A 144,179-nucleotide genomic window follows, 5' to 3' on the forward strand; every position below is an offset into this window, starting at 1 on the left:
CAAGGAATATAATATAAAAAATGTAATAATTGTTATCCCTTTGCCAAACTATGTATCTTCTTATCTCATAACATATTTTACAACATTTTTTTTTGATAAATCACAGAATTTATTGAATGCAGACATTTTCTAATTGGCAATTTGACTTTCTAACGCCTTCCATAATACAATTCGTATCTTTGTAACAGCTTGCAGTTTTAGGAAAAAATCTTCAGTCAAGTGATAATTGTATAAAGGTTCAATTTATCGAAGATAAGCAGAACCTTAAAAATATTCAAATAAAAACTCAATCGGGAGAGTGGAATGGGAGACGGTGCCCATGATTATTCTTCAAAACATAATGAAGAGAATAATAATGTAAATATTCTTTTTGCTGGAACTTTGCGCCCTCCGGAAAGTTTTATTTTACGGCGCGTCGTTTAACATCGTCCCTACTTATTGACATTCAATTCGGGGGGAAATTGATTTATGAAGATTGTCGAGTTAATTGGGAAAAGATTTGCCGCTGTGAAATGTAAATCGGGTAAACAAAAACCGGCGTTGTGTAGCGACAAGCGACAGCGAGTTAGTACGTCAAAGTGAGTGTATTGTTTATGGTTAGTGGGTCGTCAGCGGAGAACAATGGCGTGCATTGTTGCATTATTGAGCAGGCGACAGCGAGTGGCGCTGCAGCTGCATGACACCCGTCAGCGGCGTCGGGTGACACCCGGAACAGATGTTTCAAATTTTTATCAATTATTCAAAAATGGCACGATTTTATACTCCGCTTTTCGACTCAATGCACACCGCGCACTTATCAGCTAATTTTAAACAAGCATCTGTCTTTTGTTAATTTCAAACGCCTAGGCTGGGTTGCACTACCTTACTTTAACTTTGAAAAATGTCAAAAATCTGTCAAACTCCATACAAATAGCACCGATATTATTGTTACGGTTAAAATAAGGTGGTGCAACTCAACCCTAGAATAAAGTGTCAATATAGATTCCAAGAACGTTAACACGTTTGTATCCTACTCGATCACAGATTACTTTTTCTGGTAGGTACTTAATGTTTTATTCATCCAATTTAATCGAAAGTGGTTCTAAAAAGGATGGGGTCATTAAAGGCAGTAAAAGTTGGCAAGTACTAATCGGGCATAATATAAGTACCACACCCCTGTCCCGGTCAGTATTTTTCGGGATTTGGGACAAAATATCCGTAAATAATTGGAATCTCCCCAGAAGAGCCGTGAGGGTCCACGCGAGGTCCGGCACCTTTTTACGGTCGATAAAAATAATAAGTCGCTTCCCGCCCGCCCCAGACATACGCCTCCACGGACCGCCCACCCGAACACCTCATTTTTTGCTCAAACACTTTTCATTTATCTCCAAGTCGAAACACATTAAATTCAATCAATAGCAAAGATAAACCCACGGTTATACTAAATTACAGCACACATCCACATTAACACAAGAAACTAACACCAAGCAGGTAGTACAAACAGACATTAGGCCAAGTTACACACATTAAAAGTTCCCGAATCGACACCTAATATGCAATCACATACGTTATAGAAAATTTATAGTACCTATTACAAGATTCGCATTAAACTACCCAGAAAATCTTTAACCTAAGCTTTAAGCTTATAAAAGCTCGGCGCTAATGGCCGGATACCGGAAATTGCGCTCTCATATATCTCCCAACAGATTTATGAAAGTACCCACACATGAGCCGGTGTCTCAGCGGCACACACACACGCGCGCGCACACGTCTGCAAGCTGCCGTCGCTAAACTTTGACACTTATTAATTTAAAGGACCATTAATTTTAGATACTCGAATAAGCAAAGGATAAGTTGCGATAACTAATCTCAGCGAAACTAAAACTTACGGGACTAACTCAACTCGAGAGGGTAACTAGTTTTCCATATTGGCTGTTTCCAAATTTGAACTGAAAGTTCGTAACTTAATCTTTCCATGTGTGTTTAGATAGCAATCTCCGCGCTAATGCTACGCCCGCGCTCGTAGTAGGCGAGAGTGCTACGGCGTAGCCGCGTAGCGGATAATCCGCGTCCAGCGGCGTAGTCTCACGCCGCTCCTGGCCGCGATATGACTCTGATGGTGTTTCCCTGTCATGTTTAATGCATTTGACACTCCTGCATACATATTTAACTGTAATAAGCTTTGCACCCTAACATGTCACGAGTTAAAAGCTTGCATACTTTTGCCGAATTAAATCATGGCGATTGCACTCTTTTCAATATAAGCTTTGTTATAATTATTTTTTTACTCTACGAGATATCTAAACCTATTGTATATTTCATTTTATCGTAGTTTACGTTACACTGAATGTTGAGACATATAAAAACGTTTCACTAATGTGTCGTATCGTACTAACACAGGTGAATTCCTTGTCCGGCCAGGGTAAGACAAACAATCGTCTCGCCCCGTGATGGTTCGAAATACAAAACCACCTTTGGGCAAAGTCAATTGTGGAGATAATATTATTAGGTATACAGCCGCGAGTGGACGCTGTTTTTTTAGGATCGTAATCTTTTTCGGCGTATCCCGAGCCGGCCGAGGCGGGCACGTAGCGGCCATTGTGACGTCAGCGCCGTCTTCCGCGGCGCTTCTTATATGAACGTTACAAGTGCTTTCTAAATAATCTAAGTCCAGCCGAAGAGAGCGTATTGTATTGACACAGTGGAGTGGTGGCCGGTCGTATAATGCCGCGCGGCTGTGTGCGCTGCAGGCGCGTGTGTGCTCGCTTGATAGAATAAGCAAGTCGTCCGGCGCCGGGGGGGCCACCCCCTTAAGTATCTTCAAGACTGGACCTCCACCACCCTCTGCCCACTACACGTCTTCTGTAGCACTTCCCGTGGCCGCATCGGACTCTAATGGGCCTTTATGTTATGTTGCGAGGAAACGTTATCATAAGACTTACAATAGGTTTGTAGATGACGTAATGTATTTTTATGATGGGTAATTTTATTTACAGGGCTGACATGATCAATAAATATAGAAGAATCTTAAAGTAAGAAGGACTTTAACTTCGAAAGCTTTTATTACGAACTGTCTTAAATAATATCAAGTAAAGTCACAAACGTGTATGACGTATGTGTATGCAATGAAGACTAATCTCTAACATATTAAACCAGGAAATACATATTAGAAGCAAAACTTTAGCATCCCTTCTGCAGTAAACATAACATCTTCACGCAGATTGATTTATCGGGTAAACTTTTTGATGGGTCTGAAAACAGCTGAGCATCGCACTATCGGTGACAAACAAAAGACGGCGGGCGAGTGACGTCAGACGCTCGTATAAAGTTGTGCCGAAGCGTGAGCGAATGTGTACCGAGCGGGTATTAGGTACAAATCAGTAAAACTAGTGCGCAGCAAGTTTATTAAGTTGGTTAAAATGTCACGAGCGGCGGTGCGCGGCGCCGGCTGCGGGCAAATCATATTAACGAGACCGTGCGCTCGCTCTACCTAGTTCGCAATTTCTGTTCAAACTACCACTTGTTCAAATGCATACATTAATGACGATGCTACGTTTGGAAAGCTCCGAAGTTTCGGCTGCGCCCTTCCCACTCATACTGGATTTCTATTTATGTTGCCATCAAAGTTGCAACGCTTAATTTGCCTTGCATTTACTACAAAATTAGTTACACGTTCCAAACTCAGCTCTGCGACACAGCTTCGAACGTGTTCACAAGCTATGCAGACTAATCCAATTATAAATTCATAATAATAGCTTTTCATTGGGTTTCAGAATGTATTTAATATGTCTAATTCAATACCAATTGTCTCTTTCAGTTACAGTCTAAATTCAACATTCTCAAATCCTTTAAGCAAACAATATTTTATAGCTCCTAAATTTCACCGCCGACGATACATAAGGTAGCCGAGCCAAAAGTTATGTCGGAATACTTTGAGAGGGCGCGGGCGGCGGGCTGGTATGAGTAGATTTACAATAAATACACCAAACAAAGAAAAAGGAATCTCGCTGCGGGAAAACTTCGCCTTTTGTACCCTAGTACACTGCTCGTGAAGTGCCCGCCTTTACGTATATGAAATAGCGTATGAAAACATTCCAGATTTATGTGTTTACCCGCAAAGTAAACGGTTTATTAAACCACACAGTTATTTTGTAATTGTAGTTGTATAAATATAATATTAGATTACGCTTCGCTAGTTTCATTGTTGATGTCATGTTTTTATTTATTAAAAATGATTTATTGGCAGAAAAAAATGTTGATTGTTCATATTTAACAGTTAATAAATGCTTTAACTTTTTATGCTAATAACTTTGTTAGTTAATAACAGAGAAAGACGTGCCCATGATTAATTGACGTACCATGCGTGTAAGTTTCATCTTATTTGAAATGGAATTCGATAGAGTATGACATGCCGTCCTGAAAACTTACCGAGTCCTAGAAAACACAAAATATAAGTACTCGTATAAAGTCTCCTTAGTCCTGAAAAATCTGATAACCATTTTTTCATTGTTTTCTGACACTCGCATTTTCAGGAATTCCTTCCAGCTCGTATAAATCATAGACACGTTTATTTTCCGCATAACAAGTCGTATTTATTTCAATTACTACTACTAAACAAACAACACTTACAAGGCAATTTTTATGTTTACTTCTTGTTATTTGTTTAGTAAAATATTGAATTTCTGTATGATCTATAACTTTACTTTGTATTTTAATTGAAAGGCAATTTTCACAATATAGAGTTTTCAGTCTGAAATCTGAATAAAAACTGAGTTATGATTTCGAAAACATGCAATATTTACCTTAATTTCAGATTTACCAATCACAAGCCTTTTATCACATATCTCAATCTACTTCTTTACACCTACATTCTAAGCACACGATGGTACGTTCTAATGTCACCAACTGGGTCCTGTCAAAAAGGGTTCATCGTGACTTTGAAGTCATCTAGTGGTAAGTATTTTAATAAATTACTTATACAAGTATATTAATTTTCCAGTTGCACTTAGTTTGCAACTGGAAAATTCTGCAACTGTTCATCGAAGACGGACCTGCGTTATAATTGGTCTTCAAAACTGCGCTGGAACGAGGTGCTGTCAAAAATTATCTTATCATGCCCAAGCAGTAAGTATAATATGTCATTTTAATAAATGAATCATACAAATATGTCCCAGTTGCTTAACGTCTCGCACCGGTAGTGCTCGCATGCCGCACCTGCGATATAATTGGAATTCAAAACTACGCTGGATCACTAGGTGCTGTCAAAAATTCCCTTATCAAGCCCAAGCAGTAAGTTATGTAATTTTAATGAACGAATCATACAAATATTTCTTCGTAGCATCGTCTTGACTGAATCATACAAATATGTCCCAGTCGCATATCGTCTCGCACCGGTAATGCTCGCAAGCCGCACCTGCGATATAATTGGACTTCAAAACTGCGCTGGCGGCTGATCCCCAATACTTCCGCCTCGCCGCTCGCCGCACTCCTCCGCCCTCCTATTTATTTTGTCTGCGTTGTCTTGCGAATGTCAGGGCTCTGCCTTTTGAACGGTTTTCTATCCGAAGCATTATATTGACGGTATCAATTCCCTTCAGATACGCCGATTCGTCGTGTAAGCGCCTTACGTGCCTCCGGTGCTTGGCGCGGCCATTTAGTTTTGTTATTCGACTTTCAGCAGACTATTCATGGATTTGCAAAGGTGTTTTATTTATATGATTTAGGTGAAGCATCATTAACAATCTACTCAAATTATTTATTTGATAATGAAACAAAAAACTAATTCGATACCCAAGTTTCTTAGATTTTATTTTCTATGTCACTTATCAAAAACGTCAATTATTTCAACCCATAAATATATTTGAAATTAGTCTATGCCTGATGATCTAAAGCCTCTGTCAAATGGCAGGCATGAAGGTTTTATACGATTACCCCACTCCATGCCAAACTAGAGATTGACTTGATAGCTAAATCAAGTTTCATTCACAGTGAAAAAGATATGTTTTACAGTTTTTTTAAGTACGAGTAGCTTACATGTCAAGTCTACTTACAATTCAGTTAGATAGTAACTAAGCACACAGTTAAGCACAAAGCTAACCATGCCTAGTCTCAAGATTTTCCTACGCCCAGACCGAAGGACGTCTTGTCTTGTTACGGGAAAAGCGAAACAAATACCTGAAAGTAGCTCATGCAAATACGAGTCGTTTCGGCCACTCGAGTAGCAAATGAAGAAAGAAACCCCGGCCGCGGCCGAGCGTCGTTCACGCCTCAATCAACTGCCAGAGCCTTTGTACGACGAGTGCCCCCACAACACCGCCAACTTCTCCAATCTCAAAATACTACAACTGTCTTCGTATACAAATCTATGTATGTAAGTATCTGCACCTCCTTATGTACGTCATTATGGGGGGTCGTTCATAACCCCAGAATAGAAATGTCCGACGTCCACAAGGAACGCGAGCGACGTAAGACCAACAACCCAAATATGAAAATAAAGAAAATAAGCGCGCTCTGACCGCTCCTCCAATCGCACACCTCGCTTTTATTACATCCATAAATTCATCATATCGCGACGGCGGCAAGCCTCGCCATTGGCCGCGGGAGCGAGACCCCGGCGGCTCTCGCTCGCACCTCCTTCATATTAATATTGAATTTTTCTCGACCCCCCGACCGCCACCCCGCGGGAGGCTCTACACTCGCTCGCTCCCGTATTGTTGTTATCTTTAATGTTGTGGAAAACGCGTTTTCTTGTGTCGTTAACTTTTATATTGCACGAGTGATACTTTTACGGGTTTGGTACATAACTTATGCCATTGCTTTTAGCACTGACTCTACCGTATACAGTCAAACTGCTAAAAGTATAGTTTCACTTACTAAAGTTCTTAGATTCATGGTTTCTTTAAAGTAGTCAGTCAATCCAATCAGGTATTTAACTGACCTTAAGTGACAATTAATCACCATGTGATAAATGTTTTCTCTTTCATGTTTAATCCAAATAACTTACATCTCTACTTTCCATATTATTTCTTATGCTTTACCGTCAAATACTGCAATAAGTCGTTACAATGCATTAACTCATTTACGGTTTTTAAGAGAAATCAAAACAAAGAACATAATAAATTAATCACCACGAAAGGGGTGGAAGCTCCCCTTTAATGTTTTCCTTCGTATTGTCTGCTGCCAAAATTAAAAAGAGGAAACAAGCCGTCTACGGCTAGGAGACATTGACCTCTGCGCGGACGAATTTATGGAGCCATAAGTCTTGCAACTTTTAATGAAATATAAAAAATATTGCTACTATTCAAGCAGTAAACTAACTTCTTAAGTTGCTTACTTCATTAATATCAACCTTATGCGATACTATTTTATTTTCTGGCTTAAATAAAAAAACAGATAAATCGTTAACTATCCTCCATAATTAAATTAAACTCGGAACTAGAGACCCTTTCCGGTACAAGTACGAATGTTCTTTTTAAAGCACCACTTTTTCATATAAGCCAACAATAGTAAACCAACTTTACACAACATCGGAATATACGCGCCCTTTCACATAAAGAAAATACACGGAATCTTTTTAAATTCCCTCCCTATATTTCAAAGCTCAAAAGAAATCGCTAGCAATATCTGTCTGAAAAATATATCGGATTGCTTTGTCGCAGCTTTGGAAATCGAAATCTATTTTCCTTCAAATCTAAGTGAATCCCGTGCGGATTGGAAATGTACCCTTTACCCACCGCCGGGCGAGGCAATTGATATTCCAACAATACAATGTATGAATAAAATATAAACTAAGCTCCTATCACAGTTGTACGGGAGATCGCCGCGAGGATTTGGAAAAATCTTTTTGCATTTAACTACATTTGTTATAACTATACAGTGTGAGTCACGTTAAAGTGTACATATGAAAATAGATGAAACTAGACCTATTTTTATCGACAAAAAAGAGGTCAAAAAATTTTTGAGATTTTTTTTTAATTTTTTATAGAATTTTTTTTCTTCCAATTACTTATTGTAAAGAAAACGTAATAACTTTTGAACTAAGCGGTATATCCTGATAAAATAAAAACAGTAATAATGCTAAATAACAGGCAATACTAAAAAAATACATAAAATACATAAAAAAGGCCAACAAATAATAAAAAATTAAACTTTTTGAAAAAAATCTGCTTTTAAATTCGTGTTTTTTTGGTTATTTGATAAATTTCTCCAAAAAATGCCCCTATAACCGGTGGTTTTTATTACTTTGTATTATTCTCTATCGTATTACCTTCGTAAAACCAAAAATCGCATGTCTCTATCCCTATCAAAACGTTTGCAATGATCGTTTGAACTAAGCCTCTCCGGGCGCGCCATTCAACGCTTCGTTAACAACGAAACTAAAAATGGCTCTAGATTTGTTATTTTGATAAAGACAAGTTAGATTTCAAATAAAAACAAAAGATTTCAAAGTAAAATAAGCATTTTAGTTAACATTAAAATTGTCTCTAACTGTAGCGGAGAAAAATGTTGTGGCAGGCCTTTGTTCAAACGATCATAGCAAATGTTGTAATAGGGATAGAGACATGCAATTTTTGGTTTTACGAAGGTAATACGATAGAGAATAATACAAAGTAATAAAAACCACTGGTTATAGGGGCATTTTTTGGAGAAATTTATCAAATAACCAAAAAAAACACGAATTTAAAAGCAGATTTTTTTCAAAAAGTTTAATTTTTTATTATTTTTTGGCCGTTTTTATGTATTTTATGTATTTTTTTAGTATTGCCTGTTATTTAGCATTATTACTGTTTTTATTTTATCAGGATATACCGCTTAGTTTAAAAGTTATGACGTTTTCTTTACAATAAGTAATTGGAAGAAAAAAAATTCTATAACAAATAAAAAAAAAATCTCAAAAATTTTTTGACCTCTTTTTTGTCGATAAAAATAGGTCTACTTTCATCTATTTTCATATGTACACTTTAACGTGACTCACACTGTATTTATTTCGAGCTAGTTCGCAATTTAGATGACCTTACAAACACAATTAAAACAACTAGACGCGAATAAAATAAAAAATACAGTAATCAAATGATAATATTAATGATAAACATTCGCATGTAATGCATTATTCACACTTCATTTTTTGTAATTAGCGCAATAACTGTCAGGCCTAACAATTACTCAGAATATTTTATTCGATAACTTTTTTGTTTTTAAGATTTAGAAAGTGAGAACTTTATATCCGCATTCTTCATTGACAAACATCACAAGCATTAGCGGGACAAGTTTAAGTGATAACTTTTTGTTTGTTTGTTTCAGCCAAATGACGTCCACTGCTGGACAAAGGCCTCCCCCAAGGTTTTCCACAATGAACGGTCCTGCGCTGCCCGCATCCAGGCTCTTCCCGCGACCTTTACCAGATCGTCGGTCCACCTAGTAGGAGGCCTGCCCACGCTACGTCTTCCAGCCCGTGGTCGCCACTGTGAGTACTGTAAGTGATAACTTATTTCATTAAAAATAAGTATAACACGAAAGTTTAAGGAAGTTTTATAAAATAGCTATCTGTGTGCATTTTGTATCAAACTGACGAGAAACTTATCAACTAATACCAACTTGAAAGATCTTGTAAGTCTAATAAAAATATTGTAAACATTCATTAACTTTCACATTATACAGAGTAATAAAATCATCATAGTTCGTGAGTAAAATAAATGATTATATTGCACTGCATGATATCTAGATATAATTGAATTAAATTGACTATTTCTTGACACAAGTCAATAATCAATATATCTTTGTAGTTATGCTCATATTTAATATGTAATCAACGACTACACTATAATGATAAATGCTATTAGTTAACACGTTGATAGAGTACATTCTTTGCATTCATTTTTAAATAGGGTTTTCAATAAATATGAAAGATATGCATTTTACTCCATACCTATCGACTATTTGCTTCATGTTACTTACGTGACGTAGGATTGATTAATTACGAAAATAGTATCTTTCATTCTTCAAGAATAGCTAGTAGAATCTACCGAGTAAACCTTTCTGTCTATCATCCCTTCGAAATCTGTTCGGCCACAAGAACACGTTAGTTGTAGCCATATCAAAATTATGATAAATTTCACCACAGTTGAAATTGAGCTACTACCTACTCTAAATTAAAAAGATCTACTAACCCATTGACATTCTTTCGTAGTCACATTTTCATTAAAGCATAATACCTACATGTTAGTAATAAGATAACTTGTATCCGAGAATTCCCGTGTCCTAAATCGTCCAAAATAATGAACAGTGCAGAGTAACGCTCGCGTCCTTTCTTTCCCCTACTCATTTAGCTGTCGGAGAGCTATTTAATACTGCGAGTGACCCTCGCCGCGTCTTGCTGCAAATGTATTGAGCACATCTGCCGGACACTCGAGACCTGCCGCCCGCCGTAATAAATTAAAGAATTTAAATGAACACTGTTTCTCTCGCTGGACATTATCTTTGCGGCACAAATTACACTGGAACATTTTATCTGTAATATACTTGTGCAACATTAAAGAACAGAATTGAGTTAACCGGTTTTAAATTTCACGAGTAAAATTCTGTTTTATCTTGCTTCTGTCTACCTAGCTTTGTGATTCTATGTATTACTAACATAATTTGGTCCGAATGTCCTGGGAGAATAAAATCAAAAGATTCCCAGTAGGAGATTATTTAAGACGGTTTATAAAGTCAGTAAGTACATTGCATGCCCGAAACTTTGTATGGACCCAGAGTCCGTAATCTTTCAACATCTTAAATAAAATAGTCCAGCGTAGTGCTATATGGCCGGTATCTTATGAATTAAATATGAGCGCTTTATTCGATTCCCGAGTCCCTCGATATCTGATAATAAAAAAGAAATTTATCGCACACATGCGAGGAGCCGAGGCCGAGTCTCATCGCCCGCTATTTTTTACGGCGTCCTTCCGTCGACAATCACTTCATAGCGACCCCTGTCCGAGCGTTCGATGACAGAATTATTTATCAGTTTGAAAAATGACGGAAATTGAATGTAGTCGCAATGTTTACAACGCATTTTCTGTCCGGTGTCCTCAGGGGCTCCTTCCCTCGCGTTCCGATGTCCACTTTTCAAAGAGGCCGCTCGGACGAGGGTCGAAAAAGTGTCCCCAGAGTGAAAAATAAAAAAATGTATATTGTATCCACATTTGGCGAATGTTATACTGCACACGTACGGTGAATGACAAAGAAAAAGTCGCGCGAATAGTGGAGCGAGCGCGGAGTCCGGAGGGTTAATAGTTTATTCATCTTGTGCGTATAATTGCCGAGCGCAGTGGGACGGCATTACGGTATGACGCAATCTATTTGAGTGACCGGGGCCATGTGCCGAGCCCAGGGACGTCTCCAGTTCCGACTTCGATATATTGAATTATCCAACTCTGATAAAAGAACTTTGAAAAGTAAGACGGTATTCGTGCTACTTTAGTAGCAAACATTGAGTATTTTCATATATTACTTACTTAGACGTTACAGTTTCAAAACATTTTCTAGACTCTACATTATCTATTTCCACACACAAATAACGTAGACTACATTTCACATAAAAACAATTACAAACTATGTTGGTATAGAAATTAGTTTTAACTTGATAATTCTTAATCGCGAGGCTGATGCTAACTTTCAGGAGTTTACAATAGTGTGGCTTCAATGAGCATTACGGGGATCTACCATAAAATGTATATCTCTTCTCCTACGAACTAAATATTTGACAAAGCGTCTCTACTTCCAATAATACCCGTGAAATTTATCAGCAGTGTAATTACAGCGGGTGGGATGTTACTGTGTGTGCAATTAGTGTGGTGGCGTGCGCGTATAAACAGTTTTATACTTTATTACCTGCGCGATATATCGGAGCACACACGTATTATAGCATCCATGGCCGCTCGTAAAAATGTTTTATTCACCCCATACTGCGTCGTAAAAGGCGTAATAACGCGAGGAGGCATCGTGGAAGCAATTACCGATCTGTTATAGTTTGTTACAAAGGCGCTTGTTTATTATCGTTTTATTATCAACTCATTTGCCCAACAAGGACGCCGTTTAATTCAATACGCTTTTTATGTCATTAATTTCCCCGAAGCTCAGAAAATAAACGAATTAACATAAGGTAATTGGAGATCTGCTTTATTACGGCGACGTGATATGCGCGTTAATGGCCAACACTATACAAAACTATCCCAGATTCTAAGTAATTTATTAACGCATATTGTCTTAATAGCCTCTTGTAGAAGAAAATATACTGACTTCGAATTTCATACAAACAAATGTATCTTCAGGACGTAAAGTCCCTGAAACAGGTTAAGGATATTATCAAGGTGGTTGAGGAAAAACAATGTTTCTTTACAATAATGAAAAAATAGCAACAACGAACAAAATCATTACAAAACAAACCTGCCATGAGGTACACGAAGCCTACATTCTACGAAGTTCGTTCTCGCTCAGAGATTGCCAGCCATAACGGAAAATAAAAGATGAGAGCTTCCCTACAAATCTTCATCTGTTTTCCAAGTCACGATTGTGCAAAATCGACGAAAATAAAATCAAACGTTCCGTCGCACGCGGCCGAGATGGAAAATGTAATATTGAATGGAGAGCGGGAAATGTCATCGTAAAGGCGCCCACAGACTATAACGCAAATTGTAACGCGATCGGATGACGCTTGCAATCGCAGAGTCGCAAACACTCGTGGGCATTTTTATTGTGCGCTATCACCTTAACTATCATTCGTTTGTATAAAAAATAGATGAGAATACGTCCTGACATCAATACTCCTTGTATTGGTGCTCTACCTTAAATGTTAACAAATACCTTAGGCAGATAATAAATCTACGTTATTTGTTAAACCTATTATTTACACTTATTTTATAGAAAAAGATTAAAACGCAGAAACAAATATTTTACAGTTGCACTCGCACATTCGTTATCAGGATAAAATCCGCCTACATCCGCCTTCGTTGGGCATCCTTGAAACTCGAACGTATAAGGTGATGAAAAGTGGCGGCAAAGAACAACGACAATCTTATAACGTTTTAAAAAACTTCAGACATATCATGTTATTAAAAATATTTAAAAAGTATCTGATTAACTTGAAACTTCATTATTTAATCCTTTGTCTCATTGTTTTAATCCATATCCTCCCCCATCACTAATAGGTATACATACCACACAAGACCCTCTTAATTCATAAAACAAACGAATATCATAACCGCAAGAAGTTCGGATTGGGTACAATCTCCCCTCGCACCCCATTAAAATCATAACGGAATATCATAAGCCCGCCCGCCCAACAAGGAAAAACGCATTTCCCGCCCGCCTACAATATCATAACGGGCCCCCATTGGCCGATATGAGATGATATAATATCATATCGCGAGGGGATTGGCCAAGGCGAGGGCGCGACTCGGCCGCCCCAACCTTCATTAAAGGTAGTGCACGAAGATGCACGCTTATGTACGAAAAAACATTAGGTAATGTAATGTGAGTATCACAGTAGATTTAGAAATTAGATGGAATACCGATCATTGAGTTAAATAAAAATACCATCATAAAAATATATTTTAAATTATAGAATTAAAAAATTGTAAGCTTACTGAAAGAAACATCCTTACTGAAACTCCAAACGTTATCATATACAACTGAGCTACAAAGCCGTCCATTTTATCTGCTCGTCCCTTTGATGTCCATCGCCAAATTGTATTAGTCAAAACCAATAACGTAACCGCCTTTTCCTGGAATGAGTTTTCCGTAGTCGCGGCTGACAAACGCGTAGCATGAGAGGCAGGAAGTACCGACCGCCGGATCAATATAATACTCGGGCATATCTGCAGTGGACGGAGCCAACGGAGCCGGCTGAGAAAGCGCCGCGCGCTCCGCAAACAATAAATCATTTTCTCGGCCGCGTCGCAGCGCACCGCACGCTCGCCGCTAGCCGCGATTCGACCGCGTGGGTTTTTGTTTTGTCTCTTTGTATGATTTTTCCTATAGATTTTTGCTATTGTTTGAAATATGGAAACGTGAATAAATAGGATCATAAATAATAGAGTTAAATCTTTAAAAAAAAACTAAGGCTGAGTTGCACCACCTAACTTTAACAGTAAATAGAACGATGACCGGTGTGTTTTGTATGGAGTTTGACAGATTTCTGACGTTTGTTAAAGTTAAAGTAAGATGGTGCAACCCAAACTACAGTGCCTGATGTGATACCTAAACAATTGCAGGAAAGTAATTGTTTAGGTATCACATCAGGCACTGTAGTTTGCGCAACCACTTTTCAGCAAATGGTAATTTAAAATAAACCAGACATGAAATTTTCTTGTAATTGTGGCAAATCAATGTAGTTAATGCTCATAAATCGTCACTCCGGCGCAGCTACGCGCTACACTATGATCTAAAATTTAAAATAACCATGTAATACATTATTCATTAATTATTCGTTACATGGGTTGGTAAACGTTCTTTCTGAAAGTTTTTTCTACAATTTATCACCTCATAATTCGGTAACATTAAAATGGAAAAAAAATACTTTATACTTAGGAATGTACTATGAATTATTATAATATTATACGTATAGGTAACATAACATGTGTTGATAACATTTGATTAATCATTAATTAACACCGTTTAAACGTGTTAGCATTTCAATTCATTATCTTTTGCGGAAACCTTTGTTGTAATTTAATGTGATATGAACACATTTTATGATTTTCAGTACATAATTGAACTCGAATTATTAAAGTTAACCAATAAAATAATTATAATAGTTTGTATGTTATTCTTATAGCACAGAATGTAATTAGACTTAATTGGCATTTTAATTGTACGTTTTACGCCATGTTCATGTGCCAAGAACATAATTTGTATCAGCGTGTATGGCGTTACTTGTGCTTGCCTTGCATGATTTTAAAATATTACTAACGTTGACTTACACGAGTACCGACATTTATTCGTCCGCACGCTACCAAGCAGTATAGTTTGCATTAAAAAGACAATAATTCTTACAATATGCAAACACCGGAGAGTACTTCATTTATTATTCATAAACACTAATCGAAACAATCGAGGAGCAAATAACATTTTTTTACGATAATGACTCGGATCATCAATCAGTCGCATCGAGCGCACATGTTCAAGTATAGTAATGATGTCATGAATAAACAAAAGATTTAGATTGACAGCTCAACAATTTTTATTTCACTATTATATTTAAGTACTATTATTATGAGGTAAAAATGTACGTACGACTGTATAGAATACATTCTGAAAACTAATTTACAAATAGAAAGCTGCATAGTTTCGTCGTAGCAGTATCGCAGATTTACAACCAGTTTCTAAATTAAGAATTAAAACCTGATCATGTGCATTCTCTACTCTTTTTTATTCGACGACATTAAGACGATGATAAATGAAGATACAATAAAGTCAGTAAGTCAAGACATCAGCAGATATGTTGTAAAGTATAAACTTTATTTATGAAAAAGTCAACTTTGAATTCATATTAATAAGATTCTAGAGTCATAATATCAAATCACACGAACCGATACGTAAGTAATAGGAAACAGATGAAGACGTGTCATCCATAAACGCAACTCTCAATAATAAAGGATCGAAGAAGAAAGTTCTAAAATTTTCACAATATATCACCAAAATCAACACATTAATATCGATAAAGGTACCTGATATCGATCAAAACTGAAAATTTTCTCCCTTCATAGTCCTATTCTAGCCTTAGTTGAAAATTTAGATAGGTCGTAATTTTTAAATTCCCATAATGTCTGGAGCCAGACGAACGGTTTTGCGGCAAGCAATATGTACGAATCTCGCTCGCTGCCTGAAAACTTGCGACCACTTTTCCTCATCTACATTCGCGGTGTATGCTCGTGCACTACTGTTGCTACTCATGCCCATGTTATTAGTTTCGTGATACATAGGAGAGCGATAAATTGTACCAACTTGTACTATTTTCGCCTGAGCATTTAATCGTACTGAACTTATAACGAAACGCTGCAATCCTGAAACCGGAAGTGCGGTGAAGAACACTTTATTAGAAATCAAACCTGAATATGAAAATAAGTCTCAAAGACTTTTTACTTATCTCAAAGACAAATTGAATTTTTTAAGAGAAATATAAGGCTGGGTAGCGCCTTAACCCAGTCTTAACTTTGACAAATGTCGAAAATCTGTCAAACTCCATAAAAAAACCACAGTTACCAACCTTTACTGTTATTGTTACGGTTAAAATAAGGTGGTGAAACTCAGCCTAAGACTAATTAATAAAGGTGTCTCTACACAATCTTTTGCCTCAACACCTTTTCAGGACTAAATGCTGACAAGAATCCCGCAACAACCGCCATTTTCGATTAAAAAGAATCACTAATGGAAACATAATCATGATTGCGTTATGATGCGATTTTAGCTTTGAAATAAATATCTAGAAATAATAAATTAATCGCAATGAAGTTACGAAATTCGTTTGTTTATTTTATTCGGAATTACTTACTTACCACTTATTTCAAACAAATCTACACATCGTGATTTTATTATAACTATCCAACCAACCTAAATATCTGTAAGATATATTGCGTTGTACGAATATGTTATCTAACTCAATGAAAATTAATATTAATTTTACATCATCTATTTCTGAACAAAGCTCAGCCGTCGGAGTGCTTCCATTTCAGTATCGTGTACAATTCATTTGTAGAGTTAGAGCCTAAAATAGAATGTATCGGTCTGCCTAATGCATTTTGGTTTAGGAGCCAATAGAAACATTATTGTTACCATATCCAGAAATGTATAAATGAGGAAACATATTTCTTTTAGTTTTCTTGGCTAAGAAGCATGGCATGGGTGAAAGCTTCAATGCATTAAATGCATTTTAATGAATTAAAATTATTTGGTATTCATCTGATATTTGATGCATCATGAATCCACTTTATTTTAATTCAAAGCAGGAGAGCAATAGTTTCATTATTTACAGCCAGCTGAAAATGAATGAAAACAAATCATTGTATCGTATCCTGGAAACGTGTTTCATTATGTATTGAACAACGTCGATAGAGCTCATGGCAATGCGGAGCTGGCGAACTTTGCACAATTTATCAAATTGAGTTACCGAGGGGCAATATCGCAGAGCGAACGCAATATTGCAGCGCGTGACCGCGTCTGCAATACGCGCTCAATACATCGGCCGGCGCCGGGCCCGCACGTCCGCCGCCCCCGCCCGTCTTGTAGCCTCCCCCGCCCAACTGACCACCTAGATATTTAGCTAACAATGCCTCGTACCTACCGCCGCTCCCGCTCGCACCGCCGCGCGCCGCGCCCGCGCGACCGAGACGCCCGCGCCTCCGGTCATCGCTATATTTATTGGCGACTCTCATAAGTACGCGGGTCAGGTTATAAGTTTCCACGAAATGAATGGCCGAGGCACGTAGAGGGCGAGCGCCCGGCCGGCTTAACAAGAAAGCACCTCCACCAGAAACTTGGCGGGGGGGTCACCCCACGGCCGCTGGCGTTATAATTAAAAAACAAAAGAATACAGCCACTCAGCCTCTTGGCCGCCTGCTCGTTCGACTCCACGCGAAAAATGCAACGACTGACAATTAAATTTTAGAGAAGGAAGACTTTGTCCCTATTTCTGTTTTATGTTTTTTATAGGAGTCCTGAAAACCTAAATAACTATCTGTAAAAGTATTACTAGGTACCTTGACTTGAGAAAACTAATTTAGATTGAAGCCTAGGAAATTCTTGTAAAAAATATGTAGAAAATATATGACGTTTCTTTTTCATACACATGATTGTTTTACAAGTAGGTAAAGTAGTAGAGTACAAATCAATATTTCGCCCCCTATATTTTGTTTTACCATTTCGACCTGTATCTTATATTTATGTAACTGAAAGTCTCCTGAAACAATGCTTCTGATAAATGTATTCTTATATATTCCAGAAGGGGTAAAATGGAAGCGTTACACGTCCGCTGCGGTCAAATTAATCTTATAAATAAAGCATCAGACCCATGTGCGCGTCACATTTCACGCGGCCGTCCTATTACAAATACCATTAGAGCTCGCAGATGACCGCACGTTTTATAATGCGAAGGCAGTCGCCCCCGCCCCCTCCTCCCTTGACCATCGACCGACAATTGTAAATGGCACATAAAATAAATGAATGTGCAGCGGGACTCGCCTCTGCAGCAGACAATATAAATTACGAGCGGACGATTATATTCCGGCGGGAATGAAGCGTTTTCCTTCAGATGCGCTACATCGCCGGGAGGCCAGCATAAATCCGCCGCTGCCCACCGCCGGCTCTCGTTAGCCGTGCGTGTAATTGGCTCCTTCGTTTTTGGGCAGCTTTGATTAGACATCACTTGAATTTTGTGCGGTTACAGGTACATCTGATTTTTATTAATATGTGCAAACAAAACTTGTAAGCAAAGCCTGTGTGAACTTACTGAAATCTGAAACCTCCAATAAATCAATTCATTTTCCCTATTGAAATATACGGAAACGCTCAATTTTAATTTATAGTGTGTCTTTCAGCGCTTTTTCAGCTATGCGAAATGAAAAAAGCATTCCGTTTCCCTGCTTTATGAATGTACACGACCGTGGATTAAAACAACAAAAGCAGCGGTCAACACAAGACTTTAATTTCCTCGAAAAGCAAATGAAAAGGGTAAGGGTCGCCATGATAATGTATCCCCGTCCAGGAGGATAGCTAATGGCAAATTTCCAATAACATCTCGTTGATCTTGCTAAGTGAAATTTATGGTATAATTAGAACCGAACGCGCCGAGCACATAAGGCGGCACCGTCGCTACATTACATTATGGGTCTGCACGACTCAAATTGTGTACTCTTCATGAATTATAGAGCATTATTATTGGTTCATACTGAATTATTACTACATTACATTTATTTCTGGCTCCTAAATTGAATATGCCTGTCATGGTCATGGTATAAATTTTTAAATACGAACTTACAGGGTAAGCTGCATAATTTTGATTCACTTAATAATCTTGGCATATATTCAAAGGAAGGAATAGGGGATATAAATTGTATACATTTGTGAAAGTAATGGATATATTTTTATGAAGCAGTCTTACGCGAAATGATAAATAAATAATTATTTATAACATTTGGCGCGGGCATTACACCTTATATAGAACAAATGCCAATTAAACGTCTATTAAGTGGAAAAAATAGACTACACATCACTAACAAATGGACCGCAAATTCAGTGCCTTTCATACATACATCGAGAAAACCAGAGAGGCTAATCACGAGCCGAATGAGTCATTCGATATAGCAGACCAGTCATTTGGTCAGTGTCGCAAAACTAATGACACATAATGACGGCCGGGCTAGTGGCCAGAGGGTGTGGAGCTGTGCCAACCTGCTCGGCCGCTTGGCTGAGACGAACTAGTCCCTAAACCGATGCGCTAAGAGTTAAGAAACCTGCAAAGGAATCAGTCAAGGTCTGTTGGTCGTCCTCCCTGGGAGGTCTTGCCGTTTGGGTGCATTCGCGGCCACCGGTGACCACCTGACCACCCCACCACAGCTAATTGGAGCTCCCTGTAACAATGCGACACAATATTCCAATATTAGGACTACCAAGCAGCATTAACTATAAACTACGTGTGCAAATGCACAGGAGCGTGAAGGCGAAGCGCCCAGTTTGGACACTTCCGTATTGAAAAACATGTATATCGTGTGTGAGTCACGCGAGCTTGTCACTGTCGGACAAGCGCGGAACTGCAAGACCTATTGGACCAACAAGCCTAATTTGGTACATACATATTTTTTCTAACTACTTAATTCAATTACTTAAAGTAGGCAATTATTCGATTTCTACTGAGAAATCGTAGATTGATAAATCTCTAATCTGTAGTATAAATTACTACATTTAATTGATACGATTGTACATCAACTTTCAAAAGTGTTTTAATCAATTATTATTTATGTTTCATAGCGTATAAATAGCAACTGTTCACGAGTTTTTCTTTTTCGCTCAATTATAACGTTGAGATTGAAACGCAACGCTCGCGCTGGATTGTCATCTGCCTTGCCATGTAATGAATAATAGTACATAATCATCATCCTCATAATCCTAATCTCAATCAACAGAATATGAGCAGAGCAAATATAAGTACCCATTAACCATAGCTGCCAAGCGAAAATGTCTCATGGTGGCCTCTCCTCTCGTCCTAATGGTATAATGTAATGCGCAATGGTGGTTCATAGTTTTGTCCTGTTTAGTACTGTGTTTGACTTATTCAATACCGAGTCCGACACCCACTTTGACGCGGCCAGGCAATTTGTTCTGGATCGGCTAGATAACAAATCACCTTCCTTGAGATCTCTATAAGACTGCCATCCATACGAGTCATGAGGCACTAGGAAATAATACTACAGCATACTTCACTCTACAATTTTTCAAACATAATTTACTGTTTCGTGTTATTATAAAATACTTAATATTTGTTTATTTAGTTAACCGTATTAACATTACTAATTAACTGTATGTTAAAACAAAGTTTACTTGCAAAGGTTCTTTAATATCATCTGCATTTTTCCCAATGATATCCCATGGTTTTAATCCACATACGGTAAAAATGATGCGTAGTAAATAGTGTTCCTAGTACACTTACGGTCCACCGGACGCCGTCTCGTCGCGATGACTGCCCCACTGCACTCGTTATGGCATTATAAATGTGCACGTGCAACGAGAAAATAACGCTTAATGACGTATTACACGGCACGGACGGTCAAGAAAACCGTTAACGCTGGCCGATCGCCGGTCTGCTCCTTCATACGTTTTCAATTTTCCAGAAATAATGGTCACGGATTGCACGAACGTTGTAATCAATGAACAGGTTTGTGCAGTATACCTAACGGAAAATCATGTTATGTCAATATACGTGACTAAAAACAATCAAAAATGTTTGTATTAATCCAATTTTATCTTAATCTATTATTAAATCTGAGTAAATGATACAGCTCTACTAATCTTCAATAACACAGTGATTTTGCTATCTTAACTTAATCTAGAGAGAAATTGAGAAAGTAAAGTTCTGCTGGCAACTGCATTTGAAATGCACTTTGATTTCAATAATTCCATTACAAACAGACGCGTGCACATGCAGTTACTTTCACTCCGGTGCACTTGTTCAAATGGACACGAATTTTCGCGTAAAGTTTCGTATTGTTAATTTACAGAATAAATATTAAAAGGGTTAAATTTTCAAACGCTAATAACTTTTTTGGAGAACTTATTAAAAACTAATTGTCAATATGTCAACGTAAAAACTCTAGCAATTAACTCATAATTGGATGTTTTTTTCTTCTTCTTACAACGCTGATTTCTTACAACCCTTCAAAAAATTTAAAAAAAAAAACGTCAAACAATCAGTTTAATTCAATTCTCCTTTATTTTTTTTTATTCTCTGGACCCTCTGTTGGCAAAATCGGTTTATTTTAGGCCATTATGCTTTGCGAAAGTTGAAACTCGATGTGTGAGGCAGGCGTGTGGAACGTCGTCCGGCGCGAGCGCCAGAAATGAATTTGATGAACTTTTCTCGCAGCAATAATGGCTTCGGCACGTACCAACATAATTCCCGGCAAAACTTCCGCACTGATCCCGCCCACGTGTAGGGCTGTGCCTTGGTGTCTACTTTACCATCAAAATACCATAGACTCTCGTGCGTGTATTTTTGCGCTCAATGTTACACGCAAGTATTTAGAAAACACATCTTCTTAATTAATTTTTATAATGTACCTATAACATAAGATTACATCAGTGGCAATAAAACAACAGTGTCCACAAAGTCAACAAATTAATGTAAAAAAAATCGATTGCACTATTTTTTTATTATTTTTGTCATTTTGTGCTATTATATTGGGTGTTAGGTAAATGGGTATATGAGCCGACACTAGCCCATGTTAACATGGTCATATAAATGGTATGGTGAAGTCAGAAAATTTATATCTTCATTTTAATTATTTTAATTTTCATACAAATCGGATTTTATAAAATTTATTTTGTATAAAAATAAAAGAAATAAAATGATGATATCAAATTTCTGACTTCACCATACCATTTATATGCCCATGTTAACATGGGCTAGTGTCGGCTCATATACCCATTTACCTAACACCCTGTATACATTTACTTTGACGACACGTCAATTTATGTAGCAGACTGTAAAAAAATTCACATTTGATAATTAGACAAAAGAAATCGATTTCAATTAGGGATATAATCAATGATAATAATGCTATTACAAGAAAATAGTGTATCTAGAAAATTACTAAGAATAAATGAAAGCAAAATTAATGCAGTAGAAATACGATCTGTGATGTGCAGAAAGTGTTCGTCTTATCTTCAAATAGAAATCTGAGACGGAGTGAAGTTGATATTATCAACAGTTGTTATTTATAATTAGCATGCTTGAGATGAAAGATGTTTTTCTAATTATAATATCCACGTAAAAAAGAAAAAAATATAGGTAAACACTTTCAATACTTCATCTAAAGAAGTCGATTAAAAATGATTTCATATTCCATTTATGCTAACGCTGCATTTTTGAGCAAAAGCTATTAATTTTCATATGATTTTATTGCAAATTAAGCAGCCCTGTAATTTCATTAAAACGAGCTTCAATACATACTTCGATGCAAATCATGCTAATTAACGCAACATGATCCATTTTTTCACGCCAGTATATGTATGCTACATTTCTTTATCCAGAAATAGGTGAAGGAAAAGATTCTTTTTTTCAATGTTACACAAAAAAAAATGACATAAATAATAATAGCAAAGCTGGCTAGCTGGCGGCTGCCTGGTGGTCGTTCGCGTACGTGACTAGGTATAAAACACAGTAGAGTAGACTGCTAGCAAGCAGTCATTTATTTGACACCGAAACAATACAAATATCTGCGATGTGCTGATGTAGAGCATCTGTTTTGATTGGTTTTGGGATTTTCAGGACATTTACAAAAAATATTTATATCCTTTCGCTTTGTTTTTACTATGATATGTCAAAAGATATGGTATTTATTTATAAATAAAAACACAGCCCTGCATCGAAGGACAGCGGACGGCAGGGAAGAAGGGAGCGCACATCCAATATAAGAAGAGAACAAAATAGGTTTATGTCGGACACTTTGACCAGCCGACCGTGCGCTAACTTCGCTACACGACGCGGCTCCTCATAATATCCTAAGTCCTCCAATGTTTTTCATATTGTTTTTTCAGCAGTTCTGTATGAGTTCGATCCTTATTACCATAAAGTTTTTGGTCACAGCTTGTAATCATTTGCTTTTGTAAGCGTACCTACTAAATAATTATCCATTCAAAAGTTCTGATTATTCCCCCTACATCCATTGTTTATCTGTTTTTTTTTTGGACGCCGCTAAATTAGGCACACTTTTTAATTGTTTTAGTTAATGGATATCGATAACTCTTAAGTAATGCATATTTACCAGATTCTTCCAAAAAAGAGCAGGACAAAAAAGGCTATTAATAATTGCAAATCTAACGATCGTAAAATGGCCATCCAATTAATTTTCCACAAAGCGTGTTATGTTCAACAGCTCATTAGCTAGCTAATGGCTACATACTTTAAATCACTCAAACGTCTTTTTAAACATTTTCCGAATAATTTCTCGCATATTTGGTATTAATCAAAAAGCTTATTAACTTTATTAATGTTGAGCGTATTTTCATATTTATCAATATTTAATCACGCTTACCTCTTGTTAAATTATTAGAATTGATCTAAAAATGTAATTTCGAATGAATGAATAATGTACATGTAACATTGCATAGCGTTTCTAAATAGAATATGCAACTAGACAGCTCTATATGCACCCATTCGAATTTACCTCGATAAATAAGTCATCTGTTGAGACACCACCGTGATGGTGCCCCAAATCGAGACGTAGACGCACATCAAGTATTGAACGCTGGTGGGCAGGCGCTGCGCTGGCGGTAAGTAATATTGGACAACGTCCGCCAGCCCAAATTCCTCATGGAATTAACTAGTCGTGCACTTACATAGATATAGATAGTCTAGTCTACTATAGACCCTCACCGCTACTACAGGCACGTCAAAATGCCTATGGAAACGAGCTACGCTGACATGTAAGCCTGAAAACTAATCAACTGACACACTATTCCAAGAGCAGAAATGAAGCCAACGGCACGATCGGCGCACCGCTTAATCAGTGCCGGACCGCCCGCCCTATATTTGCGTATGCAAAGAGACGGCAGCCGCATTAACGATGCCATATAGCCAGCGTAGCGTGCAGCGATTGGGCAAACACATATCTGCATTATAAACAGCGTCCGGGCTCGCAAACGCGCTGCGGTCGGCCTTTACCGGCGCTAATCAACGTGCTGACCTTCCACTGCCGGACAAACGATGCACCACACTTCAATACTCGCTCCTCTACAGACCGTGTTTGCCTAACCGACGGGCTCTAGCGGGCGGATACCAGCCGAGTAATTAAGCTGATGCCACAACAAATCTTTACAAACCCGGATCTAATCGAAAAAAATCGTTAACATAAAAATTACAATGCCAGTGTTTTTTAATAAATACGAGTATATCTAAAATTCTGAATCGTGCATAAGTAAGTACGATGAGAAGAAGAAAGTTTCAGCCCAAAGACGTCGAAAGCTCTCTACAGAATCAATACAGAATTTAAGATATTTACAGATAGATCTTGATCCGGTGTCGATCAGCAAATATTGTGCACCATTACCTCGATATTCAGTAAGGCAGAAAAGATCATAACAAGCCCAGGTACATGTAGCATGCGTGCATGTGCAGTGAATCGATTAAGACTTTCTACTTTCCACTTCATACCCGCTGCACCTACTTTAACGGAAAATCTCGACACATTTCACGGACTCCTCTCCACTAGAGCGAATAAAGAAAGCGGGTTACTGCTGCAGGTAATTAATTAACAACCATAAGCATGGAACACCTCTGATGCATTACCAATGAGGAGCAATGGGTGCGCAAGCGAGCCTCCGGCGACACTCTCAGGTCTTTTCATGTCTACTCTACTGAATTATTCATCATACTCATTATGTACATAATTTTCTTTTTTCCAGATCATTCTTTCTGTCTTTTCAATCAGGTCTAACACAGTTCCAATTACGATAATCATAAATTACCTACTTCTTTCATTTATTATAGTGAATGTGACAGAATTACCTAATTAGGCCATAGTTAGTTTTGGGATTAGACGGTAATTGACGTTATTGTCTCTCCTGCCTACTGAGTGATAGCTAAATAAATAACAACAAGCTCATTTTCATTATTTATTTGTCATAAAATTGACACTGATTTCAATACTTACACATACTATGGAGAATGAAACTAGATTCTGTGTAATGTTTTTTTTATTTATATCTTACATCACTTAGTAAATTAATTTACATTCAACATACAACCGTAGTCACAAATAAATAAATTACATTAAATAATTTACTGACATAGATTTGAGAGCAAGAGTGGACGACCGATTCGTCTAAGAAGGATGTCCAAATTGGACGGTACTTTGGTTTGAGGTTATTTTGTGGGTCGGCATGGCGGAGGCGACGGTGGCGGCGGAGGCGTCCGGGCCGGGCCAGGGGCTTGGCGGCTGCTGGGGCTGCTCAGCGGCTGCTGATAGCTTTCAGCGGCTGCTGGTAGCTGCTCAGCGGCTGCTCAGGAGCTGCGGAGTGGCTGGGCAGTTCGAGGGCCCATAACTCTGCCGCTCAACTGCTTACGTGCTCTCGGTCGTCTGCTCCGCATAATACCGATACGGGTCCACCAAGCCTGGTTTTGCTGGCCTCACCACATATAGATTCCGCCTTCGAATTAAAGACTAGAATTAAAATATTTAGAATTAAAAACTACGAAGTGAAAAAACAAAAAATATAAGCAAATAAACATAGGTAGAGCACATTCAATATTCATCAGATAACAAATTGTTTCTAATATCTTAATTACTTTAGAATTCTTGAAATTCATTATGAATTAAATGTTAAATTACCTATGGTGTCCATCTGCATGAACTTGGAAGGTAGTTTCACCATTATTGCCGTCGTGACTGAACAGCTTCTTCAGAGCAATGATTCCAGCAATAGTGAGAGCCACCTTACTGGCGATGAGCGCTTTACCAGCAATGGCTGCTAGGGTCTTCAAAGCCATACCGCCAACTATGCTCACGGTTGTGAAGATGCCAAGCAGCAGGTAGGGCAGAACCTTCTTACCTACACAAAAAATAAAAATTATGATGTAATACATTTCACTAATTTAGGCAAACACTTTAAGTTAAATCTTACGAACCTCTGCCTCTGCCTTCCGAAGCAAGATCCATAGAGATCGTGTGAGTGTTCATCAATTGCTCGAATTTGGTGCGCAGCATTGTGTCGACCTTGTCCTCGGCTGTCATCCCAGGGAAGAACCGAGGCTCTGCCACCGCGGAGGGCGCGTCAGCCTGCTTCACCAGAGTCAAGCCGTCGGCGAGCTGAACGCTCTCCTACAACACAAGATACTATTAATACACTATCCATCACTTCAACATCACTATCGTCCTGCACAAAAAGCACATTGTCACCTGCTCAACAGCCCTAGTGAGCGCCGTAAGAGCTTTGCCTTTTAAACACATCGTGAATTGTTTCTGCGCACTGCAATCATCATAAATCTTCTGTAAGACGGTGAATTCTGCCGAGGGCCACCATGAGCTCTCATCAGCTCTTCCGCTGTCGACTTCGTTCTGTGCATAATCCTCTAAATCCATAATGCGGGATCTTCGAGGTCCGTGTACATGGCCGGAGGCGACGACCATACAGATAACAGAGACGATGGCTATCCGGAAAGGGTTGCACATGTTTGTTTCGGTTTTCACACACTGCACTAAAACTAAAAATCGACGTATAAGAGGGTGGTCTGGCGGCAACTGACGGGCAGTGGAGCGGGTGAGAGCTTATAACTGTGCGCCACTTCGCCGTCGAGCACCACCAAACATCCGCTATTCCGCACTAATTCTCCACACGCGTACTTACGTAACTGAACTTGAAAATGATCGAGAGCCATTTTCCAAGTGAATTTCTCCAATAAAATGCACGGCAAAAAGCGAGACACATATCTGTTGCCGATTGCACCGAGTGTTGCACTTGTCGTGAGCTTGTGTGCGCGCGCGTAATTACACGTGTGTTGGCGTTTACCGTGAGGACCATTCAGTCCCACATTTCACTCACGGACGACCGGTTTCAGTCTATTAGTTGGCTGAATTGAATGTGGGAAATATTAATTCGGTCTTTATCAGCGTTTGCGCAGGGTGCAAGGTCGCTCGCGCGGGCGCAGGTCGCATGCTAGCGGTGGCGTGGCCGAGGATCGCGCCTCCGGTACAGACGTAACAACACTAGGAACAATTTGCTATTTACGATTAAAAGAAAGTAAAAGCGATATCGAGTCGTGTCAGTGGACTACAAATTAGAAATAATATTCATCTAATACAATTTCAATAAAATTATCTCTAAATGGTGTCTCATTATAGCTAAAAGGTTTGCAAGACTCAGAAGAGAATAAATAGATCAGTTAAGTATCCTGTTTTGATCTAATAAAATAAAATTCTAGAGTCACGTTTGTAACAAAATTCCTCTGAAACGGCTTGACTGGCCCATTCTTATTTTGTGAATATTAGTAAATAGTTAGTAGGTCTAAGAATAGGACGCAAATTTTATTTTTCATACCCCTGGGTGCAAAACAATGTTTGCTAGGTCAGCTAGTAAATTATAATTTTCTTTCTTCTTAATTTATTTATAACTCAGTTGTAAATAATCTTAAAAATCTTAATAGAACTACTTGCCCTTGCCATAGATACAACTTTCGTAATATAAATGATGCAGAATATGTAATAAAAATAAATTCTTAAAAACTTTCTAATTCATTACCCTATTTACCATGAGTTCTAAGTTGTTCTTATTCAGATGTTTAATGAGCAGGTAAAATTAAAACATAACACTTAATCTAATCTATGCTGCTCCGAATCTATCAAAAATCTTTGCTGCATGATACAAGTTCCCGAAACCAAGCAATTTGTCCATAAAGCGATTATCTGATAACTGTGACGTTTATCATATACCTACATGTTATGATATACAGCATAGGTACTCTATTCGTTATGTCTACAAGATATTCTTTCTGCCTGGCTGCAGCATAATAAGTAAGGTAAACGTATTAATCAGTGTATGTGGGTTCGGATGTTACGGTCTGACGCGATAACGGATCTCAGCTCCCCGGATGTCCTACAATATGACTAGAAGTCATATAAAAACTTTATTTGCCGACCCAACCCGTCTAGCCAGCGTGACTCCCCATGTAGGCCAAATACTACATTTGCCTCGGGAAAATTCAATAGGATCGTTCTCCTATATTGTGAAGACTATGACAAAATCAAAATCAAAAATATTTATTCAGTTTAGACCACAAGTGGCACTTATGATGGTAAGTAACCTAACCTAACCTAACCTAATCTATGATGACCTAGGTATGATGGTAAACTTTATTTAGACAGTATTATACTGACAGTCTGAAAGTTGTACGACTCTCTCAGACTCAGACCATAAGTAACTCTTGAAAACTATGCTGTGCTTATTTTATATGCTCTGAATAATGTCTCCTTTCCTATTTTTATATCATTAATTTATGTAACTAAATTGTGAAGTGATTACTAGGTACCTATAGGCAGTATTTTACTGGCTAACTAATTCCCTCTTTAAAACTTGAGAGTTAAAAGCCTAATTTTCCATCTGTTTTGACTGGGCAAATACCTGTATTTACATATAAAATATTTTATATAATAGTAGAGTCGACAGTAAGTAACCCAACGGTTTCGGTATTGAACTCGATCGATGGTTCGAATCATGAATCGATGAAGTTCGATCCCTGTCGACCGCTGAAACTATTCCACGTACTTATTCCTAACAAGAGCATTATTATCATATTCACTTAGCTTAAAAATACACCCCGCAGACTACAGACTTTTGTAAGCCGATAGTTTGGTCCGGTTAATTGCGGACTCTTACGAAAAATAATAAAAAAAACCTCGGACAGACAGACAGACAGACATATCGAAACTATGAGTTCCTTGTCAGGACTACGAAACTCTAAAAACAGAAAAATCAGAAAAGCCTTATGCCCGTTTTCACCACCAATCCCTAATTTTTAAGTGACCCCTATGGTACACACATAACAGGAATTGTGATTTTATAGGGGTCACCTAAAAATTTTTCACTTTAATCGATGGTGAAAACAGGCATTAGCTTTCATTATTTTGTGAAAAAAATAATTTTGGAAAATTCAGCAGCAGACACTGTAACTGCTGTAACTAAGAAAGTATAACTGCTGTAACTAAAAAAGTATTAAGTTGTATACGTCTAACTTTCTTTTAAAGTTTACTATAACTGAGTCGCGATTTATTAAGATTTTCCTCTTTTTCTCAGTAAATAAAATGAATGAATACCTACTTAGTGCCTACTTATTTGTTAAACATGTTGCTAGATTGAGTTCGGGTTATAGTGATTATTTCTGTGATTCTAACCCAAACTGTACTGATTTATTGATAGAACGCATGTGAAAATTAAAACGCAAACCTGCTGTAAGGAAATGACAACACAACATGGAAGGTACTGGCTACACTAAATAAACTTGATGTTATAATTGAAAATAACTTCATGAAAAGTGAAATTACTGTTTCGCTTCAAAACACAAACAAATGAGTTAACAGTGTATTTAATACACATGAGCAGTTGTATAAAGAAAATTGTTAAATAAACTACTTACTTAAGTACCTAATACCTACTATTTAAAAGTACGGATATAAAAATACCACGCTCAAGCATGAGTCAACAGTCAAAATTCGTAGGTATTACAAAATTTCAAAATTCCACTATGTAATATTGTAACTTAAGTATGTATGATGCTACTACTACCACACTACTACTTAGGTACGTCAGGACCACAAACCTAGCCTCATCAGTCACACACCCTGTTTAATTTAATCTAACGACTTGGTTAAACTTATGACTACCAACCACCCAGTGATGGATTTTCATCATCATCATCATCGGCTTCTAGAATCCCACTACTATAGGGTGTTTTTTAAAGGTATACAACTTCAAAATGAAATAAAATATGTAAAAATATATTTTATTCGTATGGTAATGGTCTTATTTAAAAGATGTTCATAAGGCATTTATGCTTCAAAATTGTTCTGAAGTAATTCTATTTAATTATGAAATGTCAAAACATACTGTCCACAAATGTACCACCAACTATCAATTGAAGGGTACAGGGGTAAAACAAGGATGTCCCTAAAATTCAAAAGCATATTTTTGATGGCAATATTTTCGATTTCCCGCGTATTTTTATTTGAAATTATACAAAAAGCGTAAAAACAAGTAATAGTCATATGTATTCATATTAGTAGTTTATAATAATTTTAAGTGACACATAAGAATGTTTTAAATGTTCATTACATAACTTTTTGTTTTTGTGACATTTCTTGTTTTGCCCCTGTACCCTTCAATTTAACTATCATTAGAAACAGTGTAACCAATTTAAAGTTGTATAAGTACCTCTAAAAAAAACACCCGTTACTTAGATATACTCGTATGTACATACAGGATAAAATTAAAATCGTTGACATCCTTTTAAAATAAGACTGCTAACAAGGTTTTCATTTTTGCCATTGACACCATGAGTAGTCTTATTTCAAAATGATACTCAGCAATTCTATTTGTTAGCGACTCCATTAAGCATTTGTGAAGGTAGGCAGGTAGGTACCTAAAGATTTCAAGTGTTTTCTGGCGTATAAATTACTGTTGGTCTAATAATCGTAAGCTAAAATCATCTATTTAATATGCTTGTGATATAAGCAGGTTCACCGCAATAGTTCAGTGTTCGATGAAGATCGAAAAATGTCCTTTACAAGTAGGGTTACCATATCTCAGGATTTGTCCTGGGATTTCAGGATTTTCGGACTCTTCTCAGGATTGCGGCCGGATTTTATGAATCTCAGGATTTTTTGGAATTGCTAAGAAATAGGTGACATTGCCTACATTTTTAAGATTTCTTTAATTAAAAAGAAAAATCTGTGAAGATAGTGTAAATGTGTGTGGAAATAAATAAATAAATAAAAGTTAAACAAAGTAAATAAATCTCATCAATATTGAATATCTCTCTACTTGAAGTAATTTTGCACAACAAGTCACATTTTTATTGTTTTTATCTGCGGATTACTGAGGATAAATAAGTGTTGATTTTCACTTATTTATCCCCTGTAATCCACAGTGTGTAAAACAATAAAAATGTAACTTTTTGAAATGGCTCAGTACGTTTCAGAGAAAATTCTCAAATTGCAACTAAATCTCAGGATTTTTCCATGAAAATCGGGTTTTTCTCCGGACTTTCGATTTTTTCATCTGGTAACCCTATTTACAAGCGGCAGTCCAATGCCTGAACCGTTTGGCCATTGTCGCATAAACATCGACTTAGATTTTATTTCTGAACCCTTGATTTTTGGACACACAACAACAAAAATTCTAACGTACCGAAGATACGAAGTTCAGTTCCCTGTCTGTCATTTAATAAACTGACTCAGGTCCTGGCTGCTTCTTCTGCTTCCGCTAAACAACGCTAATGGTGGACAGTTGCGGGGGGCTTGCTCAAGAGATAAAGGTCCTCCGGCAAGAAATATCAAACCTGAAAAACCAACTTCAGGATGCAGTATCACTCATTGTAAAGTGCAGTTCCTCGTTTGATAGCTGCACCGCCCAGATGGATCCCCCTATTCCACTGTAATCCATTGGTCAAATCCATTAATGGATTAGATTCCTCTTCTGGGTACACTTTAGTCCATCGATGGACTTGCTTCCGCATCAGAGTATACCCCAATCCATCAATGGATTTGATTCCGCTTTTAAGTACACCCTAATCCAAAAAATTTTACACAACTGTTTTAAAAGTAGCAGTAGAATACCATCATCTTTTATCCATCCATTGGATTATACATTTTAATTCGTGATTTATTTTATAGAAATATAAATAATATAGATAGATATAGAAAATACGAACTCATTTATTTTTAAAAGGAAAAGCCCAGGTATTTTAATTATTTAAAAATCAAAATTAAAATCATGACTTAGTTAATCACGTTGGCCTAAGTAGGCGCGCGGTCTTAATCCATATAGGTATAGCACGGACAGCTCTTTTCTGTAATATAAAAAATTGGCCAAGTGTGTGTCTACGTGGCACGCGCAGTGTAGGCTTCCGTAGTTGTCCGTCGTTACCACAATATATTTCAGAAGCAAGCAATTACTTCATCGAAAGTCACTTTTCATATTTTCTTCTGAGGAATTTTTACTGGTTTAACAAATCGTAGGGGAGCTACCCTAAAAAAATTTTTTTTTTCAAAATTTTATTCTACCGTTCTGTCGGCGTGATTAATAAACATACCTTCACAATTACAGCTCTCTAGTGCCAGTAGTTTCTAAGCAAAACCTCGGACAGACAGACATATCGAAACTATAAGGGTTCCTTGTCAGGACTACGGAACCCTAAAAAGCTATTTCAAATTACAACCCTCTCTCAACAAATAAAAAAACTTAAAGCCTTGAAACGAATAATTGACCCTTTATTATTAAAATTCTTAGTTATTTCATTTTAACTCTTCCAGAAAATGGCCCACTATTATGTACCTGGGCTTTTTCCTTTAAAAATAAATGAGTTCGTATTTTCTATATTTATAATATTATTTATATTTCAATAAAATAAATCACGAATTAAAATGTATAATCCAATGGATGGATAAAAGATGTTGGTACATATTCTACTCCTACTTTAAACAGTTGTGTAAAATTTCTTGGATTAGGTTGTACTAAAAAGCGGAATCAAATCCATTGATGGATTGGGGTATACTCTGAGAGTCTGGAACTGGTCGCCGACATTCGTTTCTTCACATGACTGCCCGCCGACACAACATTTCGTATATCGCCGCTTCGCCAACAGAACCTTTCACCAGCGTACGATTCGTCGACAGCACAGTTCGTCATTAGATATTTCGCCTACGAATGATTCACTAAGCCGATACTTCGTCAATTAGGTAACTAATCATCTTAGAATTATTCAAATAAAGTTAGGTACTTTCGGATTTATGAAATTTAGCATTAGGGAAATACACATAATAAAACTTTTAATAGTCGATGAAATAGAAAAATAAAAGAAAATAGGAAAAAACATTATGATTTAATGTAATACAAACTTAAATAAGCAATACTTTTGTAATGTAACAATCGTCAAAATCTATATTAATTAATTAACCTTCAAGCGGGCGCGCGGCGTCGAATCGACCGCGCTTAACACATTTTCGTTCATAACTTTTTTTTTACTTGTTACACATATTTCTCATTTTTAGTAGCCTGTCGCTTGCTCATTGTGAGCGAAATAAAGAGCTTACCTCAGCTCTCCAAGCTTTTCCCATCCCATGGCTTGCTATTGTTTTAGTCGCGGCGCCGGCGTCGAAAGGACGCCACGCGCCTGTCGTCGAAAAGGTTACGCGCGACTCTCTATGCGATATAACATTTCTTCGGCTATCACCCAATATTATTGAATTAAGCTTGCAATACTGTTTTTTCTTATTAAATAAGTTGTAGACTGCTAATACAAAATGAAATAACAGAGGCATTACTACGAAAAGATGAAAAAGAGAGTGAATCGGAGCTCAGAGGGCAAGTTAAACTGAACCAAAATTATAAAATTATGTTTTATCATTATTTTGCCATTTTTATCGTTTTTACCAGATATATGAACTATTCTGAGGTATTTCAAAAGATTTTGTGTTCCAAAATTGGTTTTTGATCCAAATAATATTTGCGTTTTGTTAATTGATGAAATAATTGTTTCTTTAACTTAATTCAAATTACTTAAGACTTTAATACAATCATAACATATCTGCGTACAAAATAATAAATGATTATTGGAAAATAAGTGATTAATTTCTCTATTAGACCCTATAGGTCTTTTCGTTTACGCGCGACCGCTGCCGTTACAAAAGACCGCGCGCCCGCTTGAAGGTTAAAAAAATCATGGTGAACCAAAAGACGCTTTCCGCCCGTGGTTTCGCCCGCGTGGAATTTTATCTGTCATAGAAAAACTTTATCGCGCGCGTCCTTGTTTCAAAAATACCGGGATAAAAACTATCCTATGTCCTATCTCGGGACTCAAACTATCTCTATGCCAAATTTCATCTAAATCGGTTCAGTGGTTTAGGCGTGAAAGCAAGACAGACAGACAGACAGAGTTACTTTCGCATTTTTAATAATAGTATTAGTATAGTAAATACGAGTATTGCAATTATCTATTTATGTATAAAGTTTTTATTAAATTTGAAAATTTTAATAAGAAAAAAAAAAACAAGTTTGATATGAATAAATCCGAAAGTAACTTTATTTGAATAGTTCTTTGTCATCATCACTGTATTTTTGAAACAAGGACGCGCGCGATAAAGTTTTTCTATGACAGATAAAATTCCACGCGGGCGAAACCGCGGGCGGAAAGCGTATTTTGGTTCACCATGATTTTTTTTATTAATTAATATAGATTTTGACGATTGTTACATTACAAAAGTATTGCTTATTTAAGTTTGTATTACATTAAATCATAATGTTTTTTCCTATTTTCTTTTATTTTTTCTATTTTCATCGACTATTAAAAGTTTTATTATGTGTATTTCCCTAATGCTAAATTTCATAAATCCGAAAGTACCTAACTTTATTTGAATAATTCTAAGATGATTAGTTACCTAATTGACGAAGTATCGGCTTAGTGAATCGTTCGTAGGCGAAATATCTAATGACGAACTGTGCTGTCGACGAATCGTACGCTGGTGAAAGGTTCTGTTGGCGAAGCGGCGATATACGAAATGTTGTGTCGGCGGGCAGTCATGTGAAGAAACGAATGTCGGCGACCAGTTCCAGACTCATACTCTGATGCGGAAACAAGTCCATCGATGGACTAAAGTGTACCCAGAAGAGGAATCTAATCCATTAATGGATTTGACCAATGGATTACAGTGGAATAGGGGGATGGATCTCTTAAGCAACAACATCAAGAGGTAAAAGTGTTTTACGTGCTTAGAGCTCATATTTTTATTCTTATTTAATGAAAATGGTACCAAGTTAAGACAGATGCAGATTACAGAACAACTACAGAAACAATTATTAATCCATGCTGAAACCGACTTCAGGAAGTTTAGCTGTTTAGCGCCATCTAGTTCAAAACATCAAAATTAGTAGCCAGCGACCCAATAGGGACCCTCATCTATTCAACCCTCTTTCCCGAGTAGATGGAGTTGGTGGTAGGCGAATATTTTATTATTCCCGGAACAATGCTAGTTTTCCAAGCTTGCGGGTTGCAGGGTTGCAGCAGCGAAGCGAAATAGTTAAGCTGACACAGTTTCCCATAGAGTTTGTATATAAGTGAGCTAAAATTATGATAATTTGATTATACTCAATAGCTACATACAAACATTTTTGTTTTCACTTTATTTGTATTTATATCCTCTAGAAGACGATGTATTTAAATAAAGTGGAAAGAAAAGGAAAAAGAAGGAGAGGACACAAACATGTGCATGTGGATTGAGTGATCCTTGCTTCAATCTTAACAAAAATCGAGGAAGTTTTACTTAAAATATGTTAAAACATTGCGATGAAGTTTAAAAATTTGTTAAACCTAAGATAAAAATGTTATGGCCAATAAATAGGAGCACTCATACCGCACGCTTTAAGAAAACGTCAACATGTTTATTTCAGAAAATAAAGCCTTTCCACTTCTTTTTATAGTATTGAAAAATTGTTAAGAATATGTTAAAACTATTAACAAATTCAGAAATTCCTTGCACGTCCCGTTCCAAAGTTATGACGATTATTTAGGATCACTCACAGCGCACACGGGCCGTATGAGTGCTCTTCAAAATAATGACTTTTTATTAATAAATACGTTTTATTTCTGTTGGAAAATGTGTGCAAACTGACGAGCGAATTTGTTAAAGAATAAGTGTGACAAAACTTAAAAGCTGAAGGAATAAATTAACCTTTATTCTTTCCTCCAATATGCCGTGTGAGTGATCCTTACTTTTACCTCTATCTGCTCATATGTAGTTCGTAGGCAGACTGAGATAGTATCTAAAATTGTTAATTGTTTTTAACAATTATTTGGCATATATTTTGCTTTTATTAAGGTCATAATTTAAGAAATATCAGGCTTAGATGATTCCTAAAGGAAAATGTTGATTAGGGTACGTATGATTTTTTATTTTGAGAGACTGTTTCGATTCATCAGAAGTTTACATGTGAGATTTAATAATATTATTTTATAGTATTTTATAGTCCAACCAAAAAAAACAGTTTTGTTGAGAAATTTGTAATTTATTTAAATAAAACCGTATCTTTCTCAATTCATATTACAAGTCAAATTTGAATTCAATCCTATAAACAATTGTAATGTTTCTTTATTTCTATCATTCAAGATGTAGGGGTAAACCACTAAAACTCGCGCTACTGCCGACCGCGGCGACGGACGCCCCCCGCGAGTTTTAGCGGAGGCCCCTAAACCTACTACATATTAGATTGCATTGGTTTTGCATTGTCACGCACGTCTGACGAATCGGAACAGTCTCACAAAATAAAAAATCATATGTACCCTAATCAACATTTTCCTTTAGGAATCATCTAAGCCTGATATTTCTTAAATTATGACCTTAATAAAAGCACGACTTAATAAAAAGGGCGACGGTAATCACTTACCATCAGGTGATCCGTCTGCTCGTTTGCCTCCTATCACATAAAAAAAAAAAAAAAAAAAAAAAAAAAAAAAAGCAAAATATATGCCAAATAATTGTTAAAAACAATTAACAATTTTAGATACTATCTCAGTCTGCCTACGAACTACATATGAGCAGATAGAGGTAAAAGTAAGGATCACTCACACGGCATATTGGAGGAAAGAATAAAGGTTAATTTATTCCTTCAGCTTTTAAGTATTGTCACACTTATTCTTTAACAAATTCGCTCGTCAGTTTGCACACATTTCCCAACAGAAATAAAACGTATATAATAATAAAAAGTCATTATTTTGAAGAGCACTCATACGGCCCGTGTGCGCTGTGAGTGATCCTAAATAATCGTCATAACTTTGGAACGGGACGTGCAAGGAATTTCTGAATTTGTTAATAGTTTTAACATATTCTTAACAATTTTTCAATACTATAAAAAGAAGTGGAAAGGCTTTATTTTCTGAAATAAACATGTTGACGTTTTCTTAAAGCGTGCGGTATGAGTGCTCCTATTTATTGGCCATAACATTTTTATCTTAGGTTTAACAAATTTTTAAACTTCATCGCAATGTTTTAACATATTTTAAGTAAAACTTCCTCGATTTTTGTTAAGATTGAAGCAAGGATCACTCAATCCACATGCACATGACACAAACGCCTTTGACACGGTCCTTTGACATGGATGGCTAACTAATGAACTAAATTGGTCTAAAGCCGCAAAAATGGGGTTACCTACACCTTAGAATTACAAATGATCGAAAATCAAAATATCGAACACGTTTCATCGAACGATCAAAATATCGAATGATTAAAATATCGAAAAATCAATATAGAGGTTTTAACATAAAGTTAATATTATTAACTTTATGGGTTTTAATTAAATGTCATTCATATGATTAATGTAATCATAATCATTTATTCATTCATAAACATGAGGATGTCACATACAAAATGTAAATAAAACATAAATTCAAACCCATTTTTTTTATTTCCCACTTTTGGGTACCATAGTCAACAAGAAACCCTTACCTCCATCTTTCTATTATAAACTATGCAACGTTAGGTCGACTCTCGATATTTTAATCATTCGATATTTTGATCGTTCGATCATTTGTAAATTCGATATTCTGAACGTTAGATATTTTGGTCGTTCGATGAAACGTGTTCGATATTTTGATTTTCGATCATTTGTAATTGTAATTCGATATGGTGTAGGCATGAAGCTACAGATAAAAATGGAGGGCAGAGTTTGGAACAAAACTTGAGTCAAATACCAACTTATATCTATCTCGCTCTCTGCGGCCCTACCTCTCTTTTTAGTGTGAACTGTAGTATTGCTATCTTCTGATTTAAATCTCCTTCTAAATTCTTCGAAATAGCCAATACACTAACCAAATCAGAAGTTAAACAAATAAATAATTAATATTTGAAACTAAGATTACCTAGTTAAATAAAAAATCACAAAATTGTCGGCCATTTAGGCTTAATGTGTTGGCGAATCAGGGAATTACAATCCCAATTCCTGGGTAATCGGTACCATGTGGCAACATCGGCCCAATCCGGCCCATCATGGCGGTTGTTTACTATTTTGTTTATTAAGCAGTTAATTTCGTTTGAGATTGTTTACAGGAAATAATCATTGTTTTATCACAAGAATTGGTGCAAAATTTTGTAGTGCGTGGTTGCGGTAGTACGTGCTGTACTGGAAGTGACATAAGATTCCACGCGTAAGTGTTTATTTCGTGATTTCCGACATTGGATCATTGTAAACATTTTTCACATTTTTTACAGTAATTTCTTCCTAAAACGTTTTACCAGTAACTACACTTATCATTTTTAATGATACCTATGTCAAGAAATAAAGATTTTACATTGGTTTCATTGAATTTGAGCAATTTTATATTTTTTGTTTATTTAGAAAGAGCAAGTCTGCCCACAGAGAGCGAGATACTGATACTTAGTTTGTGCTTCAAGTAGGTATTGGGAGTCTGGCCTCCATTTTTATCTGTAGCTTCATGGGTGTAGGTAACCCGCAAAAATGGATCATAAAAAAATTAAAACGTCAACTGTCATTACTGTCAAAGTTACTAATATAACCTCAATTTGTTTTTTGTTTACTTTTTGCCATTTATTGTATTTGCTGACGTACACTCGTTTCAATATTGTAGGTCAATGGAGATAGTACAGTGCACGATAGAATAGGAAAATAACTAAACTAATTATTTATTTATTCCTTAGTTTAATATAAAAAAAATGAATGAACTACAGTTTCTTGGAAGTGACCCCGGAGCAGTAAAACATGGTAACTTCATAAATTACTACTCATTTCACAGCCCAGCACAGAGGATAACAAACTTACATGACAATATGTTTCCTGCCACAACTACCAAAGAACCAATACTATGCCTGGATATTGGTTGTAACACCGGAGAACTAACAAAGGAATTGCAAGCTTATATTAAAAAAATCTACACAGAATCAGATATTTACTTTTTAGCTGTAGATATTGACCAAACCTTAATTCAAAGAGCTAAGGAAACAAACCCTTGCCCTTACACTACATATGAAACCTTAAATGTTATGGATGAAGCAGACCGTCAAGTAGTCAAGAAGTACCTAGAAGATCATGGGAAGCAAACATTTGACATAACATTTTGTTTTTCTGTAACAATGTGGATTCATCTAAACAATGGTGATGAAGGGCTAGAACAGTTTCTACAATATATCAAAAGCATTTCAACAACAATAATAATTGAGCCACAACCATGGAACTGCTATAGAAATGCTCAGAAAAGAATCAAGAAGTCTGGAAGCACATTTCCACTGTATGAAACTTTAAAAATAAGAAGCAATGTTGATTTAGAAATTGAAAATGTTATGATACAAAATGGGCATAAAAAAGTATATGAATCTGGTAGCTCTTCTTGGAATAGAAAAATACAAAGTTATACAAAATAATTTATTTTATTACTATGTTTTCATATAAACTATCTGTAATAAAACTGAAAGGTGATAATGATAATTATAAGGATTTACAAATTGTTTCTTACAAGTCATTGTCTTATTCCCTATGTTGCGACTTCTTCAGTACTGGACTCGAATTCCAATTTCATTTCATTATTGAGACCTTCCACATCCATTTCTGATTCTTGAGCATTCAGCATGTTCAATGTTACCTAAAAATACAAAAATATTAACATTTTGTTGTTGGAGTTGATGGATCATTTTCCTCCAAAATCTGGTCTTATTGAAGTGTATAACTTATTAACTTCACACTTCATAGTAAAATCAAAACATTTCACTTTATCATTAGCACTTTGCAATCTTTTCTCCAACAATTATTTATTTTCATACTACCTGCTGAGATATAGGCGAGGTGTGAATTGTATGTTGGGGTTGAGGTGTAGTTGCACTGCCTCCTGACAGCCTCTCATCAGCCAATTTCCTTTTCACTGGCGTTTTAGCTGGTGTTCTGAAATGGTAGATAAAGTTATTGTATTAAAGTTGACCAAATCTCTACATTTTATGACCAAAACAATATCCCAAGCCAGTTATGAATGTTTGTAATTAACTTTTTTTTGTATTATCACATAATAGATTTAGGGAAAAACCAGTAACTGAGATAGGCATGAAATGCTTTTGTTATAAAATCATCATGTTGCTTGCTACTCAATTTTATTGCAGTAAAGATTGTAGTCAAATTGTATCCATGTCTAGTGTTAGTGTTTAACAGTAATTCATTAAAAGTAAAGTCATTTAGATAACATAATAATAACTACCTACCCAGGCGAAGTTTCAGCAATAGGATGCAACAACATGGTCATTTCAGCTAGTTTGTTGAAGGCAGCACCAGCTTCCGTAAATATTTCACCAACCTGAAAATCATCAAATAAAGAACTATTAAATAAATTACGACCAATCAATTAAGCCCCACAATGCCCTAGTAAAATGCTCCAGTGCTCAAGAGCTTAAGGGTTCTACTGGAAATTACACTGTTAACTTCACACCTAAGAATTACAAAATCAATCAATTGAATCACCTTTGCTGCAGAGTTATTCATCGTTAGAGCTGTTTATTCCTGCTATGTACTCTTTCTTTTTGCAATAATTTCAAACAAAACCGAAGCAAAAAGCAAAACAATGCAATGTATGTACTGCTTGCTGATGACATGACACTGACAGTGACAGTCAAGACAGCTGTGACAGCAAAGTCCATAGGGATATCAAATATATGGAGAGGCCCTATTGATCTATACTAAAATTGACACTATGACCAAACAGCCCCCCTAGACAAAACGCACTTTTTGGACGAATCGAAAATCGAATCCGTCAAAACTCCATACAAAAAAGGGGCTTTTCGACCACTTATCGACTGGTTTGCGATTATAATTTGCACTTTGTCTAGATATTCAGAGCCCCGATTACGGTAACTTTTATAACGTCTACAATCCAGACGCGTTTCTGATTCTGCGATACGATTGGTCAAAACAGCTGACGTACGCTGTTGAACGACCAATCGTATCGCAGAATCGAGAAGCGTGTCTGGATTGTTGACGTTAAAAATTACCGTAATCGGGGCTCAGCTCTTTATTTCTTTCTAACATACCCATGGTGCAGATGAAAAAGAGATGATTGGTCAATACCATAGAGTTATTATCCAACAGGAGTGGAACTGACAGGCAATCCCCTCTAGCAATGTAAGTATAGATGACCCACGCTGAACTGTCCCGCCAAACTCAATGACAGGGGGGCGCTACCATCGTTCAACTATATGGTTTCCAACATGGCAAAAATCTGAACCAGCGATCCGGTATTGACGGTGGCGCCCCACTGTCAATGTCATCGACAGGACAGTCCAGTATTTTGGAACTATAGACCAGTGGGTCTAGTCAAAATGCCATCGCAAACCAATAGGAAGTTTTCACTAATGTCGGTCGCCGCGTCACCAGTAACTCGATTCGATCGGAAAATGGCAGCCAAAATGCACATTGAACCACCAACGACGCGGCGATATAAAAGTTCATTCAAAATCGAATAAAAGTTAAAAAATGTCTATGACTTTGCGATTGTTTTTACTTTTTTACCTTTTTTTTTAAATTAGTTTCTTCCTTCTTTCTGCTCTCTGTTTACGTCTATGCTTCGCTGTCAAACTAGCTGTCAAAACAGCCTTAGGGTGGGTTGCACCATCTTAGTTTAACTTTGACAAACGTCTAAAATCTGTCAAACTCCATACAAAAACACCGGTTAACGTCATAGTTACGGTCAAAGTTAGGTGGTGCAACTCACCCAATTGGTTTTCGATCGAATCAAAGCTTATCACCGGGGTTTTAGTAATCGCAATGAAAATGGCGGGTGTTGCGATTCGATTCGATTTTGATTGAGTCTTAAATGCATGTTGGCTAAGCCTTTGTATGGGAAATTTCAATCCAGTCTTTCGATTATCGATAGGTAGGGCTTTGCGATTCGATTTTTTGCCGTTTGACTAAGCCTTTTTTGTTATCGACCTCTTTTGCGATTTGTTTATTTGTTTGCGACTGGTTTGCGATGGGTTTGCGATTTTAAAGTGCGTTTTATAATACCATCGCAAACCAATAGGAAGTTTTCACTAATGTCAGTCGCCGCGTCACCAGTAATTCGATTCGATCGGAAAATGGCAGCCATAATGCACATTGAACCACCAACGACGCGGCGATATAAAAGTTCATTCAAAATCGAATAAAAGTTAAAAAATGTCTATGACTTTGCGATTGTTTTTACTTTTTTTAGCTTTTTTTTTTATTTGTTTCTTCCTTCTTTCTGCTCTCTGTTTACGTCTGCATTGCCGTCAAACTAACTGTCAAAACGACATCGCGATACGGATTTGTCAAAACAGCCTTAGAGTGGGTTGCACCATCTTAGTTTAACTTTGACAAACGTCTAAAATCTGTCAAACTCCATACAAAAAACACCGGTTAACGTCATAGTTACGGTCAAAGTTAGGTGGTGCAACTCACCCTATTGGTTTTCGATCTAATCGAAGCTTATCACCGGGGTTTTAGTAATCGCAATGAAAATGGCGGGTGTTGCGATTCGATTCGATTTTGATTGAGTCTTAAATGCATGTTGGCTAAGCCTTTGTCTTTCGATTATCGATAGGTAGGGCTTTGCGATTCGATTTTTTGCCGTTTGACTAAGCCTTTTTTGTTATCGACCTCTTTTGCGATTTGTTTATTTGTTTGCGACTGGTTTGCGATTTTAAAGTGCGTTTTGACTAGACCCACCGCTGATTGCTTATTTGCGGCCATGTTCTTTTCCCAAATCGTGCACATTTATTTTATAGGTATACCCGGTCCACAGTATCTATATACGTCAATGGCAAAGTCAACAAACTAGTTACCACACCACAGATTAAAGAGAAAGTATATTCAAACAAATCGGCTACACTAGGATACGATATTGATACGATTAATCATTTTATAATACTGTCTATCTTTGTTTTAATTTCATTCGGTATATTAAAAAAAGAAAATGTCAAAATTGACAAATGAATGTCAAAATAAAAGCATGCCGTGTGCGTGTGATAAAGAGAATAATTATTTTGGAAATTGCTGAACCAATTTTAAAAATATCTAACTTTGTTTTCAACATTCGGTATATCCCACCGCGCTAGCTTGTAAATACTTCCTCAGCGCATAGATCAATTTTGTTTTCAATTATGCAAGCTGCACATTTTCGAAATACACATTTTAATCAACCAAATTATGATTATCCATCCATCCAATCCAGGCTACATAATGGAAAACACTTACCTTACAACCGGCTAGAAAGAAAACCTCTAAATGAAAACTATAATGAAGAGCATTGGTGTGAAACCTGTGACAGAGGTTTTCCCTCTATTGACCTTCTGGAGAAACATAAACATCAACATCAGGTATGTATTATTTTTCTTCTTTCCTCCTACCTTTAGCATGTGTAATACGTCTGTTAATTTAGATCTGTAAAAATATAAATTGTTTCAGAAATGTAACATTGATGGTTGCCAGTTCATAGCACATCCAAAAGTAATAACAAAACATATTCAAATGCAACATTCCACTGGACTGTACAATAAAATTGCTAAATTAAATAACCCTGAAGAAATACAAAAATGGCGGGAAGAAAGAAAGAGAAAATATCCAACTAAAGATAATATTGAAAAGAAATCTGCAGAAATGAAGGCAAAAATTGAAAGAGGTGAAAGAATGGGAATGAAAAATTTTAATCAAAGAAGAGGTACCTATGCATATTTTTATGTTATGTTTAAATTGTTTTACATTCTGTCTTGTTATGGTATTATTTTACAGTTTTAATTTTAATTTCAGATGATTCAAATAAGAATCGCATGCCAAGAAGTGGAAGAAATCAACAAAAGGATCATAGGCAAAAAACATTCTCATCAAATAATATACACCGAAAATCTAAAGTTCCTAAAAAAGATCATTGTGTGTTGCCAACTGCCGATAGCTTACAAAAGTTAAAGCCATTCGCTGGTATACAAGAAATTGTTATGGAAGATACTTCAGAAGAAATTGTTGAGAAAATTAATTGTGAGTTTGTCATAGATGATGAAGACATGGAGAAATCTTCAGTGCCTGATGTAGATTCACAAAATATAACTGATGACAATAAACCAATGGTTTGTGGGGCATTATCATCACTCATGTGTAATTATGAGTCTTCTGAAGAAGAAACAGATGATTGCAAAGGGCCCACAGCTACTAATTTTGTCCAATTAGATAAAGTTACTGGAACTGATAAACAGCAAAGTGTATCCAGTGTTAAATTGATGGAGAATATAGCAACAAAATTAAATGAGCCAGCAAAAGAAAATGGCAATAAAAGTGATGATGACAGTGGACCTGAAGAAACAAAAATAGATAAAATAACAGAAACTAGCACTACTCCTGCACAACCAAAGATGATAAAATGTTCAAAAGCCAAGCAAAATATAGCGAATAACACTAGCAGACGAATGCTTATGAAACCCAAAAGAAAAATTCCCTCTACTCTTTTGTACAAATTATTAAAGAGAGAAGTACAACAGGAACGTAACATTGTATTACAATGTATTAGACATATTGTTAAGAATAATTTTTTTGATAATCCTAACAAATAAAGTTTATAGGGACATCACTGAATAATATTAAGCTTTATTTATTCCATACAATCAAGTCCACCTATCATATAAAAAATTACATTGTAATTTTGGAACTAGGTACATATTATTTAATACTAGCTTTACGCCCGCGTGAAATGGCATTGGGAACTTTTTGCCCCACTTTTCGAAAAGTAGCGGACACAAACGAAACCTATCACAGATGATACATACTAATATCCAATGAATTTTCGTGCATTTTTTTTTTTCTCTCTTATATGGGAATATTGAGAAAATGAAGTTTTAATATTTTATTTTATTTTACATTTAGGTAACATTTTTGACGACCTCGGTGGCGGAGAGGTGCACACACCGGTTTTCAAGGTGTGCCGGGCCAATCCTGAGGTCCCGGGTTCGATTCCCGGCCGGGACAATATAGAAAACGATCTTTTCACATTGTCTCTGGTTTGGGTGTGTTGTGGTTCGTCGTTCCCGATTTCCATAACACAAATGCCTTATTTTGGGTTGGAGTAATATACGAGATGTTGTCTAATATTAATTTAAGTATTTATTTATTTATATTATTTTATTTATATTTTTTATTTAGGTATTTATATTATTTTATTTACTTTTATTGGTTACTCTGCAATGCCAAACAACATAACATATAAAAATATCAAATCATTTTAGACAAATATATTTTCAACTTAGACTCGTCATATCTCAGAATTCCCATATATCACAACATAGCGCTTTAAGTGAATATACCTACAAGTATAAAGCTTTGAAATAAAATACGTTTCATCTTTGTCCGCCGTGGGGCATTTTCTCATATTAAAGTTCCCAATGTCCTTTCGTGTGACAGAAAAACTTTCACGAACGGGCGTCGCGGACGTCCCTGTTTCAAAAACCGGGATAAAAAAACTATATGCCAAAGGACAATGTTCGTTCTCCATACATTGTTCGCCTAAAGAACCAACAATTTTGACATATTACTACCCGAAAGCGAAATAATACGATTCTGTGTGTAAGAACAACGATTCCTGATGGACACTTGCCATAAAATTAATGATTAAGAATATTAAATCACAGCGATTTTATAATATGTCGTTTATGACAACATGGCGTCTAATGTATTGTGTGAATGTATGAACACCGATTCGCGAAAAATGTTTTGTATTGTCGTCACGCCGAGTCGCAGCCAAATAGTATAAAATAATAGAACAAGTTTTAGAAATACAACTCGGCATTCCACTTTTACAATATGCCCACATATTGCACGTAAATAAACAACATGAATCGTAGGTTGTTTCCACCCTTGTCATCTGACACATGAAATAAACTCCTATTGTATTATAGATATCGAAGCCGAATCGTATATAATAATAGAATGGGTTTTGGAGATCACTCGGGGTTCCACTTTTATAAAATACCTACATATTACATAAAAATACCACGAATCATGAGTTTTCTTTTCACCATTTACATCTGACACGAGATAACAAACTCCTATCTCCATGACTACCATCGTAGTCTATGCCAAAGACTACAATATTTTAAGCAAGAAGTTTCAAACCTTAGCGGCTACGGTAACCCCTGGGCCACATACATCATGATAACATTCGGTCGACACCGGAACGTAGTCTTGCGATTATGCAAAAAAGCATCGTATTCTAGTGCGGCTATATCACGTTCAACCGGGGTTTTAATTCGACTAAAGTCCTGACTAAAGACTGGAAGAAAATACGCCGCATTGTATGAGCACTTCGTGTTCGTTAAAGCGGCTTCAGATCTAGAGCCCACATAGTTTTCTTTCCAATAATATCCGCAAGTAGCGCTGCATGATCTTTACAACAAAAACGGCAATAGTTATTAAGGTGCCAAAATTATATGATTACTTTGGCACGGTATTATACACGTTCGAAGATTTGTCATTTTCATTCATTTCTTCATCATCATCATCATTTCAGCCACAGGACGTCCACTACTGAACATAGGCCTCCCCCAATGACTTCCACATCGCACGGTTGGTAGCGGCCTGCATCCAGCGCCTTCCCGCTACCTTTATTTTTTAACTTTAGGTCGTCGGTCCACCTTGTGGTGGGTTGACATTGCAGAATATGACTTTTGATAGGTTCATCATAGAATTCGGCGGGGATATCCTCACGGAGGAAGTTCGTAAAAGGGCGGAACAAGATCTTATAATAATGCAAGGCCGAAGCTGTTACGCGCGTGCTCCTACGTGTAATCCGGCGAGTATGCAATAAATAGTAATGTCTGGTAAATAGTGGTAATACGTATCGTTCGTTCGTTCGTTTCAGCCGAAAAGACGTCCACTGCTGGACAAAGGCCTCCCCCAAGGATTTCCACGAAGACCGATCCTGCACCGCTCGCATACAGGCACCTCCCGCGACCTTCACCAGATCGTCGGTCCACCTAGTGGGAGGCCTGCCCATGCTACGTCTTTCGGCTCGTGGTCGCCACTCAAGAACTTTCCTGCCCCAGCGGCCATCAGCTCTACGAGCTATGTGCCCCGCCCCGTCTATGTCTGTATGCGCTACGATTACAGGGTATCATTTTGCATAGTCGCAAGACTTCACTCCGCTGCTGTCATTTCAATGTCGCATAATGTTATCGCAATGTGTGTGGCCCTTGGCCAAATCACAGAAGCCTATGCGAAGAAAGAGCACTTGAATGACAATAAAAATCAGGGTTACCATTTTATAAGATTTCCTCACTATTGAGGGTAACAAAGTAACATTAATAATCTAGCCATTAATTACATTTATTACCTATACGAGAAAGTAAAGCAACATGCGGTTTTATTTTAATTTGTAAAATATTAAACCCCTCATATTTGTAACAGTTTGTTCCAAGTTTAGTTTTACTGTTTTGTTAACAGTATTGCTGTTTCAGCTGTCACTGTGAAGCTTTGGGAAAATAAATAAATAGAAAAAATATTAACATAAATATTTATTTAAGTTTTTATGTTCATTATCATAATATGCCAATTTAAGTTACACTGTGTGACAGTCTTTGACACTAAACAATCTCTTCAGCTTAATAATACCTACCTACAGGGCGTTTTTATAGTTACTCTTGCTGATGAAACAAGAAGGGTTGATTCTACTACTGAAATACAACTACTTTTCTTACAGGACCAATATCAAATTCTCAAAAAAATTCACATCCTCGTGATGGTGATAATTTCTATGGAGAGGTTTTTTTTATATTCGGTCTCTTGGGATAAGTTATTCCATTTGAGCAGTAGAATTAATCCTTTTTATTCGATCACATATAAAAACAACACAAGTGTTTAGGAAAACTTCTTCTTTGGTATGGTATCACTACGGAGTTATAATGTCGGCAACTCTGTATCACTGACTTGTAACTTTCAAACAGCATGAATAATAAGGGCACCACATTGGTTTTCTTTCTGAAAAAAGGCTTTCAGTTTTAGTACTAACCCTTTAGCACTATTTCATTGAAATAAAAATACAATAAACGCACAGAAGACTGAAATTGAGTCAACTGACGTGACATTTATAATTTGTTGACATTATGACAGTTTGACAAGACTAGGGATTGAAAAAGTTTTAATTGAAAAAGTAAAATGACAATTTATTAAAACGATTCACATGGATATAATCGATTAAAAATATTTATAAAATGATCTGATACTTGCCTGTAGCGATTATCCAATCCTGGTTTCTACTGAAAAACTACCTCGTGGCAAGATTTTAATAAAATAATAAAATCTTTATCTTCTCTTTCACAATCTATAAAAGTTCATTTGGTCTATTATTATACATGTGCTATGAATGAGGGTTTTCGCGATTGAAAAATCCGCGAGATGGCAATACGTAGACGCGAGGTCCAAATGCTGCATGATTGGTGGATATCTGTCAATGTCATGTCAAAAATAACCAATCATGCAGCATTTGGACCTCACGTCTACGTATTGCCATCTGGCGGATTTTTCAATCGCGAAAACCCTCATTGGCATAGATTATGAGAGACTGGCAACTATACTAGGTTGATATCAGGTGATCCGTCTGCTCATTTGCCTCCTGTCACATAAAAAAAAATATATATTATGTTTCTCACACTTCAACTGGCATTGGATTCAACATCGGATTCTGACACTTTTACAGTTATGATACCATGAATATCAGTTTATGGTCCTAATTATTTTTATTTTATTTACGACCTTCGACCAGTTGGACACTTTAGATATCTTCTTGTAATAGTGTCAAACTGTCAATATCTTTTTAGCTTTTAACGCAAATCTAGTCTTCAAAGCAGTTTAATCGATTTATTTTATTTTCAAAATCGATATTTTATTGTCTATGATGGCCGCAGGAACATCACTATACATGGACTCCCAGCAATAAAGTACGGTAATGCCTCGTACAGATTTTATCGGCAAAAATTATGGAACTTGATAGGTTTTAGACCATGCCACGCACCAAAACGTCCGGAAGTTGTAATAGTATTATAGAATAAACGTTAAAAGACTTATTTATTTAATTTTTCAATGCTTAAGTGTCCATTAGAATGAAAGGGTGCTTAATGTATTAAAAAAAATAGAAAATAATTATGATGGGTTAATGTTTTTGGGCGGTTTTTTAGGCGGTTTCTGACAATGTCCTTTCATCAAAATCGGTTCAGTGGTTTAGGCGTGAAAGCGACACAGACAATTACTTTCGCATCTAAATTATTAGATTATTGGTGTGGATCATGTTCTGGGCAAAGGCCTCCTACCTTTGAAAGATGGCGCCGTCGTCTAGCTAGGTAAACCTCCTTCACCATTTTCCATCTTTCCCTGTAGTTATAGCTCATCCAATTTTTTTCGCTGCCTTTTAACTTTGCCTGCCTCCTAACTTTATATTCCTCCAGTGTCCTCCTCCTCCTGCCCTGTCCTTCCGTTTTTAGTAGACATGGGGTCTGTGGCTGTGGTCAGATCAAAGTGAAATGCATCTCGCATATTTCCGATCACCTATGACTATGATAGTAATGTCCATGTCGTCTTATCCATCTTGAAGTCAGAATGACTACCTGACCTGCCTACTTCAGGTTTTAGTAGTGATTGCGAGTGTACTTGTGAGTGGCTTTTATGTTATTAGAGCAAGGTAGAAGTTGTAAAATTAAATATCCAGTGTAACAAGGAAATAATAACACAAAAGTCAAGTTTTTATCATTTTATTTTAGTCCAAAGATGTTTAGGACGGCGGGGCAGCTGCGGGAGTGGTGGTGGCCGCGGCTTCCTCACGGATCCTGTCCTTCTTGAGCGTGCCCATAAAGGCAGCCTTGTCAGCCGGCGTCTGGAAGCGACCGTGACCGAACTTGGACGACGTGTCGATGAACTTCAGGTTGATCTTTTCCAGAGCCGCCCTCTTGGTGTGCACGCGCAGGGACTAGAAAAAACAAAGGTTTGGTTAAATTCCGCCATACTAGTCTCATCTTGTCAAGTCTTTAGCTAGATCACTGTAAAATGGATATTATTATACAATACAGGTTGCAAGATGGATCCTTACAAACTATGGTGTAGGATTGGTATACTTACTTTCCTCAAAGTGATGACTCGCTTCTTAGGTCCCATGCAGCAACCCTTGATCATAACGAAGTCATTGTTGACTTCACCATAGTGAGGGAATCCACCCATTGGAGTAATAGACTTCTCAGACAAATCATACTCAGTAGAAGCATTGTTCTTGATAACCTTTCCATCCTTAGTGTGGATTCCTGGAAACAACATTTAATTAGCATACAAATACTTCAATGTAATTAATTTATAAGAATACCTATTACAGTTTAGACAGTAATTTATAATTACCTTGTCCAATACGGTATATTTTCTTGTTCATTTCAGTACGGTGGTGGTAGCCCTTTTGACCAGCACGGGCAACAGTGAAGCTTACTCTTGAAGGATGCCATGCTCCAATACAGGCAACCTTACGTAGACCCTTGTGTGTCTTGCGCGGCAATTTCTTTGTGTGCCAACGTGAAGTGACACCTATAGCAAGAAAAAACATTAGATACTTTATAACATACACATTACTAACAACAAGTTGTAAGTAAGATAAACATACCCTTGTATCCTTTTCCCTTGGTGACACCAATGCAATCAATCATCTCATCCTGGGCAAACACAGAGTCCACAGGAATGGGTTTTTCAAGATGTTCCCTTGCCCATTTAACTTTGTCCTCAATGGTTCCACCATTGACTTGGATTTCCATAATGTGGGCCTTCTTTTGGCGTTGCTTCAGGAGTTTCATCTGAGTGTGAGCAATGATCCTTACAACACTGCAGTAACGGATCATTTTCTTGAAATCCTTCTCGATGGATTTGCGGCCAAGCTCATCTGACCACTTCTTGCTCGCCTTAGTGAATGCCTTCTTCTTGCATTTGTACCTAATTGAATCACACTAGTAAAGCAGGTGCTGCAAGAAAAACCAGACAGCCTCATCGTTGAGCGGAGACTGCTTGGTAGCAAACATGCCCTTGGCATATTCTAAGGTTGCCCTCATCAAAGAGAGGAGAGCTATTTTGAAATTATTAGTAGAGTTGCCGCGAATAGTGGTTATAGCGAATAGTCGAATACCGATTAATCGCCATCCACTTTGGCGAATAGTCGAATAACTCGACATTACTATTCGACATAAAAACATTAAAATTATTTCTAATTTCTTCTAAGGTTGTGAGAAAAGAAAACAATAAAGTTAAAGAAATCTGTTTCATGTTATACCTACATACCTAATATGTAGTTTTTGGGCATGTTTTGAAGAATCATCTATAGAGCAACCTACCGAAGAGCACCCCAAGAATGCCACTGCTGAAGAAATCGCCCACTACATCGCATTAGCAAAGGCTGACAGAAAAATAAACCCATATGAATGGTGGACTTTGAGTACCAATTAGAATAGATTTTCTATATTAAGTAAGCTTGCTAAACGATACTTAATCATACCAGCAAGCTCTGTTTATTCAAAAAGACTATTTTCCGAGGTAGCAGAGTAAATACAAATGAGTAGGTCATCTTCATAGAAACGCCCGCCGCTAATCCACGCTAAATTTTGTCAGTTTGTGCGTGCGCGCCGCATACGCATTGGCGCGCTCACATACAAACCGCGCTCGGTGCGTTTCTATGAAGATGACCTACTCATTTGTATTTACTCTGGAGGCAGGTTTAATTTACGAGGAAAAACGAAACCGACTTGCTCCCGAACGTGCAGAAAAAAATGTTTTTTTGCACCACAATCTGCCTCTGTTGGATTTTAAATATTAATTAAAAAGCCTAACTAATTTAATTTCATGAATGTGAAAGGCAAATGTTCATATTACAAATAATAATTGATATTGTGTATTGTTTTATTAGGGAAAATAATAAAATATGATTATTTTTAACTCATTAGTTTTTTTGTTCACTTAAAGTTTGTTTTAGATGACTATTCGCCAAATGCCGAATAATACTAGCTATTATTCGGTATTCGACGAATATCAAAAAAATGTCGAGTAATGCCGAATACCGAATAATAGCGAGTATTCGCGGCAACTGTAATTATTAGTATGTGTTTACAGTTTACATTAGAACATAAAATAAAACGAGATGTTATAATAATCAATTGTGAGCCTACACTACACTAACAAAATTTAATTCAAATAAACCATTTCAGAATTAGGTTATTTTTAGTCAAGTACCAGATAGTATGACAACAGCTGAACTTTATTTTGTACTATTGAAAGAATTATAATGTACCTATATTGACTTTACAACTGAAAAATATTTTGCTGTATCTGTAAAATAGTTACCAGTTCTTGTAGAAGCGACGACGGCAGTCCTCGGACATGTGCTCGGCCCATACCGTGAGCAGGGCGCGGAGACCGTGCGGGGTCTCGATGTAGCCGACCACGCCGACGGCCACCATGGGAGGAGTCTCAATGATGGTCACAGCCTCCACGATTTCCTTCTTGTTGATCTCTGTAAAATGCATACAATGTTTCTATAATGACAAGAATTTACTCAACTAAAGATTAGAGTTATTATATTGTAAGATTATTTAGCTTGGCGTTTTGTTGGTCAAGCTCAAGGACTACTTGCAAGATCAAGTTTCTAGAGGTAATGTTATTTTAGATCAATACAGAATTAATTTTAGCACTCTGATCGTTAGATTTACTTCAATGTCACAACACGAAACTATCTTGAAGGAAATTGTTATACTCACTTGAACCAGGACGGTCAGGTTCACGAACCACGTGGGTCATACCAGCCTTGTAGCCGATGAAAGCGGTGAGGTGAACAGGTTTGCTAGCATCATCCTTAGGGAATGCCTTCACCTTTCCACGATGACGGCGGGACCTCTTCTTGGGGTAGAATCCCATAGACCCATGACGGGGCGCTGAAAACTTCCTGTGCGACTGGAAACGCAGAGAATTGATGTTTTAACACAAGAACTTCCTTCAATAACATACTGTAGCGTAGAATCAAATGGCATCAGTCCGCCCTAGATAATCTTCACATCGATTCAGGTTCTAACCGTTTGAAAAATTTATAGGTTGTTCATCATATGCCATGGTACGTAAAACTTGTAAAAAACTCCGAATATGGAAATATTATGAGAATTTAATACGTAGCACATAGTATATCATTTAAGTAATCACACTATATCAAATTTGTTTGCGATTTTCTAAATAATTTAAGCTTTAAATTAATTTACACATCAACGCTCACCATGTTCTCTGACAGCCGCACGAACCAAAATGGCAGAGTTGATCAAATCAACAACTCAACTTGACGTATGAAACTATAGTGATGTAATAGGGATGTGATATGAGCAATAAATCGATAAAAGACAAAATTGATTATTCCCATACGATAACTGTACGATGGTCAGATGACCGTATTTCATCTAATAAAAAACTAAAAAAACATAAAAAAAAATAATTAAAGATATAGGTTTCGCAACGAGAGTTGAGTTGAGGTGATCAACATAAGCGAAGCTGTGGGTCTAGTCAAAATGCACTTTAAAATCGCAAACCCATCGCAAACCAGTCGGAAACAAATAAACAAATCGCAAAAGTGGTCGATAACAAAAAAGGCTTAGCCAAACGGCAAAAAATCGAATCGCAAAGCCCTACCTATCGATAATCGAACGACTGGATTGAAATTTCCCATACAAAGGCTTAACCAACATGCATTTAAGACTCAATCAAAATCGAATCGAATCGCAACACCCGCCATTTTCATTGCGATTACTTAAACCCCGGTGATAAGCTTCGATTATATCAAAAACCAATAGGGTGAAATGCACCACCTAACTTTGACCGTAACTATGACGTTAACCGGTGTTTTTTGTATGGAGTTTGACAGATTTTAGACGTTTGTCAAAGTTAAACTAAGATGGTGCAACCCACCCTAAGGCTGTTTTGACAAATCCGTATCGCGATGTCGTTTTGACAGCTAGTTTGACAGCGAAGCATAGACGTAAACAGAGAGCTGTGGGTCTAGTCAAAACGCACTTTAAAATCGCAAACCCATCGCAAACCAGTCGCAAACAAATAAACAAATCGCAAAAGAGGTCGATAACAAAAAAGGCTTAGTCAAACGGCAAAAAATCGAATCGCAAAGCCCTACCTATCGATAATCGAAAGACTGGATTGAAATTTCCCATACAAAGGCTTAGCCAACATTCATTTAAGACTCAATCAAAAACGAATCGAATCGCAACACCCGCCATTTTCATTGCGATTACTAAAACCCCGGTGATAAGCTTGGATTCGATCGAAAACCAATAGGGTGAGTTGCACCACCTAACTTTAAACGTAACTATGACGTTAACCGGTGTTTTTTGTATGAAGTTTGACAGATTTTAGACGTTTGTCAAAGTTAAACTAAGATGGTGCAGCAACCCACCCTAAGGCTGTTTTGACAAATCCGTATCGCGATGTCGTTTTGACAGCTAGTTTGACAGCGAAGCATAGACGTAAACAGAGAGCAGAAAGAAGGAAGAAACTAATTAAAAAAAAAAAGCTAGAAAAATTAAAAACAATCGCAAAGTCATAGACATTTTTTAACTTTTATTCGATTTTGAATGAACTTTTATATCGCCGCGTCGTTGGTGGTTCAATGTGCATTTTGGCTGCCATTTTCCGATCGAATCGAATCACTGGTGACGCGGCGACTGACATTAGTGAAAACTTCCCATTGGTTTGCGATGGCATTTTGACTAGACCCACAAAAACCCCGGTGATAAGCTTCGATTCGATCGAAAACCAACAGGCTGAGTTGCACCACCTAACTTTGACCGTAACTATGACGATAACCGGTGTTTTTTGTATGGAGTTTGACAGATTTTAGACGTTTGTCAAAGTTAAACCTAAGATGGTGCAACCCACCCTAAGGCTGTTTTGACAGCTAGTTTGACAGCGAAGCATAGACGTAAACAGTGGGTCTAGTCAAAACGCACTTTAAAATCGCAAACCCATCGCAAACCAGTCGCAAACAAATAAACAAATCGCAAAAGAGGTCAATAACAAAAAAGGCTTAGCCAAACGGCAAAAAATCGAATCGCAAAGCCCTACCTATCGATAATCGAAAGACTGGATTGAAATTTCTTATACAAAGGCTTAGCCAACATGCATTTAAGACTCAATCAAAATCGAATCGAATCGCAACACCCGCCATTTTCATTGCGATTACTAAAACCCCGGTGATAAGCTTCGATTCGATCGAAAACCAATAGGGTGAGTTGCACCACCTAACTTTGACCGTAACTATGACGTTAACCGGTGTTTTTTGTATGGAGTTTGACAGATTTTAGACGTTTGTCAAAGTTAAACTAAGATGGTGCAACCCACCCTAAGGCTGTTTTGACAAATCCGTATCGCGATGTCGTTTTGACAGTTAGTTTGACGGCGAAGCATAGACGTAAACAGAAAGCAGAAAGAAGGAAGACACAAATTAAAAAAAAAAGCTAAAAAAAGTAAAAACAATCGCAAAGTCATAGACATTTTTTAACTTTTATTCGATTTTGAATGAACTTTTATATCGCCGCGTCGTTGGTGGTTCAATGTGCATTTTGGCTGCCATTTTCCGATCGAATCGAATTACTGGTGACGCGGCGACTGACATTAGTGAAAACTTCCTATTGGTTTGCGATGGCATTTTGACTAAACCCACAGTGGGTCTAGTCAAAACGCACTTTAAAATCGCAAACCCATCGCAAACCAGTCGCAAACAAACAAACAAATCGCAAAAGAGGTCGATAACAAAAAAGGCTTAGTCAAACGGCAAAAAATCGAATCGCAAAGCCCTACCTATCGATAATCGAAAGACTGGATTGAAATTTCCCATACAAAGGCTTAGCCAACATGCATTTAAGACTCAATCAAAATCGAATCGAATCGCAACACCCGCCATTTTCATTGCAATTACTTAAACCCCGTGGGTCTAGTCAAAATGCCATCCCAAACCAATAGGAAGTTTTCACTAATGTCAGTCGCCGCGTCACCAGTAATTCGATTCGATCGGAAAATGGCAGCCAAAATGCACATTGAACCACCAACGACGCGGCGATATAAAAGTTCATTCAAAATCGAATAAAAGTTAAAAAATGTCTATGACTTTGCGATTGTTTTTACTTTTTCTAGCCTTTTTTTTTAAATTAGTTTCTTCCTTCTTTCTGCTCTCTGTTTACGTCTATGCTTCGCTGTCAAACTAGCTGTCAAACTAGCTGTCAAAACGACATCGCGATACGGATTTGTCAAAACAGCCTTAGGGTGGGTTGCACCATCTTAGTTTAACTTTGACAAACGTCTAAAATCTGTCAAACTCTATACAAAAAACACCGGTTAACGTCATAGTTACGTTTAAAGTTAGGTGGTGCAACTCACCCTATTGGTTTTCGATCGAATCCAAGCTTATCACCGGGGTTTTAGTAATCGCAATGAAAATGGCGGGTGTTGCGATTCGATTCGATTTTGATTGAGTCTTAAATGCATGTTGGCTAAGCCTTTGTATGGGAAATTTCAATCCAGTCTTTCGATTATCGATAGGTAGGGCTTTGCGATTCGAGTTTTTGCCGTTTGACTAAGCCTTTTTTGTTATCGACCTCTTTTGCGATTTGTTTATTTGTTTGCGACTGGTTTGCGATGGGTTTGCGATTTTAAAGTGCGTTTTGACTAGACCCACCGGTGATAAGCTTCGATTATATCGAAAACCAATAGGATGAGTTGCACCACCTAACTTTGACCGTAACTATGACGTTAACCGGTGTTTTTTGTATGGAGTTTGATAGACTTTAGACGTTTGTCAAAGTTAAACTAAGATGGTGCAACCCACCCTAAGGCTGTTTTGACAAATCCGTATCGCGATGTCGTTTTGACACTTAGTTTGACGGCGAAGCATAGACGTAAACAGAGAGCAGAAAGAAGGAAGACACAAATTTAAAAAAAAAAGCTAAAAAAAATAAAAACAATCGCAAAGTCATAGACATTTTTTAACTTTTATTCGATTTTGAATGAACTTTTATATCGCCGCGTCGTTGGTGGTTCAATGTGCATTTTGGCTGCCATTTTCCGATCGAATCGAATTACTTGTGACGCGGCGACTGACATTAGTGAAAACTTCCTATTGGTTTGCGATGGCATTTTGACTAGACCCACTGTTTGCGTGCCAGCGGGTCTAGTCAAAACGCACTTTAAAATCGCAAACCCATCGCAAACCAGTCGCAAACAAATAAACAAATCGCAAAAGAGGTTGATAACAAAAAAGGCTTAGTCAAACGGCAAAAAATCGAATCGCAAAGCCCTACCTATCGATAATCGAAAGACTGGATTGAAATTTCCCATACAAAGGCTTAGCCAACATGCATTTAAGACTCAATCAAAATCGAATCGAATCGCAACACCCGCCATTTTCATTGCGATTACTAAAACCCCGGTGATAAGCTTCGATTCGATCAAAAACCAATAGGGTGAGTTGCACCACCTAACTTTGACCGTAACTATGACGTTAACCGGTGTTTTTTGTATGGAGTTTGACAGATTTAAGACGTTTGTCAACGTTAAACTAAGATGGTGCAACCCACCCTAAGGCTGTTTTGACAAATCCGTATCGCGATGTCGTTTTGACAGTTAGTTTGACGGCGAAGCATAGACGTAAACAGAGAGCAGAAAGAAGGAAGAAACAAATTAAAAAAAAAAAAGCTAAAAAAAGTAAAAACAATCGCAAAGTCATAGACATTTTTTAACTTTTTTTCGATTTTGAATGAACTTTTATATCGCCGCGTCGTTGGTGGTTCAATGTGCATTTTGGCTGCCATTTTCCGATCGAATCGAATTACTGGTGACGCGGCGACTGACATTAGTGATAACTTCATATCGGTTTGCGATGGCATTTTGACTAGACCCACTGAAACAGTCTAGTTGACATGTCTTCTCTAGTACGTAGTACATTATAACTCAATGATTGTGAAGGGCAAAACGCGCTGGAGATCCGGCTTACATGTCATTTGCTTATAACTTAATAACGCTTCGTAATTCAAAAACTATTCTAGCAAAAGTTTAGAAATTTTTGTTCTCCTATTAGACAATTTTAAGGTAAAAGAACATTATTGTAGCATAATTTATGAAGATTTGTGTCAGCTGGAGACACAAAAACAACTCATAGTTCTTTAGTTATGAAATTATGGTTGCTCCCAAATTATAGTTGAAACCTTTGATTGCTTTTAATCTTCTTTGTGTTTGTTGATCGCCTCAACCAAAGGCCTCAACTCTCTCCGCGCTACCTATCCTATACCAATGACTAGGCAGCATGGTCTTTGATTTTAGCCTGTTGCAGTGGGAACCATAAAGTTAATATTCCTTCGGAATAGAGCAACAAAGAATGAGCGAGCGAGATGTCACTATCTGCAACCCTGTGTGATAAAAAGAGATGTGTGATGCTATCATCGTCACGTCAATAGAACCATTTTTGCAAAAGATTTGACAGGCAGTGACACATAGAGGCACAAAGAAAATTTTAAATTTATAGTTTTTTATAAAAATATCGTAAAATCCTGTTTATTTTTGGAAAATTTGTTTTCTTATATAATGGTGACCTGTTCCGTCCTTGATTGTGATGTACACCAAAGGAATAATCCTGCAAAATATTCATTTCACAGGTAAATTTATTGAAATCGACACCTCCAAACTTTAGCTTTATTTTTGTGAATGCGCTTAGACTTTTAAGCACTAATTGTGATAATTATGTTCTTTAAACATTAATTTAAGTTGTAAGCAAAGATTTCATGCTCATAATCCAGAATTTATGAATATTTTGTGTAAAGAAATAATTTTCGTTTTACACTAGGGTTGTACCACAATCGATAAATATATTTTCTGCGCTGTTTATCACAGTCACTGCTGATTATGTAGGTACATAAATGGCGTTTGTATGTGAATATAGAAAAGTATTATTTTGTAATTACCTGTTAGTCAATAAACTAAACTAAATATTACATACTAAATATAATAATAAATATGTTTATGCACACAGATGTTTGTACTGTGCGGGAATCGAACCCGCTACCTCCGGAATAGTAGTCCGTTTCAAACCACTACACTATACGGCCAACAACGATTATTACATCGTTAGAATCCTATTTTCTTACGTTATCGTCAGAATTATCATTTTTTAATTATTGTTTTACTCCTACTAATATTATAAATGCGAAAGTTTGTATGGATGTCTTGATGTTTGTAACTCTCATTCTTCCAAATAAATAAGTTGAATAATTTTAATCTTCTGAGTTTTTTTTTATTTTCTTTGGCCACTCTCCCAATTCTCATATACCTACAATCCCATTCCATCCTATTCTATTTATATTATTACTGTTAGGTGTTAATTAATATTTAATCGATATCGATATTCATGTGAAAAGTAACGACATACATACATCACTGACATGCACACATATTTATTTTTACACACACATATGACATCTCATTTTTGGTTTCGTTTGACAGCTCGTGATTGTTGCTCTATTCCGAAGGAATATTAACTTTATGGTGGGAACAGAAAAAAATATGACAGTTGACACCAGTGGGTAGACACTTCTCATACAAAAACTAGTCTCTATATGTAGCAATTGATATACAACCTTATCCCTTAAGCAATAAAGTGCATTTTGGATTGATTTTACTATAGCAGGGGAACCCGCGGATCAATACCACCATACTAAAAATAATTGTTAGTGTCCTTATGTTGGTAGTATTGTTAGTTTGACAAATGAAAAAAAATGTCTGTCAATTGAGTTTGAGTTTTTAACCGGCGAATTGATTCGTGTGAAGTTATTTTCTCAGATTTGGTGCAATATTACTGTAAATAAACTTTTCTGTCGTTTACGTTGAGTTGATTAAGTTCCTCCGTATCGGGCGTGATAAAGTTTGCTGTTCAGTGTTATGTTTTTTGTGAGATAGAGACTCTTTTAAATAAGCTGTGTTTCAACTTCTACAGAAGTTTAAACTCTTATTTACTTTTCTGTTTAATGGGTATGTTATCTACTTACTTGAAATATTACATCTATTACAAATCTATTTTTCATTAAAAACAACCCTATGTGATGAAAATGTAAATGTACTTTCAAAACTGGTAAATGCATGAACCAGGGCATTGACACTGGTTGGAGAGAAATTATAGGCTTTGTTTAATTAATACCTATTTCATTTTAGGCTTCTACTGATAATGGAGAGTAGAAACAACAAGAAGTGCGTTATTTGTAATAAGAGGCGAAGTCGTGGTGGATCACCCTTACTTTTGAGTAGGTTTCCTCTGGATTCTGACCGGTGAGTTTCTAATAACACTCATTTATTACAAGATAATTTTACTGATTGTGTAAACTTAAAGGCTGGGATTAATATTTTTAATCATACAGTAAATAACCATAACCAATTTTTAATTTCAGTATTTTGTTTCGTACTCTGCAAATGAATTGCATAACAATACTAAAAGAAATTAGTTGATGAATAAATTTCAGTTTGTTATTCTTTTTCTTTTCTAATAGGTATTTCTTATTTCAGTTGTCGAATGTGGGTTAAAAATGCTGGCTTAGAAGACTTAGCATATGTACCTATTGAAAAGTTACACCAACTGAAGTTTGTTTGTGGTGGGCACTTCACTCCTGAATCCTTCAATGCCAAAGGAACTCGGCTGAAGAACTCAGCTATTCCAACACTGGAATTGAGCAATCCCATCTTGCCAGATGAAGTTTTGACAGAGTTTCCTCTTCATGTAAAAGACTCCAATAAAGAAAACCTCAAGACAGGTATGATGATGACTTCAATTATTTTTTTTAAATTTAATTTACTATCTATCAATTTTTCTGAATTATTTAGATGTCTTAATTAATTTTCTTTGGTTTCCAAAACAAACCAACCGAATGCAATTTAACAAGGTTCTTTCTTTGTAACCACAAACATGTGTTGTATGCTTATCAATAAATAATATATAATTTCAATTATTAATTATATCTATACTTTGATACAGTTCTTTATGATCATTCATATTGCATTCCAAAGAAGTCAAATCCAGTTGAACGAGGTATGTTTATCTAAAATTATACTAATAATATAAAAAGGAAATATTTAATTGTTTGTTTGTATTTGATCGGCTCCGTAACTCGAGCCAAGATAGCCTAAAGTGCGGGTTAGAACCCCACAGCTTGAATATTGTAGTAAACCCACTCGTAACACAATTTAGCTTAGAATGTGTGTTGAGTTAGAGGGACTTTAGTAATTTGTGTAATACAAATTCTTCAAAAAAAGTACCGGACCAATTTGAAAAATTTTAGGCAATCTACATTAATTAGCCAGGTCAGCTAGTTTAATAATATTTATAAGCTAGTAATTTTTAATGTGAGCAAGACATGTACTAGACTGATTGTACCCTAAAGTTGGGTAAGAACATGACATTTTATTACCCAATTCACATTTCATTATCTGCTTTCAGTTCCCCTTACAACTACAACCAAACAACTAAATTCAACATGTTTGGGAGCTGTGGATATACCAGATTCTGGTATTTCTGCGAAAACAACTTTTGAACCTCTTCCTTCTACTTCCAATGCACCAGAACATATGACCTATAAACCCATTACTCATGGTAAGTGTACAAACTAATTATTTACCTTCTAAAATATGCCTTCCCTCAAACTAAAGAATGCCACCCTGGATGCGTTCTGCAGTCTGCAGTCAGGTCAAAATGAACTTATATGTACAACATTCTAGGTTTCTGTACATTTTATATTAATGCGATTTGACCGTGCGGATACGAACAAAGAACGCAAAGCACACGTGACTGATTGCCTTATCACGACCACTTACAGATTGTCTTGACATACCCGCAGACCGCATCCAGAATGCAGAACATTAAAACCTCTAAATGCCTTTAATTTAATATTATGTCATTGTTATTGAAGGTGGGCCCACGCTTCATATTTTATGAGAAGAGCTATCATTATCCTGTCTTTGCATTTTTTTAAAACTTGATAATGATTGATTGATTTGGAAATAATATGTTTCATAAAACAACAAAATAAATTTTAAACTAATTTGCATATTTATAATATTTCAGATGACGAAAACATTTGCCATCAAGAATATCAAGATGCACAGGCAGAAATATTAGTCCACAGTTATAAAAGACCTAAGAAAAACATTGAAATGAAAGGTAAGATAAAACATACCTAATTTAAAAAACTAAGTAAAATTGCTGATTAATAAACCAATATTCAATTCAATTTGCTTTAATGTTGTTTTTTTTTACTAATGGAAATGTTTTTATTACAGACACTTCATCAACATTTACAATTAAAGAGAAGAGGCTTTGGCGACAGTTACAAAATGCAAAAAAAAACAATAAGGAATATAGCGAAGGTAGTTGCAGAAGAACACAACAGAAATTTTTTAAATATTAAAAAACTGAATAGTATCATTGTAAATCCAACATTCAAAACTAAGATGAGGGTGAAGTATGCTGCGCATGCTCTGAGTAATACCGTGGCAGCTATTTTAAAAATGATGGCATGGAAAGAAGTTTCTGATTGCAATGATACAGCATTTGTGATTGAACAGTTAGATAAACTATTTGATTGTACAAATGGTCCATCATCTTTAAATGACGTAAAGAAAGGGATCCGGGAAAATGTTTCCACATCAAGTAATCACATTGAGTCTTGGACCTTTTATACTGATAAGTTAAAAACCATAAAATTTATAACAGCAGAAAACACGATACTAAAAAATGTTAAATGCGTAAAGGGATATCAAATATCTATCAAATCCTTAAACGATATTTGGGAAAAGTTAAAGAATGAAGGGTTTAAATATATGAACCTTAGACAGTTTAACCAAGACTCTCTGGAAAACTTATTTGGAATCATTAGGCAACACAGTGTAACCAATAGAAATCCCACTATCACGCACTTTACTGCAGCGCTTAAAACAAGCATGGTTACTGGGCTGAAAGTGCCTCATAGCAGAAGTGCTAATTGTGAAGCAGACAACAATAAACATATGCTGGAATATAAAGACATTTTAAAAACTAATTTAAAAACAACAGAAATAAAAATTAATGTTCAAGATTCCACAGACACTGAATTTTATCCTGTGTTGTCTATCCCGGACCCTGAAAACTTAGAACAGCCCATTGAAAATTTGTGTAGCCTTGAAAACCAACCAGTAGTATATGTAAGCGGGTATTTAGCTGCCAAACTATTACAGAACAGTTCTTGTTTAATTTGTGAAGAGTGTTTGAGCGTGAAAACTCCTGTTGACAATGATTTGTATGCATATATATCTCTTCGCGAATGGTGGCATGATAAAAAAAGTCTCGTTTATCCAACAATTCAATTATGTACCACCGTAAATGAAGCTAAACAATTTTATCATGACCATATTGCCGACCAGATATATATGGAAAATGTTGGAAAATTCATTTTCTTAATGTTGAGTACAAATTGTAATTTTAGTTGGTTTAAATGTCAACAACATAATAAATAAATTTATGATAAGATGTTTAAAATATTAAGTTACCTTTTTCTAAGAAAAAGTTGTAAAATCATTAATGACAGCCTCATAAAAAGTGAAAACAATTTTGCTGACAAAAGTAAAAAAGCACAGCAACAAAGCATTGAAAAGTAATCTTAGGGCTGAGGTTCGATCAGCTGATAAGAAAATTAAAGATGTTTATAAATAAAAATCCTATTTTTTCTTAGAAAAAGTTGTGAAAATAAAAGTTTACAAAATTATCATTTCTGTACTTTGTTATAATTTTCAATAATTCCTCATGCCTACAACTGCTATGTCATGTTCAATACTTATTGTAATATACCTATTTTATTTCGAAATAAATAATTTACGTTACAAAACTTCGTTTTACTTACACATAGTATAAAATAAAAATAGTAATCATTAAAATATTGAAGGTTCCTATACTAGATATCGATATGCAATTACAACCCTAGCAAAGTATCGATAATCGATAAGTTATTACGAACGTCACTAATACTGTCAGAAAATAAGGCATTATGTTGGTAGCTCCGCCTGTAGTTTGTGCGGTTGGTAAAGATTTGCGGGTCGTTCTCTAAAATGCATATGTGTGCGTGAGCTCAAGAAATATCTATGGAGTGCCGTCTCTTACTCTTTTATGCTCTTTTATGCTCTTTGGTTGACACTAATGACAAGACAGGATAGGGCGAATTTTGTTTGTCTGGTTGTCGTAAATTATTTCTCTCTTTTTGAAAATAGTCATATTAATTCGTAATTGTTTTCCATCACATTTGGAATTCGAGGTAATTATTTTAAAATATTATTGGGAACTACTACATTTTAAAATAAACTGCACTCGACTCACTCGTACCACAACTCGTACATACTTCTATAGCAAAAACGAATCAATACGAGTAGAAAAGTTTAACCTCTCCTATGCTTTGTCTCATATCTGTGCAACCTCTGTCAACTGCTTTGTCTCAGATCTAAGACAAGATTACTTTGTCATTTGGAACATCATTTGAAAACCGTAGCAGTTGAGGGGTGCAGTTTTGCGCGGCTCAATAGCACGCCAAAGGTTAATTACAATTTTACCCTTTACAGTTTCCTTTTTATGATAAAGAGATTAAAATCCAACAATCAACATGGCTGGCCCAATGGAAAGAATTCAAGTCTTGGATGATATTGAAAAGGACATAATAACCTGCTTGCAGTGTGCAGGTAAATAGTGTAACAATCATATAAAGCTACACAATATTGTATGCTTCTATTTAGTATTTATAAGTGATTGATATAATTATTGTGATTAACTTTTAGTAGTAATGAATAGTCTAAATTGGATAAACTTTCATGTATACTTACAAAATAAAAAGTGTCTATTAGCTTTAATATTGGAAACGGCATGACAGTATAATTTTTTTATGTACTGGTTCTCATCATTCATGTGCTTTTCATTTCAGCTCAAGCACTTTTGGAGCTAAGTAAAGAAAAATCTGGCCAGAAGCAAGCTGAAACAAATACATCCCAATTTTTAAGAACTTTGAACCAAGTGGAATCAAAACTGAGTGATCAAATCAATTATTTGACTCAAGTATCTACAGGGCAACCTCATGAGGGATCTGGGTACGCTTCACAAAAGGTTTTGCAAATGGCATGGCATAGGCTCGAACATGTCAGATCTTGGGTAAATGAACTGGATCGCTTGAAAGCTTCTCATTTGGCAGCAGCCAATAGGAATACCTCTGGGGGTATGTCGAATGGAAATATGACATCATCTGGGACCAGTACATGATATTAGATGATAAATTATAATAAAATTCTCATAAAATCTAGATTTGCTTAGTTTAACATGTATTGTATTGTAAGATTGTAATCTGTAATGGTGGATATTGTAAGCTCATAATATTAAAAGGTGATTATCCCAACAACATAAGAAATCTTTTTCATTATTATAACACTGTTATAAGAAGCATAATATCGCAATTGAAACTTCACCTACAGATGATATAAATAAAAACTTCACATACCTATTTGTTTTAAAAATAATGACCATACTCACCAAACGTACCAACCAACAGCCTTTAATCAACAAGCAGAACACAGATATTAACCCTACTATTAAAAGTAGATATTAACCCAGTAAAATATAAGTATAAATGAATACCTATCATAGAACTGAAGTTCAGCTTGAGGAACTTTTTGGATTAGTTTGAATAAAAACAGTTTTTTATGACTAGACTAGCTTTTGCCTGCAATTAATCTATGTCTAATATTAAATGCGAAAGTAACTCTTGTCTGTCTCTGTCTTTTACGCCAAAACCACTGAACCGATTTTGATGATATTTGGCATATACATAGTTTGAGTCCCGGGAAAGGACAGGATAGTTTTTATCCCGGTTTTTGAAACAGGAACGCGCATGATATAGTTTTTCTGTGAAAGACAAAAATTCTACGCGGGCGAAGCTGCGGGCGGAAAGCTAGTAGTCTATACACCACTAAATTTTAATCACCGAAAAAAAAAATTCTGGGTAATGAGTTATTGATACTGATCCCATTTGTGCAAAAAAAAGAGTAAAATAAAGTGACTCAAAATATCCTCCTAAAATTGGTAATTTATTGACACACGCGTCGCTAGCACTATTTAAGTACGATAATGTAACACTTATTAGAATTAAAACTGGTCTAAGTTAGCTAAGTATGTAATAATAACACTGGAAGCACAAAATATAACAGAAGACAAACTCCATACTAAACGCGCTCGAGCCACGCACACATAGACACCGCTCCTAGCAAGACTGTCTTGGACGAATGCGAGCGCGACGTGGCGCGACAGACAGACGTTCGCCACACGTTCGCTGTGGTTCGCTTGAGTCACGCGCCGGTCAACCGCCTGTGATATTATTTTGTTTTGCGAAATTGACGAAAATGAGTGAACAGAAAAAGTCGTATTATAATTGTTCCGTATTTGGTTGCTTAAACTTGATACATACCGAATTTTCATTTTTTAAATTACCAGTTGATTCGGGGAGGTAAGTAAGTTATTTATTTGAATTTCAATTGAAATTGAAAGCCAACTCAATTATTAGGAATATCGAATTGTTTTAGAGAGGTTTTAGGAATTATTGGATAACTAGCTTTTGCCCGCGGCTTCACCCGCGTGAAATTTAGTTTGTCACAGATCGTCATAAATTATAGCTTATATGTTATTCAGGGTTATAAACAATAATACTGTAAAGTTACATCAAAATCCGTTCAGTAGTTTTTGCGTGAAAGAGCAACAAACATCTAGACATCCAAACTTTCGCATTTATAATATTAGTTGGATAATAGTGTCAACCACTCAACTAAATACTACTTCCTTCTCGTGTATTTGTTTGCAAACTATTACTATAATAACGTACTAAATATAAATAAGTATACGTGGATATCTGTTATTGTCTTTCTTGCATAGTATTAAGAGTAACATTTTTCTATCATAACGAAATAAACACAACACATGACAAGACAACCCTGGCGCGACGGCCGAGCGTGCGAGCGAGAGAGGTGTGCAAAGCGAGGTACATACATGAGTTTACCTTCTGTTATATTTTGTGCTGGAAGCGTGGTCGAGGCGTGAGCGAGACAGACAGATCGATGCAACGTGCGAGCGCGTACGACTACTCTAGCGAGCAGCGGAGTGACCCAGCTGTGACGCGTAAAATACGGACTAATGAAAATTTAATAAAAAAAATTAACTTCATGAAAACCATTTCTTTTTCTTTTGCTTTCAATATTCCACACGTTTCTACATAACCTGTTAAAATTTTTTCGGTGATAAAAATTTAGTGGTGTATATGTTATTCTTGGTTATGTTATAATCAATAATACTGTAGTTTCATTGAAATCCGTTCAGTAGTTTTTGCGTGAAAGAGTAACCAACATCCATACAAACTTTCGCATTTATAATATTAGTAGGATTTTGTAAACAGCCAGCAAATAAATTCTGCATCTAAATGTTTTAAAACAGCTTGGCTACAATAATAATAGTTTTTAGTAATGTAAACATTGTTAATAAAAAAAGGTCCATCTTTAAGCTTTGCCTTTAAAAGAAGGATTAACTTGAAGAGGAGGGGACAATATTACTTTGCTCTATGGGAGGGGATGAAAAAAGAAAACAAAATGTTTAATGTGCACCACATGTTTAATATGCAAATTATTTGTAGGTTTCAAATACAACATCAAACAGTTTTTTATGGAATGAAATTATACTTTTACATCTTAAAAAGTTGCTCTTACACAAGCAATTTTTGAGCAATAATAGCTCAGTACACATTTTGGTTATTATATTGGCTACAATTATGTTTTGCATTGTCAATGAACATTTACTTTAAAGTTATATTTCAGTAAATTTTCACTCTTTACATTCTCTGATTGCATGTGTAAGAGTACCCTCAGATAATTACCATAGATCAGAATAGGAATGTAGTTTTAACATGTACTTCTTTTATGTTAGCAGCTTATACAAGATCCTCAATAGGTTATTAAGCAAGAAAAACACTGCCTATTCTGATCTACCCTTTTTACACATACATAGAATAGAGAGACCATATCAATTCAATACTTCTATACTTAACAAGACTCTCACTGTTCATTATTTAGCTGGTTAAAATGCACAAATTCCCCATAATGTTGCCAGATCTAATGCTCACACATCACTACTACAAATAATTCAAATAATATAAATTGTGCTACAATCATAAATAAACTATGTATATTACATTAAATTCACCTCAATCATTAATTAAATAAGACAAATCAGGTAAATACATGTGGGTTATATTTACTGCAAAAAAAAACAGCACTGTTCAATGTTTCTACTTGTGAAAGTCACTCCTCTTTTCAGCTTCGTTGGTTTGCATTTGCCTTTGTGAATTTCTCTATATCATCCAATGATCTTTTGGCTTTAGAAGAGATATCATCCATAGATCTTCTGGCTGTAGATGTTATGTCATCAAGTGACTTCTTTGTGTGTGAAAGCAATTCATCAGTACTTTTACAAGCTGTGCTTGCAAGTTCTTTTATTTCTGAATCAATTTTCCCAATTACCCACTCAATTGCTTGACGGCCTTTTCCAGCATTCAGAGATATTTTATTTGCTAATAAATCTTCCATGTAACTACTAAGTGGCACTCCCTGTAAAAAAGAAATTTAAATTAACAAAGTTAATAGGGACAAGTAAATAAAACAATGTCAAAAATCTTGAACTTAAAAATTTTCATCTTTGTGTACTTCTAATCAGTTAGGTAATCTAATATGTTTATCGAGCTTTCTTATCATCATCATACGCATGTTGTATGGCTATAGATACAAGTCACGTTTTTCAAGCCTTATCAATAATGCACGATATGACCGAACTTTGACTCTATTCATGAAGTCATATTTGTATACATAATTATGCAGTATCAGTGCACTCATCATTTAGGATTCTTAATGAGTTGTTAATGACCCAAGTTGTTGATTTAAAAGTTATGTACCCCTCAAGTTAAATGGCAGTTCTTAAATTTTATTAATATTCCTCTTGGGAAGATAACAAAAGGATGCAGCAGACAGAATTTTTCAATGTGTAGATCAAGTACTCTGTTTATTTTAAAAGTTTAATGTGAGGTATTCAATTTCAGGCTGGTGTATATGTTACGGTTAATGTGATAAATTGAAAATTATGAATAATCGCCGGTTATTATGAATAATTACCGACAGGCTTGGTAAAAGTGATAAATTAATCACATTTATCAGTGATTATTTCATAATGTAACCTTAATAAGTACTAACAAATACTATAAAAGAGAACACCGTCTCGTGTACAGAGCGCTCATGTACAGCCTCACATTTTGAACGTTTTGATATCATATATTAATATTATTTGGCAAAATGAGTTTGGAATGTTTTTTGCATAACATTACTTTGCCATAATGCCTATAACACATTGTTTTGATTTAAAGTGAAAAATAGGTTAAGGTGCGGCGGGGGTGGCCCTTGGGCCACCCCTAAGCCGCCTATTTAGTTTTATACACACATAAATGATCTTATATTAATCACATTTACCAACTCATGCGGTAATTATTCATAATAACCGGCGATTATTCATAATTTTCACATTTATCACTTTGACCGTAACATATATACCATTAACCAATATTTTTAACATGCTTATACATATAGAAATACGAAAATATTATGCTCTATGTTATTCTTATCATAACATTAATTGAACACGACTTACTTGTACTGTGACCACAGCCTCTTGTCTAAGAAGTGTTTTAGCTGGATCTGTGGGGTGGGGTGTGTACTTCACTGTCTCATCCACAGCAATGTACCGACAGAATGTTAAGTTTGTTGTCTTCAGTGTCATTTGACGTTGAATAGGATTCACTTCTGATTTCTCACTTGCATAGCATATCTTGGCTGTTCCAATAAGCTGAAATTATAAAAATAAAATGGATCTTAATTAAATTGCAGGAAATATACTGGTGTGAGGTACCTTTGTGTTGATGTATGAGTACAATCCTTTGTTTTGTTAACCTTTGTTCTCTTGAATCTATGAAATAAAAAATATCATACAAAAACAAATCTCTCAGTTGTGAATCATGTTTGTTACCTATAAAGAGGAATAAATTATAAATGTTTACCTACAATGAGAAATAAAAACATATTTGTGGTGTGAGGTAATTAGCTTGTTTCCTCTTTATTAGTAATTGACATCTGATTCTTAATGGAAATTTTTAAGTTATAAGCAATGGAATGTTTGGTATTTTGGACTGTCTTCATTTATCTCTACACAAAGAATCTTTGTTTTACATAAGTAACCTTGGCAGTGAAAATAATTTGCACGAGATATTCAAGGTTGTCTAATAATAACAACACATGCTGAATTATGCTCTTCCTGGTTTTAATTAATGACATTCACTCAATAATTCAGAATGGATTAGCAAATGTATCAAATATTATGGTAGAGTAATCAATTAAACACTTATAATATAGATTAAATCAACTTACTGCTTGGGCCCATCTCGGGAAAAACCATTTAGAACTGACGAGTCTGTGGGTATGCAGTACACCGTCTACGACTCTTCTTTCTACAACATCGGTCCCAATGACAGCTGGGTTCATAGGATTGGGATATTTCCTCCACGCTGCTTGTGCAACGGTCTCCCATGGGTGGCTGTAATATTTTAGAAAAAAATATTATCAAATTTATCCTTGAGTGTAGGTACCTACAAAATACTGGATTGGTTCATGGAGCACTGTTGCGTCATTTTTAACTTACTTGAAAGTGTGTTCTGATGTCCAAATTTTCATTTTGCGTGTTTTATTACGAAGTCTTCGTAAATTTAATTAGATAGAACTGTTATCGTTTTATAAAATATTTTTCTTATCTTTTCTCACATTACGCTGACAAAAGTAAAATACTTCGAAAGAAACTCGAATGAAATGAACGATGAATGGGATGTTGACAGCTGAGCCAAAGACCAATCCATAGACAATAAAGTCCATTCCACAGATTATGAGTAAAGTCATTGACTTGTAATAATATATGGACCGGTCTTGGTTAAAATTATATTCTACATTCTACAAAATAAATGTCTACTATTATACTATTGGAAGATTGGAACATAAAATGGCCGGCAAGTGTTGTATTCGGAGGGAGGAGAAAAAGAAATAGGCTTTTGGGGTTGGAATAAATTGTATCAGTTGAACTTTAACCCTTTCAGACCTGGCGTCCACAATTGTAGACATTAAATATAAATCAAAATTATAAACTTAACTCTGTACATTTGAAACTTAAAATGGTTGTCTTCATTTGTTCACATAATAAACTACCTAATTCAGTACTTTTAACGCCATCTCTCGTGGTATAATAGCACTAATTGACAAGTTTCAACCAGTGCCCGAGCGTGATTTGAACTGTGCAGGTGAGCTCTTTATTCTATTTCGGAAAAATATGAAATAGTAACAGATATCTTCTGTAATAAATACTAGCGTGTATTTATTATTACAAGGGACACATGGAACATACAATTTGTGTATTTTGTGTTGTCTTTGTATTACTAATCTCGACTTTTAGATTTGTACTCAAATGATCCCATCAGGAGGCAACTAAGCATTTTGAAATTGTTCCAAGTGATAACGGTTTTATTATAAATTCATTTTTATTTCAACTTTTTTATTGTTCAGAAATACATTTATGTTAGAAATAATATAATATATTTATTTTATGTATTAAATAATTATGTAAATCATTTTTTTTTATGTCCAGATAATATAATGTCAAAATGTCCTTACCAGAGGCCTTGAGAACACTGAGATGACGGAAATCTATCTGATTTTGTGCTATCTTCAGATAACTAAGAGAATGGAGAAGCCATTGATCGATTCCTCGAAATTGTTGACAAGTATGTCTACCTCGGACAAACGATTCAGCTAGGTAGGTCCAATTTCGAGAAAGAGGTCAATCGTCGAATCCAACTCGGTTGGGACGTCCTATGGCTGAAATGATGATGATGATGATGATGATGACCTCAGTGCCTGAAGACTAAAGTGTAGGTACAACCAATGTGTTACCAGTGATGACTTATGGTTTGGAAACGTGGCCTCTCACTATAGGCCTTATACAGAAGCTCAAAGTTGTACAGCGTGCTATAGATAGGGCTATGCTCGGTGTTTCTTTACGAGATCGAATCAGAAATAAGGAGATCCGTAAACGAACTAAAGTCGCTGACATAGCCCGACGGATTTGCAAGCTGAAGTGGCAATAGGCAGGGCACATAGTACGCAGAACTGACGGCCGATGGAGCAGCAAGGTTCTGGAGAGGAGGCCGCGTACCGGAAAACGCAGCGTGAGACGTCCACCCACAAGGTGGACCGACGACATCATAAAGGTAGCAGGAAAGCTCTGGACGCAGGCTGCTACCAAACGGGCAACATGGGAACCAATGGGGGAGTCCTATGTTCAGCGGTGGACGTCATCATCTCAGCCATAGGGCTGAGATGATGATGATCATGATGATGATGAAAGAAGAGATTTAATTTTGTTATTTAGACAAAAAAAAGTTTTTTTTTATAAAAACTAATTAAAAAGAGTTCCAAAATAGTACGTTCTATTATTTCAATAACACTGTTAATCCTTAAGTTTTTTTTCACGTGGGACGGATGGCCACATTTGTAGACATAAAAAGAAAATGCATTTTCTCGAAAAGTATAACACTAGGATTTTTTTCATGATTTTTTTCTTAGATATCTTACTATACTTTAGTTGCATAAATTTAATTAAATTGATCGGGTGAAAAAAAATAATTCAGGTCTGAAAGGGTTAAGTAGTGCCCAACGAGCATACTTCGGCATATTGGCTCTGTGCACGATTACAGCGCCAACTAGCGTCCACAACTTTGTGGGCTCTGTCACATTGACATTTCGGTCGTATATTTGTGAAAAAATATCGAAATGAAAAAATAACAAATATTTTCAACTAATAAATTGTTGTGATACTACGATTTGGGTGGAAAAAAAGGTTTTGAAATAATTTTGGTCATTCAAATTAAATGAGGTAAGTCCAAAAAGTGTGTTTAATTTTGATTGTGTCAGGGTTTGTTTACTTTATTTATAGTTGTACTTTTACAGTAAAACGAAAAGAAAAAGCTACTTTAACGGTTTCATTATATAACAGTAAATATATTTAAATGTTCCTGTATCACTAGTAATAAATTAAATATGGTTTTCAGATCAAAATGAGTATTGTTTTGAAGACCGGGTTTGTGAGTTTTACAATATCAAATTCCAAACACAAACCGTATTTAAAGGAAAGTTGTTGGTATTGGCTGGACAAGTCCGAGATGTAGAAGAATTAAGAACAAAACAAGGGCAGAGTTCAATAATTCACGCTCTCATCATAAGGCAAACATCAGAACTACTGTGACTCATTTTTGTACTACCATGTTGTATAGTCTAGTTATTTCCAAATTGTAAACGGCTATTAAACCAGCCTTATCGAAAAACAGTCCAGTCTTTTATTTAAGTTCCCAGTAGGACCCTATTCATGCGATTAATTAATGATATTAAAATGTATTATGTAGAATCGCTTTGCCATTGACAGATACATCTGATGACAGAGCTTACATTATTTCTACTTTTGACCACCATGAGCGCTGCGATCGATTATGTTACCCCCACCTAGTACTTCGCACCCAGCGAATACTTAGACTGAGACATAGACCAACTCTAGCAACCCCCCATGGCTAGAAATGGGTAGTGGGTAAAAACCCATTTCACCCGATTGGGTTAAAACTGGGTGATTTGGGCCGGTTTTTACCCATTATCACCCATTCTGGTGGGTGAAAACAAAAATAGCGTTTTTTAAAAGTGAGAAGTGGTATTTGTTGCTAAGGGGGCGTTCTAGTGTTACGTAATGCAATCTGGGGGGAGAGGAGGTCTTGAAAAACGTTACAATGCGTTACAGTGGCGGAAGGGCGGTTCGATTTCAAGTTTTTAAGCAGAAGTACTTTGAAGTTGGTGTTGTTATTTGTAACTTTATACCGTAATGTCATCAAAGAGAGAGTTTGGCATCTTTGGCATCCCCCCCCCCCCCTCCCCCTCCATGTCCTTGCCATGATCACAAATTATTGTGTTCCTACTAAATTTCTTCTAAATCGGTTCAACGATTCTTGAAATAACACCATTTTATAAAATAATTGGTCACATCATCATAACGTGATCAATTTTACGATTTGGCTGGATATAAATGCATATTAATGTTAAATTTGACTTATTACTTATTAATCAATAAACTTAAATGAGAAAAATTCAATAAAAATAAAGAAAAGATACCAATTGAAATAATTATAAAATTATTTGTTTTCACCCGGTGTAAACACCCACGGGTGGAATGAAACGGGTTTTTATTGGGTTTTTACCCTCATGTGGGTTTTTACCCGGGTGGAAACCCATCTCTACCCATGGCCCCATAAACAAGTTCGCTAGTCAAACGTGAAATCCCTTTGCTCCAGCGGTTTTTTTTATGTATGGCCAGTCTATAGATTTGTAGTAGGTTAATGGTAATCGTCTGTTGTCAGTGTCAATGTCACTTGTGTTGTCAGATGTCTCGTCCATCCACCTGTCAGTCAGTCTTTTTGAAAAGAAGATGAAGGTAAAAGCAAGTCAAGGTTAAATTATTAACTTTAAAGTTTTAAGTTTAACAAATCTAATTAGTGCCAGTTTTATACAAAAAATAAATCAACAATATGACTACCGAAGCAGAGGAAAAAGCTCTTAGGTATAGAAGGGCGCAAAGTGTAACTAAAGCCGAGGAAATCACTGAAAAAGAAAACAAGGCTCGTAGACTTCAATTTGATAAACCGTAAGTTGAAATCTCTTTAAATAGGTGCTTTACCTTTAATACTTATTTTTTCTACGTTTTTATTGTGATCATTTGTACAAAACTTAAGAGAGACTGGTAGCCAAGTTGATTATTTGAAGTAGGTAGGTAGTTTTATTAGTTTTATCTCCAATCCGATGACCACGACCAAAAATATTGTGCTGGTCTATTGAAAAACTTGTGCGAAATTAATGTTCTATGGCATTGTTTGTTTTGTAGTTCCAAAAAGAATAACAAGCCCTTGAATCAACTTTTACAACTTGCATTTACCCGACATAGAGAAGCATTTTAAATAAATTAATATGAATTTCCGGAGCTTTAGAATGATATATTATTTAATTACTTCATTTTTTGGTCTTTGCTGGCAGAGAAACTGACAAGAAATAATATTATTTTCTAGATGCCACAAACCAAGAGATTCCTTGTTTTCATGGAGTTCTGAGTTCACAAACTTCACTGGCTTAGTGAATTGGGGCTTTCTGATGCTAACTATTGGTGGTGTTCGTCTGTTTTTAGAGAACATTCTCAAGTAAGTATGACCTAAGTCTCTAAATTATATACAATTGTTTATTGCCTTAAATAATTTATTGTTAGACAATCACAACTATTTTACTCTGTTTTTAGATTAGGAACAAGGTACCTATAACAAAGTATAACAAAGAATTTTTGATTGCAGGTATGGAATTCGAGTTAATCCTATTGAATGGATCATTGTGCTTACAGGGTATAATGAAGGCAATAATTACCAGTTCCCATCAGTCATTCTTTTAATATGTTAGTATGAGATTATACATATTATTATTTAGTTCCTATATGAGATGAAGATGTATGTCACATAAATAAGTAGTCTATCATAAATTACTGATCCTATTTAAATATTTTTAAACATTGCAAACCAGTACTTCTAAATCTGATAGGAATATTCCTTTGAGGTTTATTTCATGTGTCTGAGCAATATTGAAAGGGATGTATGGAAAATTGGATATATTAATGGAATCAATTCAACATATTAAACCATTTAAAAAATAAAAACAATTTGAACATTTTCAGTCAGTGTTGTACCAGCTGTGACTACTCTGCTGATTGAAAAAGCTGTAGCTGTGGTAAGTATTTATGTTCTAATTTTATTAATTCATAATAAACTTGAAGAAATAATCATTTGACTTTGTATTTTTCAGGATATTTTACCAGAAAAGTTAGGTCTTGGTTTACAAATATCAAATATTTTATTTGTGATAATATTGCCTGTGGTTGTGTTGCATTTCAAAGGACCAGAATTTAGTTTTGGTGAGTCAGCTTATTATTATAATATTAAAATTAAGTTGCAAGTTATTGTTTGGTTGTTTAATATTTTTCCTTGTTTACAGTGGGAATAACAACAGTGTGTATGATCTATTTGATTTTATTCCTTAAGTTGTGGAGCTACACACAAACAAATCACTGGTGTAGAAATGGAATGAAGGGAAAAATGGCCAAGCATAAACTGAGAAGGCAAAGCTTATCAGCACCTAATTGGAGTAAGTGCCTAGCTAGATGATACTTAGATCTAGATTGAAGAAGTAAAAAGAATATGCTTGTTAGTTGACTTAGTTTAAGAAAAAGTTTTGGGTAGTCTTCCATATTATTGTATTTTTTATAAAAACACGGTTATTAATAGAATTTGACTTGTAAAAATATTTCCATTCCTTAAATATTTTTCATGTAATAGTATGATGATAATGTTATCATTTACAGATAAACTAACGCACCCTGAACAAGAGCGTAAGTTGAGAGTGAGGATGGCCAAAGAATATCTTGCTGTGTTTCTAAACTTTCTTTTAAAACAATAATGTTCTCCAATATTTCTGTGCGCTTTTCACAATTGATTGCTAGATTGATTTCGACATTTTAGTATTTATTCTAATAATCTAAGCTCTTGATAAGTTTTTATAAAAAAATCTTAGACTAAATACAAAATGACTTTCGAAAACGTAATTATTAGCGAGGGACGTATCTGCCATTAGCTATGATTCATAAATTTTAATGTGAAAAGAGGGCTAAGTTCAGTACAAAGGTCGTCAGTCGTGTTGAGAGTCCATCCATGCCATCATTTAATCACCGTGTAAAAGTGCTTTTTTAAGCCTATTTACAGAAAGAAATGAGTTTTTTTACCTCTATCTTATATTATGATAGTGAGAAGGTAGCTATAGTATAGGAGGAAGGAAATTTTTTAGTAAGTTTTTAACCTTTAACTATGGACGTCGGGTCTCAGAGGCCCACCCCCCTTTTCAATTTTTCGGTTTAAATACCTTCCCGCCACGTGCTGCTCTCGACCATCTCAGTAGCTTCAGTTTTAACTGTGTTTGGACCGAGGAAGCATAAAATCGCGTCTTCCGGCACTTATTACGTGAGTAATAACCATTCAAAATTTTATCGGGGTCTGGGAGACCCGATGACTATAATTTCCATACAAACATACTTGTATGGATGTGACTTGTCAACTATAATTTTTTTATAGTATATCATTATAATATGTTGTAAATTGTTTTAGTTTAAGAATACGTAATGGTAGAAAGTATCTGAGTACATCAGCTATATTATTAGCCCAACTATCTAAGTAACATTCCAGAAGTAAGGTTTTACTTGTAGACAATCCTTCTTATGAGTTTAGATGTCTTAGAAGGTACCATTGCTGCAGATTCCGATTCTGAATGGTGTATATTTTGCCTATCAAAGCTCTCAAAGAAAGATGACACATGCCTGTAGAGATAATTTGTCTTTAGTGTTCTAGGCCACTGTTTATAATTTTAGTAAGTTTAACCCTTGTCAAAATTTTTATTTTACGTCTTTCAGAAATTCTGTTTATGTTTTTATGTTACACGGTTATTAATTAGCAAGGAAAAAAAAATTAGTTTGATTTATTATTAATCGACTGTAATTAAGGAGCCTATATGTGATGCCAAGTCCATTAACACTGAAAAATGTCTATGTTTTTTAAATTTGCCAAAAAATAATAAAATAATGATTAAAAATTGATTACATTTACTACATGATCCTTTATTAATAGTTATTAGATATATATCAACTCTTTGATAAATTCAAATTGGTTCAGATATGAAATTATGAAGAATTTTAGATAGGGGTCTGTGAGACCCGACGTCCATGGGAGTGTGATTATTTTTTCACGACTATAGTTAAAGGTTAATCATGTCTCTGATATAATGCATACTTGGCGATACGTTTCCCGTATCTTTTCCGAAGTTTGATGACTTATTGCCGGGTTTCAAGTCCAATTAATATTTTTGGAAGAATAATGCATCAACGGAATATTATTAGTCATCATTATCTATTGAAAACCTAATGAAATAATGTACTGGTAAATGTATGTCACATGGCCAAAAGAACTCGTTATCGTCGCCTTATCTTGTGAGCTTAATGTCGAAATCGATCAAGTGGTTCAATGGCCTTTCTGTACTTTTTAACAAAATTCTAATCAATAATTTAATTAGTGTTGCTATCACATGCTTTAATTTATTACTTTTGCCTTGGTGTATGTATGTGGTGAGGGAAACTCGCATATACCATCGAAGTATATGAGAAGCATTGAGTAGTCGGTGTGTTGTGTGTTTTCTTCTATCTTTTCTTTTGTCTTATGTGTTAATCTTTCCTCAAAAATATCGTTTCCTTAGATTTTCGCTACCCGCATCAATGGAAACTGACTTTTACAACAAGAAAATGCATCTACCTTTTATGACTGAGTCCAAAATTCAAATCTAAAGATAAATTCATGTTCCATTTGATTAGATTCGCAGTTTGTTTATTTACCTAATCTAAAAAGTTTATATGGATTTGTAAGATTATAGATATTTTATATTTAATTCAGTTTTATTTTTTTTCATTCAAGTATGTAGATAAATTTTCAGTTTGGGATGTTTTTTTTAATTTTTACCTAACCCGTATTCACAAACGATGCTTGCTTAAGTGAAGCAGCAAATCGAACGCACAGCGTTGAATAGCGCACTGTGATTGCTCCGTGTGTCACCCTGTGCCGCCTGTGCGTCCCCGCGCACTGTGAGACCTCATAGTAATGTTTATGAATACGGGCGTAAATGTCTTTACGTGCCTATAAGCTTTGTAAACATTTTGGCTTTCAAAGTTTTCTTAATTTTTTTTTGGCAATTATTTTAAAATATATTTTTTGCTTAGAGAGTTTCGACGATGACAAGAATGACGCGATCGCAGCGGCTCGTCTCGTCAAGTACCCCGATAACCTGCACCTTAAAGACCTGTGCTACTTTCTGTTCGCCCCCACCCTGTGTTATGAGTTGAATTTCCCCCGCACGACACGGTTAGTAATCCTGCATGAAGTTCCCTTATGCCTCAAATCATGATGTAATTACAAGTATCATAGGAATTTGTATTCTCATTAGGCCCAGACCATATAACCAAGACTTTAAATTATATCTTAGCGAGTCGTGTCGTAAATGTGACAATTAGCTTGTTCTTTGTCTACAATGGAATTGAAGGTCAAGGATATGTGGTAATGGGCTTAAGTGTTTTGAAATACAAGATGAGCGATATGAATACTTATACATATTGTGCATTTCTGTCTCAGTCTTACATTTGTTTTTTTTTTATGGTTTCGTCAGCCACAATAAAATGCGTTTATCTTTTCAGGATAAGGAAGAGGTTCCTAGTCAAACGCCTGCTGGAAGTTATGTTCGGGATAAACCTTGTTCTAGCACTGTTCCAGCAATGGATGATACCGTCTGTCACCAATTCTGTGGATCCATTCTCTCAAATGGACCCGATCAAGATTACTGAAAGACTCCTCAAACTTTCTGTAAGTTTTGTTTTATGAATTGGATTTTCCATAGGCAAGCTTTTATTAAAAAAACGTAGACGGACGGATAATAAATACTCTATAATACACACTACTACAGCTTTTCACAGCTGTATTTCAAATTTCAATAGTGGCCATGGTAATGTGCTGAATCAAACTGCATTCGAACGTCTGACACTAACGCAAAACAAACTTAGCTGTTAAAACGTCATACTCTCATAGATTTATGTGGTAAAGATAACCTATGACATATTTTTTTACCAAATTCATTGACTCGATTTCATACTAAAAATCGTATTTACAGTCAATTGAATACCAATGACATTTCTGGACTAAAATTGGTTTAGGAAAATATTGTCTTCAAATTATTCGTTATTTAATACTGTCATCTATCCAATTCCCAGGTGCCGAACCACTTAATCTGGCTGTGCTTCTTCTACCTAAGCTTCCATTCGTTCCTAAACCTGATGGGCGAGCTCCTTCACTTCGCCGACCGCAAGTTCTACGGCGACTGGTGGAACGCGAACAACATCTCCGTGTTCTGGAGCACGTGGAACATGCCCGTGCACGTGTGGGCCGTGCGCCACGTGTACATCCCCATCACGGAGATGGGGTATAGCAAGGTGGCGGCCAGTGCTGTCGTGTTCTTCATATCGGCTTTCTTTCATGAGTATTTGGTGAGTTTTTGTTCTTTCTACCTGAGTTTCCATTCGTTCCTATAGCAAGGTGGCATCCTGTATCGTCGTGTTCTTCAATATCAGCTTTCTTTCATAATAAACTGGTCAGTATAATTTGTTGTTTCTACCTGAGGTCCTAAACTTGATGGGCAAGCTGCGTGTTCTTCATATCGGTTTTCTTCCATGAGTACTTGGTGAGTCCATGTTTTTACGAAGTTACATTCGACAGAATGTCTGACCACAATGTGTTGTATTGCAAATTTTATTGCTTATTGTTCTTTCGTTTGGCCTACTGATGTTGTGCAGTTTTCGGCAATATAAGCTATTGATTGATAGTTGTGTACTATCTAATATAGACTGTTTCTAAACAAAGTCTTTCTATTTCCAGGTGAGCGTGCCTCTTCAAATGTTCCGAATCTGGGCGTTCCTTGGGATGATGGTGCAGCCTCCCCTAGCCGTGATATCGCGCTTCGCAGAGCTGAAGTTCGGCCCTCGCTATGGTAACATGATGGTGTGGGCTTCCCTCATCCTCGGCCAGCCACTGGCTATCATGATGTACTACCATGACTACGCTCTGGAACACTTCAAACCCATACAATAAGAACTAAACTGCAATCAAAACACAACTCTATTACTTTACATGTAAGAATACTTTTCTATTCAACTCGAAACATGGGTCTTGCTGATCCTCGCCGGCAGCGGCTGGCTAGCGAGCCATTATCAATCAATCAAAAAACAACTCTATTCCTTACACGTAAGAACACTTTTCGTATTTCATCTCGAAACGTGGGTCTCTGATCTTCGGTCTGTCGTTGGTCATTATGATGTCCTACCATCACTACGCTCGCGAACACTTTAAGCCGATTCAATAGCTCGCTGTAATAGAAACACAACTCTATTTCTTACATGTAAGAATACTTTTCTATCGCGTCTGGACACCGCGTGCAATATACAGTCGACTGCACATAAAAATACATTTCCGTTACAAAAAGACACCTAATTACAACTATTTAAGATCAGTTTTTAGATTGATTTTCTCTGTGCTGTCGACTGTACAAAGGTATTTATTTATTAAGGTACAGCAAAAGATTGCAAATCATGTATAGTATAGTCAATCACATATAGTGTATATTTAGAGAGAGAGAAAGTTGTTTTTCGCAAATAATTGCAAAGTTATTTGCGGGAGACTTTCTGCAAAAATTGCAATCAAAATAAGGCTATTTCTACTAATAAGAATACTTTTTATATGTAGTGTCTCGAAATTATACAGATTTAAGCAATGTACAAAGAAGATACGTGTATATTTGAAAGATAAGAGAAAGTGCTTGCCATCATAATATCAGAAATTAGATTTCTAAGATGAATTGAATTATGTATGAAAAAATATACAATTTGTTCATTACTAATACTCAGATGCTGAAGATTATTATTGTACAGGGGTTAGATAAATACTAATACAGGGTCAAAGAGAAATAATTGTACCAAAAAATTTGTTACAATAGACATTAGAATACATCAAGACATTAATATTATAATAAATATCTGGGTATTAGCTGTTTTATATGTTGGGGTTAGGTGTTGGGTGCTTGATCAATATTAATAATAATAATTAATAATTTATATGCAATAATTAATAGTGGTTTTGATAATATGTATATTTTTTACATTTTGGAAAAGACTGACTGTTTTCCACGTTTCTATTCCGAAAATGCATTTTTATGTTCCTTCGACTATGAACTACTATTTTGTCGGTTAAATAAATCAGAATGTACATACATAATATAGTATTATTATAATTATTTATAATATACAAGGATTTTTTATGAATTGTTCACATACCAAATTATAATATATAGTTATTTAATTAATATGAATTTTTGATAGAATTATGTAGAAAAATGTTGCCATTTTGATGTATTTATTTTTTGTACTTTTATACAATCTTGTTAGAAATGTTAACTTATAGAAATAAAATATATTGGCTATGCAAAAAGTAGCTGTAATTTGTTTTCATTATATTAATGTTTGAATGAACTTTTAATAAAAATATTTATTTAATTTTTGTTTCATTGCAGTAGCGTCGTCTATATTCATAATAATGTATGATGTTATAATAGGATAATCTATGAAAAACTTTCTTAGTGTGTTTCAATAATGTAAAAATGGTAATACAGTCACATTTTAAATAATATGTACGAATTGAAGTTGGAGCTAATTAAACCTTTTTACACACAGCGATCATGTGCCGTGTTAAGAGCGTTTACGCCGTTTGGCGCAAAAACAGTACTTTTTCAACTCGTTACAATCATTAACCAGTAATACTACAAATATGTTATAGGCATAAATAGTTAGGCAATTTCGTCGTCTAAATAGTTAATTGAGAAAATATTGCGATTAGTTTAGCATTTAAGAATTCTATCAAGATAAGTCCACACAGGTTTTGTAAATTTCCACTTTAGCGTCAGTTTACAAGCTGAAATTTTTATAAAAATACTGTGAAAACGATTAAACAAACATTTATATCCTATAGCATAGATTCTTGGGCAAATAGTTATCTGAGAATTTTTTTAGATTTAAGCATTTTACAATTAGAAATCACAAATTAAAAGAACGTGAAATACCCAAAAATCAAAGTGATTTTTTCACCAATATTCTTCCTTTATTCAACACAAAAATAGCTTAATATAATAGAAGAATATCTTATCTAAAATATTTACTTTGAAATTTAAAATAATTCATTGTAATTTTTTTTCTATGAGTATTTGAAAAGTACTATAAAACGCCGCGCACGAATCGTTCAAATTCAGTCCGCCTCGAGGCGTTCCAGAGTGAGGTCACGTCGCTCGGTGGCTCGGTGCTCTGCTGACATGTGTCACGCGTAGGGTTTCTGATTTCTCGACTTATTTTTTTTCTCGAGTTTCGAGAATTCTCGAGGCCAAAGTCTCGAGTTTTCTCGGGTCTCGAGTCTTTTAATGAAAACTGCTGAAATCGGTTGAAAACACAGGTTTTTTTAATCTAATATACCTAATTTTATGCACAACAATCAATATTAGAATTTAGTACCACTTATTTTGGTGAGGAAAGAAACAAAAAATAAATCTTTCATAATTAATATATACTAATAATCATAACAAAAGTCATCGTGTACTTTAAGGATAAATAACAATAAAAATCTGGAGCTACAATTGAATCACTTGTTTTCTAAAGAACACAAGTCCAAATAGCAAAATTACGATAAATAGTTTTTTTTTATGAACGAAAAAACTTTTTAATAAATTTTTAAATTTCTTACAGATAACGACTTGAATAAACTTTACGAGGAGGCACGAGTACCTAACCTAACGTCTGTTAGGTAAGGTAACTGTCTAGTTAACAAGTTTTTCAGTCTTTAAATCAGTCAGAGTTAAACATACATAATAAATATATCATACTCGTTGGTGAACATTATTATTACTTAGTTACGATTGAGATCATTACTTGCAAATCAAATCAGTTAAAAAAGGAAAGACTAGGCCAGTCTTAAAGCAACGTTGACCTATTAAATAATTTAAAACTTACTTTTGTATAAGAAAATAGGCTTTCAAGAATATAAGAGCTTCAAAATCGAAACTCGAGAATTCTCGAGCTCCGGTAATTTTTTTCTCGTCTCGAATGAAGCCAAATTTCTCGAGTTTTCTCGAGTTCGAGAAAGCTCGAGCAGAAACCCTAGTCACGCGTACGTTGATCTTTGACAGGTAGCTGGACTTTTATAGTGTATCCACAAAATCTTGGTGGTAGATTTTGCGATCACGTGGTAATTAAAATAGTTTATTGTTATTTTTCATTACAGTCTATTTTTACTACAAATTCTATTTCAGACGTAATGAAAAATAAAATTAAGATATTTTTAGCGATGAAACGAAAACGAATGACGAAAATTTGGAACAGCAAGTTATGGATGTATACCTACTAATATTATAAAGAGGAATAATACTAATAATTTATTTGCATAAATAGGTAGTTACAGAATAGTTAATAGGAATGCTCTGCCAGCAGGGTCCCACCTAGTTGTAGGGGGAACATACACAACTAATTACAGTCGGAAAATCTTTGCGGTAGGTACCTCGGATTGTAGTTAGTTGGACAGTGGTCATTTGACGGCCACTTGAATCGTCTCACCCCTAAGCTTTTGGCTACCGCCGGCGCACTAAGCCGGTTGATGCCTAATCTCGGAGGCCCGGCTGCACTGAGTCGCTGACTATACTTTTGCGTCGCGCGTTATATGGTCCTATATGGGGCTCGAGTATTGCACAGTGCTGTGTAGTCGTGGAGCATCCTACTGTTCAAAAAAGCGCAACGCATGATATCACGTGTAATTCGTGGATACCGCATAGTATCCGCAGTTCGTCTATTCCCGGTTGTGAAAACTGACTATGTCCCTACTGAGGATAAATGGAAAAAAAATATTGTCATTAGTGGCGACGTATAGCAATCCTACTAATATTATAAATGCGAAAGTTTGGATGTCTGGATGTTTGTTACTCTTTCACTCAAAAACTACTGAACGGATTTTGTTGAAACTTTACAGTATTATTGTTTATAAACCAGATTAACATAATTATAGGCTATAATTTATGACGATACCTATGTGACAAATAAATTTCAATAAATAAATAAGACGTGTCTAAAAAGCGCAATCTATCGTCATTGGTTAAAATCTACAGCGCTGGACAAACTACTGTTTTTGACGTTCGTAAATATTCATGCGGGGGAAGCCGTGAAACGCCATCTATCAACATGATATCAAACAACAGATTTTACGAACTAAGGAGTAAAACGAGGTCCACGCGTACGAATTATTAATAAAATTAATAATATTTGTATTCATCTGGTCTTACTTGACTTTTACTTTACGTATGTCATGCACTACTACATTTGCGTCAATATTTGTGTACGTCCCCACTAGGCATAATTGGGATGTATTTTTCTAATTTGTCATAAGTTGTGAGAAAGCCTGTAGCTACAACTGGGAAAGTATGTGTCACCACTGGTGACAATCGATATTATTTATGCCATTTATCCTCAGTGGCGACAAAGCTAGTGTCGACAACCGAGAATAGACGCCAGTTGCGAGGTGACCATAGGTCCCAAGGGGAAATGTACGTGTACGTGCACCACGAGAGGTGGAAACCAAAAGGTAGAGGCTTGAGGATCTAGGCCCTAGAGTGCTGAAGGGTACGTCTGGCCGTCAGCCAAATTTTACGTCGCACCATAGAGGCAGTTCTGCCTGTATTAGAGGAGTGGGTGCGACGGCATGATCGCCTCACACAAAGGGCGACCCAGGTTCTACCGGGCCATGGGTGCTTCGGGCCATTCCTCCACCGTATAGGCCGAGAGCCTGTAGATGGTTGTCAGTTAACACTGCAGTCTTGGCACGTGAGTCACCGCAGCAGACTGACACGCTCCAACAGTGCCCAGCCTAAGCGAACGAGCGGCGGTTGGAAATGACCTCTCCCTACCAATCGGGAAGAGGCGTGAGATAGATAGATAAATTGTTTATTTGTTGTAACACACTTTTTTTAATGCTTTTAACACACACATTATGTATAGTTGCTATTGAAATTCAATTCAATATCGAAATAAAGTTAGTTAGTCAAGAAACACACTAGGTGACACCACTGGTATTTTGTTACACAGGTTAGTAATAATTTCAACAGTTGCAACATAACAAAAGTGACAAAACAACATAAGATAAAGATGACTAGCGTTTCAAATAGTTCCCTGCGTCAGAGTGATGTGTGCCGCAGCGATGCAAAAAGCAAAGAGCTCAGTATAAACACTACCCTCAAAAGGGCAGAACACTGATTTTCAGCTTTTGCTAGAGAACGCATGAAGCATACAGGTACGGAATGAACCCGCTCGCTTTCGGAAACAATATCTACATTAGTATAAAATATATGATGAGACAAATAATCTTATGGTATAGTGTGCTTACTTTCTGTGAAAGTGTTCTTTCACAGAAAGAAGCAGTGGAAAGGGGGAGCGAGAGGCCTCAGCCGACACTCCGGTTATCCGCCGCCGACACCCTGGGCGCAAGAGGATAGCTTATGGTCTCCAACTGTCCCTTCCTAACAGGCCTCGGTCGCTAGACATGGAGGTGTCTGGTGGCGGCTAAGGACGAATGCTACAGGCAACAGCCAATGGTGAAGTCCCGCGTTCCCTCATATCACTCATATGGATCATGGCAGAAACAGTCAGGTTTTTAGTGGGTGTAGGGGCTACCCACCTTCTGGTAGGAAGAACCCCACATAACCCACCAGCTGCCCCCGCAGCTGGTGGGTATGAAATGTTATGCATTTTCCGGATAAAAAAAGAATAGTAAACAGGAAAAGTTTGTTTTGAATAGAACCGATTTGAAAAAATCTCTCACCATTAAAATTCAAATTTTTTTCTGCTGAACATAGGCTGTATAAAATATTCTCAAAATAGTAAAAAACCTTTGATAATTTACTATTTGATAAAGAATTTACGTATTTATTATTGATTAGGACTAATGTATACCATTATTTATAATTTGGAGTCGGTGTTGGAAGATTTGAAGATTTTATAGTTTCCTTGAGCTGTCACTTGACAGCCTGGCACACTTTTACGATGGTGGATCAAAGTATTTTGGTTTGACTATAGAGCGTGAGAACACGCACACAGTCATAATTATTTTAGTGTGAATAAAACTAGCATCGAAATTACCTAAACTTGACATGCCACGCTAGACGTAAACGCTCTTAACACTTCGTTTATCCTGCCCGTTTTAATTATTTATTTAAGTTTATTCTTGCGGTTGATAGATAGTACATAATATATTACGAGATTGGATATATCGGAATACTTTTTTTTTTTTTACAAAAATACTTTAAAGTATATTTAATTTTTATACCTGCCGCCTATTTCCATACATCTTTAAAGAAATGTTTCTTAGCACGTGTAGTGGCAAGTGAAATAGTATTATCATCAACCGCTCATCGCATAGTGCAACCTCTGACTCGGCATGCGTAATGCAGAGGCCGGCGACCGGTTATCTGATCGCTCCGAAGGCCGATCTGAACGTAATTATCGGTTAGTGGCGATTAGCGTAGGCTAAAGTCGATCTATAATAATGTCTTATTCCAAAGAACTACCACGACACGACCTTCCATTCCTAATAGTTTTACCTCTACCTTTATAATAAACGACATACTTACCTGTAGGACTGAGCGACGTACATACCTAGAACTGAACTTCCTAAATTATTTACCTATTTGTTTTAAAGTATCTACTTTATCTAATTAAAACAGACTGTTTGCTTTGTATTTTTAAGTCTATTCTAGCTAGAACTAATAACCACTGCATCCTGTAATGAAATCCCCATGATGTCCGTTTACCTTACGCTAAACGCTTGAGCAAACTAGGGCAATCGCGCTACAGTTAGTACTAGAAAATTAGAAATCCGACGACAAAAATCTAGAAGTGTTATTAAATTAATACTCGGATTCTAGAACAGAACCATAGGTAACTGGTTGTTAGATAATAGAATGTAAATTCGCACGCCGTGAAGCGGGATCGTCGGCCGCCGAGCGAGGGTGGTGCGATCAATTGATGAAGAGCTCCCGATAGCTACTGCGAACGTGCCCGGTACACCAGCGCTCGCACTCGGCGCGCCTTTCACCCCCGCGGGATAGACGCTCCGCTCTTTTGTTTTAAGGTTCAGATGGTTTTTTAATAAGTTATCGTAATTACAGCTAAATTATTGTTTGTTAGTGGCGTATGAAATAGTTATCTAACTACTTATATTTGATGATGAGCTGCCGCGAACGTGCCCGGTACACCAGCGCTCGCGCTCGCACTCGGCGCTCCTTTAACTTATAGGTAATACCACCCACCCGTTATCCGCGGGATACAAGCTAAGTTCTCTTGTTTCCAAGATTCAGATGTTTGCTTATACTTAGTTACTTACCGCTTAGTTAAATTGTTAGTTTGCCATAGTTTCTCTCCTATTTAAACAGGAATGTCTAAAAAGTCTACTTAATGTCCGATGTTGGATTTGATAACGCAAAAATTGTGGGTATACTTACCTATCTTAATTAACATTATATCTATATAAAACATTCTTACCTACATACCTACCTTAAGTAGGTACTTATGTAAGAATGTTTTATATAATGTTTACAGATAGTTTAATCATAAGGTCTACTTAGTTTTGTACAATAGATAATGTTATTATAACAAGGTGCAACCCTTAACCCGCTACTTCATTGCTTGTGATCTGGTGAGTTATAATTGATTTACTTTCAGTGAAAGAGAGCAATTAATAAGCCAGGTCAAACAGCGAGTAACGTGTCGGGGGTTTAATCATGTAATATCATTTCGGTGCCCGAATACAGCCCACGCAGAAAAGCCAACTCATCTAAATTAGTTTCACAGCATCAGTTTATTTTATCTTCAGTTCTAGTGAATAGGTTTTTATGAGACTAAAAATTAATAAAGGTTATCTAATTTTCCATGAGTAAGTAAGTAGTTGTTAGGGCCTGATCAGGCACCGTAAAGATTCTGAAAGCCGAACCAGTGATTTATGCGATTTTCCCCACATAAATCTTGCATTTAAAGCTTAAAATTATTGAAATAAATAAAACACATTATCTGAAATTAAAATACCAATCTTTTCTGATCGTATCATTAAAATGACGATACCTTTTCCAATTTTATGCGCTGCTTTCCAATGCACCTGCTGGACGCAGGCCGCTAACCAATCGACCAACGTGGAAAGCATTGGGAGAGGCCTATGTTCAGCAGTGGACGTCCTATGGCTGAAATGATGATGATGACCTTTTCCAATTTTAAAATAAAATAACCAGAAATGAACTGGCTGTATTACCCGGGCAGCGGGGAGGACGCGCTAACAATGTTGACCGTGGCGCGCAAACAGCGGCGGCTGCGTCAGCCCACGGGCCGCTGCGCGCGAGCCGCAACCCTATCTCTTACATGCCAATGTTTTCACGGGAATTTATTTCTGAAGGAATTTGATCTTGGAGTTGCTGGTTGCTTCCTGAAATATCGGTATTAAGTAAATTACCCTGATCTTATTTATTGCAATTTGTTAGATTCAATGCCTATTGACGGTACTACGTTGCAGCCTCTCAGTTTATTATAATCGAGTATTTCATGAAACTGGATATTTTCACGAAAATCAAGCTGTAAAGAGTTTTCACTTTCGTTAATAAAATATTGGATTTACGATTCACTCTCATGCCATAATTTCAAACCATATTATTACTTAGATAATGAAATAACATTAAACAATAAAGATAAACCATGGGCACCTCTCACTAAATCGTACTTAATTAGCAAAGAGCTCGAACAAAGTTAAAATATTGACGGGTTTATAATAACAGTATCTCTATTATTTATTGTTGGCTGTACCGAGCGTCGATTCAATTAAACGCGCGTAATAAGGCCCATGTTTAAAGTGGCGGTGATTAAGCTCTGCTGATCAACCCTTGCTGTGCGGGCACGCGTGAAATCACTTTGTTCGCGCTGCCCGTTGTTCGGCTGCCTGCCGAATAACCGCGCAAATATAACTAACGAGCATTCGTAAATTGTAAGGGTTGCAATTTTGATGTGGCAGGAGTTTATAATATTATTAAGATTACATTTAGAAACCACTATGTTTAATGAGAAATTGCATTATACTTTATTATTTTTTGCAATGTCATTTCTGTATTTAGGAATGTGAGTGAACCGTACAATTTTCACAAAAAAACATTCAAAACTCACGATTATCAGATAACAAGAAAAAACATAACTCCTTCTGGCGCAGTCGGGTGAAAAAAACATAATTAACATGGAAGATATTCGTAGCTCGAAGCCTCTGTAGTTTTGTAGACGTCGTAGTCGACTACGAATTTCGTAGCAATAATGTTGCGGTGTATTTTACGTGGTTGGTCGGGTTTATGTTCTAAACCTAAGTAAATTTTTTTCATGGTCATTGTGGTACTTTTGTAGTGTAAGCACACATGTAGCATCAAATAGTTTAGCAAAAGTGTTTAGTTTTCAAAATGTGTGAAGATAAGTAACCGTGTACAAAATTGTGTGCCATGTTTTTGTATTTATAGTATTGCGTGTTGTGTAGTTGAGAACTTATGTTCTCAGAAACAAAAGACTGAAAGTACGTATAGAATGCGCGCGTCTCGCGACGTCATTGGACCGGAGGGCGGAGTCTCGCGCCGCCCTGTGCCGCCGCGGCAGTCCGAGTCCGGCCGGCGCGCGCCCCGCACGGCCCCATGGTGGAGCACGCGCTCGTCGACTGCTCCCAGGCGAGCGCCATGCAGACCGTCCCGCCGCCGCAGCGCGAGGCCGACGGCGACCAGCTCGCCGACGAGTATGTGCAGAACTTCGAGCTCGACCATCTAGAGGACCACCACCTCGTCAAGCGCGAGCCGCTGCGCAGCGGCTGGCACGAGCTCATGGAGACCCCGCCGGCCTGCGCGCGCGCCTGCCGCCCCTGGCCCGACGCGGGGCCCTACCCGCAGCCGCACGTGGCCATCGCCGTGGACCCCAGCACGCCGCCCGAGACGCCGCCCGCGCCCGTGGGCCGCAGCCCGTGCCGCGCCGCGCTCGTGGACGACGTGCTGTGGCTGCCGCACATGCGGGAGCCGCTCGACATGCGCACCGTGCCCTGCGGCAACTTCGAGGACTGGGAGCGCCGCGAGTGGCGCGAGCAGGACCACCACATGCAGCAGGTGGCGCTGCGGCCCGCCAGCTCCTGCTCGGCCGTGTCGCCGCGCACCGGCCAGCACCAGTCCTACCCCGGCTCGTCGTGCGGCGACGACCTCATCAGCGACGACCTCCTAATGACTCTGAGTGTGCGTGAACTGAACAAGCGGCTGCACGGCTTCCCGCGCGAGGACGTGACGCGGCTGAAGCAGAAGCGGCGCACGCTGAAGAACCGCGGCTACGCGCAGAACTGCCGCAGCAAGCGGCTGCAGCAGCGCCAGGAGCTGGAGCTGACCAACCGCTCGCTGCAGGACGAGCTGCACGTGCTGCAGTTGCAGGTGGCGCGCGTGACGCACGAGCGCGACGTGCTGAAGCAGCGGCTGGCGCTGGTGGGGCGCGAGCACGCCGTGCCGCAGCACGCGCCGCCCACGCCGCACTCGTCGCCCGAGTTCTTCTCGGAGCTGTGACGGCAGGGCGCGGCGCCGCGCGCCGGCGCCTCCGCCGCAGCCTCCTCCGCCTGCGCCTGGCAGCGATACTGAAGGCGCGCGCGACACGACTCTCGTGCTTTTGTTAAGTTTGAAATTTAATTATCATCGGTTCCAGTTTATAGTTTTCTTTATCATTATGGTGGAACAATTTAGCCGTGAATTCCGTCGGGAAGGCTACTGAAACACCGTGTTAAATGTATGGTTGTGTCGTAAATTTATGCATATGCATAGCTTCGTTAAAGTATAATGTGTACTATTAAAATTATACATAAGTTGATACTATGACTCAAACAACTGATTAATCTAATAATTGTAAATAGATACATTTAAAAAACAAAAATATCTATAGGAGGATTTGTGTTTTCCTAATAAAATATTTACTGAAAATATTCTTTTATTTTTCTACTTATTTCGTCTTCAAAACTGTTAAAAAACTACGACATAATTAGGTAGGTATTTATTTTATCACTAGTTTAATAAACTTAATAAAAGTTTAATTACCTACTTACGAGTATTCCCCATATCTCAGCGTTAGATGAATTAATGACTGGAGATGTTTAAAGCTAGTATATTTAGGTATACTTATTTAAAGGCTTTTAAACTGTGGTTTATACAGCTGATGATTACAGATTTCATTTAACTTGAGATATTTTTACATAATATTATTTAGGTAACATGCGATAAATCGATTCAATACTTACCTATTAAAAGTTAAAGAATTTACTGTCTATAAGATGCTATACGTTCACAAACTATTCTGTAATAATAAGTAACAATTTATTTAAAGTGCTCCTATCCTATTTAAAGCTTTTATAGCCCGACCAGGAACATAAAAACCCTCGCCATGTTGCGGAAAACTAATGGTACTAATTTCTTTTAATGGCAACAGTAACTGAAAACTTCACTAACATGTCACCTTGCATGTCAGTCTATTGCTGTCAAAGTGTAAACAAACTTTATTTTAAATGTGCGCAATTGATTTTGTGAATTAAATTACTAAAATATTTTTATAGTCGTGAAAGAAAAGTGGTTCACAATGTGTTAAAGTATTTGTCGAAGAGAAATACTAAGGGTTCGGACAATATTTTCATTGAATAATGTTTCCGACAAAGGTTGTCAAATTGACTGACATGTTTATCGTATAGTACAGTCCACTATGAAAATTAGCTGTGGTTTGTTTCAACTACCTATTTTAAAGTTTTTTGTCACTTTTTAAGTGTTTAATTTTATGGAATTGGGAAAGAAGTACCGAGTTTGAAGCGTTCTTAGCAGACATTGCAGTTGAATATTCAAGTTCTGAATTTTATTATTGATGAATAATAAAATAAATCCCTCTAGCTCGATTGATGGTTTCATTTAATTTATTCAAACCAGGTTACCTATAATAATATGTTTTCGTTAATTTATGAAAATATCAAATTAGCCCGTAATCCTGAATCCTGATACATAAAGTTAGCCTATTAATTTAACACAGGTACGACTGTACTCAGTGTTGCACTATCAAATGCAATTGACGCGCCTCTATGCCAGGGTTTTTATGTTCCTGGTCAGGCTATAAATTGAAAATCTGTCGAAAGCTGAGTGAAAGTGGGTGTTAAAATAAAGTTAGTGAATTTTGCATTATTTTTTCTATGTCTAGATAGGTAAAATTGACGAATATCTATCTATAGGTAACGGAGATACCCCAATGTAGGTACTTTTTGAATAAGCATTATATAATTTATTACTACTACCTATAAATCTTAGGTAGGTATGTTCCTGATCAGCAGCACATTAACATTTGTTCAACGGGATTGGATTGTGCAACATTTGGATTGGTGGTCCGTTACGTTACGCCATACGCGAATCTCCATCCAGGCCTAGTAGCCGCTAGTAACTAGTACTTAGTAGCGGAAAGAAGCTGATTAACGGTGTTAACGGACTAAGTAAATATGTTTCTATAGATAAACATTATCACCGATGACGAAAGTGCTGGGATTCTTTTTTATATTTTTCAAGGAAAATGGTTCCTACAAAATATTTACATACTTTTATAAAATGAAAATTCATATACAGGAATTTTGTAATGCCACCTTGAGGTAAAGTGCTCTTAATACTGTAGATAGAAAATTTTACTCAAAGAAAACATTCCTTTATTTTTGAAAAGAAAGAGAACTGCATTCCTTCCAGGTGGCATTACAAAATTCCACCCTGTAGGTATATCTGAAAATTTAGCTAAGAAATAAAAAGTGCTTCAGAACAGTTTCTTTGCTACTTGTTACACGACCGTGTTTGTTTGTAATCGCGAGGCGGAGTAGGTACGGTAAAGATTTGAGTGATACATAATAATATACCTACCAAATCGGGTTTAAACCCAAGCGTGTGAAGGACACGGCACGGCACGAGCAGAAGCTACTTCAATAGTCCAATGACTGAATAGGTTTCATTTTTGTACACCCTTTAAACACGAAGAGAATAAAAAATGTGCTTTATTGAAAAAATGACAATCGATCGTGATATGAATTAAGATACCTAACTAACATCTCATAATGCCTACCTACTATTTTTGAGACGTCTGTAAGAAATGGTTTTCAGCGTAAAAGCGTCTTCTTAAACGTTTATAACTGGCTTCATACTGGTTTATTACAACTAAGTTAACTAACTAGCTAGGTAGATAGTTTTAAAAAGTGGTTTAATAAACGCGTGAAATAAATTAAATTAATGAAGTAAGCTCCCAATAACTACTGTTACCGTTACTAATTACAGAATTTTACCTGTTGTGGGAACCTATAAGTGGTTTAATTACTTGTTGCCTATCTTATGTCATTATTACACACTGTAAATCCTAAATAAATAAATAAATAACGATAAGCAGTTAATCTGTTTTCATTTTGGTCAATCAAAACAGCCTTTTAAATGTTTCATTATTATTTGGAGGTAGGTGCTCACAAGTAGGTATTGAGAGCATCGACTTGGCTTCTGCTTGCGATGCGGTTTTCGCGAGCAACAACGATTGCGATTGCTCAAGAGTTGCGGGAAACGAGGTCGGTGCACGCGGCGTTCCTCACTTCAACTTGAATAAATATTAATAAGCAGCACTTTTTGGGTTGGAAGTTAAGTAATTAAAGATGTACGGAAGATTAAGCTAAGATTTTGTGATATTGTAGTATTTAACAGTTAGGTACTACTAAAATGTATTCTATCATAATATTTGTAGAATAGATTTCTGTGAAGCATGGGTAATATCGATTGTAGTTAAGGAAATTTTTTATATTTACTTAGCTTCTTTGCTGAAAGGCATAAACTCGAACATAGATTTTAAATTGCAGTGATAGTAATACGAGCATAAGCGTCAATAAGCCTTAAAGGTTTGAGGTCCAGGACAGGCAGGGAAAAACTACCGATTTGAGGGTCGATAGTTCGATCCCAGTCAACCGCTGAGCTATTGTGATGAATGAACCCACTTCTACAAATAGCAGCTTAATTGGAAGTGTTAACGGAAATATCTGTATCATTATTTCATACGATGGTTCTCAGATTTAGCATACTTTCTGTATAGAACGCTAGTAAATGAAAATATTTATCTTCTTATCTGTCTTAGCATCATATTCAATTAATATTGAGACGGTAAATTATTTTAAAATTTCTTGCGACATTTACAAAGTAAACAGGAAACTTACATTGTTGCATATAGTTAGATACCTACATCGAACATGAGCAATACTAAGTAATCGTAATTTGATACATGTATGTGATTATGCTAACAGGGTTCAGTTGGCAGATATCGGAATGCTTTAACTGGAAAGGTCTTGTACTTACTGTAGTTATTTAAATGTTTTAAGTATTGAATAAAACTTATAACGATAGGTGAACTTAATTAATTTTCAACCAGTCAACCTTTAAGTAATTGTCATTTTGATGATTAATGTTTACTGAACTTTTTTTAAGATCGACATTATTAAATCTACTTAACCTGATACATTATATAAATAACAGTTGATTAATAAACTAATTTGTAATTATAAAATGTTAATATAACTAAGAAATCTCATTGTATTATTAGCTACCTACTGCATTTGCAATTGTTGATTTTGAAGGGAATGCCTATTAGGTTAATAGTTAAGTACTTACTACTTCTTGATTACTGGAAACGCGTGGTTAGGTATTGCTCTTAAAATTTTTACGAAGCCAACCAACAATTTAAAATTACCAACCTTAATCACTGGATAGGACTTGTTAAAATCACTCTAATTCTAATAATAAGATGTCTACTTTTTAAAATTTGCATAGATAAAATAGGTTATTGTAAAATTTAACTTCACCACTGTGCAATCTAACACTTGGCTTTGGACATAGAACTTAAGAATTGGCGTGAAACTTGTTTAAACAGTTGGAACTTTGTTTACTATTTATTTAATTAACGGAACAACGAACAAGTAACAGTACAATAACCGTTCCAAGAAGTCATTGTTTAGAATTTTAGGTATAAAATTACTGGTCAGTGTCTTCTTACTGATATATTTTATAAAGTTAATTACGGTGTTGTATGCACGTATAGTGTTTAAATTCCTACGGGAAATTGTACTCGTAGGTCTGTGCATTAAAGCAATGATGATAGGACAAAGTTAAGAGATTGTTTATGACCAACTGGCATCATTATTGCTGTTTAAGTTACAGTCAAAACTCATAATCGGTCAAAACCACTTTTGACTGAAAAAATTCATCCCCACTTTACATGTAGGGGAGCTACCCTAAAAAAAAATTTATTACAAAATTTTATTTTACCGTTATGTCGGCGTGATTAATATACATACCTCCACAAAATTACAGCTCTCTAGTGCCAATAGTTTCCAAGCAAAACCTCGGACAGACAGACAGACAGACATATCGAAACTATAAGGGTTCCTTGTCAGGACTACGGAACCCTAAAAACCACTTGGAAGTGTAAAATTTTTGTGATTTGTGCTTACAAAATGATCACCACACCTAACTTAGGTACAACAGTAATGTTGCTAGGTATTCTTGAGGTAAAAGATTTAAGTAGATTATTCATTTGTTCGGTAGGTTAAATAAATGTTTTGCACTCAAAAGTGGTTTGACTAACGTTCTTAGTTAAAACCACTTTTGACTGAAAAAATCAGTCAAAAGTAAGTGATATTGACCGATTATGAGTTTTGACTTGGTAAAAACAAACAAAACAAATCATGTTTGTTCGTGGTGTACGAAAAAAACCGGTCCACTAGGATGCAACGTTATTTCAGGAAGTTTTATCTAATGAAAAAAAAACCGCATTAATTTAAAATTCGATTGTAGAGATATTCGTACCTAGCTATTCTGAAACAAGGCACAGAATTTATTCAGACTCAAGCATACATAGATTCAAGATGGTGAATGGTTGAATTTCAACATTTAGAAAGAAAGAAAGAAAAAAAATGTTTATTCAGTATCATCGACAATACACTTACAATACTTAACATTAGACCGATAGGTGATATTTTATTAATAAAAAACTTCGAAATTAAAAGCTGCTTACACATACTTACTGCTACTTATACTTATAGCTCCTTGAAATTGCTCCTAATCAAATCTGCCACCTGCAATGTTTTTAAACTTTTTTATTATGACGTGATGCGTGGGATGCATATCTACTACGCATAAACGCACAAATTGGTTTTAACATAAATGAGAACCTCCTCCTTTTTTTGAAGTTTGTTAAAAAAGTAAAAAACTATTTATTTATGTATTGCAAGTATAAATTATTAAGGAATACTAATAATGAATTCAAATGATACGAAGTCTGTGCTTAATATCATGCAGGTATTCTTTAAAAATAATTATTTGCGAGTGTTTACTTTATGTTAATTCTATACTAGATAAATATTGTAAATTCTTAAGTTGTGTGAATTTCAAATTTTTAAATACACAATATTATCATGGTAAAATACATCTAGCAACCTAAAACAAATTGTGTGAAGCTTCAAACAATTTCCATCATATTGGCTCATTACCCGTCATATACTTGGCGGGTACATGTCTGCTCGCGGCATCGACCTAGCGGCGCTCAAAGGAGCCGCGGGGCGTGTCCTCGGCCGCCACGCCCCGCCCGAGCGAGACCACGATAGCACCGCCTACCTGCTCACGCAAACCCAAAACCCGTTTTCCTCTTGCCACGAACGTCGAACACCTTATCCTTATCGCAACTGTAATACAGTTCAAATCCTCACCAAAAAGGCTTTCCTAGCTTCACTTTGCTCTGTGAGCATATAACATCGCACTTCTGTAGCGTCTCGTAGATATAGATGTGTATGTGGAGGCTGTCATGCAAATGGAGGCCTGCTAATGAAGCCGCGGAGAATTATGGCCATTGTTACTGCTGGTCGGTAACGTAATGGCCCATTTTGTAGGCGTTCATCATAATAATAAATGGCACAATTATTCCTGCAATGCCATTGGGCTGCATATATGAATGCATTTGGAAAAATATTTCACTCAGCTTTTTAGGCTGTTGGTAGAGTCCAAAAACTATGTTATTATGGCCTAACTTAGTTAGATGCATTAATAAAATAGTATGAATGTCTTACTTATTTAGAAAATAATAAAAACAACTTACTAAAGAAATTGTCGAACAGTTTAGAATAATAAAATTCCGCTTGAACGTAAGGAAGAGCATAATAATATTGTGAACACCTTTATTCTTAGTATTGTATGATCATTTATTCTATCGCTACTATTCAGTATTATTGGTAACCAAAACAGTTGAATAAACTAATGTAAACAACGTTCGCGAGCGTCATTTGTTTATGCTTCCTAAGTTTAAAAATATTTAGTTCATCAAAAATACTGGCCAGCTAATGTTTTGCGGAAAGAGCATCATCGTCAGCGTCCAAAAAGGCTGGTTTGTTATTATTTGCAGCGGCCGGGAGCGTCGCCCGCGTAGTGATGAGGCAGCACCGCTGCGGCGACGCGGCACATTTTTCTAGTGGCAAGGTCGGGCTTGCCAGCTCTGACGTCACTTTACTCTCCACTTTCCATTTCCCGTAACTTAAATTTTGGACGTATAAAAATGTGTCATAAAATCTTATTTCTACACCCAGCTTTATGATAAGTTTTTACGGTAGGATTTTTTTTCGCATAATTTAGGAATTCGCACGTACTCTCCATTGCAATGGTTACATTAAATAAAAAAGTCAAGAGTCAGAACTTTACGAGTGACCTTAAATTCGCAGTCCTGTTGACTGCGAGCGCCTTTAGCATTAATCTGTGCCTTAAGTATGTAGGTACGACATCTGCCATAAAACAAGACTTCCTCATCTCTACTTCGTCCCATAAGAATGAGTTGTGTCTCCCCTGCTATGCAGGAGCACGGCTCTCTCTCATTTACCAGAGGCAAATGAAGGATTTGGCATACACTCCCCACGCCTGGTCAAACGGGTTGTGGTGAGTCCCGCAACAAAACAAAATACTTACACTCATTAGGTACATCTCAGAAAGGTAATAAATTGTACAATAACAGTTTTTTAAAACATATTTTTATTTTCAAGGTACCGTAGTAGAGTAGTGAGGAGGGTTGAAAGGCGCGGCGCTCGCTCAGGGCTGAGTCAGCAAGTCAGCTCCGCAGGTCGCGCTCGATACGTCACTAGGTCGCTGCGATCGATGGGAAGTACAGCCGAATTTAGATGGAAGTAAGATGAACAATATTCTACTACTGGATAAAATAATAACAAAAGTATTTAACGTGATTATTAACTAGGTGATTAATAACATTTTGTAATTTTTGGCATGTTGGAAACAGTTCTGACCATTTTAATAATAAGTATTACCAAACACCTTTTTTGAACAAATTCGAAATTAGCTGCAAGAGCTTCGACACAATTGCATTTTATTTAAAATCGGTTGCTTCACGTCTATGGTCCATGCAGAAGAAGTTTCCTTTTAGATTGTGAGTTTTGCAGCATTGGATAGACTCTTTTCATTGTTAGTTAAGGTTGAGTAATTATTTAAACTTGGTATAACACTATGCTTGTGTTTAGAGTGGTCTTCTAAAATGCTTGAAATGGTCTTTATGGGTTTTATTGTCACTCTGGATAAATATACTGGTTCAAGTTGCTTTTATTCGTCCAAGATGATCCAAGATATCTAGATGGAGCATCTAGATCAATGCCGAGATCACGAAACATTGTAAGAAGAAAATCTCTATTAAATTGGCAAATAACTTAAAAATAGTAGATTTATACGCGTAAATACAAACTTTATGTGTGCATAATACCAGCAAAATAACAACACACTGCAGACAAAAGGCAGTTGCTAAATAAGTACTAAGCTTACAAATGACCGATCAGTGATATTTTAGCTTTGTGACAATTAATAGCATAACATAAACGAAGTATTATGTGATCGAAGTCAAGGCCAGGCCCGGGTATCGACCGCCCGAGTTGCTGGCTCAGGCTGCGTAAGCTTAGAGATCCACGCCATCAGCTTTTTTGGTCTCCATTCAAAAGCAAGCAGGTGGTTTGTCATAAAATTCGTCGAAGCTTGTTTACCTATCCATTTTTAAAGGACTAGGACCAACTTTGTGATGACTTTGTTTGTTCAGTCTGCGCTGGATCATCATTATAAACATTTTTTTTGCTACCTTGTCTCTATTTATACCATTAGTAGCCTAATTAATATACTGTAAAATATTGCCGGCAAAACAATCTATAGGTAGGTAGGTAATTATAATAAATCTGTAGAGAGGTCAATTCTGTACATGAAATATATTTTCAAAATAACTATCAGAGGGTGATTAGTAATCGATAATGATGCCAAAAATACGATCAGTAAAATTTTTGTCTGTCTGTCTGTCTGTATGTTCCTTATAGAAACAAAAACTACTCGACGGATTTAACGAAACTTGGTACAATTATTCTTCATTCTTCTGGGCAGGTTATAGTATACTTAGGAGCAGAGTAGTGAAGGGAAATTTTGGGAAAACGGGAGAAGTTACTCCATTTTTTAAACTTCCGTCGCGTGTGCAGCCTTAATGGTTAAAGTTACATAGAAATCATGTATGATGGAAATATATCTTCTAAATATATAAAAGGAGAAACTGACTGACTGACTGACTAACTGACTGACTGACATATCAACGCACAGCCTAAACGGCTAAACATAGGCACTTTAAATTTGGAAGGAACGTAGCTTAGGTACCGTAGAGGTGCATTAAAAAAGGAATTCCCGAAATTCCCACGGGAACGGGAATTAGCGGGAAAATCCTTTTGTATGAAAAATCTAAACCGCTTAAGTTAGACGCTTGAGGCATGCAGGTACCTTAGTAAACTTAAAGTTTAGTTACAACAGGATATTGTAAAATTCCCACGGGAACGGGAGTTAGCGGGAAAAAATATTTGTATGACAAAATCTTAACTGCGTAAGATAGATGAAGGCGGTAAAACGGGATCCACGCGTACGAAGTCGCGGGCGGCCTCTAGTTAAATTAATTAATAAAAAGGAAAATTGGCTAGTTATTTTACTTTACCTTACTCTATCTTTTTTCTACAAAACTTTTAGGTGTAGGTACTGCTGCTAGTAAAGCATATTTCACAAAGGGTGTACTGAAGACACAGTGTTAGTTCAATTCTACAGCAGAAGTTTTGTTATTTTAGACTGAGAAGGGAGGTAGAGCTCGAAGTGCCAGCGCAGCGATCTTATTATAGTCCGCCCTTTTAGGAAAATTACACAATGTTGTTTAAAATTATTTTATTGAAATTAACAGACTCATTTATGTATAACTACTCTTATTTGTTTGTTAATCCTAACGATTTCTTTACCTACATAAAAATAAAAACAGGATTAACAAATGAATTTAAAAGCGAGCAGACATTTTCATCGTTTTCATAGCTAAATAAAAATTACGTAATTTTCTCGGATTACTCTTATAGTATCTTATCGTTCGTCCAAAAAATATATTAACTGAGGTTAAAACTGGAAATATTGACTAATTTAACTACATTTACAGCTTTAATTATTGAGTCAAGAAAGGTACCTATGTATCCAAAGCTAATCTAAAGTTAAAAATTTAATACGTTCAATAAAAAACCCACTCCTAGAAATGTAATTCTCGTATTGTTTCATTTATTAGCACATAATTATTCTGTAGACGTTTTGTATGCTTAAAAAATTAACATAGACGCATCGTTCAATTAAAAGTAGAGCCTTTATCTCGACGGGTTCACAGAGAGTTCGAGACGGAGGGCGCGGGGGCGGGGGCGGGCGGGGGTTCGGTTCCAGGATCGCTAACTAGGCACTATTGCCAATCGATAGGTCGTCACCGCTGCCGCGGACACGCGCGACTCATCACTTTAGATGCTGCTACGTCGGGTCACTCTCCTTTTCTCGATGTCCTTCAAATTAGCTTTGTAGGTCAGGTTTCCGCTGGACCAGCTCCACGTGGTGTTGTTGACGCGATCACGACGGTACCACCTGAGGGAGCTTTGTTTTTATGCTTTATTTAGCTAGACTAGTTTTCCGAAGTTGCTACGAAGCGATTTCTTCATCATTATCAACAGCCTATTAAGCAGAAAACAATTTAATGAGAAGTAGCTAGTATTATTGTCAAGAGTTACACTTTCTTGTAAACTAGAGTTAGAATGACATTGACTTTATCTAACGTGCAAGTATGTAACGTTATCAATTCTCAGCGGGTTCATGGCAGGGTAAAGATAGAGTCTGCACACGCTGCAGTGTTTCAGTGCAAGTGAACGCGATCATAATATCGACCAAAACAACGTCTTATGTGGTTTTCACTGAGATTATACATTCCGAAGTATTAAAATATAGCACGATGTTGTCACACATTAGTCAATTGTTGTCAATAGATATTATTAACAATTACATAAGTGATCTAAATAAGTAAGTATTGCACAGAAATGTAGAGTCGAATCTAAATTTCTTAATTTTTGCGGTACATTATAATTTAATTCACCCTCCAGTGCAAATAGTCAAGTGGGTGACAGACAGGAATAGGCTTTGTCATACACTTGCGGCTGAAGAGCTCTCGTGTCTTTGTCCCACGGCACCGGGTCAATACGTGATTTCCATTAAAAAATTAAAAAGAGGCGCGAGAGCATTGTTTATCTGTGCGCAAATCGGCGGGGCTCCGTTGTCGAGATTCGTCTCAGCGATCCGCGGAAGGGTGATCGGTATCCTACTGTTTACCTATGCAAAATCTTGACGAGTACATTTCGCAGTCGTCTTCCCGCATGTGTTTTATATTCGTTTACTCCGGTCGGCCAAGCTCATAATCGCCGCGCTGTTTGCGAGGGGAACTCTGCTGACTGAGCCCCACAAATATATGTCGTAAGATTTAATAGACATGTAATGGATATCTGGATGACGTTTTAAGGATTTGTGCAAACCGAATATGTCATTTCATCCTCGAGTAATTGGAATTTTATTTGCCGGATTTTTGGATCAAACCGTGTCCTTTCGATTTCTTCAACAATAAGGTTATGTGTGGCTTTATTCCATTGTTATGTGTCCTACCTATGCTTTATCGTTATATTGTCGATAGGATCCTTTTATTCGAGTCTTATGCTGGCTATTTTGTACTCTACAATTATGGAAAATCGTAGATAGGTATTAATTGATTCAAAACACTTGTTTCGAGGTCCTATGCACACTAAAAGGTAGGCGTTTCATTTACATAATCTAAAGTATTAACAAAGCAATGATTTTCATAATTAAACGTATCTTAGTCAGTTACGCCTGCGTATGTTTCTTATTTTTGAGAAAATTCCCCATAATAATACAAAGAAACCAACCTATCTAAACCGCTTAAGTTAGACGCTTGAAATTTGGCATGCAGGTATCTTAGTAAACTTAAAGCTTAAGTTACAACAGGATATTGCAAAATTCCCACGGGAACGGGAGTTAGCGGGAAAAAACATTTGTATGAAAAAATCTAAACCGCGTAAGATAGATGAAGGGGGTAAAACAGGATTCACGCGTACGAAGTCGCGGGCGGCCGCTAGTAGGAAATAAATAAAATATTTATTTTCATGAAAAACTAGGTTACAATACAAGGACCAGCCAGTACGAGTAGTTATTGCTCTAGGCTTGCAGACGCAGAAAGTCTTAAAGGTACTTTTTGAAAACTTGAGTACAATCCTGAAAAGGTGTAGGCCTAAACTCTCGAGCTAGGAAGCTCTTGGGTCTATGATTTAAGCGCAAGTTAAGTGAATTATGCTGGCAAGCGCGAGCGGCGCGGCGCGGCGCGACTAGTCGGCGCTCTTGTTTAACGCGTCGGTGACGCGCATCAAAGCGCTTTGTGATGGGTGATAGAGCTCAATCATGTGGAGACTGCATTTTTGCATCTAAATCACGAATATATTTACGAAGGAGGGATTGATATTATAAAGATGCTAAGGAACTTACTTAGCTAAATGGAAGAGGTTTTTAGGATTCTCAAAATAAAATGTTCATTTTCAGTTTATGGTTAGTGTAAGTATGTAGTAAGTTTTCAGCCGTAAGTTATTATTATTTATTATACACAATACGCCGATCATAGAATAGGTGGACCGACGATCTGGTAAAAGTCGCGGGAAAAGCCTGGATGCGGGCAGCGCAGAACCGTGCATTGTGGAAAACCTTGGAGGAGGCCTTTGTCCAGCAGTGGACGTAATTTGACTGAAACGAACGAACGAACGAACACAATACGCATGATTTTGTGAATTGAATATTATGTAGAGTCGTAATAACTATTTTTCAAATAAGAACCTCTTCATTTGGTTGAAGTCGGTTAATAAAATAAAATGTCTATTTTTTCTCGATAGTTGTGACGCTGGTTCAGATGCATATTTAAAGTAAAAATAGTCCACATCCATAGTTGCAGCGATTATAATATGATCAGCGGCCGCGGGGTGCCGCAAACGCGATTGCGGCAAACGAACCACGCGCCCCCGTGCCACCAGCCACCTGTCTTGGAATCCACTGAAGGGCGGTAACGAGCGAAACAATGAAAACTAGAACCCGGTCACAATAGTGTAAAGATCTATTGCTCCTATGTATGGTAATACTCGTAATAATGTATCTGTACCTTACCCACTCTATGAAAACTTCATTTAACTTTTAATTCATAGGTTTACTGCGATTACTTGAGTTTATTTAAATTATTTAGGGTATAGTTACCTATCACATGTGTGTGAATGATGAATGATGACAGTAACCGTCCACTGACAGAAATTTCAGTAATTCATGGGCACAGCAACTATTTTTTTGTGGCGAAAATCTCACATTATAATGTCATCTTTCCTAAATATAACTAATTTATTTCAGGAAGCTATAATATTAAATTACAAAGTCTTATTTAACTTAAACCTTAGACAATATAGGTACAATATACATCGTAGGTAAAGCAGCTTACAAAGCAATTTATAGAAATTAGATGTAACACGATATCCATGCGAAAATATGTCACTAATTATAACAAATCATTATCGCATCTATTATAAAGGCAATAAATTGCATTTCGTCTCACGTTTGTTTTCTAAGCATACGTGACATTGTAGTATGGTGTGTATTTATGAATTACAGTGGTAATGGGATATTGATACATTGTAAGGGCTATCGTGTTCAGGCGACATCCTGTGGGCTACTTGGAAGCCGCCGATAAGACGCGTCCCGTCTGTAAGCTTCGCTCAGGTGTTCAATTCTTGTAGTTGGTTGATAACTTTTAAATTAATAAGTATTGTGACCGTAATATGCATTTTAGTGCGCTGAGTTGGCATATTTTGTTTTAGAGTAGAAACCATTAATAATTTCGATAGCGACAAGGTGGCAAATTATCCTATTTCTTATGTTATTATTTGTATAATTACCTCTAATTTAAGTGTACCTACCTATCTAATATTTTACTAACTGCCGAGGTAGCTGATAATGTTTAGTGCAGATGTGTCTAAGTACTCGTATCCATGTTCAATAGTGTATTTTATTTACTTGTGATGCACCTAATTAAAATATTGACACAAAAGATCTAATAACAAAATTACTGGTTGCGTGAAAATAAAAATTTACTTTATTTTAGTTTGAAATAGTAGATACCATTCTGAGTCGAAAGTAAAGTTAGTTATTTATTAGAAAGGTTTAATTTAATATTATATTTTAAATTGATAAAGTAGGGTGCACACGATCATCGAATGTTAGGAACACACAAATCAGCATAACGCGCGTGCGTCTTCCGGTGGTGACCTCGGCCACGAATTGTGTAAGTCATCAATAAGTCTTGTTTTTTTTCTATAAGTATACGTTTAAAATAAATAGTATACCTATGTAGAGAAGTTTCAAGTTTTAGCAGTAATATTTGATCCCACCAAAAACATTCTGTAAAAAACTAGCCAAGTCTCGGTGGAGCTGCTTGTTTATCTCTAAAAAGTAATGAAATCTAGACAAAGTCGTGCCAAGTCTATGGTTCCTTACTGCGATTTCTTTATTATTATAGTTAATGTTGTGTGACTTGGCCGTTGAAGGGTACAAAACGAGGTGCTCCATGACACAATTGCACCAATCGGTCGCTAGAACCGCTACCTACCGCGCCACTTGGAAAACGTTGATTCAACAATAACCAGTCAATTGTAGGTTTAATAAAGCTGCGTATTTCAATAATACTTATGTAATTATCTTAATAAAGATTGTTCAACGGCCAAGTCACACAACATTAAATGAGTCCCGGGAAAGAACATAGGATAGTTTTTATCTCGGTTTTTGAAACAGGGACGCGCGCGATAAAGTTTTTCTGTGACAGACAAAATTCCACGCGGGCGAAGCCGCGGGCGGAAAGCTAGTTATAATATAAAAATTTAAATTGTATGTTTAATACCCGCTAATTAATATGTGGGGTTGAGTTAAGTTGAGTTCCCAGAGATCACCTTAGTTAAGATAGGTACACCTACTTGATATCACATCTTACCTAGAGCCGCTCTACAACGCGTGGGGTATTCGCTCGTCTAACCTACACCTACCTACATGACTCTATTCATTCCTTATTGATCCAATTGCAGCCAAAGATAGACTACGAGTAATGCGTCGTAACTATTTGCTCCAACACCAAAACCGTAAGCTTGATGCGCAGGAGTCTCACCAGACTCGGGTTTACAAAAACAAATGGCGGCATCATCGGGTTACATAAACCCAAGGTGAACAATTCAAAACATAAACGACACCGGTCTTATTATAATCGCACAATGTAATTTTACACTTCCAATTGGGCCATAAGTGCCATTATGCTGTTAATTGTATCATAACACTGAGAGCCGTTATTCTGATCTTGACATGCTTTAGTAGATGAAGGTACTTAACCTAATTAATTATATCCTGAAACTGAAATACATATTTATAGGTTATAGTTTTAATAATAAATACACAATTTAACTAATTACCTTGACAGTTGTCTGCCTAAAGTTCGTATTCAAAGAATTTTCATAATGAGACTAACACCGAAGTCGCCTCGGTCTACTGTAGACGCAGACTCTACATTAATGAATCAGCAGAGTTTACATTTTTACCTGTTTCATATCCTTTTGGTAACACATTAGGTGCTATAAAACTCTATTAATTTTGAAAAGGCCCATTTATTATACAAATATCATCAGTATAACATAAATCTATAAAGCTAAATAAAAGGTATGCTTATTCCAAGCCCTATGGGAGTAAGATTAACTTCTTATTAAGTAATTCATCAGCAATATGCTTAATCTCTCGTTAGTAAATTTAAATGAATTCTGAATGCGGACTTTACATCAATCGCAAACAATACAAAGCTCTGGTGAAGTCCCTATACAAACTGTTCGAGTGTAGTGTAGACGTATTTACAAATTACAACTGTTAACAAAAGCGATTAACAAATCAGAGGTGGCTGAGTGATTAATGAACTCGAAACAAGCGCTCAATCAGTGTGTGGTCAGACGCGGGGCGCGGGGATCACCTATCAAGAGGTAATCGCTGCAGGGATGGTGGAGACACAGCTGATATGCAATCAGTAGTACCACTACCCACTCTGCAGAATAAATGACGACTGATGAGTTAAAAGATAATAAAACAATAACAAGACATGTCATGGACTACAAAATTGTGCTGTGTAAAAGTTTTGGTAGAAGAAATAAAGTAGGTAGGTAGAAAAAAGTTTTCCCAACCCATTTTCATGCACGCCGTCGCCTAATGTAAACTATTTCTTGAAAAAGCAACTTTTAGGTCTGTATTAGGTGCACCTTAAAGTTTGCTTGGTGCGAGGTGATTTTGAAACATCGAGGAACTCTTTTAAAAAGTTCTGCTGTATCCTACACCGATTGTGGCAACAGGAGGCCGAAGTTCACTGAAAACACAAAACAATTGACTTCTAATGACGTTCGCCAAATGTAATTCACCAAACTGCACGAGGGAGATAATATTCTAAAATACGTTGGTTGTTTTTCAGTACATTTGTTTTGGGTTTTATACCTTGGTTTTATACCCATAATCCTAATTTAATTTCGGAATTTAAAACTTTATTTCGGACCGAAAGTTTGTAATCTGCAACCGATATACAATATACTGTACTGTGTGGTTTTGTATTTCGAATACTAAATGCATAAAAATGCTACTTATTCTACAATTTGTTACTGTTTTCAGGCATTTATTGTATTCCCACAATTTCTAATATTTTCCATATCTTTAGAATAAAGAAAACCTAAGTAAACAAAGTATTAATAATTGTATTGTTATTTAGTGCGAATAAGTACGTGCCGATTTAATGCACGTTCTCTCATCATGTGCAATAAATTTTGTCGCTATTGCAAATCATTTGTAAAGTAGGTAAATGTGCTGCTGAGGGCAATGACTTCTTCATGTCGCATGCTGAAGTGAACATTTCAGAATATTTTTATAATAAACCTAAATAGGTAAATTGCAATACGCCTCCTTTGTACTTTTAATATATCTTTGTGCCTAAGACATTGCTTGTATGTATGCTGCATTTTGATTCACCGTTTTCTTGTAAGAAAGAAAGAAGAAAGAAAGAAAGAAGAAAGAAAGAAAGAAGAAAGAAAGAAAGAAAAGTAAGAGATCTATGCTTTTAAATCAGGCTTTAAGCAACTCATAAAGACATCAGCAAGACACCAGGGTTCTGTTTTTAAATTCTGTTAAAAGATATGTATGTATAAATAAAACTTATGGCTGCTTCATCAAAATTAACTATGTAAACTATTCTACCAAGCAAAACAACGTAAAAATAAACAATTAGAATCGATTAATCGTTAGATTAATCCGCTCAGGATTACATAAGCGATTCCAGCCGATAGGTGGCGTCGATGAGCTAACTCGCCGGGTTAATCCAATCACGTAATTGGACTTAGTTTTATTCATTGACCGGGTAACGACTTTAAGCTACGCTCAACGGCTTCTGCACTTGCCTTGCAGTGTGATCTACATAATTGAAGTAAGTAACGTGTATCAAGTTTTCTTACAATGATAACACATTTTGGGTTTTGGTATGACGAGATGGAATCTAGAGTCATTAAGAAAACAAACAAAATTCATAATGCCTTTTTGAAATATGTATTTTTAGAGATAGACTTTATTACCTACATACCTAAATATGCAACCAGAATCAGAATCAGAATTTTATTTGCATAAAAACACAGACAACAAATAAAAATAAACACTGTGAAATATAGTTGCATTAAGTAACTATAAAAGATAACAATAAGTGCTCGATTCTGTCTTAAAACTCAAATTACCTAATGTAATTTCTATGACGAAATCCGACAATCGACAAAAATTTGCATATATTGACAGTAAGTTGCTCTGTTTAGTTTGGAAGATAAGATATTGATGAACTCTACATTTTAAGCCTGAATCTGAATTTCTCGGTTTGAATAAAACTGCTAAACTAAATAACAATAAATAGAGGTTTATTATTAGTTTTTCTAAATTATGGGTTCAAATGTCATTGGTACCCGTCAATCATCTTAGCTACGCCGTAGCCCGGGGCGGCCGCCCTAGGGTCGGCTAAGGCGGGCGTCATTTGCGCCGGGGCGGGCCCGCTGACGTTGACTGACGCTGACGACTCGTTAATGCCGTTGATCACTAGCGTTAAATTACGCTTTGGGGATTACATAAAGAAGTTTAAAGATGTACTTTTGTAATAATTATTGCACTATGTCCGTGTCAATAAATTGGTAGGAATACTTAATAAGATAACGTTACGAATCTAATTAATGTCTTATTTTATTGTTACAGGTCATTAGCGAATAGCGTGATCATCTTTAAATTAAAATTAACTTAGATACTTCAAATGCTTTAGTAATTGACTTGCAATGCAAGCAAAATTGAATAGCACACAGGGAGTAAATATCATACTTTTATCGGCTATAAGCTACGGGAACCTACTTAATCGCTTTAAAAAACGGTTATTTCCCGTAGTTCACGTAATCAGTTTTGCAAGGTGCCAACAAATTGGCAAGTAAGGTTAGTAAGACAACCGGGTGCCGTAACGAGGGAACCCCGGGCAGGACGGTGAGCCGGTGACGCACAAATTGCCTTCGTTTGCCGCCGTCACCTCTGACGTGCCGTTATTATATCACGATTCCCTTGTTTATCTCTGTTATTTTATATGGATCATTATGGCATTATTGCTAACTTTATTACCAAATGACATTGGGAACTTTTTGCCCCACTTTTCGAAAAGTAGCGGACACAAACGAAACCTATCACAGATGATACATACTAATACCCAATGAATTTCCGTGCATTTTTTTTTTCTCTCTTATATGGGAATATTGAGAAAATGAAGTTTTAATATTTTATTTTATTTTACATATAGGTAACATTTTTGACGACCTCCGTGGCGGAGAGGCGCACACACCGGTTTTCAAGGTGTGCCGGGCCAATCCTGAGGTCCCGGGTTCGATTCCCGGCCGGGACAATACTTATAGAAAACGATCTTTTCACATTGTCTCTGGTTTGGGTGTGTTGTGGTTCGTCGTTCCCGATTTCCATAACACAAATGCCTTAGCTACTTATTTTGGGTTGGAGTAATATATGAGATGTTGTCTAATATTAATTTAAGTATTTATAATATTTTATTTATTTATAATATTTTATTTATTTATATTATTTTATTTATATTTTTTATTTATTTATATTATTTTATTTACTTTTATTGGTTACTCTGCAATGCCAAACAACATAACATGTAAAAATATCAAATCATTTTAGACAAATATATTTTCAACTTAGACTCGTCATATCTCAGAATTCCCATATCTCACAACATAGCGCTTTAAGTGAATATACCTACAAGTATAAAGCTTTGAAATAAAATACGTTTCATCTTTGTCCGCCGTGGGGCATTTTCTCATATTAAAGTTCCCAATGTCCTTTACGAGCGAAATAACTTTTCAATAAGTCATCGAATTAGGATTCAAACAACGATCGATAAATCATATTTCGTCTTTTTGAAATATTCAAACACGATTTACTTAATTCGTTAAATAAACGTTGTTATTTGGTACTTTCAATTAGTTAATTACCACTAAAACGGTAAATAAAGTATTCAAATGTAGGGAGATTTTGTTCTATCTAGTTATCGCTTAATCAGAATTTTCAAGAACGAGAAAGCAATGACGCGAGTCCATTACCAAATTATCTTACAAAGAAGCGCAATAAATACAGATATCTGTCCGTATTGATGCAGCAAGCGGAGACAATATTTACTGGGCTACTCCCCTGTCCTGCCGAACGGAAACTTATAGTTTTCTTGAGGCGCCCGCCGAATAAAATACTGCTGTCCGGGATATAAATCAGGGAGCCTACTATGAGTTTACGTGAGGCAATTCGATAGTCGGTAACGATGTCATGGAGGTAGGCCAGTTCAATTGCATTGTCAATAACAGTTTACACATAAGAATAACAAACATCAAGTTTATTTCTACAAATCAGTAGGTCCAAAAACCATTCTCTTGAATTCTAGATACTTTATTACTACTACTACTTTATGTACTCAACTAAATAGGTACTAATGTGTTCTTTAAAATTTACTAACTGTTAGGCGTGTACTTAAATTTTTCATATACCTATAGCAGGTAGGGTTTTTGAAAAGCGCGTTATTTCGATTACACCTACATAAAAAGTCTCGTTAGATCACGTTGAACCTTTGATTATTAAAAAACATGCAAAGATCGTCTTTACTTTCAAGTTCCCGTGAGTTCATGGTAGCCGGTTCCTTCCGCACGCGGCGCTCGGGAGCGCGGGCCGGCCGCGCCATAAATGGTCACTGACAGATTTTATTTCAACTCATATATTATGTCCAGTCGTGCACGTGGACATTTAATAATATTTCTCAGTCTTTCTCCAGCATGCGATAGAGAAAAGATAACCTATTCGACGTGGAAAGTGTCTCTACTCTAATTTTCTTACAGAATTAACATCCGAGTTTTCTTTCTGGCATAAATTGTGACTAGAATTCATTTAATAAATTTTAATCATCGATTGGGTCCATAATTTTCATTTGTTGACTAAATAGAATGGATTAATTATTCGATCCTACCTACCTAGCCCCAAAGCTTACTAGTGGACAAATAAATAAATCAAACCTTGGGAATATTTATGACCTACTTACTGCTCGCTTTTTCACATGTCACACAAATATTAGGCCTTTACTTGCTGCAATTGAGATAGTTTGTTGCTGGCACTGTTAGTTATCTTAGCTGAAAAGTAATTAAAATCGTCTGCTCCCGAAGGAAGCAGGTCATATCTTAACAGCGTGACTAATGTTTATCTATAGCAGAGGACAAGTTCCAATAAGTTCGGCGACAGTGGTAGTTTACGGGCCGCGGACGGCGCGCCCATAACGGAGGGTGTCGCGGGCGCCGCAGCTGTTTTTTACACGTTCTACAAGCTTTACCTAAAATGTACTATGCAGGGAAAGATGTGGAGTGGATTAGCACACTAGTTCTTAGAACTTTGTGGCTGAGCATTTGGCTCTACATACATCAATATATGGGTTCGGTGGGGTGAGTTGAGGTTGAATAAATGGAGTAGGTACAGCAATATTGCTTGACGTAGACTACTGATAAAGAACAAATTAGGGGACGGGAATAGTCTTACTGAAAATCTTAGCACCTTGACTGAATAACTTCAGTCAGAGAAGTGTAGTATAATAAGCTTCTTAGCCACTCTCGCACTTTCGAAAAATTTTATCCGAATTTTCCTTTCTTAATACGTAAAATTGCAACGTGTATAGGTAAATAGTTTAACAAGTAAAAGGACAGTGCCAATCCATGTATGGAAGTTGGACCAAATGCTGGCCAGAATGAAACTATGTGCATTTTGTTCCTCAGGCCAATACTAATGTGTAAACCGGAGCGCACTGAAATCTATCCCTGGAGTTAAGAGAAAAAAAGAGTATACGTTCTACGCATAAGATTTCGCGATTGTGCCATTAAATAACACTCGATATGTTGTGAATTATAATCATACTGCATCCGTAAGAAGACCAAAATCATATATGCACAAGCAGCTGGACAAGCTAAGGCGAACTTGACAATAACCATGCACTAGAAGCTGGACAAGCTGAAGGTGCGAAGACAAATCATGCACAAGCAGCTGGACAAGCTAAAGTTGAGAAGACCAGAATCATGCACAAGCAGCTGGACAAGCTGAAGGTGAGTTGACAAGAACCATGCACTAGAAGCTGGACAAGCTGAGGTGAGTTGGACAGTAACCATGCACTAGAAGCTGGACAAGCTGAAGATGAGAAGACAAGAGTCATGCACAAGCAGCTGGACAAGCTAAGGCGAAATTGACAATAACCATGCACTACAAACTGGACAAGCTGAGGTGAGTTTGAAAACAACCATGCACTAGAAGCTAGACAAGCTGAAGGTGCGAAGACAAATCATGCACAAGCAGCTGGACAAGCTGAAGATGAGAAGACAAGAGTCATGCACAAGCAGCTGGATAAGCTAAGGCGAAATTGACAATAACCATGCACTAGAAGCTGGACAAGCTGAGGTAAGTTTGACAATAACCATGCACTAGAAGCTGGACAAGCTGAGGTAAGTTTGACAATAACCATGCACTAGAAGCTGGACAAGCTGAAGATGAGAAGACAATAGTCATGCACAAGCAGCTGGACAAGCTAAGGCGAAATTGACAATAACCATGTACTAGAAACTGGACAAGCTGAGGTGAGTTTGAAAACAACCATGCACTAGAAGCTGGACAAGCTGAAGGTGCGAAGACAAATCATGCACAAGCAGCTGGACAAGCTGAAGATGAGAAGACAAGAGTCATGCACAAGCAGCTGGATAAGCTAAGGCGAAATTGACAATAACCATGCACTAGAAGCTGGACAAGCTGAAGGTGCGAAGACAAATCATGCACAAGCAGCTGGACAAGCTAAAGTTGAGAAGACCAGAATCATGCACAAGCAGCTGGACAAGCTGAAGGTGAGTTGACAAGAACCATGCACTAGAAGCTGGACAAGCTGAGGTGAGTTGGACAGTAACCATGCACTAGAAGCTGGACAAGCTGAAGATGAGAAGACAAGAGTCATGCACAAGCAGCTGGACAAGCTAAGGCGAAATTGACAATAACCATTCACTACAAACTGGACAAGCTGAGGTGAGTTTGAAAACAACCATGCACTAGAAGCTAGACAAGCTGAAGGTGCGAAGACAAATCATGCACAAGCAGCTGGACAAGCTGAAGATGAGAAGACAAGAGTCATGCACAAGCAGCTGGATAAGCTAAGGCGAAATTGACAATAACCATGCACTAGAAGCTGGACAAGCTGAGGTAAGTTTGACAATAACCATGCACTAGAAGCTGGACAAGCTGAGGTAAGTTTGACAATAACCATGCACTAGAAGCTGGACAAGCTGAAGATGAGAAGACAATAGTCATGCACAAGCAGCTGGACAAGCTAAGGCGAAATTGACAATAACCATGTACTAGAAACTGGACAAGCTGAGGTGAGTTTGAAAACAACCATGCACTAGAAGCTGGACAAGCTGAAGGTGCGAAGACAAATCATGCACAAGCAGCTGGACAAGCTGAAGATGAGAAGACAAGAGTCATGCACAAGCAGCTGGATAAGCTAAGGCGAAATTGACAATAACCATGCACTATAAGCTGGACAAGCTGAGGTAAGTTTGACAATAACCATGCACTAGAAGCTGGACAAGCTGAAGATGAGAAGACAATAGTCATGAACAAGCAGCTGGACAAGCTAAGGCGAAATTGACAATAACCATGCACTAGAAGCTGGACAAGCTGAGGTGAGTTTGACAATAACCATGCACTAGAAGCTGGATAAGCTGAAGATGAGAAGACAAGAGTCATACACAAGCAGCTGGACAAGCTAAGGCGAAATTGACAATAACCATGCACTAGAAGCTGGACAAGCTGAGGTGAGTTGGACAGTAACCATGCACTAGAAGCTGGACAACCTGAAGATGAGAAGACAAGAGTCATGCACAAGCAGCTGGACAAGCTAAGGCGAAATTGACAATAACCATGCACTAGAAACTGGACAAGCTGAGGTGAGTTTGAAAATAACCATGCACTAGAAGCTGGACAAGCTGAAGGTGCGAAGACAAATCATGCACAAGCAGCTGGACAAGCTGAAGATGAGAAGACAAGAGTCATGCACAAGCAGCTGGATAAGCTAAGGCGAAATTGACAATAACCATGCACTAGAAGCTGGACAAGCTGAAGATGAGAAGACAATAGTCATGCACAAGCAGCTGGACAAGCTAAGGCGAAATTGACAATAACCATGCACTAGAAGATGGACAAGCTGAAGATAAGAAGACAAGAGTCATGCACAAGCAGCTGGACAAGCTAAGGCGAAATTGACAATAACCATGCACTAGAAGCTGGACAAGCTGAGGTGAGTTTGACAATAACCATGCACTAGAAGCTGGATAAGCTGAAGATGAGAAGACAAGAGTCATGCACAAGCAGCTGGACAAGCTAAGGCGAAATTGACAATAACCATGCACTAGAAGCTGGACAAGCTGAGGTGAGTTGGACAGTAACCATGCACTAGAAGCTGGACAAGCTGAAGATGAGAAGACAAGAGTCATGCACAAGCAGCTGGACAAGCTAAGGCGAAATTGACAATAACCATGCACTAGAAACTGGACAAGCTGAGGTGAGTTTGAAAATAACCATGCACTAGAAGCTGGACAAGCTGAAGGTGCGAAGACAAATCATGCACAAGCAGCTGGACAAGCTGAAGATGAGAAGACAAGAGTCATGCACAAGCAGCTGGATAAGCTAAGGCGAAATTGACAATAACCATGCACTAGAAGCTGGACAAGCTGAGGTAAGTTTGACAATAACCATGCACTAGAAGCTGGACAAGCTGAAGATGAGAAGACAATAGTCATGCACAAGCAGCTGGACAAGCTAAGGCGAAATTGACAATAACCATGCACTAGAAGATGGACAAGCTGAAGATGAGAAGACAAGAGTCATGCACAAGCAGCTGGACAAGCTAAGGCGAAATTGACAATAACCATGCACTAGAAGCTGGACAAGCTGATGTCAGTTTGACAATAACCATGCACTAGAAGCTGGACAAGCTGAAGATGAGAAGACAAGAGTCATGCACAAGCAGCTGGACAAGCTAAGGCGAAATTGACAATAACCGTGCACTAGAAGCTGGACAAGCTGAGGTCAGTTTGACAATAACCATGCACTAGAAGCTGGACAAGCTGAAGATGAGAAGACAAGAGTCATGCACAAGCAGCTGGACAAGATAAGGCGAAATTGACAATAACCATGCACTAGAAGCTGGACAAGCTGAAGATGAGAAGACAAGAGTCATGCACAAGCAGCTGGACAAGCTAAGGCGAAATTGACAATAACCATGCACTAGAATATGGACAAGCTGAAAATGAGAAGACAAGAGTCATGCACAAGCAGCTGGACAAGCTAAGGCGAAATTGACAATAACCATGCACTAGAAGATGGACAAGCTGAAGGTGAGAAGACTTATTAATTATATCCAAAATGAACTTCTTGCTTCATTTTAGAATAATAATGTTTTTTTGTCAACTACTTAACCAAACTACCTATTAAAACAGAGCAATTAGATCGTTTATAAAGATGTCTAATTCGCACTAAAGTAACGTGTACGGATGCAGTACGGTTAAGTTCAACATAGCGAGTGTTATTTAATGCCACAATCGCTAAATCTTATGCGTAGTAACTAGTACGTATATCGATGATATTTTTTATGTAAATAATTCAAACAAAACTCTTTTTTTCTCTTAACTCCAGGGATAGATTTCAGTGCGCTCCAGTTAGCACATTAGTATTGGCCGGAGGAACAAAATGTACTATGGGTTAATTCTGGGCAGCACTTGGACCAGACCCTGACACCATCCTTTCATAATATGAAGAAACGTGGAAAAGTTTACTCCATGCCTTTCTCTGTTCCAGAGTGACCACAGGCATTACAATAAAAATATTAAAAACCGCATAAGTAAGAGCGGAGGTCGCCGGCAGTTCGGCGCAAATGTCGCCTCGGACACTTACATTATTCCTTACGGCCGTGGCGCCCTCTCCCCAGCCCCCGCCTATTATCTCAATACTTTAGATAGTCACCGGACATTCTCGGAGGCCGATCGCTCGCCCAAATGACCAGCCATTTGCCAAGATCCGATTAGTCATGATTGTGTTTGTGTTGTACTATAAAAATATAATCCCACCCCGGCTTAGTGCGTGCGACCCGAGCGGAATTGATACGCTGAAAAGGATTGAGACTGTCAAAGGCGATGCAGACGGACTGACTTTGAAGAATTTTCCTTGAATTTAATCAGTATTGGCGGTAGTTCAAGAAAATTAATCTGACGGATTATTTTCCTTCTATGGTTTTAATCATATTGGAATTTAATTAATATTTCGTATTTAAACGGAGTTGGTATTTTATATCTGCAAAATGTAGAGTCTAAATTGAAGAATACGTGTGTTTAAAATGGTTAATCACTGCAATCCTGAAAGTATACGAGTATTCATAATTTGCGTATTTAGAATAATAAGTAATAGACTTACTGTCTCCAATATTATTTGCAAGTATACCTAAACCTGAAAGTTATCAGTGTGAAAGCAACAGAATGTCTCTTTCAAGAAAAGTATACCTACCTACTCGTACATGCATACCTACATACAACTGTAACATACATTGTAATTTGCTATGGAACCGCTGAATTGCGAAATGTACGACACCCTTCGTCGACAATGCAATTCACGGTATTGTTATGCACTTGCACAATTATCATTATTCAGTCAGTCAGTAGGAACATTTTATCTTTGGTTGTTTACAGATTGATGTTCTGTAAGTAGGTAGGTAGAAGTTAAATATTGCGTACATTTCGCTACATTTGTTTCTGTCACTGTAAAAAGTCAAAAGTAATTTATTTTCTGCAAATAGGCTCTTTTATTTCCCAGAGTAATTTTAACCCTACCACAGCTTCATTTCATGCATGATTCCATTTTAATTTTAAATAGATAAATAAGGACCTCTTCTGCCATTGCGCTTCATTTGAAAGAAAAACTATGTTCAAAACACAAACAGAACCATAAATTTTCCACATTTTATTGAATGTGCGATACCTCATATCTCTGTATCGTGCTGATCAAAATGATTTTACTTTTGTATTTCCATCGACAATCAATAGCGATTGATGCTGGGGGAGCGTTCCGGTCGGCTGTACTTATCCGATGAACCGGTTGGAAGACGTTCTGCACCATTATACAGCCCGGCTGCACCACTTGTTAGAGCTCCAATAAAAATAATTTATAAACCGAAATTCAATTGTAAAAAAAAGAACTTACGAGAAACAGTTTTCTCTACAGTTAGAGCTTATAAAAGTTCTTAAAATCTGATAGAGTTATTTTAATTGATATCTAAGTAAAGTAGGTGTTTAGGTTAGGCAAATTACTGAACGTGATATTGTTATGTGTACTATTGATGAAACATATAGGTAGGTACTGTAGCTCTCTTATGGTAGGACAACAGGTAATACGAGCCTGTACAATATACCGAGCGCGTTCTATCATATTATTCTCTTTTGAAATTCCCACACATCCCTAAATAATACAAATTCAAAGTATCTATCTCTACATTTCCTATATTTGAAAAGATGTTAGCATAATTTCAGATATTTAAGTAGTAGCATCAAGTTCTATTCAGAATATTATGACCTAGATATTTTCAAGTAGGCAAGTAATATACAAAAAGAAGGTATCAATACATTCACGTATCACAATAAATATTCCTCTGTAATCCACACACGGAGCTAGGTAAAAATATGCCGTCCTTTTACTTTCACTGTCAAATTCAATCGCTATAACCACAAATTGTTGACGGCACAAAGTGTTCGCCGCGTTTAAAATGACATTAGCGTCATACAGAGACGTGCTTCGGGAGCAGTTGCTCGCAGCCTCGAGCAGCACGCTTCGGTGAACCCTGATCCTATCATAACGCAATCGCATATCGCCTAGCCCTGTACACCGACAAGGTTCCATCTCAAAAACCCCATAAAAACACAACCTTATGCTCAAGCAATAGAAAACTAAATTCCCACACGCCTACAGCTTACAACCGTGTTCTAGCAAGCCGAATGAAATCTGCAGATATTTACGTTGATAGCCTGGAAGGCAAAGAAGTGGAGTAGGTACGTGAACTCGATCAGGGACTATAATAACGTAAAGCTCTCGATCGCTATTTTCCTGTAAAGTATGGTGATATTTTTATATATTACTTACTCAAAGTTTCATTCATTGTCTTTTAAAAGTTGTACCTAGATCTTAAAAACAACTCTTAAAGGTAAAGGTACTATTCTATAAACAATTCCACTGACATAAACTACGATTGATTAAGTAGGTACCTATTTCTAATATGAAAATGTGAAAATTATAGGTAGGTAGGTACATGTTAATTTTCAGAAAACCGAAATCCCATTTTTGCATAGAACAATTATTCCTCTTACATAAATAAATACAAGAGGAGCTTTGCGTAATTTAAGGCAGATTTTAATGGCACTTATAGGTAAATACCACAAACAATTATAGGCTAAAATCTATTAAGGAAAGCCCAATTGAGAAAAATGGGGAAAATATCCACAAAACCCATAAAATATCCCCCTAAGCTCGCGCTCACCGATAATCCCTTTAGCGAGGGAAAAACTTCAAAAGTTAGTGCGGGCGTGGTGGGGTCCCGAATTTTTGATCTCTATTAAATTGTTTCAAATGGTTTAACTTGTCGCGGCTCAATCAGTGCGCCCCGCAGTTTCACGCTGGCTGCCCGGAATACTTGATGCTTCACGCGTCACACCTCCGCTGCACGTGCACGACATATTTCTGTGAATTACATAAACTATTCCATTGTGCCTCATAGAGACGTTTTGGTACATAGGTACAGGTAAAGGGGTAAGGGTAAATGGACAGAAGCTAAATCGGTCTTTTGAGTTGAACTAGTTGAACACTCGATTTTTCACGGAAAATCCATAATTTTCCACATAAGTAAAAACTAATCAATTTTGCTTGATACAGACGTTTTGGTATACAGGTAAAGGGGTAAGGAAAATAGACAAAATTTAATCGAGCTTTTGAGTTGAACTCTCGATTTTTGACGGAAATTCCATGATTTTCCCACATAAGAAAAAACTATTCCATTGTGCTATAAATATAATACAGACGTTTTGGTATACAGCTAAAGGGGTAAGGAAAATGGACAAAAAATTTATCGAGCTTTTGAGTCGAACGAGGAAAATCTATGCTTTTTCCCACATAGGTACCTATATGTATAGAAAAAAAATATTTTTATTAGTGTTAAAACTTTCTTTAAAACAGCATAATAATTTTTGATTCAGGTCACGCGAATTAACACTTCTCTGTATAATAAAAACAACAACAAAAAAACATTAAATATTTTATAAACATCGTTAAAACCCTGCAAGTAGCGATAATCCAGGATTTTACTTGAAAAAGTCCAGAGATGGGCATTTTATAAATTAGTATCGATATAAAAATATGGGGCTATTAATATTTTATCTGTGATATGATATTCCATGAGCATAAATCTGATGCTGCGAGGTGGAGGGTCGCATCACGCAGCTGATTTATTCACTGGTGATATTTTATAGCGCAGTTTGTTCCGGGCTCTGCGTTATTGTTAGGGCGCAGTAACTCACATACGTTTGCCCTATAAGAAAACTTTTAAAGTCCAATGATAAAATATTGAAACTGAGAAAATTGACACCAAAGAATAAGTCTCCGCGGGGTCGCATAGAAGTTCAAATTCGTTTATTGTTTATGTCATAACATTAACCACATCATAACATTATCAGCTAATTAAAGTTTTTCAATATTAAAACATTCGCACACTTAGGTATGTTAGGTAATGGCATGTAAATCCTCTGAAAATCCTTGTTTCTTTCTCGATTCCATTCCATTACTGTATATTGAAAAAATCTATCTGTCTAAACATTTTTTTATGTTGTAAAAAATAAGATAAAGCCAATCTGTAACACGAATGAAAAGTTGCCAGGCTGCCGTGATTATTACCCCATAATTAGGCATAATTCAGTGAACGCTGACACAGGGATCGGCGATACGAGCTCAGGGGCCCAGCGATCGCTCCCGAGGGAAACCTACACTTAATTCTTTGCTCGTTTTATTTGTAACTGCTATAAGTGCTTGCTTGTCCCTAAATACTCTGAAAGATACCCTTAGGTATTTTTTAGTAGAAATGTATTTTTCAATAGTTTTAATTTTCTATTAAATCGATGCTTATTTAAAGTAATTCGTTATAATTAAAGCTGTTGTTTGTTGCATTGTTTTTCTTTATTTAAATGCCCTTAAAGTTAATAAGTTCGCGAGCCTAACATCCGATTAATAAACTTCGTAACCAGCCCCAATAAAAATAATATTTCCGAGTGTCCCCCAAACTTTTAAATTGCGTGAAATTAAATTTAGAATACACTTTTTATCCCGTTGGAGTCTGACAAATAGCCGGGAGCAGCGGCGCGATTTAGTCACGCTGTAATTGGTTTTTTAATGCGGCGCTCGCGAAGTACCACCTTCCGCTTTATCAAGTGAATACATTATCAAATCGTTAGGATGCGGTCGGGTCGACCCCCGCGCTATGAATAAGAATCAAATGCTTCGGATGTTCACACAACGCCCGCCTGGTCGCGCGCCGTCCGCGGCAGAGGGGTTGCAAATTAGTGATACGCACAACGACTCCGCATTTTAACGGTTAATAAATACAAATTGAACCATAATACTTACTGTTATGATTTGGTTAGTTAATATTATGATTATATTCATTAAAAATAAATTCATTTTTGAAATGAAAAGTAGAGTCAATGTTTATCAGTCCCTTTAGAGTTTAAGTACACTCGTAAAACAGCATAGTACTATTTTGAAGTTAATTAATTAATAGGTGTCTATTGTTTTAAGAGTTAGAATAACTGTTCTTGATAATAACTGAGAAAAACAGTTTAAGATTGAAAATGTCTAACTACTGATCATATTGTCATTTTTGTAACACATATTTGGAGGAGCTCTCATTCCTATCTGATAAATTACATACTTAATTACTGCAGACATCATCCTATTACGAGACAAAATGAAAAGGTATGGCTTTAGACTGATGAAAAAGATAGTTGACACATCCATCGAAACTTTTATTTACTGCAAATGAATCGGTGCACTATTCTCCCAAAACATTTCGTCACCCCAGTCACGTGCCGCGTTACGTTCGATCACAGACAAGACATGTTCGATCTTCTGTCTCCTCTCGTCTACCCCGAATATTGGTAACGATACAGTGGCCCCGCCGAAATGTGCCACTCGTAAACCCACCGTGTCCGTTTTATGAAAGTATTAACGACTCCAAAGGCAGTTTTGTTGTGACAAAAGCTTATTAAGATCGCCTCTTTTAGTGAAGGGCCTCGGTTTTACAATCGAAGCTGGGAAACATGTAAAAAGCGTGGTGGAACTGTTATCGCACTCATAAATATACGTAGTTGGTATAAGAAGGAAATGCACGGTATATCGGAGCTTGTCTCCGTGGTTAAGTGGCCCATTCACGTGCAAACGAGCGAGCACTTTAAAAATAATAAAACCCCTTCAGCGGGTATCTGCGCGAGCGGGCGCTAGGCCTTGTTTAGCGGCACAGATTTATGTCAAGCATTCATGAAGCGCAGGTTAAAAATAGTTTTAAAAGTTTTGGTTGACTACTTTATTAATAGGTACCTGCTGTATTAACATTGATCAAATAACTTTGTTTGATAACATCAAAGTAGAGTCTGGTACGCGCCGCAAAAATCCTATCAGAATGATCTATTAGCAGTGTTAGCTTTAACTATTAGGTATGTTAGGAAAGTAACTGATACATACATAGTACAAGTACACAATATACAGGTACGTAGGTAACTCTAATTCTAACTATGTAACATTAAAAGGCTCTCACTTTTTCAAACAATAATGTGTCAAATTGCATAGATACCCCTATTTTAGTGGGTAGTTGGTTATAGAGGTGAGCAGAATGCGCCAAGTTTCACTCTTCCCGGGCTGATTGCATTACAGAACCAACAAGCGCGCGCGCTGTGTGCACAACCCATCAGCTGACCGCGACCCACAGCGCAAACACACCTAACTAACCGAATATCACACTTTTATTAACGTTACTAGTTTTGGCCAGCGATTTTGCCCGCGTGGTTCGATTTGATACAGAAAGTATTTTAGCTTTTACTTTATCATGGTAGATAATAACCTATGTTCAGCTAGCTTCTGTTAAAATACATTCTGATATTATCCTTTAAATAACATTTTTCACCTTTATAATATAGTGGTAGATTTGTCTTTCGGGTGCTTTTTCAAATTCCTGAAATTATGAAAGTAGAATAGCGCCTACCATGCGGCCATGCTCCAATTTCTAATTATTATAAACGGAAAAGGACTTTGAAGTGTTTGCATTGAATGCTGATAAAATATGCACGTATTTACCGTAATCAGCGCCCCTGTCACAGCAAACATCGAATCACTCAAGAGACGCGGCCCGTATTTCCTTTACGTGTGCTGTGATCGCCTATCTAGTTAGCGGGGACACGGGGAAAAAATGATATATACTGGCAATCCAAATAGATTGTTATCCACCCGTGTTTGCCGGCGCCGCGGCACGTTCGGATAACAAGCGGGCTGAAACACAGCCGTGACAGACCCTTAGCACCAGTGGAACTGAACAATGCTACTGACAGGTGTCCATTGGCCACTATCCTCAACTTCCGAAGAAAATCGGTGCGCCCTCTTTTAACGTAATTGGGTTTTCGTTCAAGTGATTAGCTCTGAATTTCTTAAAAAAAAAACAACGCGTGTTTATGTATCCTGCAAAAGATAGTGGGACAAGTGTAGGTACCTAATGCATATATTTAGAAAGGTAATAGAAATTATTATAGAGTTTCGATATGAAGAAAACATTTCCAAATATGAGGAAATTGGAAGAGAAAAATATCGCATTATCTGCAGCGAATATCCGTACGGAAATATTGCACGAAAGCATTTAATTGTTTTTGGGGTTGCAGTGTCCAATTTATCTTGTAGGTAAACCATCGGTCGGCGGGGGTCATAAAAATTTATACGAGATATTTCCGCAGTATTAATTCGTTGCCCGTAGCTAAAACTATAAACGGCGGCTAATCCCATGTATCATAGCGGGGCGGTCATTGATTCACTGATATCGGGTGGCCGCGGTGACTTATTGCCGTCCCCTGTGACCCACGGCGCGGCCCGCCGCATCTGCCCAGCCACGGGGACACCGTGCACCTAATACACCTCATCATTCGCCACCGTCTCACTATTCGTTTCGTGACTAATTGGGCGTAGGCGTTCTCTGCAACTTACTTTATCTTCCCTGGGAGATTTACGATTATTACCCATATCGATGCGTGCATTATTTCCATGTAAGTTTCTTAATACTTCATTTAGCAAAATGAAGAATTTGCGCCACTAATTGTTTGGGAAATCGTGTCACTGAGCTACACAAAGCTTGATAAGAGAATTACAAGTCACCATTAGCATAAGCCGCGGCGCGGGCGCAAAACAGATAGCGGTAAGGTGCTTAGGTAAATTAAGCGGCGCGCTGTCTACGACGCTACGCCGTAGCAGGTAGCGCGGCGCTACACGACCGGCTTATCAGCTTTATTGACATAAATTGTTCTACATTTGCATTCGACTTCAGTATTTCACAGGGTTTTCTGGAAAATATATATTTTATAATTATTACTTATTGTAATGGAACGTCAAAGAAGTAAGTCACGTCATGTTATCTTCAGCAAATTTTCAAAGAAATATTTGTTCCATTTGTACAGGATACTCGAATTTGTCCATATCCAGGTTGAGAGGGCCGGCTGGAGGCGGCGATGGCCGTGATTGGATTAGGTCCAGCGCGGACGACGAGCCCCCGGGGAGCGGATCGTCGCTAATACACTGCCACTGCCGCCAAAGCCAATACAAATAAAATCGCCAATCGCCGGCCCGATGCAACCTCGTAAAAAACAAATGAAAACGTTTTATACGCTTTTTTGTTTTATTGTGATTCGTATAATCATTGCGATTTTTATTACAGCAACAGAAAAAAGTGAATTAATTGTTTGTTCTAGATCCTATAAAATGAAAAAAGGTCTGTCTACCTAATTCTCATGGTCATTTTGCCAACACAATGTTTAAAAAGGCTCATTTCATCTACACAATTACAAAGTTATTTCTAAACTAAGGTACATACCTACTTACGCTATCGATGTAATCTCCACTATTCCGTATTTTGTCCACACTAACAACCGTTCTAATGCACCCACTTTTTCCAATGTCCATCTCAATTCGACTATTTAAGGAAATTATTAGGTGCAATTACGGTGGTTGTAGTGCGTGATTGGAATGCACCGGGGGAGAGGGGCCGGCGACAAATTCTTACAAATTAATACATCTATCTTGAACCACGCTCGTGCGATACGTGTGGAATACTATATCATTCTATCCTAACACGATTTCTGGGACTGTCTGTTGACATTGAGTGCTTTTGAGAGGGTTGTAGCTAAGTATATTAGTTATCATATTCGAACTGTTTTAGCCGTTGTTGCCAAACAAAGGTTTTATAGATTCGCAATGAATAAATTGGTTTGTTCAGTCGTGCCAAAGTAGTTATAGATGCTGGGTAAGTACAAGGAAAACATAAAAATTCATATTTAGCATTACAAGGAGTCCTCGAGTATTCCGGAGACAATGCCGCAACACAGCGGGGAATTCCATTTCTAATCTCGAAGTATAATCTGCGGAGTCAGCCAGCGCCGCCTGCAATATGCGTCCGCCCCGCGCCCGCGTTCACACTCCTTGTTTCGAGAGCAATCGAGGCGCCAATAAAAAGACGATCGTCGCTCCGAGCCCAGCAGACTTATTTACAGAACACCCTGCCATCGCTATTTATTTTATTGACTCCCATTTGCTCTGACTTTTATCGCTACCCACTTCCCGGATAAAACAACGGCTACCTTACCTGCTGCTTTTTGTCCGAACTCAACTAATAGTGCGTGCCCTCCCGATCCCATTGTTACCGCCGTCCCCCGATTGAAACGCACAATGCTATTTCAGCCTTGACCCTAAAGATCGCGATATTTCATAAACTTTAAACCATTTGCGATATGCGTTAGTTTTATTACTTCAATTTAAAACTTTCTATTGTGCTACCGAATACATAGAGTTTCAATCTTTTTTTTTTCAATAAAAAAGAGTTCTGAACTGGTGGATTAAATAGAGAGTTCTAAGTAACCCTAACAAAATAAGAAAAATGTGAAATATACAGGCAGTTTGTTTTATTGCACAAGGTTGCGGTGGGCAGCGGGCAAGGGGTGAGCCCCATTTTCCACACATCATTGCATCGGGCCGCAGATTTATTTGCATGCGGGCCGCTGACCAGGATCCATTACTGCCATTACGACGCTATCTGATCAACCGGCACAAGAATTATAGCGTCCTTGTTTTTCTTAACTACACGAAAAAATGCCAACTGGGAGAAAAAGCCGAATATTTAGGAAGTCGCATTGAAAGGATTGGTTATACGAGCGGTTATGGCTTCCGCTATATTTCTTTTGTTTAGGGGTGGATTTAGTGGATATTGACCAACGTACATTATTGGTTTTGCTTAGGGTAAATAAAATTATGTTATGGTAATAAATTCAATTGCTGTATATTTATTATAGGTAATGTTTGGTATACCTACTGCCTAATTTTTGTTGCGCATTATGTTATCAAGGCGTTTGTTGTTATCGAACAAGTTTACTGGCATTATCGGCTGAGTCTTTCGTATCATTCTTCCATATAACTTTCTTAAGTTGCGTCAAAGTCAGGGAAAGTTTCGGAGGGCGGCTATTTGCTAACTTCATTCAGATTTATGCCACGCGTCCCGCGGCTCCTCAATACGGGTAATGAACGGGGCGGAAACTATAAATCTACTTAGTCGCCAAAGTTGCGTAATCGAGGAGAAAGAAGAAAGTGAATAAACATCCCTATTTATCGTTTACGCGCGGTAGTAGAGTCGACCTTCCGCTTGCCATTTGAACCTGCTTAGTGAGGTTTCCGCTTAGCGCATAAGTCCGTAATTAGGTCACAGTTCACACTCAGGTGTCAAGGGTCACTGTTCGATTTTACGTTCGAGTGACAATCAGCCTACATTGACATTATTGGGTTTTAAATGCTGACACAGTTTTCTACACATGCAAACTAAAGTAAACAATCTGACAAAACATGTATTATTATGGAAGTTTTTCATTTGGAATCATAAAAACAATATTGTTTTCAGTGTCCATATGGATAGGTAGTTAATTAACCATAATTATTCCTTATAATAGTCGTAGTATAGTAAGTAGGCGTTGCTACAGTGCACTCACAGGCAATCACTTAAAACGTAATTAAAAATGAACTGTGCCAGTAATGTGACTACGTTTTGTTATATTTCAGAAAGCCGAAGACTAGACGGAGTAGGTATACCCATGAAGATCGAAAGCGTTGAATTGAGATGTGATTATGTAAGCGGCCACATAAATAGTTAAGATATTCTTGACCGGGCGGGGACGGCGCGGACGCTTTATTGTTGCTTATCAATAGGCTAGTGATGGAAATAAAGTAGGTGGTTAGAATATCTATCTATGCAACTATAAAAAGTTGGTTTTAACTGAACTGGTTTTATGTCGATTGTAGTGAAAAGTGTACTCGTAAATCTACCTTTTATTACTGTATCGTTTATACAGTCGTCATATGTAATGTACAATGTAGGGTAATAAATTAAAGGTAATTTTGCACAATCTAACACGAATTTAAACAAAGTCAAATATCGTAGGTCTGCCTGAGGTCTAAGCAAGGGTTACTACGAGTTGCTACGGTGCGGTGTTACGTGCTACGAAATATTTTGTTGATTCCCAGTTTCCCATGCACGTACGTACGTACATATTATTAATTTTATTATTTGAAAGCAAAATATCGTGTCAAATAGTTCTGCTTGAGGTCTAAGCAAGGGTACCTACTACGAGTTGCTACGTGCTACGAAAATTTTCTAGCTTCCCATGCATTCTGAAGGCATTTGCTGCACGTACCGTATTTTACATAATTGAACCACTTATTACATAATTAAGTAAGATTTTTTTTTATCCTCAACGAGGAAGCTCTTGGCCTGTATCTCACCTGTATTTCTTAGGTATTATGTTTTTTTCAGCACCGGCCAGTGAATATTTTGTTAGTTAATTTAAGAAGTTGAATAAATCATCGATTGTAGACACGTATCGATATAATCAGGCGGCATCACTAGACCATACATTCGCATGGGATGGACGCGACAAATCAAGTCGCGCTGCAATGGGGCGGCTCGCATCGACAGCGCTGATTTATCGTTGGCCTGCTATCGCGACATTTGTTTCGTTGTATGCATTTTGTTTAATATTAAAAGATCTCCTATCCATAGAACAGTAACATAGCTAAAACTAAAAAATGCAAATTAATGACTTTTCAGTGACTCTACATTTTCCAATTTAACTTTTCGACGAAGTAGCTTTTGTTATAATATAGGCACCTACTTAAATTTAAGTACTGGTATTATAAAAGTTAATGTAGATAAGTAGCAAAAATTACTTTGCTTTTAGAATTTAACTAAAATTCAAAATTAAGTTCATTTGCCAGCAACACGTGTTTTAAAATGCAAACGGGTCACGAGTCGCCATTAAATTTAACATTTCTTTGCAGAGGACGGCTAATCGCATGTTAACGGTCGGCGACCGTGGTAAATCTCTGGTAATCCGGCGCAGAACAAATATAGCTGAGAGGTAGATAAGGTGCGGGCAGCGGGAGCGTGCTGCTAATGCGCCATTTGTATGATGATGTGCTGACCGCCGGCCCGCGGCTAAATGTTGAGGTCGAGACCTGCTGCCGACGCATCGTAAATATCGCACGACGAATATACCCTTAAGGTGGACTTGTATCGGTCGCGACGCCGCGCCGTCACAGCGACTTCATGAATGTGTTAGGTGGTAAACACTCACAACTTTCGCTGCACACCACCATAAAAACAAAATTCGTATGCAGTGTGACTGTTGTTGAGATAGACGTTTGGTAGACCCAGTCTTATCGCGTGACGAGTGGCACTCACTGAATGCCGTAAAATTGTTCATGTGAAAAATCACATGAAAAATCATGTCTATAAAATAAATAAATTGCTCTATCGTCTACTTTTAAGTACCTTTTTTGCAAAGTCATCCAGCCAGTACTTTAATGCGATTAGTTTATGATGATTTGCGTTGCATTTGTTGCTAGGCGCAGCAGACGGAAATCCACCTTTAAAATGGTAATGATGGATGGATGTCTCGGAGGTTCAAGGTTCTCAAGACTTGTAGATGAATGAAGCGTTAACTTAGTAGAAGTAATAACAGTCAGTTATTTATTTAGTAAAACAGTATTTTGAGAGCTTGATCCTTCGACAGCAGACACAAACTTGGACTCTTAGGATTGGTTTAATTTCAGGGTCGTCCTGAGGATGGGTTTAAGAGAACGAACGAATTTATGTCTTTGGTAAAGTTTTATAATAATACAATGAACAAATGAAACAAATCATCCACACAACCAAGCCAGTAATTTGCCTTATAAATCGAATAAAAATACTCGCAACACGTTATCAGCAAGAGTAAATTTGTAAAAGCCACAAAGAGAGCGACGTGTGTCGTCACTGAAAACGGGGCATGAGTGTAAACAGTGCCGGCAATATTTGCTGTTGACAAAAAAAATGACCGGTGGCAGTCAGTTCATTTAAATGGTAAACGCGCGCTTAGAATGGACCGGCACGCGCGCCCACGTCCAAGCCACAATTTTGCGGTAGCTTTGTGTGTAACGTCCTTGCTGTAACTACATTACCTAACTTTATTTTGTAGGTCAACGGGAATTTTGACGTGTTACTGATATTTTTGTAAGATTTTAAAAACGCAATTGATCTATGTGCGGAAGAGAAGGAATTAAGTAATTCAATTGTCTCTTACTTAACTTTTTTACATTACACCTAAAGCACGAAACTAACATTGACGAATGCTAAGTATTTAGTACCTAATAAGTAGGTACCTATTATGTAGAGATAGATTGGGCCTAGTAAGCAATTTTTGTTGCAAAAATTTTTGAATGGGGTTAAATAGGAGTTATTTTGGATGATTTCTGAAGATCTTATTGTTTAATATAAAATCTTTTAGTAACAAAAAATATTTCATTATGGGATTATTGAAGGCGGAATGACGCGCAATAAAACATTAATTTAGATTGAAATCCATGTGGACTTCACAGATGTGACTTTCATAGGCAAAGTATAATTTCACATTATAAAGTTAAATAAAAAGTTCTTGATAGACAAACTCTTTTTTTTATCCACAACGAGGAAGCTCTTTTATTCTAAAACAAAATTAAAGGAAGCACTTCAGTTATGCTTTTCATTGAAATGGGAAAATTATAAGGCGCCTACTTATAATTGAACCCCGTGATGCAGCGGATGAGTCGGCTAGAGAGCGTCATTAGTGGTTATCACTTCATTCCGGCTGAAAAAACTTCAACAGCCCTCCTCTCACGTGCGGTTAATGATTTATTAATTTTCACCTCCATAAATATGCCGCATATAATAGGTAATGAGTATTCAAAATTAAAGGATCGTGACTTGATAGTTTAACACAAAGCTTAAATGCTTTGTGTCATAGAATAAAACTAGGTAGGTATTTAGTTTTAGATTTAATTGAACTTTGAATAAGTAGACTAAGTTAAATCTATTTTTGTGTCGTTGTCATTTAAGTATAGTGTATATTTTGCATTAGAACAACTCAATAAAAAAACTAATCTTATCGCAGACGACTTATTTCGCTAAACAGACAAGGTATGTAGAGTGCGTGTCTTTATTACTTAACTGTAAGATTTACTGGGTATTGAGGTATTTTCAGTGAAAAGCGATTAAAAAGTTTTAATTCAAAAGTTCCCAACCCTACAGAGCTGACAGGTTGTGCGTAGAGCGCTGGAGTGGAGAGCTGTCGAGTCAGCAGCGCGCGCGATCGATACCACGCAACAGCCAGCCTACTGAACACTGAACGGCTTTGTCAGCTTTTGTTTCGCATTAAAATCGGTACAGATACCTACAGCCTCCTTTGTGGCAAAAGATACAAAATTAACTCGTCATTAGGAGATAATGGCTAAGTAGAACTTTATGTTACAATACCTACACAATAAGTAACTATTTAAATAAATAAATACCAAAATTGTAAGTGTTTTAAATAAAACCACCCAGTGGCGGCGTAGCATGGGTTGGCACCCGGGGCGATCACTTTAGAACAACAGTTTATTTATATTATAAATAAACCATAATATTTCCTGATCCTTAGTTGGTAACGATAGGTATTGTAGGTAGGTCGTTAGTGTCTCGCGTTAGTGTCGCCACAGAACAAGGTAGGTAAGTACTAAGCTGCTCCTGCTAGCTGAAATATGTAATCAAATGAAGTGATAAGTACGTACTACCGTTTCAGACATGATAAGTCATCTTCAACTTCATTTTTAATAATTTAGCTCAACTAGGTATTATCCCCGTTTACGCATTTAACTTTTCGAATTCTCGCGGTTTACGGTTATTCCCTACTCCATTTTTTTTTAATTCCGAGTCTAGAAAGATGGAGAGGCGTGGGGAACAGAGAATTTTTGTTAGCAATTTTCATTTTTCGAAAAAGGACAATTTTTCTATTTTATGTAATGGTATTAATGCTTGATTTTGTATTTTTATTTAACATTGTATACATAAAGATCATACTCTGATTTATTAAATGAATAAATACCTAAGCTGTATAGTTATCTTTATCGTCGTCTCTTTGATAGATAACGATTAAAAATAATAAAATCAATCGCCAAATGTCAAAATACTGTGATGGATCTGTGAATTGTTTGTTTGTAAGAAAAAACTCGTTAGAAAGTATTAAAAAACCATTAAAAGTAAGGAATAAACGCTAATAACACACAAAACTGATATTTTCAATAAGTCAATCTCGATGAAATACAAGTCACTGTGGCATTATTCATCTAAGTGGTTAGCCTTGAAGTAGATGTCATCTATTATCTTTAAATGAGTGTTGTTTATTTTACATTTTAGTGATATTAGTCGTGTTTTTACGATTATATGGCTTTGATATTTGACTTATGTTTTACGACAATCCGGAAGAGGCATGTTTTACCCACGAATTCGGGAGAAAGGTGCAGGTTTAGTTGTCCTCAGCTGGACTTGTCTGGCTGTCCTCTGTGCCGCGTCTACGGCGCCCTGCGACAAAACGCGCAGGGTTTTCACTGAACAGAACGGCATCATCACCGATGGACCCACTACCTCCAACTATACACAAGTCAGTTTAATTTTTATACTATCTAATCTCAATCAAAACTTATTTTGACTTATATTTATTTCAACCCATTTCTTTCTAGGATTCCCACTGTGAGTGGCTTATCAAAGCTGCCAATAAAAGCCAATTTATTACATTGAGTTTCATTCGTATGGGCACAGAATGTTCCTATGATTATGTATTTGTTTATGATGGAGATTCCTTTGATGCTCCACTATTAGGGAGCTTTAGTGGGAAAACTGAGCCACAGAATGTTACCGCTTCAAGTGGTTTTGTAAGTATAAATGCTAGTTATTGTAAGCAGTACATTACAATTCACTAGAACAGGACTTTTCTTACATTTTTTAACTATTTTTCAGATGTTAATTTTACTGTATAGTGATACAAATTATGTATTAGATGGATTCCGTGCCACATATGCCATATATGATTGCCCAAATAATTGCACTGGTCAGGGAGAATGCGTGTCAAACAAGTGTTTCTGTTGGGGCCGTTGGGGAGGTCCCGATTGCAGCGTAGACCTCTGCCCCAGTGGGTGCTCCGGAAATGGACAGTGTAAAGGGGATAGATGTGAATGCAAAAAGGGGTAATGGAACCTATAATAAACTAATAAATTGTTCATGACTTATTTACTTTCATGATAATTTATGAATTTTGTACCACATTTCTAAAGAATATGAAGTATTATTTAACAAGCATGTGTTTTCAGATTTTCTGGTGATTCATGTTCACTGAAACAAAATGATAAGAAAGGGAACAGTTGGCATTGGCTTTCTCACACGGAAGGGGGTATGACCAGAAGAGCTGCGCATACTGCTGTGTATGTCAATCTGACTGACTCCCTGTATATCTTTGGTGGATATGATTTAAACAAAGTGTTAGGCCTTTTGGAGGAGTACAGGTATGTTTTGAAATACTGTTTTTCTAGGCAACCAGGCAGGAACTAGTAATCAATAATCACAGCATGCACAAGTAAATAAATGTTATAAGAAGTAGAAAATAACTGGCTACCTATACTTTGCTCATGTATTTTCTTAAATTGACACACATTCTTACTGATAAAATTCATAAATGAGTTTTTAATGGTTCAACTGGTTTGAATCAATAATTAACATCAAAATTAATTATACATTATTAAAACTTGATTTACCAGATTTTCAACTAGTCAGTGGTATGATGAACATGGAAGAGTTTTACGGAGATACCCCACTAATGAAGAAAATGATAAATCTTTACTTACCCTCTTTAAAAAGGTAATTTCATTATAATGCTTCTGACTGATAATACCCTTCACATTTTAGTGATACCCTAGACCTTGAAATATAAGGAAAGCGGAAAAATTATTATCCTTTTCTGTATCAGTACATAGTCAGTTATGAATGACTCATAAAATTTATATTATGTCACTAATATTGTTATCATTGAATTTGACCACAATTAATTAATTTTGACCACTATAAATTTATATCTTTACAGGGAAATAATGATGGTAATTGGCACATAGGAAATGGAACATCTTTATTTACATTAATTTTATCCTCATTTTCACACCATGATAAAACAACTTTACCCCTCATGTACTCTCATACACCAACGGCCTACTCTGACAGTTACTTGCAATTTACGGACCGTCCTGAAATGACGAGTGCCTCAATGAAATCTAATTACACAAAACCTGAACCCCGATATGGCCACTCAGCTTGTGCATTTGGAAATGGGTTTGTCCTGTACGGGGGCAAATTGTCTGATGGGAGTTTATCTTCCGAATTATGGCTTTACAACGTAAAATCGAAGCATTGGACCTTAAGGGCTGTCAATTCAACATTTACTCCTCCCGGCTTAACGCGTCACACTCTGACCGCTGTTAAAGATGAATTATATCTATTTGGAGGAACTACCGTCGAAGGGGAGTTCTCCTCAAGGTGATTGCTTTATTACTATAATTGGTTTGAGCTACCGACACGCGACTTGAGGAACTGTTGTTTAGAATTGATTTTCCTTTTCAGCATGTACAAAATAAAACTTGGTGAAGTGAGTACTGAGTCTTGGGAAAAAGTTCACGTCCGGGGTGGAAAAGAATTAGATGTCCGAGTGGTGGCGCACACGGCGGTGTACCATTCTTATTCTAACTCGATCCTTGTTTATGGCGGAGTTGTAGCAAGCGTTGCCAGGTCCGTATATTTTCGAACTTAAAATAGAATGATCTTTGCTTAACAACTTAAATATTTACTAATAACATTAAAGTGTACTCAAGTAATTTAGTATTTGTGTAATTTGCTTATCTTCTAAAGTGTGGTTTCCAACAGGAAAAATATGAATACCTATCTGTGTTTCTGGCACTGTACAAAGATGTAAAGTTTTATGTTATTTCTTTACAGATTTTCAAAACTTTCAGACAGAATGTTTGCTTTTGACATAGACTATAAACATTGGAGTGAAATACACTACCCTAGAGCGCATCTTCGAGATACCTATGTACCACGAGAAAGGGCTTTTCATACTTCTACAATAATAGGTAAATAGATAAGCTCATTATTTCATAGTAGCCTATGATTTAAAGGTAAAATCATGAAAAATATGCTTTTAGGAAATTACCTTGTCGTATTTGGTGGTTATTCTCATCGTCATAATAGGGAAGAAATTTGTTACGATGGCCAAATGTACCTGTACCACCTAGGCTGCCATTCTTGGATACCGCTAGATGTTTTGGGGAAAATACCCAAGTTTTACCCGAAGAAGCAAGGTGTGTTTGCACACGCTGCGGCTTTGAGGCCACCCTCTACATTGCTGATAGCTGGTGGATATCACGGGAATGTTAATGGTAAGTTTTTAAATCCAAACTAAAGATTTTTTATGAAAAAATTATTAGTGAACTTTATTTAAAACTATTTTTATTCATAGGGGATTTGCTGGCATACGTAGTTCCGAGTTGGCAAGCAGGCATATCAAATGACAATCCAGAATCCGCGTGTCCCCGCCATCACAGTCAGCCGGAATGTCTCGCGGATCCAGAGTGCGGCTGGTGCTCTGCTGATGATGTAAGTTTCTCATAATTTGGAAATGAAAAAACCAGTTTATATTGAATTCTTTGTTTTAATTGAATTCTTACTGTAGCTACTAAGATCAATGGCACAAAACAAAAGTAAATGTCAATTTTTCTTGCAAAATTTATTAAAAAATATTCATGAGCCTTTTTAAGCGGAACTTATTGTATTGTTATATTCAAATTCTCTCTCTGTGTATAGATTTGTTACGGAAGAACAATAGGATCGAATTGCACAACGAATCTGCAATCTATCCGGTGCGGGGGCATTTGCCCGGCGCTGGGCGATTGTCACTCTTGCCTGATACATGGGCCCCCGCCAGGAGAGCGAGAATCGCGTGCACCCTTGCCTTCAGTCAGCACTAAACTGGGTCTCTACAAGTGCAGCTGGTGTGTGCAGAACGCACGGTGTCATCACAAAGATGGTTTGTTCTTTTTCATGCCTATTTCTACAACACGGCTTTTCTAATATTAATGTAATATTCTTTTGGACTCATTTTACACGCGGCTGATTTTCGCGCAATTTTTCAGACAACTATGGTGTTTGCGGTGAAGATACCCCATCTGAAAACCCGGGCTGGTGGGGCACTGCCGGCACAGAAGTGACCTCGCCCGAGGAATGTAAAGTGCTGGACAAAAGGCCCGGTCTTACTTTTCTTAGATACCAACAACCTGCCGATTGGAATCACCCAGATGCCGTGTCAGTCGTCAATGCTACAACAGTGGACTGGGGTACGGGGGGTGGGAGTAACAATATTTTCAATGGACCTAGTGAAGCGAGGTTAAAGGGATGGTTACACATACCTCAGTACTGGAACGGCACTGGAGAGACCCTACACATTTGCGCAGGCTATGCGAATATAACCCTCACTTTGGGGGAGACCAATGAGTCAATTACAAACTTAACTGCACACCCGGCGTCAGCTTGCTCACTGGTCGATTGGCCGCCTCTCTTTCCTGGCCGACTTTTAGTAAATATGCTCGCCAACGATTCTTTACACACTGGCCTGTATCCATCACATCACCATGCCAAAATGGAATTGCTGCATAATAAATCACAGGAAAATTCTAAGGTACTATGATGTATTTTTATTTTCTATAAAGTTTTAACTGTTGAATCATGTTTGTGATTTGACTTTGACTGCTATCGTTTCAGGTGTTCACATTTGAATTTTTGGAGCCCTACTCGGAAGGCCAGTGCTCGGACTACGGCAACTGCCTCCTGTGTTTATCAGACGCCGCGTGCGGCTGGTGCGAGCTGACGAACCGCTGCGAGCTGCGGAACACCGACGAGAAAGTGGCCTGCGCCGCCGACGGCGAGTGGCGGTATCTCACGCTGCAGCCCGCCGCCTGCCCCAACTGCTCCAACTACATCAGCTGCGAGCGCTGCGTGGCCGGCAACTACTGCGAGTGGTGGGCCGACGAGGCGCGCTGCGCGCGGCGCGGGCGCGCGGGCGGCGCCATCGTGGACGCGGGCGAGTGCCCCGCGCCCTGCCGCACGCGCCTCGACTGCGAGCACTGCCTCGACGAGCGCGGCCGCTGCGTCTGGTGCGAGGCCACGCGCCAGTGCTTCAGCTTCAGCGTCTACACCAGCGAGTACCAGTTCGGCCTCTGCCGCGAGTGGCTCGACCGCGCCTCCACGCCGCCCGACGACGCCACTCGAAAGTCCGGTCAGTGTAAATCTTGCCAGGCGCAAACTCAGTGCTCCACCTGCCTGAGGAGCATGGGCTGCGGCTGGTGCCACTCGCACGGGAACCCGATCAACGGCGTGTGCACGGAGGGCGACTTCACGCGCGCGCACGTGGACTGCGCGTCGCTGCTGAACATCTCGGCGCCGGACGCGGGCTGGGCCTACGCGCAGTGCCCCGACGTGGACGAGTGCGGCCTGGGCCTGCACGACTGCCACGAGCACGCCGTGTGCAACAACACGCACGGCTCCTACACCTGCAAGTGCAAGCAGGGCTACATCGGCGACGGGAAGAAGAGCTGCATGCGCACGTGTTACAATAACTGCATTCACGGGTATTGTTTGGGTGCTCCTCAGTATAAGTGCCATTGTGATTTGGGTTGGACGGGGGCAGATTGCTCGATCAACTGTGGGTGCCATAACCACTCTACGTGTAAAACCGGAGTGGGTCGATGTGACGAGTGCCAAGATTGGACTGAAGGTGAATTTTGTGAATCGTGTAAACCGGGCAGTCACGGGAACGCGACCACGGGTCAGGGCTGCCGTCGGTGCGATTGTAACGATCACGGCGACGAGACGCGCGGCATTTGTGACGTCTCAACCGGGGAGTGCATTTGCAAAGATAACACTGAGGGCCAAAATTGTGAAAGATGTAAACCAAAGTTTTACGGAGATCCTCGGCATGGTGGTAGATGTTATTATCAGTGCGAGCCGAGGGGTATGCTGAACGCGACGCAGACGGAAGGTATCGGTTCATACAAAAGTGATCCGGATATAAAAACGATTGGCCCGTCAAAGGAATGTTTGTGGATTATTTCCGCTGACGACATACCCGATGCTCTTATTCAGTTCACTATAAATTCTTCTACTTCTGATGTGCCATGTGATGAAAACGCTGTGTATGTTTATGACGGGTTGGGAGGTGTCCCCGATATGAGTAACAACCAACAGAGTCAACTTTTGGGGGTATTTTGTAACGGAGCTTCGTCAGGCGTAGTCGAAGCGCGCAGCGGCAATTTGACCGTCCACTACAAACAAGGTCAACCGGAACAAGGTTTCGAGGGAGTTTACAAAGTTCTGGCGTGTGACGATCACTGCCCTTGGCCGAGAGTGTGCAACAAAAAACATTGCGTTTGTAGAGAGGGCTTCGGTGGACCAGATTGTGAAGTCGATATTTGCCGTAATAACTGCAGCATGTCAATAAACGCCGGCACCTGTGACACTAGCTATGGAAGATGTCTTTGCAATGAAGGTTACGGTGGCGACGATTGCTCAATTAAATTAGATAGAACTCAATTAGTATTTACAGAATTATTTAATTCGGAATATTTATCTGATGGTTTAGATCATCTTAGAAAAACTTTGCCGAGATTTGGGCATAGCTTAGTTGCCGACAGAAGGGGTTTATGGATGTTCGGTGGGTACTCTCTTTCTCATGGTCCCTTGAATGATATAAGATTTTTTGATACTAAAAATAACACATGGATGCAAGTAACGGTCGAAGCTACTCCTGATGCCAAAATGCCTGAAGGGCGCTACTTTCATGCAGCTGAAATATATCATTCTAAACAAAACATTTATATTTATGGAGGCCTAAGTTTGCAAGAGAAAACTCTTCAGAATAAAACTCTTGGTGACTTTTGGCAATTCAGTTTGAAAGATCAAAGATGGGGCAATATTAAAAGTAAACATGAGCATCCACCACCCCTCGCTGGGCACACTTTGACTCTGCAGAAATACCAGGATTATGAGAGCTTGGTACTAATCGGCGGTTTCTCAATGGAACACGGCTTCATGGCTGACATGTGGGAATTTGATCTGGACAATGACAAGTGGATAAAACTCAATTGTGAAGGGGCCAAACCAACGGGAATAATCGGTCACAGTACCGTGTATCATGGTCCATCACAAAGCTTGTACATTTATGGCGGTATATTGTATGCCTACAACGGAACATCATTGTCGAATAAACTTTTCTCTTTTCACTATCCAACAAAGAAATGGAGTGAACTTCCAACATTTCCGAATCTAAATCATTATGATAGATTACCTCAATCGACGTATCTGCATTCGGCAGTCACAACTAACGATTATATGATAATATTTGGAGGCAGAACTGATCCAGAGAACAAATCCGATTCTCTCATAGCGTACATTTATAGCTGCAACCAATGGGTCAGACTTGTGAAAGGTTGGTATAACTATTTTATCTCCTTTAAATGTTGCTTTTTAAAGTGAGAAGCAAATTAAAACTAATCCATCGTTTCAGGAGTTAGTATCGTGGGTCACCCGCCGCCGCCAACGATAGCTCACGCGATGGCGATCGAGGTTGAGGCCGATAACGACGGCTTCATTTACGTCATAGGCGGGTGGACAGGCAGCGCTCACTGCCAGGTGACGCGCATATCTTTGCCAGAAGATCTGTGCTCACTGTGGAGTTCTAGTAAGATCGAATGTCGCAGCCACATGGGGTGCAGCTTTTGCAGTACTGGCAATTACACGAAGTGCTATTCGGTGGACAAGCCGGGGTGCGAGGGTAGCGACCGCGTGTCCACTAACTCGGGCGCTGCATGTGACGCAGAGCTGGTGTCGAGGCGCGCTTGCGAGAACTTCACCACGTGCTCAACTTGCCTGGCCGCGTGGCCTCTGTACCCTGAAGAAAAACCTGCTTGCCGATGGTGCGAATCGTGTGCTGCTGCAGTTGGTAAGTGAATGATATTATGTTCTCACACTTTGTATGTTGCTATGACGAAAAATTTAACATATTTCTTTTTCAGGTGAATGCGTACCCACGGATGAATCATGTACAAGCATAAAATGTAATGCAGGAACGACATACATAAGCGACGTAGATCAGTGTCCCGAGCTAAGATGTGTTGCCTCAGACTGTGAGAAATGCGTCTCTAACATGTGTACTTGGACTAGGCAGGCTAGTAGAGAAGGTAAGTCGTGCATTCAATATGAAACGCGAGTTATTTAATTTACTAAATATTATGTCTAGAAATTAATCGGTTACGCTTTTGTAGGACAATTAACGATAATATCGGAAGATCCTGCGGAACTCTTCAACTGGACTTGTACATTGATAGAAGAAGCCGGTCGAACCAGCTTGCGTCCAACGACAAAAGAGGAGTGTCCCAGCCGATGCCACACGTTTGACGACTGCCAGTCTTGCCTCAGTTCGGATGGAGCCGAGGGCGGGTTCTCGGAGTGTCACTGGGCAACCTATTTAGGCAAATGTATATCGCCGGCTTACCAGCCGGTCTACTGCGCTGGTGGTGTTTGCGGTCTTGTATTAACTAAAGCGGATAAGAACAAATGTCCTGCGCCTTGTGACACTTTCGAGCAATGCTCGGAATGTCTCCATCACTCCCACTGCGGGTGGTGCGCTATAGAGGGCGCTAACGGCGAAGGAGTATGCACAGAAGGCTCCATCGAGACGCCCCTTGACTACTCCACTCGAACCACTTGCGCTGCCGTCTACAATAATGTGCATCAAAACAACGAAACCAACAATACTTTCACGTGGCATTACACAAGGTGTCCTCCTGAAAACGAATGTGAGAATAATCATCATCAATGTAAAGCTGAATCTGAGGTAAGATTTTTCGCCTTTCAAATTAAGTGCTTCTAGTAAAGAGTAATTAGTTCCAGAAACAATCTTTAGTCACAATCATCAACAACATCTAAAGTGTTCAAGTACATAACCTTCGTCAAGTTTTCCTTATTTTTTTATGTAATTGGTTTGACTTTCACGATTACCTCATTCTTAATTCCACTATAGTGTTCTTAGTTCCAAGTGACCTAAAACAATTTAAATTGAAGTAAATTTAAAATTGTAGCGGAATCCCCGTCTCAAAAAACCTCTGTGTCACGAAGTTGTCGTCTTTCGCAGTCAATAATCTGGTTAGGATGCGCAGACTTTATAATGACATGGCGTTAGAGAATCCGGAATTTGATATATTTCAACAAAAATTACACTCGTTTCGCAGAAGCATTGACACAGTTTTAAATATAGATATTGATAATAATACAAAAAATAATTGATAACTTTTTACTTTTTTCTTTTTTAACACAGTTTATAGGGTTGTGTATTTGAGCATTTTGTATGTGTTTATTAATTGTGCAACGTAAATGAAAATCATCGTAACTTAAATGTACGCTACTTGTAGGTTAGAGTCTAGACAGTGTTCATTTTGTTTATGTATTTTGATATGTAAATGACTGTAACCTGTATGTGTACTTATTAAATAAAATAAAAATAAAAATACTGCACTAAGCTACCGTGCGTATATTTTGGGTATGCGTTTTTATTTAGATGGATAAACAAAGCAGCGCTACTGCCGCTTTGCAGCAACTTTTTCCAGCAAAGTAGGCGCTCTTATTGTAATCACCGTATGTCATACAGTTGCGCAGCTTTTCTAGCAAATTTGAAATCGCCCTTATTATAATCACCGTAAAATACAGGTTTGCCGTGACCTACCGGAGGGCTACGAATGCGCTTGCGGCGCTGGACACAAGCGAGCAGCGGGCGGCGGCTGCACGGCCGTGTGCTCGCAGGGCTGCGTGCGCGGCGCCTGCGTGCAGCCCGACGTCTGCCGCTGCGAGTTCGGATACGTCGGCGCCAACTGCACCATCCAGTGCCAGTGTAATGGACACAGCCACTGCGAGGGGCCTGACAAGCTGGATAAGTGCATTGAGTGCCACAACAACACTATGGTGAGTCTAGTTTACTAGTCAATTGGTTAGTTGACTCAAAAATTGCTTCATTGTAGTCTATCGGGGCTAGATAGACCATTTCGACTCTAAATAGTCTGTCTAGCCCTCTGAGCCTTTAGCTCTACATTTTAGAGTATCGCAAATTCGCAACTACATAGTGTAACTATGTAAAGTTTCTATACTCCAATAAAGTTCTGTCTAACAGGGTAACCAATGTGAGAAATGCAAGCCCAATTTCGTCGGCGACCCAACCAACAACGGCCAGTGTGTCCCTTGCTCGATGTTCTGCCACGGGCACACGACCATCTGTACCAATGACGTGTCCGACGCGCCGCCGACTTCCCGTGACGTCAGCCAGCCTGATATAGAGGACTACTATAGGGACGGGGCAGCTGCGAAGGCGAGATGCGTGCGATGCGCTAACAATACGGATGGGCCGCGGTGCGAGAGGTGTATCGAAGGGTTCTTTAGAGGATCTGAGGACTTCCGTGATCCGTGTAGACCGTGAGTACACATAAGTGCTACATGCTATCAGATCTAGGTATTGTTCTTTCCGGGAAGGATGCGCAATATCGAACGGCCGTCCCACTGAAAACCAGTGTCGGGATATGTCAGATGTCTAAAAACTGAGCGTGCGCCTTTTCGACGCACATTTTAGTGTTCACTTTAATTATTTTTTTCCATTATATGTTGCGATAACACGGATATTTCTAAGGTTAATACAATGTCATAATATGATCCCTGTTTCTGTTGAGGTCCAATGATGAGTCCTCTTAGATGATGAAAGATCTGACGTTTTCGTATAATCTTAACAGTTGCGAGTGCCACGGGCACGGCGACACGTGCGACCCGGTCACGGGTGAGAAATGCAACTGCGGGAACAACACCGAGAGCGACATCTCGTGCCAGACCACCAGCACCAGCAAGAACTCGGCGCAGGAATGCTGGCGCTACCAGTGCGTCAAGTGCAAGGACCTCTACATGGGCGACCCGCGCAACGGACACCAGTGCTACAAGACCATCAATATTGAGAACAAGCTCTGTTTTGATGGCAAGTCTATTGGTGAGCACACAGAATTTATGTATTGTTTTGTTAACCACTTAAAAACATTATACCTATCGTTAGGTTAAGCCGAATGACGTCCACTGCTGGACAAAGGCCAAGGATTTCCACAAAGACCTGTATTGCGCCGCCCGCATCCAGGCACCTCCCGCGACCTTTACCAGATCGTCGATCCACCTAGTGGGAGGCCTGCCCACACAACGTCTTCCGGCTCGTAGTCGCCACTCAAGAACTTTTCTGTCCTAGCGGCCATCAGCTCTGCGAGCTATGTGATGTGCCCGCCCACTGCCACTTGATTTTAGCAATTCTGCGGGCTATGTCATTCACTTTAGTTTTCCTGCGGATCTCCTCATTTCTGATTCGATCGCGTAGGGAAACTCCGAGCATAGCACCCTCTATCGCCTATTGGGTGACCTTGAGCCTTATGAGGCCCATAGTAAACGACCACGTCTCAGATCCGTATACCATCACTGGCAACACACACTGACCAGTGTCTTCAAGACTTGAGATACTGCGGTATTTCGGACGTGAGCAAGGATATATATAAAAGAAATGCATATAACA

The 144,179-nt window shown here is 37.4% G+C and overlaps 10 protein-coding genes across 12 annotated transcripts in view; 6 read left to right on the forward strand and 4 right to left on the reverse strand.

The window, feature by feature from the left end:
- Positions 1-25,328: 25,328 nt before the first annotated feature.
- On the reverse strand, positions 25,329-26,983 carry LOC135088299 (uncharacterized). 2 transcript variants are annotated; one of them, XM_063983164.1, is made up of 4 exons: positions 26,625-26,983; positions 26,354-26,546; positions 26,058-26,277; positions 25,329-25,875 (listed from the first exon to the last, which is right to left on the reverse strand). In XM_063983164.1, the coding sequence occupies exons 1-4, from the start codon at positions 26,895-26,897 to the stop codon at positions 25,788-25,790; spliced, it is 774 nt and encodes a 257-aa protein (XP_063839234.1). In that variant the 5' UTR covers positions 26,898-26,983; the 3' UTR covers positions 25,329-25,787. The 2 variants fall into 2 exon arrangements, with proteins under 2 accessions (XP_063839234.1, XP_063839235.1); XM_063983165.1 differs by having other exon boundaries at positions 25,329-25,889.
- A 10,884-nt stretch (positions 26,984-37,867) lies between these two features.
- On the forward strand, positions 37,868-39,954 carry LOC135087819 (probable RNA methyltransferase CG11342). The gene is made up of 2 exons (XM_063982619.1): positions 37,868-38,117; positions 38,928-39,954. The coding sequence occupies exon 2, from the start codon at positions 39,156-39,158 to the stop codon at positions 39,858-39,860; it is 705 nt and encodes a 234-aa protein (XP_063838689.1). The 5' UTR covers positions 37,868-38,117; positions 38,928-39,155; the 3' UTR covers positions 39,861-39,954.
- LOC135087820 (uncharacterized) lies at positions 39,848-41,082 on the reverse strand. The gene is made up of 4 exons (XM_063982620.1): positions 40,942-41,082; positions 40,686-40,777; positions 40,260-40,374; positions 39,848-40,078 (listed from the first exon to the last, which is right to left on the reverse strand). The coding sequence occupies exons 1-4, from the start codon at positions 40,960-40,962 to the stop codon at positions 39,971-39,973; spliced, it is 336 nt and encodes a 111-aa protein (XP_063838690.1). The 5' UTR covers positions 40,963-41,082; the 3' UTR covers positions 39,848-39,970.
- A 2,331-nt stretch (positions 41,083-43,413) lies between these two features.
- Positions 43,414-45,062, forward strand: LOC135087821 (FMR1-interacting protein NUFIP1). The gene is made up of 3 exons (XM_063982622.1): positions 43,414-43,811; positions 43,900-44,152; positions 44,242-45,062. The coding sequence occupies exons 1-3, from the start codon at positions 43,596-43,598 to the stop codon at positions 45,033-45,035; spliced, it is 1,263 nt and encodes a 420-aa protein (XP_063838692.1). The 5' UTR covers positions 43,414-43,595; the 3' UTR covers positions 45,036-45,062.
- Positions 45,063-50,202: 5,140 nt separating this feature from the next.
- On the reverse strand, positions 50,203-53,854 carry LOC135087822 (large ribosomal subunit protein uL3). Its single transcript, XM_063982623.1, has 7 exons — positions 53,747-53,854; positions 53,241-53,433; positions 52,828-52,996; positions 51,107-51,429; positions 50,851-51,030; positions 50,581-50,759; positions 50,203-50,431 (listed from the first exon to the last, which is right to left on the reverse strand). Exons 1-7 carry the CDS (start codon positions 53,747-53,749, stop codon positions 50,237-50,239), a joined length of 1,242 nt encoding a protein of 413 aa, XP_063838693.1. The 5' UTR covers positions 53,750-53,854; the 3' UTR covers positions 50,203-50,236.
- A 10,857-nt stretch (positions 53,855-64,711) lies between these two features.
- Positions 64,712-66,067, forward strand: LOC135088300 (mediator of RNA polymerase II transcription subunit 11). Its single transcript, XM_063983166.1, has 3 exons — positions 64,712-64,844; positions 65,146-65,262; positions 65,502-66,067. Exons 2-3 carry the CDS (start codon positions 65,187-65,189, stop codon positions 65,831-65,833), a joined length of 408 nt encoding a protein of 135 aa, XP_063839236.1. The 5' UTR covers positions 64,712-64,844; positions 65,146-65,186; the 3' UTR covers positions 65,834-66,067.
- Positions 66,068-68,202: 2,135 nt separating this feature from the next.
- Positions 68,203-71,511, reverse strand: LOC135087823 (protein slowmo). The gene is made up of 4 exons (XM_063982624.1): positions 71,345-71,511; positions 71,074-71,239; positions 70,301-70,495; positions 68,203-69,213 (listed from the first exon to the last, which is right to left on the reverse strand). Exons 1-4 carry the CDS (start codon positions 71,374-71,376, stop codon positions 68,920-68,922), a joined length of 687 nt encoding a protein of 228 aa, XP_063838694.1. The 5' UTR covers positions 71,377-71,511; the 3' UTR covers positions 68,203-68,919.
- Positions 71,512-75,138: 3,627 nt separating this feature from the next.
- On the forward strand, positions 75,139-83,013 carry LOC135087824 (diacylglycerol O-acyltransferase 1). 2 transcript variants are annotated; one of them, XM_063982625.1, is made up of 11 exons: positions 75,139-75,427; positions 75,846-75,974; positions 76,122-76,219; positions 76,496-76,548; positions 76,624-76,732; positions 76,813-76,962; positions 77,180-77,206; positions 79,631-79,772; positions 80,102-80,267; positions 80,672-80,944; positions 81,333-83,013. In XM_063982625.1, exons 1-11 carry the CDS (start codon positions 75,312-75,314, stop codon positions 81,543-81,545), a joined length of 1,476 nt encoding a protein of 491 aa, XP_063838695.1. In that variant the 5' UTR covers positions 75,139-75,311; the 3' UTR covers positions 81,546-83,013. The 2 variants fall into 2 exon arrangements, with proteins under 2 accessions (XP_063838695.1, XP_063838696.1); XM_063982626.1 differs by lacking the exon at positions 77,180-77,206.
- Positions 83,014-91,236: 8,223 nt separating this feature from the next.
- LOC135088157 (neural retina-specific leucine zipper protein-like) lies at positions 91,237-92,136 on the forward strand. The gene has a single exon (XM_063983044.1). It carries the CDS (start codon positions 91,237-91,239, stop codon positions 92,134-92,136), a length of 900 nt encoding a protein of 299 aa, XP_063839114.1.
- A 40,483-nt stretch (positions 92,137-132,619) lies between these two features.
- The window catches only part of LOC135088158 (multiple epidermal growth factor-like domains protein 8), a 13,653-nt gene continuing 2,093 nt past the window's right edge, over positions 132,620-144,179 (forward strand). The window contains exons 1-20 of the mRNA XM_063983045.1: positions 132,620-132,705; positions 132,863-133,106; positions 133,186-133,377; positions 133,463-133,689; positions 133,813-134,004; positions 134,257-134,356; positions 134,580-135,025; positions 135,110-135,274; positions 135,482-135,618; positions 135,691-135,924; positions 136,005-136,141; positions 136,349-136,571; positions 136,678-137,219; positions 137,303-140,024; positions 140,103-140,537; positions 140,611-140,775; positions 140,860-141,431; positions 142,301-142,552; positions 142,758-143,056; positions 143,368-143,615. Coding sequence (XP_063839115.1) covers positions 132,936-133,106; positions 133,186-133,377; positions 133,463-133,689; positions 133,813-134,004; positions 134,257-134,356; positions 134,580-135,025; positions 135,110-135,274; positions 135,482-135,618; positions 135,691-135,924; positions 136,005-136,141; positions 136,349-136,571; positions 136,678-137,219; positions 137,303-140,024; positions 140,103-140,537; positions 140,611-140,775; positions 140,860-141,431; positions 142,301-142,552; positions 142,758-143,056; positions 143,368-143,615 — 7,459 coding nt within the window. The 5' untranslated portion in view covers positions 132,620-132,705; positions 132,863-132,935. The remainder of the gene's footprint in view (positions 132,706-132,862; positions 133,107-133,185; positions 133,378-133,462; positions 133,690-133,812; positions 134,005-134,256; positions 134,357-134,579; positions 135,026-135,109; positions 135,275-135,481; positions 135,619-135,690; positions 135,925-136,004; positions 136,142-136,348; positions 136,572-136,677; positions 137,220-137,302; positions 140,025-140,102; positions 140,538-140,610; positions 140,776-140,859; positions 141,432-142,300; positions 142,553-142,757; positions 143,057-143,367; positions 143,616-144,179) is intronic.

Source organism: Ostrinia nubilalis, chromosome 3, assembly GCF_963855985.1.
Source record: "Ostrinia nubilalis chromosome 3, ilOstNubi1.1, whole genome shotgun sequence".
Taxonomy (NCBI): domain Eukaryota; kingdom Metazoa; phylum Arthropoda; class Insecta; order Lepidoptera; family Crambidae; genus Ostrinia; species Ostrinia nubilalis.

Bases quoted from the DNA above. Each gene is read 5' to 3' on its own strand.
- LOC135088299 (XM_063983164.1), bottom strand. From the start codon at position 26,897: ATGTGCAACCCTTTCCGGATAGCCATCGTCTCTGTTATCTGTATGGTC. The intron at 26,547-26,624 runs GTGACAATGTGC...CTTGTGTTGTAG, and splicing joins TCACTAGGGCTGTTGAGCAG to GAGAGCGTTCAGCTCGCCGA. The intron at 26,278-26,353 runs GTTCGTAAGATT...TTTTTTGTGTAG, and splicing joins TTCGGAAGGCAGAGGCAGAG to GTAAGAAGGTTCTGCCCTAC.
- LOC135087819 (XM_063982619.1), top strand. From the start codon at position 39,156: ATGAATGAACTACAGTTTCTTGGAAGTGACCCCGGAGCAGTAAAACAT.
- LOC135087820 (XM_063982620.1), bottom strand. From the start codon at position 40,962: ATGAATAACTCTGCAGCAAAG. The intron at 40,778-40,941 runs GTGATTCAATTG...GATGATTTTCAG, and splicing joins TGAATAACTCTGCAGCAAAG to GTTGGTGAAATATTTACGGA. The intron at 40,375-40,685 runs GTAGGTAGTTAT...CTACCATTTCAG, and splicing joins ATTGCTGAAACTTCGCCTGG to AACACCAGCTAAAACGCCAG.
- LOC135087821 (XM_063982622.1), top strand. From the start codon at position 43,596: ATGCAAGCTGCACATTTTCGAAATACACATTTTAATCAACCAAATTAT. The intron at 43,812-43,899 runs GTATGTATTATT...AAATTGTTTCAG, and splicing joins AACATAAACATCAACATCAG to AAATGTAACATTGATGGTTG. The intron at 44,153-44,241 runs GTACCTATGCAT...TTTTAATTTCAG, and splicing joins AAATTTTAATCAAAGAAGAG to ATGATTCAAATAAGAATCGC.
- LOC135087822 (XM_063982623.1), bottom strand. The intron at 51,031-51,106 runs GTATGTTTATCT...TTCTTGCTATAG, and splicing joins CAAGGGAAAAGGATACAAGG to GTGTCACTTCACGTTGGCAC. The intron at 50,760-50,850 runs GTAATTATAAAT...TGTTGTTTCCAG, and splicing joins AATATACCGTATTGGACAAG to GAATCCACACTAAGGATGGA.
- LOC135088300 (XM_063983166.1), top strand. From the start codon at position 65,187: ATGGCTGGCCCAATGGAAAGAATTCAAGTCTTGGATGATATTGAAAAG. The intron at 65,263-65,501 runs GTAAATAGTGTA...TTTTCATTTCAG, and splicing joins AACCTGCTTGCAGTGTGCAG to CTCAAGCACTTTTGGAGCTA.
- LOC135087823 (XM_063982624.1), bottom strand. From the start codon at position 71,376: ATGAAAATTTGGACATCAGAACACACTTTCAA. The intron at 71,240-71,344 runs GTAAGTTAAAAA...AAAATATTACAG, and splicing joins ACATCAGAACACACTTTCAA to CCACCCATGGGAGACCGTTG. The intron at 69,214-70,300 runs GTAAGTCGTGTT...TCTTTTTTACAG, and splicing joins AGGCTGTGGTCACAGTACAA to GGAGTGCCACTTAGTAGTTA.
- LOC135087824 (XM_063982625.1), top strand. From the start codon at position 75,312: ATGACTACCGAAGCAGAGGAAAAAGCTCTTAGGTATAGAAGGGCGCAA. The intron at 75,975-76,121 runs GTAAGTATGACC...TTTTGATTGCAG, and splicing joins TTTTTAGAGAACATTCTCAA to GTATGGAATTCGAGTTAATC. The intron at 76,220-76,495 runs GTTAGTATGAGA...GAACATTTTCAG, and splicing joins ATCAGTCATTCTTTTAATAT to TCAGTGTTGTACCAGCTGTG.
- LOC135088157 (XM_063983044.1), top strand. From the start codon at position 91,237: ATGGTGGAGCACGCGCTCGTCGACTGCTCCCAGGCGAGCGCCATGCAG.